The following is a 144,179-nucleotide window of genomic DNA, read 5'->3' on the forward strand; positions in this document are numbered from 1 at the left end:
CTCAGCAGAAACAATCAAAGCAAGAAGAGCCTGGAATGATGTATGCCATGCCCTAAAAACAAACAACTATCAACCAAGAATACTGTACCCAGCTAAACTCTCCTTCATAACTGAAGGCCAAATAAAAAAGAAAAATTGAAACAATACATCTCCACCAAACCAGCCCTACAAAAGATTCTTAAAGATGTCCTACACATAGAAAACCAACAAGACCGCAATAAAGGCCAAGAAACTGAACCCAAACTGAGAATACAAGACCATAGGAAGAACCCAGTTTTCGCAGCCCCCAAGAAGGTGGATAACATGGCAGGAACTCCCAAATACCTCTCAGTCCAATCTCTTAACGTTAACGGACTGAACTCTCCAATTAAGCGACAAAGACTGTCTAGTTGGATTAAAAAACAAGACCCTTCTATCTGCTGCCTGCAGGAGTCACATCTTGCCCATAAAAACAAACACATTTTCAATGTTAAAGGCTGGAACAAAATCTACCAAGCAAACGGCCCCCATAAACAGGCGGGAGTTGCAATCCTAATATCAGATAAAATAGACTTAAAATTAAAATTCGTGAGAAGAGATAAAGAAGGTCACTACATACTAATTAAAGGATCTCTCCTTCAGGAGGATATTACAATTCTAAATATCTATTCGCCAAACAATGGAGCACCCAAATTTATCAAAGAAACACTACTTTCCCTCAAATCCCATATAGATCCAAAGACATTAATTGTTGGAGATTTTAACACACCACTCTCCCCACTAGAAAGATCAACTCGGCAAATACTCAACAGAGAAACCGCAGATCTAAACAGCTGCATAGATCAACTAGACTTAACAGACATCTACCGAACATTTCACCCAGCAGCATCAGAATACACGTTTTTCTCAGCAGCACATGGAACGTTTTCTAAAATAGACCACATTTTAGGCCACAAAGCAAACTTTTGTAAATTCAGAAACATTGAAGTTTACCTTGCATCCTCTCTGACCACAAGGGAATAAAATTAGAACTCAACACCAAAAGCCACCAAAGAAAGTCCAGTATCACATGGAGGCTGAACAACACACTGCTGAATCAAGAGTGGGTCATGTAAGAGATTAGAAAGAAAATTCAAATGTTCATGCTATTCAACAAAAATGAACACACAAATTACCAGCTCCTCTGGGACACAGCAAAGGCAGTTCTCAGAGGCAAGTTTATAGCTCTGACCTTCTACATCAACAAATTGGAGAGATCTGAAACTAGCAATTTAATGACACATCTAAACCTCCTTGAAAAACAGCAGCAAGATAAACCCCAATCCAGTAGACGGAAAGAAATAATCAAAATTAAATCAGAATTAAATGAATTAGAATCCAAAAACACTATAGAAAGAATCAACAAAACAAAGAGTTGGTTCTTCGAAAAACTTAACAAAATTGACAGACCCTTAGCAAATCTTATCAGAAAAAGAAGAGAACACACCCAAATTATTAAACTCAGAGATGAGAATGGAAACATCACCACGGAAGCAACCAAGATTCAGAACATTATAAGGGAATACTTCTCAAAACTTTATGCTAATAAGTTTGAGAACTTGACAGAAATGGACCTCTTCCTAGCAAATATTGACATGCCAAAACTAAACCAAGATGACTTAAACTATCTTAACAGGCCCATATCAAGCATTGAAATAGAAACAGCAATAAGAGACCTCCTAGCTAAGAAAAGTGAAGGACCAGATGGTTTTACAGCGGAGTTTTACAAGGCCTTCAAAGCAGAGCTCACACCAATACTCCTCCAACTCTTCAATGAAATTGAAAGAGAAAGCTCACTACCGAACACATTCTATGAAGCCATCATAACCCTCATCCCAAAACCAGGTAGGGACTCATCAAAGAAAGAGAACTATCGACCCATTTCTTTGAAGAACATTGATGCAAAACTTCTCAACAAAATTTTGGCCAATCGACTTCAACAACTCATCCAAAAAATCATACATCACGATCAAACAGGATTCATTTCAGGGATGCAAAGCTGGTTCAATATACGCAAATCAATTAATATTATTCATCACATAAACAGGAGCAAGAATAAGAACCACATGGTTATCTCAATAGATGCAGAAAAAACATTCGACAAGATCCAACACCCCTCTATGATAAAGGTTTTGGAAAAATTAGGAATCCATGGAACATTCCTCAATACAATAAAGGCTGTATATGACAAACCTACAGCCAGCATTATACTCAATGGTGAAAAACTAAAGCCATTTCCTCTTAACTCAGGAACAAGACAAGGATGCCCACTCTCTCCACTTCTCTTCAATCTAGTATTAGAATGCCTAGCTACAGCAATAAGACAAGATGCAGACATAAAGGGGATCCAAATAGGGAAAGAGGAAATAAAACTCTCCCTCTTTGCAGATGACATGATCTTGTATTTAAAGAATCCCATAGACTCCACTCCCAAATTACTCAAGCTGATTCAAAACTTTGGCAAAGTAGCAGGGTATAAAATTAACCCCCCAAAATCAATGGCTTTTCTGTACGCAAACATTGAGAAAAGTGTGGCTGAAATTAGGAAAGCAACTCCATTTGTAATAGCCCCACAAAAAATAAAATACCTAGGAATTAACTTAACTAAAGAAGTGAAGGACCTCTATGATGAAAACTTTAAAATCTTAAAAAAGGAAATCAACACAGAACTTAAAAAATGGCAAAACCTCCCATGCTCCAGGATTGGAAAGATTAACATCGTGAAAATGGCAATACTTCCCAAGGCTATCTACAAATTCAACGCAATACCTATCAAAATTCCACCCTCATTCTTCAAGGAAATAGAAGAAGCAATCCAAAAATTCATATGGAACAATAAAAGACCCCGAATAGCAAAAACGCTCCTCAATGGAAAGAACACTGCTGGAGGAATATCAATACCAAATTTCAAATTCTACTATAAAGCCATAGTAATCAAAACAGCTTGGTATTGGCATAAGAACAGACCTCAGGACCAATGGAATAGAATTGAAAACCCAGAAATGAACCTACAGACCTATAGCCATCTAATCTTTGATAAGGGACCTAAAACAATAGAATGGAAGAAAGACAACCTCTTCAGTAAATGGTGCTGGCAAAAGAAAACTTAAGCTAGATCCTTATATATCACCCTGCACCAGAATCAACTCCAAATGGATCAAAGACCTTGAAGTCAAAGCAGACATTCTGGAAACATTACAGGATGGAATAGGAGAAACCCTAGGTCTCCTTGGCTCAGGCCGAAATTTTCTGAATAGAGACCCGGAAACACAACAAATCAAAGAAAGGTTGGACAAATGGGATTGCATAAAGTTGCAGAGCTTCTGCAGGGCAAATGACATAGCTAACAAGATCAATAGAAAGCCCACGGATTGGGAGAAGATCTTCACTAGCCATACAATGGACAAGGGTCTCATATCTAAAATATACTTGGAACTCAAAAAATTAAACCCCCCAACAACAAATCCTCAAAGAAACAACTGCCCAATAAATAAGTGGGCGAAAGACTTAAAGAGAAACTTCTCTGAAGAAGAAAGAAGGATGGCCAATAGACACATGAAGAAATGCTCAACCTCCCTAGCCATAAAAGAAATGCAAATCAAAACAACATTGAGATATCACCTCACTCCAGTTAGAACGGCAAAAATCAAGAACTCTAACAACAACAGATGCTGGAGGGGATGTGGACAGAAAGGAACCTTACTTCATTGTTGGTGGGAATGTAAACTTGTTTAACCACTTTGGAAAGCAGTATGGAGGTTCCTCAAAAGACTTCACATAGAACTCCCCTATGACCCAGCAATCCCACTTTTGGGCATTTACCCAAATGTTTACAAACAAGACCACACTAAATCTACCAGCACAACTATGTTTATTGCAGCATTATTTACTATAGCTAAGATATGGAACCAACCCAGATGCCCCTCAGTAGATGAATGGATCAAGAAGATGTGGTATATATACACAATGGAATTCTATGCCTCCATCAGAAAGAATGACATTGCCCCATTTGTTAGGAAATGGAAAAACTTGGAAAAAGTTATATTAAGTGAAGTAAGCCAGGCCCAAAGAAACATAGGTCCCATGGTTTCCCTTATTTGTAATATCTAGTAGATGTATGAGTCAAGCGGAAAAGGTCAGATAATGTGATGTCAGGAAAATGAACCCTTAATCCAGGTGGACCTGTTGCAACAATGAGAAGTACAAAATGTCATGTCAAAACCAGCATTACAATGTCGGTGGGGGGGGGGGGGCGGGGTATGATTGGGTGGGAGGGAAGGGGGAGGCTGGGAAGGGAGGTGAAGGGTAAACAAAGGAGGAGGCTGCAATGCTTGGTAAGAAATGTATGCATTATCCTGCCCATGTAATTGTAACCCCTCTGTACAGTATGTTCTCAAATAAAATAAAATAAAATTAAAAAAAAAAAGAAAAAAAAAAAAAGAAAATGAACCCTTAGATGTGTATTTTAATGTTTTTTTCTTTCATGCATGTGTTTCTAACGCATTTATAAGATTATCTCTTTGTTGCTTTGTATGTCCCTCCCCCACAATATAACCCCTGCTTTCACTATATTTGATTTCAGTATAACTTGTGGAGGAGATGGGGAAAAACCAGTTGTTTAAGGATACAGGTGGACCTGTTGCAACAATGAGAAGTACAAGTTGTCATGTCCAAAACGAGCTTTACAACGTCGGTGCGGGGGGAGGGAAGGGGGGGAAGGAGAAGGATTGGGATTGGGGGGGAGGAGGGAGGCTGGGAAGGGATGTGAAGGGTAAACAAAGGAGGAGGCTGCAATGGTTGGTAAAAATGTATGCATTATCCTGCCCATGTAATTGTAACTCCTCTGTACAGTATGTTCACAAATAAAATTGAATTAAATTAAAAAAATATAAATTGTAACAACTAAGGAATAAAAATATATTTATTAGTATAATTTTCATCCAGCAGTAAGAAGTGAAAAATCAAAGACTTGCTGGTATTCTATAGTTTCTTAGCATTAGCTTTTTTCTAATTGCCACCCTCTACTTAGATGCTAAGACCTTACCCCTGATCCCTCCCTCATGTACCATGTGCTCCAAAATCCATCAAGTACAAGGGCAACACAGATTACTAATTAGCAAAGGCCACTGAAGATCAAGTCAGAGCTATGCATGGAATTCTTCCTGACTGGTGTGGATACTTTCCTTTAGCTATTTGGTCAAAGCTGGTGCTCTTCCAGTTAAGCCACACCTCTATTACCCGACTTTTGGCTGGTTAGTTGGAGATACGAGTATCAAGGATTTTTCTGCCTGTCTTTCTTCGAAGTGTGATCCTCAGGTCTCAACATCTGAGTAATTAAGCTTACAGAACGTGAGCCTTTAGCCCCTGGCTTGCAAAAATTTGTTAACACATCTAAATGGAAGTCAAGGAGGTAAACTAAATAATGGAGACTTAAAATGCAATGGAAGACCTATTAACATTTGCAGAAAGACTATAATGTATGAAAAAAACTTGAGTACCTTTACGCACTGATATCCTTTCCTTTGTGTGGCATTTTATTTACAGTTTTCAAATAATCACAGAAGAAAGTTTAAAATCTATGTGATATGCACTTTTTCTGAAGACAGACATGTATTTGATATTCTTTGGAAATTCTTTTGGTTTTTCTCTCTTCTGAAAGAGGAGCCCCGAGATCTCCTGTGTGTTCTCTGTTTACAAGCAATTGTTGTACAGAATGCTAGGTTGAATGTTGGCTATTTATGGCTCAACAGGCCTAGGAGACAAGCAAGGGAACCTTCGTTATCATTGCATAACACACATCCAAAATACAGTCTGTACAAATTATTGAATAATATTTGGGAAAGAAAGTATATCTGTAGTTATATGACAATTTTCAATTGTGTGTAAATCTCTTGCTGATAACACATATAAACAACTTTTAACTTTTCAAAGGAATGCATAACAAATTGTAGATAAACAGATATCTTCAATTGTTTTTCCAGAGAAAAGAATTATCTGCCTGCAAGTACAAACAGTTACAAAGTTTAAAACCATCTCTAATGTTGTTGGATATGTCAAGGGCCTAATATCCCCAGGTCAGTAAAATTAAATATTTTTCATCTATATTCTATGTGAAGCTTCAGCTGTATCATACTAAATAAATAAATAACTAAATAATCTGTAGTAATTGTAAAACATAGTAAAATATTTCATTCTAGGTGTACAAGCCACTCAAATGGTGGCTTGACATGAAACCAAACAGTGTTTATTTTATGACACATTTTTTCTCTCTTTCTTTCTTTCCTTTTCTTTCTTCTTTTCTCTCTCTCTCAACTATAGCTCTTCAGAAATAAACCTTAGGAGACAGAACATTTGAAGAGATACAAGGGAATGAAACAAGAAACATTATTTAGAACTGCTAATCTCTCATGTGTTTCAAAAGCCAATAGTAACTACTTTTCTTTCACTCACCATAACATCATTGACTTTTATTAAATTGAGACATTTGTGTTCCATTGTTTTTGCTTTTTAATTTTTTCTCTTTTGATAAGTTTTTTTGGGGGGGAGTCCAGTTGTGGGGCCTGAACTCTGGGCCTGGGCGCTATCCCTCAGCTCTTCAGCTCAAGGCTAGTGCTCTACCACTTGAGCCACAGCGCCTCTTCTGGCTTTTTTCTTTTTGCTTATGTGGTGCTGAAGAATCAAACTCAGGATTTCAGGCATGCAAGGCAAGCGCTCTACCACTGAGCCACCTTCCCAGCCTTCTTTTGATAACTTTTGACTTCATTTTGTTATATTGCTTTGTCATATGATTATATATTAGTACAGAGAATATTGTTAGTTAGATCAATAAAATAGTTCAATGTGAATTAGTGTTCTATTCTCAGCCTGTGCTCTATGAAGAACTACGTCCATTTTTTGTCTGCATTCAAGTTAAAAAAAAACTTATGGATCCTTTGGATGATATTATGATATTATGTTGACCAAATAGAGTAATAAGAAGCTGGCACACAAGTTACTTAGGAGACTAACACTTCAAATTCTTCATCAGGTGGAATGACTATTGAGTGTTTGGTCCATTTACACTATGTAGGGTCTAGCAGTGTTTTGTTACACAGCACTCAGTTATCAAACATCTTATAATATATGATAGGGAAATACACAGGTTCATAGATGGAGCTGTTTGATCAAATAAATTTAGCTGTGTTATTATCATCTATCATATTTACACATCACAAAATGAGAGGGAGTTCCAAAGACATATTTTAATTTCCTTTATATTGGAAGAAAATTTGTAATGTTCATTTAAACCATATATACTCCTATGTAATTATAAACTTTAATTGTGGTTCTAATATGTAAAATATATGAACTGGTGAGTTTTGTAGTGGTTGACATTTTGATATTCGTGTGCTTTACATTTTCTTCAGGGCTAAAACTGTAAGTTGGAAATTATAATTAATTCCCAGTAACTGTTTATTACAGAATCCACACATGACTAACAGATTTGTAATGTTAATTGCTATTAAATAACTCGCTCAGATGTATTAGCTCATTGTTGTTTTGAGCTGGACACATTGTTCATAAGGCCCTTCTCACTAATGTTGGTAAAAATGTCAAAGAAAGGATTCACTGTGGTATAGTTGGATACTATGTTAATTAATATTCACATTGTGAAAGACAGTGATAGGAATTAAAGGTTTGCATTGATAATTTGGTTAGGCAGCTGCCTCTGTTTTGATATACCCAGATGTGTAACCTAAAAGAGTGGGTGAAAACTGACATATTCTAAATAATTAGAACAATTTTGCTTAATTGCTACTTCATTGTGCAAGAGGCTTATGTAAATGTCATTATATTTATTGTTAAGATTTATATTTTGTGTTAATGGCTCTTGTCTTCCTCTTTGTCTAGATTGATATATTATAGTTGGGAGCCATCATGATGGTGGATTCACTCATGTTGGACAAGAATGGACCAGTAGCACTGCTGTGATCACAGCTCTGATTTGATCAGCGATGCTGAGAGTGAGGAGAGGATGGAGACCAGACCGCACCATTGTTTTCTGCTCATGGGGAGGAACAACGCTGGGAAACATTGGTTCCTATGAATGGGGAGAGGTAACATGAAATAGAATTATTTAGTGAGACACAGGACGCTTGTGTCAAATGAGCTCAATATGTCTGCCTACCAGAAATGTTTAAATATTTAAAAGAATATAACAACTAATCATTAAATTAATACCATATTAACAACAATATAAACTTTGAAAAACTCTTAGGTAGTTTGTTTACTATTTTTAATAAAAGAGGAAACAATTTAGTGGAAGCACTTTGATATTCTAGTTTTTCACTAACTCAGTTTCAGAGAAAATTTTATATCTAATATGAATTCTCTTGAAACATTTTTATTACATTACTCAAAAAGTTACTTGAATTTCAGAGAAAATATCAAAAAATCATAGAAAAGAAACTAGCAATCACTTTTTTTAATTTGAAGGAATTTGTCTTAAAGATGAGAACATTTTTATGGCATAAATTCCATCAAGATTCATAACTGCAACTTCAAATGCTTTATGTTTATGTAAATGAGTGGTGTGAGCATTATACTCCAAAGAATGACTTCAAGTAAAGAATTCTATTGCTTTAAGACCCTTTTTAAGTTGACAGATTCCTAAGTGGCATAGAAAATGTAACAGCTGAAACAACCTCTCAGATTTCTATTTTAAATTATTTGCTTTCAAGATCAGTAAGCAATTATAAAATGCATTTAAGCAAAATATTTATGTTAGACTACTTTAAATAATTTATACACAAAGAGATCACACTTAAATCTTCTTAAGTATTAAGAATGTCTTAAATGTTTCTTTCAAACTCTGAATATGTCATTATATCCATAGTTTTCTAAATAACTATCTATTACCAATTTATGTCAAATTTGAATTAATATGTATATGTACAAACTATTTTCTTAGAGTAAGCCTGTCTAATATCATTATTTATAAGTAAAATACTCTGAATCCAGCTGTAAAATATAAATTACTTAGCAATAATTGCTTCAATATCTGTGAGCATCAACTATCTTACCCTGTGAATTGAAGCAATGTGCATTGGTGCACATACAAGCAGTTATTCTTTATAATGAAGTAAATGTTTCTGAACTTAATAATATACAATTATATTTTTAAGTTTTAATGAATCCATTATGCTTTTGGTAGTTTTATATTTTCTTAATCATCAGATTGTAAATACTACACAATTACAACATCATAGGAGTCAATAGTGAAAAGTTAGAAAAAGTTCATCTTGCTCAAATGATTAGGAGAGCTGTCTTTGATTATTGACATATATATGTATATATATATTTATATTTATATACACATATAGAGTGAATTCTTCAAATAAGCACACCAAATGCCTGTCTTGTGAAATACTCATGGAGCTTATTGCTTCATAAGGAAGAACACACATTATGAACTACTGAAATAGTTCATTCACCATGCTTGTTCTCTTTAACAATGCCTGTCACAATTTATGTATTGTCAATGAAGAAGAAAACATGTTCTTAATTTCTGTGGTCAAATGCAATGCTATGCTATCATTTACAGAATTTTTTTCTTGAAATTTGACTTTTGTGGCAGAGATATTATAGGTTATATCCAACCCCTCACCTCCAATATGTAAAATTCTTTCTTATTCTTCATTTAATGTATTAGATAGTATAAAAATGCATTTGTACTTATACAATGAAAAGATTTGATAAACATTTCACTAATGAAGTCAAGTCAGATATCTTCATTTATGCTAAAGGGAGAACCTATTCTCTTTTGGTTCCAGGATTTCCAGAAAGTTCTTCAAAAAAATATTGTGGCTTATATTAGTCTCCATGGTCCAGTCAGGGGCAGCTCCAGTCTCTACTCTGTAGCAACACCTTCACTTCGGCAACTGGTAGTAGAGGTAAGTTGAACCATGGTTATTGAAAGGGTTAAGTAATTCAGTACTTTGTGATCGATTGTATTTAAATATGCCTAAAATAACTATATGAATTTCAAGGAATGACTTCTATTGCTCTCATGTTCTTGAACTCTTTACCTGCATCAAAAGTATAATTATGCTTTACACAGTGGTATAAAAAATAATTTTTTTAAAAAAATTAAGTTTACCTCTTAAGTTTCCAATTCTGTGATTATGATGTTTTTATAGTGGGATTCATTGCCCTTGGATTTTTCCCCCTGGATTACATTTTGTGTGAATTTAGGAAGTGACCTATATTCCTAACAATGCTGTAAGCCTTTTGAGGAGAACAATACAGTGGCAAATAAATCTATCAGATTTGGAAAGTACCTTTTGCATAAATATCTGTGATAAAAGAAAAGAAAACATTTTTAACAAAGCAATTTGAAAAATATCATGTAGTTGGTGATAGATCACTAGAGTTATTAATTTCTTAATCACTTCTAACATATTTCAAGGAATTTAGCAGGCATTTTCTTGCTTATTGATAAAATTTAACAAGTCTATTTCTGCATCATTTTAGTGACTGTACTGATTAACACTCTCAGTGTGAACAGAGTCCTCACACCACAAAAAGGGCTTCTTACTCCCAGTATCTTAGAAGTGACCTTTCAGAGGCCCACAAAGCTTTCAGGGGGTGTACATAAACTGAACGGAAAGGACAGAAATCATGAAAAGTATTTTGAAATAGCCATGATTCTTGACTCAAATGTAATAGAAACTTATACTCTATGCTTTCTATAAAGTATTTTCTACATTAATAGTTTCATTGACATTTCCATATTTAGTTCAACAAAGCAGACATCATGAAAGATGAAATAGCTAAAGCTGTACATTTAAGACAAGCTGAGGCCCACTGTGTGTGACCTAAATTTTAATCTAGATCTGTAATTAGTTTCTCCTCCTCTTAGCACTTCTTGGGATTACCCATTCTCCTTTGCCCAGCATCAGCTTTCATGTTCCTTTTGAGGATGTTCATTTCTAGAAAAATGGTCAGTCTGGAAAAGAAGCTTAAATATGCAGAAATTGAGAAGGGCTGGTTTTAATATGTGCTTTTTTTTCTATTGTTGGGATCATGTATGTCAGATAACCACTGTAATTCATGGGTAGAGAACTAAATAAAACATTTACTGTATAGCTTATAATTTCTGAAAATGTTTTAAAATCTATTTGCCTGGGGCTGGGAAGGTGGCTCAGTGGTAGAGCATTTGCCTTGCATGCATGAGGCCCTGGGTTCGATTCCTCAGCACCACATAAAGCAAAAAGAAAACAAGCTGGAAGTGGCGCTGTGGCTCAAGCAGTAGAGCGCTAGCCTTGAGCTGAAGAACTGAGGGACAGCGCCCAGGCCCAGAGTTCAGGCCCCACGACCGGACCCCCTCCCCCCCAAAAATAAAAAATAAAATAAAGTCTATTTGCCTATTTTAAATAGTTCTATAAGAAAGATATTCTAACATGATTTTTCAGTAATGAACAGTGGCATGATGATCCAGACACTTTTGTTTGGGAGAGGACTATTCGGATCTACAACTGAGAATGCTTACATGATAATTTTAAATGAACTGTAATCTGTACCCTAAGAAAATGTATTTTACTTGAGATTGTGTGTGTGTTCCACAAAACGATTTAGAAGAGTAGGAATTTCATTACTTTAGAAAAAGTATATCATCATCAAAATCACATACCCCTTTGTGATGAAAGTTCTGGAGACACTAGGAATCCATGGAACATTCCTCAATATAATTAAGGCTGTGTATAACAAACCTACAGCCAGCATTATACTTAATAGTGAAAAGTTAAAGTCATTTCCTCTGAAATCAGGAAGGAGACAAGGATGTCTGATTTCTCCACTCCCCTTCAATATAGTACTAGAATTCCTAGCTAGAATAAGGCAAGATGAAAACATAAAGGGGATCCAAATAGGGAAGGAAGAAATAAAACTCTCCCTCTTTGCTGATGACATGATCCTGTATTTATCGACCCTCTCCAAAGTTATTTGAGCTGATCCAAAACATTGGCAAAGTCTCAGGCCATAAAATTAACCCACAAAAATCAGTAGCTTTGGTGTATGCCAACAATGAAAAGAGTAGGGCTAAAATCAGGAAATCAACTCCTTTTGTAATAGTCTCAAAAATACTTAGGAATTAATTTAACCAAAGGGATGGAGGACCTCTATGATGAAAACTTTAAAAACCTGAAAAAAAGAGATTAAAGCAAATATAAGGAAGTTAAACTTTCCATGCTCACAGATTGGGAGAATTAACATCGTGAAACTGACAATACTTCCCAAAGCCATCTACAAATTCAATGAAATACTTATATCTCAACATTCTTTAAAGAATTACAAGAAGCAACCCTTAAATTAATATGGAGTAAAAGAAGATCCCAATTTCAAAAACAATCCTTAGCAGGAAGAACAGTGCTGGAGAAATGCCAAACTTCAAACACTATGATATAGCCATAGTAATAGTAAAAACAACACAGGAACTGGCCAATGGAAAAGAATTGACCACCCAAGAATGATTCCAAAGACCTATGGCTACCTAAATTTTGAAAAGGGAGCCAAAATCACTCGATGGAAGAAAGACTCTTCAACAAATAGTGCTGGCAGAACTGGCTACATATGTGCAGAAAATTAAAGTTGGAACTTTATATATCACCCTGCACCAGAATCATCTCCAAATGGATCAAAGGCTTATATGTAAGATCAGATACTACAAAAATATTAAAGGAAGGGAAGGATTAGGGAAAACACTAGGGCTTCTTGGCACTGGTCAAAAGTTTCTTAATAAAGACCCAGAAACACAAAAAACTTAGGGTTGGATAAATGGGATTGCATTAAGCAGCAGAGCTTCTGCATGGCAAAGGACATAGCTAGCAAGATCAATAGAAAGACTACAGATTGGGAGAAGAGCTTCAATTGCTATACAGTAGACAAGGGGCCTCATATCTAAAATATGCTTAAAGTTCAAAATTTAATTAACCAAAACCAAGTCCTGAAAGAAACAATCACTCTATTAATAAGTGGGCAAAAGAGTGAAAGAAAGCCTGCTCTGAAGAGGGAAGAATGGCATATAGACACATAAAGATATGTTCAATATCTCTGGTCATAAAAGAAATGCAAATCAGAACAATATTAAGATTCTACCTTTTCCTTACAAATGGGGCAGTGTCATTCTTTCTGATGGAATTATAGAATTCCATTATGTATATATGTGTGTGTGTGTGTGTGTATATATATATATATATATATATATATATATATATATATATATATATATATATATATCACATTTTCTTGATCCATTCATCTGCTGAGGGGTATCTGGTTTGGTTCCATATCTTAGCTATGGTGAATATTGCTGTGAAAAACATAGTTGTGCTGGTATCGTCTTGTTTGTGATCATTTCAGTAAAGAAGTGGGATTTTTGGGTCATAGGGGAGCTCTTTGTGTAGTCTTTTGAGGAACCTCCATACTGCTTTCCAGAGTGACTGAACAAGTTTACATTCCCAACAACAGAGTAATAGTATTCACTTTTGGAACATCTGTTGTTATTAGATATCTTGTTTATAGCCATACTAACTGGGGTGACATGGAATCTCAAGGTTGTTTATTTGTTTTGTTTTTGTTTTTGTTTGGGAGTTGTGGCGCTTGAACTGGGCCTAGGTGCTTTCCCTCAGCTCTTCAGCCCAAGGTTAGCACTCTACCACATGAGCCAAAGAGCCACTTCCAGTTTTCTGGTAGTTTATTGGAGATGAGTCTCATGGACTTTCCTGCCCCATCTGGCTTTGATCTGTGATCCTCAGATCTCAGTCTCAATGTTGTTTTGATTTGCATTTTTTTACAGCCAGAGAAATTGAACATTTCTTCATGTGTCTATCAATCAGCCATTCTTTTTCCTCTTCAGAGAAGTCTCTCTTTAAGTCCTTATTTTCAATAATTAGTATACGTCTAGGATAATCTTAGTAGATGAGCAGAATAGCTCAATAGCTATGTACATATGTCCGTATAAGATGATGCTAAGCAAAATGAACTCCAAGACAAGGACACAAGAGGTTTTCCTTGTTGTCATTTTTAATAAACTATGTGATTTTTTTGTTTCTTTTATATGGTCTTCTCCCTATGGTATCCTCTGTTGCCACTGTATTTGATTTTTGTACCCTGGTATTGTATGTACGTTCATTTGAGTTAGGCTAGGGAATGGGAGCAACATTATGGGGAGACAAAAGGCAAGGTGGCAACAAATGCAACAACAATACTCATAAGACAACATGTTGGACATGATCTCTACAACTTGGGGGTGGGACGGTGAGGAGGAAAGGGAAGTAGGAAAAAAAAGAAGGAAGGAGTAACAAATTTGACAAGAAATGTACCTATTACCTTGCTTAGGTAACTGCAACTCCTCTGTTTATCATCTTGACAATAAAAAGAAAAAAAGATTCCACCTCACCCCAGTTAGAATACCATGTTCCAGAAAACTATTAATAACAGATGTTGGCCAGGGATGTGACCAAAGGGAATACTATTACACTGCTAGTGGGAATGTAAATTTGTTTAACCACTCTGGAATGCAGTTAGGAGGTTTCTCAAAAGGTTAAACATAGCGCTCCTCTAAGATCCAGCAATCTCATTCCTGGGCATTTACCCAAATGACCACAAAGAAGGCCATACTGAGCTATCAGTACAACTTCGTTCATTGTGGCATTATTTATTATAGCCAAGATATGGAATCAACCCAGATACACCTTAGGATGAATATATCAAGAAATTGTGATATATATATATATATATATACATATACATATATATATATATATATATATATATACACATATATAGATGTAGATATAGATATATATCAGAATTCTGGGCTTCCATCAGGAAGAATGACATTGTTCCATTTGTAAGGAAGTGGAAAGACTTGGGGAAAAAATCGTATTAAGTGAAGTCAGCCAGACCCAAAGAATAATAGGCTCCATGTTTTGCCTCATTTATAGTAATTAGTATATGTCTATGATAGTTCTTAGAGAAGATCACAATAGCTCAACAGCTATGTACTTACGACCTTATAAAATAATGCTAATTAAAATGAACTAGGAGATGTGGAGACAAGAGAAGTTTAAAAAATACTGTACTGTATACAAAATGACTAGAGGCATGGCAGAAGTGGTATAATACCTTCCAGCATGTCTAAATATAAACCCCAGTACTGAAGAAAAATTTGTGTATATAGCATTATCACTGAAAAAAGTTTTATCATAACCAGTTAAGTAGAAAACACTGATTTTGTTTCATTTGTTGCATTTGAGACTGTCACAAGCACAGAATTTCATTTGTGGCATTTGAGAATATCATATACATGACATTTATATAATGCATAGCTCATTTTACTTAAGATTTATTCATGTTGTTATATAATGTCAGTAGTTCTACAACATCTAGACAACTGAGAACATCATCCAGTGAGAGAGGAGGGAAAGACCTTACATTCAGTTTGATATTCTCATTTTGATTTTGAAATAAAGAAAATTTACATAGAAATTGAGAAAAGGAGCCACTTTCACGAGGTTAGATAAATCATAACCTTGAAATTCTGGCAATCCCTGATAAGGGCCAAACACCACGAATGCTCTAGTATTTTTAGATAAAAGTAAAGATGACTTTTCATGATATAGAGAGATCTCAATTAATAAGAATGTTAATGGAAAGATTACAATAATGAATTACACAAAGTATATAATTTCACAAGGCAGGAAATGACTAAGCTCATGAAGGAGGGGGCCAATGATGGATTGAAATGAGATGGGTAAAAAGTCTAGTTGGTGCTGTATTATGGAAGAGAAGTTGGAGAATAATGAATAGGATTAAACAGATACACACAAGGCAAAACAAAACAAAAAAGAGGAAGAGTAAAGCAGAAGTGAAAGGAAAACAAGAGAGAAAAAATAAATGAGAGAAAAAATAAATCAGATTTACAAGTGGAATCAATATGTTTTGCTTAACTATAATGACAAAGCTAATATGAGTGCATTATATACACCAAACACACACATCAATTATATTTTAAAAAATGGGAAATAAACATTGAAATATTAAAGGTTAACATTTTAGTTAAATGAGATAAATCTTCCTCAGGGTTTAATTTTCTAAATTTTACTTTAGGGCTAGAATTTGAATTGGGATGGTTGTTTTTAGTTTGGGATTGCATAGCTACTACATAAAATATCTAGCAAAAATTAACTATTATGATGAATCTCATGTGTTGATAGAATAAGTACACTTATTTTTCATGGAAATCAATGAAATCATGGAATTGTTGTGCTGTGTAGGTACATAATAAGTTTTAGTAGATACTGCCAGTGCTTTGTAAGCTAGTTGTCACCAGGATATGAATTTTCCAGTTCTTATATGGCACCACTAATATTTGGAATAGTAGTATTGTTGAGGGTCTTAATTTGAATTTTTTCAATGGGTAATACTGCTGAACTCTCCTCATGCTTCTATGGAAATTGTTTCTTTTTTTTCCTTTGTGTCAGTAGTAGGGCTTGAACTCAGGGCCTCATACTCTTCATTTGATTATCTTCCCCCAAGGTTGGTTCCCTACCACATTGTTTAATGGAAGCATTGTTGAACTCTTGAACTATTTTACAATATTGATGCAGTTGCATAGCTTTGAGAAGATTCACACATCCACTTTCTGTTTTTTACTGTTTAACTGGAGATAAGTATCTCAGATTTGTCTTAAGCTTAATGAGTAGCTAGAATTATAGGCATGAACTACCAGTACCTCTATTATGGAAATTGTTTGAAACTGCCTTTATTGTCCCAGCTCCTTCATTATACAGAACAGAAATACCTTAACTTATTACAAATATTTAAGGACCATTATCCACTCCCACATTCTCAACCTTTTAAGTATCCTCATAGAACATATGCCTTCATATATGAGTTGCTCATATTACACATGTATAACAAACATACATATTTTTCCTACTCTTTTTGAGAACAGTAGCATTCCTTCCAGAGATCAAGTGGAGATCTCAAATTCCTCTGAATGAGTAGAAACTTATATCCTAATATGTAAGTTCCTAGGAAAATAAAAGTGCCCTTTGTTGTAAACAATTTTCACCATCTCCTGAAACGTACAATAAAAGCTACACAAGTCGGAGACTTTGCTTAATGAAACACAAGTACCTTCATGCAAAATAGGTACCAACTTTGAAGACAAGATTTCTCCACTAATGGTAGTAACCATTGCGAGCAGCAGGAAGACCTCTGCCTCTGTCTGTACGTGGCTCTTCATCTTCGCTTTTGGGATTATCTTCCATAGATCACGAGAAATATTGATTTGCTTTTGGGAAAAGAAAATTTGATCATCCATATATTAGTCAGTGTTCTGTAAATCTCAAGTAAATAGTGAAGAAATTTTTAAGAGGCTATTTGGAGAAAGCCTGAAACATTGGTACATATGAAAGTAGTCAATCTAGTTATATTCTACTTAAATGCTACTTCAGAATCACCTGCCAGAATCCTGTGAATCTTCTCAAAGCTAAGCAACTGCATCAATATTGTAAAATAGTTCAGGTGTTCAACAATGCTGTTGTTTTTGTTAAAAACTGGCAGTTGTTTTTCTTTTATAAGGAATGATTTTAATTCCCTGTTTTACTCTTATATATGCAGAGGATGTTCATCAGAAAACACAGTGTATATATTTCCAATCAAAACATTCATTATAGCAGTGAGCCCAGAACTGACCTATGTATACTTTTTCTGCCTATCCCTTATTGGTTTCAAAGTTCATTATGTCATAAATATTCATAGACAACTCAGACTGTTCATGCCATGGCATTAAATCAAAATGGTAATAGCAAAATGGAATAAAAGATAAAAAAATCAAAATGGTAGCATTTAACCTTAACAGAACCTTGTCGAACCTATTAAACTTTTTGAACTTTTTTTTTCCTAGTTGAAACCCTACAACTTTACTTTATACTTGCATGTGTGTTAGTAAATTATACCAGCTTTAACCAATTACTCTTATCTTCTGCTGTATGCTCATAACATTCCTTTACAGGTTCAGGTAGTTCCCAATGTCTACTGTCTAAGAAATGTACAATGGATAATCAGTGAGTAGCCTAGGAACCCACAAATGCCTATTTATAATTTCTCCCAGTACAGCCATTGCAGTGCTATTTTCATTACATTTTATAATGTTTCATTTGTCACACAATTCAGACATTTTCCCATATTCTATCATTTTTACTTATAACTCATTTTTTTCACTAGCATTGCAGAGCAGCAGGCTGTAGAGGTGATAGAATTATAATAACTGTATAATACACAGATGATATAGAGATATAGAGACGGAGATAGAGACAAATACAGCTTTTTTTTCTCTCTCTCTGGATAATTTTAATGCAGACTACTGAAACAAAGTTGCATTTTTTATTCTGCTGCCTATAAAGTACACATGAGAAAATTTGCTTTGAAAAATTCTTTGTGAGAAAAATGCACATTTTTGCATTTGATTTTATATTTTGTTTGAACAATTAATGAAAGAAATTCCCTCCCCTTCTGGTTCACCAGGATTTTGTATCCTCTTTATCAGTGGATTCTAACTAATTTATCTCTCTTTAAATTCTGCTCCTACAAGCAGCAAACTAAAGTGACCATAAAGGCTAATAAACTGATTTAAAACTCTTCTTAACACTAATTTACAACTTCAATAAAGCCTTATATTTAAAATTGTAATTCTATTGGCAGGTTTATGTATCTCCTAGCTTTACAAGGCTTTGCTTTGTATTAAAACCAAACAATCTCTCAAGTTTATTACTGCTTTACAAGGTTTTCTGCTCAGGATACACTGACAATATGTAAATCTCTTTTTGTTTAAATCTTGATATCAAAGGAAGTCTTAGATGCTGATTCAAATCCCGAATATCAGAGATAAAAAGCTGATTTAAATGCAAAGGGATATGCAAACTACTTTAGGTCTTAACAAATATAGCTTGAATTCATTCAAATCATCATAATTAATAGCACATTGTTAAAATATCTTTACTCCTTGCCTAGGAATTTGAATGCTATGCTGGACACAGACATTAATAGAACTTAAATAACTACTTACACAGAAGTATTAGTAAATCACCACTGCTTACTTGTTAGGTAAAGTGATAGAGCATCATTAATGCAGGATAATAAATTGCTTTAAACAGAAACTTTTTTTTGAGGAATTATGCTTTACCCCCCATTGTAATGTTAAATCATAAAGGTTTTGATTTCAAACCTACCAATAATGGTATCAGTTCACCATTTACATAGCAATCACAATCATAATGCTTGATCTTAGAATACAGACTTTTTTTTTACAATGTGTTTTATAAGTAACGAAATGAATTACAACACATGCAATTTTATGTGAAAAAATGAGCAACCTTTTCAAAAGTAAGTTATACTATGATTAGCATGTACTTGTCTTGGTAAGTTACATAAATCATGTCCCCGTGTGTGTGTGTGTGTGTGTGTGTGTGTGTGTGTGTGTGTGTGTGTGTGTGTACTGGAGCTTGAATTCAAGACTGGGCACTATCCTTTAGCTTTTTCACTTAAGGCTGGGCACCACAATTCTAGCCATAGAATTCTACTTTTGTTTTTTTACTGGTTAATTGGAGATAAGAATCTCTTGGGATTTTCTGCCTAGGCTGGTTTTGAATGCAATCCTCAGATCTCAGCCTCCTGAGAAGCTAGGATTATAGGCATGAGCTACTGGTGCTTGACATTTGTTTGTCATATTAATTTAAAGTGGCTTGTAGATAAAGCAAGTCTGTATTTGAAGCATTTGCTTAGTTTGGTTCTTAAAATAATTTTGTTTACTGAAACCAAAGGATATCAGTAATAATGCTAAATGAGTAACTAAACAAACAAATTAGCATGCAAATGAAGTTTCTGTCAGCCAGGCTTTTCCCAGTGTGTGTGATACATTGTACACACTGTGGAAACTTCAGTGTGTTCATCTGCTTCATAAACACCACAGATAAACATACACACAGCCTTCTCCAACTTGTTTAATTCAGGAAGATTTTTCTCCAAGGCATCTTGTAATAATGGCCACTAAAACAAAGACTGTTGGATATAAACATGGACTCTTTGCAGAAACATAAACAATTGTTTAATGCTTTTACTTTACAAATAAATTTCTTTCCTTTTTTAAAAATTTATTGTCAAGGTGATGAACAGAGAGGTTAAAGTTACATACATAAGGTAGTGAGTATATTTCTTATTGAACTTATTACACTCCCTCATTTTTTCTACCATGTTCTCTCCCCCCAACACTCCCCACCAAGTTGTAAAGTTAATTTCCAACATATTGTCTTATGAGTATCACTGTTTTGTTGGTTCACACTTTGTGTTTTGTCTCACCATTTTGTTGTTCCCCTTCCCTTCCCTAATTCAGATTAAAGCATACTATACCCAGGGTACCAATGTCATTATCAAGAAATCTAATAACAACAGATGATAGAAGGGATGGGAGTATAAACTAGTTCAACCACTTGGAAAGCAAAACATATAGCTCCCCTATGACCCAACAATGCCACTTCTGTGCGTTTACCCAAATGACCACAAACAAGGGAATACAAAAGGTACCAGCACAAGCATGTTTATTGAAGCATTATTGATCATAGCTAAGATATGGCACCAACACAGATGCCCCTCTGTAGATGAATGGATCAAGAAACTGTGGTATATGTACACAAAGGAATTCTGTGCTTCCATTAGAAAGAATGATATCTCCCTATTTATAAGAAATGGAAAGATTTGGGGGGAAAATCCTATTAAGTAAAGTAATCCAGACCCAGAGAAACATAGATCCCATTGTTTCCCTCATTTGTAATAATTAGTATATGTCTAAGATAGTTGTAGACGAGAAGACTAGCTCAATATCTATGTACATATGACCATATCAGATGAGGCAAATAATTTCTTTAAGTGGCAAGATTTAGAATTTACATTTCGCAGTGCAAAATCACTTTTCCAGAAACAACTCAATACATACTGCTCATTACTGCTCATAAGACTAGAAGGCACTGATTATTCCTTTCCTTTGATCTGAAATTTCACCTGAAAATTTATAGCCTCGAGTGTTTCACAACCTGACAATAATCCCTCCGTGATTATTACTGCTAACTAAACTATATTGGCAAAAATTATAATTTTAATGTGAAGATGATAAAAGAAATTGAAGGACAGAACTTTTTAAGTAATTTTAACCCTTAAAAAAAGAAAAAAAATAACAATCCTGCTTTAGGCAAATATAGTAATTTTCTGTATGTCTCTAGGGTGGAACAAAACAATTTCAATGCAGCTTAAGGAAGAACTCCCAAGTGGGAAGAATTTCACTCAGGTTCCCAAACACGGCTGCAATGCTGTGGAAGGAGATTAAGCATTTTTATAGAAGAGAACTTTTCTTGTATATACTTGTATGTTAATCCAGTCAGGAATTTAGTCTTTGTTTCTATTATTTTACTTAGACTTATAATATATAGAAGAGCTTGCAATTGTTTCTCAAGTTCAAGTGGTTACAAAGATAATACCTAGATAATTTTAACATTTATATGCTTACATATTTTTACTATAATTTTTGCAAATCCTGGTTCTAAATCTAAGTCATATAACACTTGATAAAATATGAGGCCATGGAATTTATGTTACTCTTTCATTGTTCAATTTTTAATTGAACAAAATAATGAAGCAATTAAATAAAGATGTTTCAATTCATTATTGTCCATTTATGAGTACATTGGCATTGTAAAGTTTGTTTTCAACATAGTGTCTTGTTCATCTCATTGTTACAATGGGTTAATATATATCCTTGTTTCAGCCTTTTGTTATTTCCCTTCCCCTCGCCAAATTAGAAAAAATTATATATATGTATATTTATACACACTCTCTCTCTCTCTCTCTCTCTCACACACACACACACACACATACATACAACATATACAAAGGGGCTGGTAGGATGGTTCAGTGGTAGAGCACTTGCCTTGCATGCTTGAGGCCATGGGTTCAATTCCTCAGCACCACATATGCAGAAAAAAAAGCCGGAAGTGGCATTGTGGCTCAAGTGGTAGAGTGCTAGCCTTGAGCTGAAGAGCTGAGGGACAGCGCCCAGGCCCAGAGTTCAGGCCCCACGACCAGATCCCCCCTCCCCCGCAAAAAAGAAGGTATACAAAGGCAGCGGAATCAAATACAGTAACAACAGGGTTTATACCATAGCAGACAGAACATACAAGAAACAACAAAAAAAAAATCACATAGTACATTAAAAACAACAGCAACAAGGACAAAAACCTCTTGTGTCCATATCTTGGGCCTTATTTCCCTTAGCATGATCTTATATGGTCATATGTACATAGTTTTTGACCTTTTCTGCTTGTCTGGTAAGATTATCCTAGATGTATACTAGTTATTGAAAATAAGGGAAACTATGCGACCTATGTTTCTTTGAGTCTGGCTTACTTAATGTGGAGAGCTGCGGGAGCCGCGACCAAAGACGGCCGCAAAAGCAACATTGTAGCTCCTTGGTTCAAGGCGCGGACGCAAAAATGGCGGGGCCGCGTGGTGCGGCTGCGACCTAAGATGGCGCAGGCTCCCGCCTTCCGTCTTCCCGGGTGACGAGTGCTCTCTGTAAAAACAACTCCTTATATGGCTATGACTTGGCTCCTAGTTTGCTTCCGTGTTTGCAGCCCTATCGGTATATGCCACGTGGCGCTTCGGGATTGGCCATCCAGGAGGCTTATAACCGGAGCGCGGGGGCGGAGGGGAAGGAGAAGCGCGTCTTCCTTGCTGGTCGAGGTGGTCGCGACAACTTAACTTAAATTTTTTTCTTAATCTTCCCATTTCCTAACAAATAGGGCCAGTGCCTGCCTACAGTGAATACTATGAACATATTCACCTACTCTTTCTCTCTTCATTTGTCTAGAGTCCCTACCCTTAATATCAGACCACTAAACAACAACATACATTTTCCTCTTCCTGATATATTTTTATTATATTCTAAGTTATGTGCAAAGGAGTTATGCTATGGAAATTCTCCTCTGAGTATACCATATTTTAACTCTTTCCTGAAGCTGTGTAACCACATAAACATGATTCGTAACTGTTACAACTATGAAGAAGCTGTCACTCTTTTATCTGTAATCATTAATGGTGTCTAAAAACAAAACCCAGGAAATAAAATAACAATAATAAAGATGAAAACAGACAATAATTTAGAGCAGTTTACAGAGAAACAATGTATTTTAGGATTACAGCTTCCAAAGTATTATGTTACCCAACTCCACAGCATCTGTTTTCTTTTTAAGTAAGGTACTCTAGAATTATTTGCTTTGAAATGTGAGAACTAAATGAAAGGTATTAATTACTCAATTATATTTTACATGAAGTTTAATCAGTCATGAAATTAAGCAGTATTTTTTCTAGCTATATATAGACCATCTTCTGAAAACTTAAGCAGGTTTCAGTAGTAACAGTAGCTAATCATAGGTTCAGAAAATAACAAGGTAGCACACAATCCCTGAATGATGTGGGATGTTGGGTTAGTTTGCTAAAGATCTACAAGCTGATTGAAATTTTCACTTTAAAGTAGGAATAGGAATTTAGATAAAAGAAGTAGGCCCATGAAAAAAAGAGAAATTATCTGAGAACTCACAAAGTTCCTTGTATTGTTTTATTGTGCAATTTGTAGGAAAATTGTGATCTCTGAGCAAAAAGGAATATATCGTTATTTATAATTTTACAACTCAGAATCAGCGAGATCATTTTTTAATACTGAGAAATATATTATAACAATAAAAGAAAATGTGCAGGGCACTAGTGGCTAATGCCTATAATCATAGCTACTTAGGAGACTGAGATCTGTGAATAGATATACAAAGCCTTTATGGTAGAAAACTCAATGAGATTCTTATCTGCAATGAACCGGTAAAGAGCTGGAAGTGGTACTATGGCTCAAAGGCTCAAGTCCTCTAGTGGTAGCCTTGAATGAAAAAGCCAAATGAGAATACAAAGCCCCAAGTTCAAGTCCTAATACTGGAACAAAAATATATACATATTCTGAGATTTCACGTGTCTACTAAGATGTTACCCCTCCTCACAAGAGAGCAAATACATGCTAAATCATCAGTTTGCATAAATGTGTGGAATTGTTCATTTTACAGTCTCTAATAAGCAGTGATTTATCTGAATGTTTCACACTCTGTGTGTGTTTGGGGGTGTGGGTGCACAGGTGTGCGTATGTTCGTGCACATGCTCACATCCTGGGGATTGAATTCAGTACCTGAACACTGTCCCTGAGCTCTATTGCTAACTCCAGTGCACTGCAACTTGATCTTCTGCTCCACTGCTGGCTTTTTTGGTAGTTAATTGTAGATAAGACTGTCATAGACTTTTCTGCCTGGGCTGGCTTCAAGCCACAATACTTAGATCCCAGCCTTTTGAGTAGCTATGAGCCAATGTCACTCAGCTTATTTCATGCTATTTTGAACAAATTGCAGAATAGAAAATCTCAGTCAAGATACTGAAGTTTATAATAATAAAATACCATCCATATTTTTTATTTCCTTATTGCTTGCCTATATGAGAACCAGATGTGAAAATATCAGCATGTTAATGCATCATCGTGTCTGCACCTGACTATATGATTTTGTTGAACAGTTGAAGGTCCAATAGTGTGCAACACAGAGCAATTTATAAGACAGAGACAAAGGCTGGACATTGATGGCTCACACATGTAATCCTAGCTACTCAGGAGGCTGAGATCTGAAAATCACAATTCAAAACCAGCTGGGCTAGAAAATCTTATCTCCAATAAACCACCTGAAAACTGGAAGTGTTGCTGTGGCTCAAGTGGTAGAGCACTCACCTTGAGCTGAAGAGCTCAGGGATAGTGCTCAGGTCCAGAGTTCAAGCCCCATGACCAGAAAAGAAAAAAAGACAAAAACAGATACAGCTATCTATTGTCTAGTTTTCAGATTATAAATTATTACCCCTTTGCTCTTATATCTCCCAAGACTGCTTTCTGAGAAATTGTTCATGGCAATATTAACTATTTGAAATCCCATCCTGACAACTGATATCTCCTAGTAGAGCTTTAATCATTTCTCTCTTCCACTATTCATTACATATCCACGTAAGATGTGACAACCTATTAAATATTTCTTTCCCTTAGTGAAATGTAACCTCCATGAGAGAAGGGAATTTGGACTATTTGGTTCATTGTCATCTTCTACCAGCTAGTACTTTAAGTCCCCTGTCAGAGAAAAGAGGTACAACATTTGTGGACAAGTTGCAAGATAAGGACACTAGCCAAAGCATGACCACTGTCCATAAAGAACAAGCCACAAGTGTCTGAGGGCAAGAAATGGTCAAAGAGAAAAATTCCTCTAAGACACTCAGCATTTTACTTCTCAACGCATGGAGGCAGCTAGAGAAGCTGAAAGAAATCAGATACTTTGGAAGCAAGACAGGAATTTTTGAGGTCAGACCAAAATAGAAAGAAAGATACAAATCTTTTCCAGCTCAGGAAACTAGGTACAGACCTGGGGTGCATACACTATTCCATGAGACCAAAAATAAAACCAAAGAAAATGCAATCATATTTTGAACATAAGATTACTCTGGAGTCACTTAAGAAATCTGATTTCATTCTGAACTCAATACTTAGTATCTACAAGGTAGAAGGGGTAGCCCAAAACTTCAGGCATATAAAAAACTTCTTGGTAGATAAAATTATTGCAAAGGCTCAGAATTCTCATCTCTTGCCATCAGCCATGGTCAAATCTTGAAGACATGCCTTGCTTGGGCATATGTCAGGACTGAGCAATGCAAGTGTTCTGAGAAACCCTTTCCTAAACAGAAAAACTAAAATATTTTGTTCACATTGAAAACATGAAAGGCATGCTTGGAGCTCTAGAAAATTTCACAAAATGTCAATGTAATGAATCCAAAAGACAATATACTGGGTGATTCAGGTATAAAATTCATAAAATTCCTTTTTTTTCACTTTAAGATGTCCCTTTATGCATACAATGCATCTTACTCAATGTTATCCCTAAGCACTCTTTTACTTCCGCTCCATTGTCCCTTCCCCAATCAGTCTATCTATCATTCTAAGAGAAATGAGAAAAAAATATGTGACAACTTTATTCACAGCGCCTCCAAAGGGACAAGTGGTTTGGTAGACAACAAGATCCATCACTAATGCTAAGAAAAAAAATCTACTGACACATACAATGACACGAATGGATCTCAAGACATTTGATTTGCAAAGGAATCTAAACACAAAGGCATATATTATGCAATTCCATTCATGTATGACTTGAGTTAATCTCTGATCAGTGAAATCAGTACTGGAGTGCCATTTGACATAAATCTAAATAGCTATCTACTCAATTTGAATCCTACAAATACAATATTATCTTCAAAAGTTTCCATTTCTTGTTTAGAGATGCCAAATCTAATAGGATAGCATTGAGGTTAAGTATAAAATACTGTTGGTGAAAAAAATCTCGAAAGTTATTCACTTTTCAATAATAAAAAATTAGGGGAACTCAAATACACTTATCTAAAGGACAGCTATTAGCCAACATCAAGAAAATCACAGCATGAACATTAAAGTAATCATTAGACTCTAAGTCTGCTGAAATTACTGTAATTTCAAATTCAATGGGTTCTTCAGTTCACACTGGAGGCTCTTTAAATCTGAATTCTTCAAGAGGCTGCTGTTCTGCATTAAATTTCCAGTCACTAAATATATCCCCCAAAATAAAAAAAATCACAAAATTGTTAGCTTCAAATGTGGAACTGTAGATTGCAGACATAGAGTGTATTCAGTCAGAAACTTTCTAAGTATCCAAGGAAAGCTGTGTGGTTGGCAAAGAAGCCCACGCTTTAATGGTGTCGTTTTTTAATCTGTCAGTGTCTTTAGAAGCACTTATGGCCATATCATTTACAGCTCTCTTTGAGAAGAATCTTAGAGTGCTTTGAAAGTGGTCATGTGGGTATGTTCAGAAATATCTTTACAACAGATCATTCCAATCTGTTTAAAACGCATGCATGGTTTATTTCCTTGGCTTTTTAACTTTGACACTTGAGCCACACCTCCACATCTTTCTTTTGGCTGCTTAATTCAAGATTAGAGTCTCGTAGTCTTTCCTTCCCAGGCTGGCTTCCAACTGTGATCCGCAGATCTTAGCCTTCTGAGTAGCTAGACTTATAGGCATGAACCACCAGCATCCAACTACATTTTAAAAAAGTTATTCTCACTGACCCATTGCTTTATTAAATCAATTCTTTCACATATATGTTTTTTAGTCGGTCGTGGGGCCTGAACTCTGGGCCTCGGTGCTGCCCCTCAGCTGTTCAGCTCAAGGCTAGTGCTCTACCACTTGAGCCACAGTGCCACTTCCAGCTTTATTTTCTGCTTATGTGGTGCTGAGGAATGAAACCCAGGGCCCCTCATGCATGCAAGGGAAGCGCTCTACCACTGAGCCACCTTGCAGCCCCCATATATATGTTTTAAGCTCACCAGTTTAACGAGATTATCAGTTCTCTTCAATTTGAAAAATAGAATGTAAATTTGGATCAGGTATACAATTTATCTGCATCTTATCCTAATGTTGCACAGGAAACATTTTGAGGAAAGAATAGGAAGGGATTTAACCTAGTCTTTCGCAACTACCATTTTGATAGCTTATTTACAGTTTCCTTGAGCATCTTACTAAATGTGGTGAATTAAATTTTATTTGTAAGCTTCTTATCTGCTCATTCAAATAAGATTCTCTGCACTGGGGCACAAAAGTCGGATGAGTCTACCAATTTCAGGCTTTACCCCTTGTAAATAAATAAACCTAACCAGCAAGCTGGATTTCACAAATGTACAAGATCATTTGTTGATAAATAAATTTCGGTAGGGATTGATACCAGTTGAACAAACTGTTTACAAGCAAATTGTTATGCCATTTATAACATGTATTTTCAACCTTTAGTGTCCTAATAATTGTATCTTATGCCATTGAAGAGATACATGTGCAGGAAATTTAGAGACAAATATTGTACAATTATGGAAATTCAATCTTTGAAAGTATTCTTGTAGCAAGTTGCATGAAACACAGAAAATTGGCTGACTATTAATCCAGTGTATGTTTATGGCTCTTTCTTTTTTCTTTTGAATCTTTAAATCTCTTACTTTTTTCCCTTGTGCCAGTCTTAACTGGTGTTCTATCACTTGAGCCATGCCTCTAAACCAACTTTTTGCTGGTTATTTGTAGATGCAGTCTCTTTAACTTTTTTGCCTTCTATTTTCTTCCTTGAAAGGCATTTAACCACCAAAATGATTGTGCCTTATGTTTTTTCTCTCATTTGGAAATTTCTATAACTTTGAGCAACTTTATTTCATAGTTGCTTTGGACTTCATAGTTGCTTTGGACTCGGCCATCCATGACTGCTGTTTATTTGTTTTCCTTCCTTCCTTCCTTCCTTCCTTCCTTCCTTCCTTCCTTCCTTCCTTCCTTCCTTCCTTCCTTCCTTCCTTCCTTCCTTCCTTCCTTCCATCCTTCCTCTCTCCCTTCCTTCCTTCTTAACTTTCTACCTTCCTGCCTTCCTGACTTCCTTTGACTTCTTTCTTTCTACCTTTTCTTTGTGTCAGTACTGAGACTTAAACTCAGGGCCTATTATTTTCATATGAATTTTTCATTCAAGACTGGTGTTTTACCACTTGAACCACACCTTTATTTCTGGCCTTTTGGTAGTTATTGAAGATAAGAGACTCACTTTCCTTCACAGACTAGCTTTGAACTTTGATCCCTCAGGTCTCAGTTCCCTGGGTAGGTAAGAAATCAGATAAGAGTACTAGCACTGTTTATTGCTTGCTTTGGGCAGGCAATCACACAGTGCATTTGGTGTGGAGAGCTGGTTGCCTTGGAAAATTAATTCAAGCACAGATGTTGTTGCGATGGGTTACTGGCTTGGGGAAAAAATAGCATTGTAAGCCAGGCGCCAGTGGCTCACACTTGTAATCCGCTACTCAGGAGGCTGAGATCTGAGGAGTGAGGTTCAAAGTCAGCCCAGGCAGGAAAGTCCATGAAATTTTTTTTTAAAAAAATTATTTATTTTTTATTGTGAATATACTATACAGTTACATGGGCAAGATAATGAGTACATTTCTTATCAAGCATTGTAGGCTCCTCCTTTGTTTCCCCTTTATATCCCTTTCCATCCTCCCCCCGCCTCCCACCCAATCCTCCCCGCCCCCCCAAAGTTGTAAAGTTCATTTTCGACATAACAACTTGTACTTCTCCTTGTTGCAGCAAATCCACCTGTATCCTTACTTAAACGACTTGTTTTTACCCTTCCCCTCCACAATTTATACTGACATCAAATACAGTGTAAGCGGGGTTATACCGTGGTGGAGGGACATACAAAGCAACAAAGAAATAATCTTATAAATGTGTTAGAAACAATCGCATGAAAGAAAAAAAAATTTGAATACATATCTTAGGGTTCGTTTTCCTAACATCACCTTATCTGACCTTTTTTGCTTGACTCAGACATATACTAGATATTGCAAATAAGGGAAACCATGGGACCTATGTTTCTTTGGGCTTGGCTTACTTCACTTCATATAATTTTTTCCAAGTCTTTCCATTTCCTAACAAATGGGGCAATGTCATTCTTTCTGATGGAGGCATAGAATTCCATTGTGTATATATACCACATTTTCTTGATCCATTCATCTAATGAGGGGCATCTGGGTTGGTTCCATATCTTAGCTATGGTAAATAAGGCTGCAATAAACATAGTTGTGCTGGTAGCTTTAGTGTGGTCTTGTTTGTAAACATTTGGGTAAATGCCCAAAAGTGGGATTGCTGGGTCATAGGGGAGCTCTATGTGGAGTCTTTTGAGGAACCTCCATACTACTTTTCAAAGTGGTTGAACTAGTTTACACTCCCACCAACAATGAAGTAAGGTTCCCTTCTGTCCACATCCCCTCCAGCATCTGTTGTTATTAGAGTTCTTGATTTTTGCCATTCTAACTGCGGTGAGGTGATATCTCAATGTTGTTTTGATTTGCCTTTCTTTTATGGCTAGGGAGGTTGAGCATTTCTTCATGTGTCTATTGGCCATCCTTCATTCTTCTTCAGAGAAGTTTCTCTTTAAGTCTTTAGCCCATTTATTTATTGGGCAGTTGTTTCTTTGAGGATTTGTTGTTGGGGAATTTAATTTTTTGAGTTCCAAGTATATTTTAGATATGAGACCCTTGTCCGTTGTATGGCTAGTGAAGATCTTCTCCCAATCCGTAGGCTTTCTATTGATCTTGCTAGCTATGTCCTTTGCCATGCAGAAGCTCTGCAACTTCATGCAATCCCATTTGTCCAACCTTTCTTTGATTTGTTGTGTTTCTGGGTCTCTATTAAGAAAATTTCGGCCTGCTCCAAGGAGACTTAGGGTTTCTCCTGTTCCATCCTGTAATGTTTTCAGAGTGTCTGCTTTGACTCCGAGGTCTTTGATCCATTTGGAGTTGATTCTGGTGCAGGGTAATATGTAAGGATCTAGCTTTAGTTTTCTACAAGTAGTTAACCAATTTTGCCAGCACCATTTACTGAAGAGGCTGTTCTTTCTTCCATTCTATTTTTTTAGCTCCCTTATAGAAGATTAGATGGCTAAAGGTCTGTAGCTTCATTTCTGGGTTTTCAGTTCTATTCCATTGGTCCTGAGGTCTGTTCTTGTGCCAGTACCAAGCTGTTTTGATTACTATGGCTTTATAGCAGAGTTTGAAATTTGGTATTGATATTCCTCCAGCAGTGTTCTTTCTGTTGAGGAGCGTTTTTGCTATTCGGGGTCTTTTATTGTTCCATATAAATTTTTGGATTGCCTCTTCTATTTCCTTGAAGAATGAGGTTGGAATTTTGATAGGGATCACATTGAATTTGTAGATAGCCTTGGGAAGTACTGCCATTTTCACGATGTTAATCTTTCCAATCCAGGAGCATGGGAGTTTTTATTTCCCATTTTCTAAGTTCTGTTTTGATTTCCTTTTTCAAGTTTTCAAAGTTTTCATCATAGATGTCCTTCACTTCTTTGGTTAAGTTAATTCCTAGGTATTTTATTTTTTGGGGGGCTATTACAAATGGAGTTGATTTCCTAATTTCAGCCACACTTTTCTCATTGTTGGCAAACAGAAAAGCCATTGATTTTGGGGAGTTAATTTTATACCCTGCTACTTTGCCAAAGTTTTGAATCAGCTTGAGTAATTTGGGAGTGGAGTCTATGGGATTCTTTAAATACAAGATCATGTCATCTGCAAAGAGGGAGAGTTTTATTTCCTCTTTCCCTATTTGGATTCCCTTTATGTTTGCATCTTGTCTTATTGCTGTAGCTAGGCATTGTAATACTAGATTGAACAGAAGTGGAGAGAGTGGACATCCTTTTCTTGTTCCTGAGTTAAGAGGGAATGGCTTTAGTTTTTCACCATTAAGTATAATGCTGGCTGTAGGTTTGTCATATACAGCCTTTATTGTATTGAGGAATGTTCCATGGATTCCTAATTTTTCCAAAACCTTCATCATAAAAGGTTGTTGGATCTTATCGAATGCTTTTTCTGCATCTATTGAGATAACCATGTAGTTCTTATCCTTGCTCCTGTTGATGTGATGAATTATGAAATTTTATCTCGAATAAACTACCAGAAAACTGGAAGTGGCACTGTAGCTCCAGTGGTAGAGCGCTGGCCTTGAGCTGAAGAGCTGAGGTACAACACTCAGGTCCAGAGTTCAAGCCCCATGACTGACAAAAGAAAACCTCTCAATATTCAATTCTGAGAACAATAAATACTTCATTTGCTTACAAAATGAATGGGGAATTAAATAATTATTGAACAAATACAAAGTAATTCTTATATTCATAGTGTTTTATATATTTTATTTTTTTGTGTCATTGAGGATTGAACTTGGGCCCTGCTGTCCCCTAATATTTGAACCACACTTAGTTTTAGCTTGTTTTTCAAATAGAGTCTGGTGCAAATTTTGTTTGAGGAAGCCCTGAACTACAAACAACTTCTGCCTTCTGAGTAGCAATGATGACAGTTGTGTACCACCTAACTTTACTTTACCAAATCCTCTAAAATACAAACTTGGCATTTCAGCGAGAGTTTACTGAGATTTTTCAACAAATTTACTTATAATGAGAAAGAGGACTGGCAGATAAGTAAATGAGAGTCAGGCTCACCTTGAGTACCGTTGCTGAGGCTGGTGGATCTTTTATGCTAACATATATACTGAGGAATGAGACATCCCACAGCAGAACCACTCCAAGTCAAATACTTTGTGTGAGCCACGGCTGAATCTCAAAGGAAATTATACACACTAATGTCCTTCCTATGAATATAATGCTCATGTACACAAAGCTAACATGTCTCTTGTTATCTTGAAAAGTCATCTCTCAGGAAAATATATTTAGGATAAGATATTTAGAAAATATGTTTACTTGTGTGATCAGTTTATATGAACATTATTCTAGTCAATACTTTCAACTAACAGAAAATATGTGTTTTTGAAGGTGTCTCTTAAAAGATATAATTGTTTGCAAATACTACACAAGTAATATAAATCACGTTTACAAGATATATTTTAATTATGTTATCAAACTACTGTCGTTGAAGCTCAACGGCCTATAAATTGATTTCAGATGTTTCAAATTAAGCTATGCAGTAGTCAAATGTTATTGGCATTTATTCTAATGAATGTAAGTCAACACACTTTACTAAAGAAAATAATCTTGTGATAATGTCTGTACTACATGGCAACAGTGTGTTTATAATGGGTTCGATGCATTCAATACAGTGACTAATATCATCTTCACAAATCTTACCTGTATGTGTAAAATGTATGCATTGACTTGGTGTTGATTAGAAAAGACTCTAATGAGACCAAGTATTGATAATAGGCATATTTAGGCACTGATTAACAACAGTAAACACATCTTTTCTGTTATCAACATTTCCCCAGTTGAACTTTTTACTTATCTGATTTTTGTATGGAGAGATGAGGTACAAGGTTTGGCTATGTGACTTTCTCAGAAAACAACATTCTTCACTATTATTTATTGGTAAACTTTGTCTAAGTAGACTCATTACGAGTTAAAGTGAATGCTTTAATAATTTTTTTTCTATCTGTATTGGTTAGAAATGGTAATGCAGAGCTGGAGAGACTCATGTAGACTTGTTGACTCACAAAACCACCCAGGCTTGACAATTCTTGTGATTTTTAAGCAATTGGTTAATTTCCTTTGCTTTTCATTTTTCTGTGATATTGATATCATCGACCTTGTCCCTTCAAAGTCATATTAGAAATCTCTGTGTTCAATGGGACATAGTTCAGTGATGAAGCCTTTCGTGGATAACTTATGCTTCAAGGTGGAACTCTTATCATGGGATTATAGAAGAGATGGAAGAGCCAGGAGCCAATGATTCATACCTGCAATCCTAGTAACTCAGGAGGCTGAGAACAGAGGATCACTGTTCAAAGTCAGCCCGAGTAGCAAAACTCATGAGATGCTTATCTCCAATTAATCACCAATAAGCCAGAAGTGAAGCTGTGGCTCAAGTGGTAGAACACTAGCCTTGAGTGGAAAAGTTGAGAGATAGCACGTAGGTCCTGAATTCAAGAATGAAGACCAGTCTCTCACATCCTGTGACAGTAACTCGAACTGATTAGACAACTCTCTTATCTACTTCAAAGAGTCATTAAGAGGACTATATAAAAGCAAGCTTAAAAATTTCAAAATACACTAAACTTATTGTCCTATAGCCAGCCAAGGTCATATCAAACTGAAGTATAATCTTTTTTTCAGTTCTCACTTTTTGTTGTAGTTGTTTTGTTTTGCTTGTTTAATTTTTGATTATCTGTAGTTAGTTGTACAAACAGTTTTAATTCAACATGTCAGTTTATAAGTACAACACATCACGATCACTTTAACCCTTCCCATCATTCCCCCTACCTCTCCAACCCCACCCAAACCCTCAAGTTACCTGGTTCTATTTTAAAAATCCTTCTTACCCTTCTCTTCAGAATAGAAGGCAAGAATCCCAGCCATCACAAGTCCTTTTCTTCTTGGAAGGGACAGGCTTAGGCAAATGTGTTCTGTGAGACTTCTGAGTTGCAAATCTCTGCAAGGGACTCACCGGTTCCACTCTGCTTCACACTTCTGACCTCTGTTTTTGGCTGTCCTTCAGACTGTGTGTGGAATTATCTCCTCTAGTGTTTGGGGTTATAATTCATAAGTAGCTGCTCAATAATGGAGGCCTCATTTTTTCTCTATAATTCCTTAGAATAAAAGCTCTTAAAATGTGGCAAAAATTCCCTTGGAGATTTTTTTTTATGTCACAGGATCACCGGTCTTGGCTGAACTCAGACATCTTCTCTGTCAATTCAATTATTTAGGTCAAAAGTTCTAGAATTGTAGTAGGTTACTGTCTGCAACCCATACAGCATTATGAAGTCCTCTTGGCTGTGTCATCATCATATAGCCCGAATCCAGCAGTATCACACCATCTTCTCAGCCTTCACTCTTGTTCTGAATGATTATTTCAAATAAGCTCACTCTCTTTCTGTCCCTGCCACCATAAAACCAGTCTATTGTATAACACTAAAGTCAGAGTTGCTGTGTTCTACTTCTCATTTCACTTGAGAGGAAAGGTAGTCTCTTACAATACCCCAGAGGCTCTGAAAAATCTTCCCTTACTTGATTACCTCCTTCTTCTTCTCTCCCCTTTGAACACTGAGTTAAAGTATTCCACAGTGAGACCTGCCTTCTCTCCTCCAGGATGTTAGCACATGAGGACACAAAGGGGTAGTGTTTGCCTTGCTCACTGGTTTATTCCAGGAACCTAACTCCATGTCATATGAGATTCTGAAACAGTCATTGAAGCTTTTCTTCTCCTATTCAGGTAATGCACTATACAGAATGAAAGGCAGCTTGTCTCTTTGTTTCCAGGTGTATCAGTTCCATGGCTAATCGTATCAGCCCTCACTATAGTCACAGAACTCTGATATATGGAGATATACATTGTAGCTTTTAAGTTAGTAAATTAATGATTAAGTGATTGGAATCCAATTAAACTAACAGTAATTTTCAAACGTTTTGAACAACATTTTCTTCAATAAATGTTCAGTGTAAAACACTTTTAAAGTTTTTATTTTATGCTATATTTATTTATTTTTTATTGATGCCAGTACTGGAGCTTGAACCCAGGGCCTCAACCTTCTCCTTGGTTTTTTTGTTCAAGGCTGTATCTCTACCACTTAAGCCAAACTCCCATTTGCAGCTTTTTGCTCTTTTCTTTTTCTTTCTTTTTTTTTTTTTTTTGGTCAGTCATGGGGCCTGAACTCTGAGCCTGGGCACTGTCCCTCAGGTCTTCAGCTCAAGACTAGTGCTCTGCCACTTGAGCCACAGCACCATTTCTGGCTTTTTGTCTGCTGCTTGTGTGGTGCTGAGGAATCGAACCCAAGGCCTCATTCATTCAAGGCAAGTACTCTACCACTGGGCCACTTTCCCAGCCCCAGCTTTTTGCTCTTTAATTGGAGATACAAGTCTTACAAATTTTCCTGCCCAGAATAGCTACAGACCACAATCCCCAGTTCTCAGCCTCCAGAGGATTATATGTTTAAGCAATCAGTCCTGGGATTTTAAAGAACTTTTTAAATAGAAAAGTTTACTGGAGAGAGTGTATATATGCTATAGAAAAAAGTGTTTAATACACATATGATAACAATTTCTTGATAAGTTATAAAATGTCTGGCATTTCTATCAAGGATTGTTAGAATTATCTCTTAAAATATTTCCTTTAACATTTATCAAGCTTCTCTCAAATAATTCTGCACTCTGGGAAAGATTGGCACTGATTTAAGTAGAGGTGTTAATAGGCCAAAACAAAGTAAACAAAAAGTAATGGAATGCCAAGAGGAAAAGTGACACAATAAAACTGACAGGACTGAGTGGAAAACACTGTAATGTTTAATAGCATGAATGGCATAAATAGCAGATACACACTTGTCTGAAAAGTATTGCTCTTCCCCCAAACACTTCAACATTTGTTTAACTCTACATCAAAGATATTTCTTTGAATATATGACAGTTAATGGTTTCTGTTGTTATTCTTCTTAAATGAACTTGAACAGAGATTATGGACAGGGAAATGTGAATTCATTTGGGATTTTACACCTTTGTTTTTACTAGGCTTTATTCTGTCTGTGATGAAGAATATGCAGACATTTTGTTACTGTTTTTTGGGACTGTGGAATATGGTCAGTATTACATAAAAACTGTTTCCACTTCAAGTTTATCAGTTGGATTGTGATTGTCTACGTCCACACACAAATGTGTGTATTCCTACACATGCACTCACTTATGCATAAGTAGAACATTCATTAAGTAGAATGGTTTTTCTTTTCTTTGAATTTACCTTTTTTCTCTCCAAAATCAAGACGTTATTAAGGAATACAGTGTTAGTTTCCCTTACACATAATCTTAGCTATTTGGGATGCTGAGATCTAGGGCTTGAACTCAGAGCTTGGGTGCTATCTCAGCATTTTTGCTCAAGCTTAGCACTCTACCACTTGAAACGTACTCTTAGTTCTGGCTTGTTGGTGACTAAATGGAGATAAAAGTCTCATTGACTCCTGAGTAGCTAGGATTACAGCTGAAAACCACCAGCACTGTGCCTTGTCACGTTCCATGAGCTATTTTTGGTCAAGGCTATCACTGTGCTATTCAAGCCACATAGTAAATGAATGTTGTCTGCTTGGGAAAAGATTCAATGAAATATAAACTTGAAGATAAAGAGTTTCATGATCAGGCTGTCTTTGAACTCCAATCTTCAGTTCTCAGTCTCCTAAGTAGCTAGGATTATAGGTGTGAGACACCAGTGCCTTGTTAAAGTTTACATTTGAGATTGTTATTAAGACTCTGCTCTGTACATCTGCTTCACAGAGTTCTATTTTTTTACTGACAAATTATTGGAAAAGGGCACAATGAATATCAATTTTTATAAAAATATTTTTGCACTATGACAGAATTCCCTACTATGACATCTTTTGCTTCACTAGAAAGAACTAGAGAATGTGGTTATGTGGCATAGCATAGCAATTGGGTATAAGCAGAACATCAAAGAAGGTCCACTCTGAAGTGCAGGTGACAATGATTATTGGTAAGAGAATAAAATAACAAGTGGTTTCCCCTGTGAATTTCTCCATGGCAGCAATTGTTGGAAATTAAAACTCTGGATTTTATTCTAACATCAATAGGTAAAATAAAAATTCAAAATCAGCGGTGATCCGGGCACTGGTGGCTCATGTGTAATCCTAGCTACTCAGGAGGCTGAGATCTGAGGATCTTGGTTCAAAGCCATCCAGGGCAGGAAAGTCCACGAGACTCTGATCTCCAATTAAAACCACTAGCAAACCGGAAGTGGCACTGTGGCTCAAGTGGTAGAGTGCTCCCCTTGAGCTGAAGAGCGCAGGGGCAGAGCCCAAGCCCAGAGTTCAAGCCCCACGACCGACCAAAAAAAATCAGTTGGTGGCTTATATCTGTAATCCTAGCTACTCTGGAGGCTGAAATCTAAGGATTACAGTTCAAAGCCAGCTAAGGCTAGAAAGTCGGTGAGACTTTTATCTCCAATTAAAAACCATAAAATCAGAAGTAGCACAGTGCCTCAAGTGGTAGAGCATTCACCTAGAGCTGAAGAGCTCAGGAACAGTGCCCAGGACCAGAGTTCAAGCCCCATGACTGACAAAAAACTCTAAATCACTGAAGTAATGAAAAATACGTCAGGTGGAAGAATTCAATTTTCTAGATACATCTTTAACTCTAAAATTTCTAATAAAACTTATGTAACAGAAAAAGGTATTCTACGGGCCAGATGCTTATAACTCATAGCTACTCAAGAGTCTGAGATGTGGAAGATAGTAGTTTGAAACCAGCTTAAGCAGAAAAGTCCATGTGACTCCATTTCCAAAATCACCAGTAAAAACCTGGGCTGCAGGCATAGCACTAGCTAAGAGTAAACTAGAGTACAAAGCTTCTGAATTGAAGCCTCAGTACTGGAAAAAAGACACTACATACGAAAGTTTAGAAAAATAAATTAAGACAGGCATTGATTGCTCATGTCTATAATCCTAATTGCTCAGGAGTAGGAGGTCTCAGAATCAAGGTTCAAAGACAGCCTGGGAAAATTAACCCACAAGATTCTTATGTACAAGAAACCAACCAACCAACCAAACAAACAAACAAAAAAGGCAGTAGTGGAGGTGTGGATCAAGTGATACAGTGCCAGTTGTGAACAATAAAGCCAAGTAGGAGTACAAGAGCCTGAGTTCAAACTCCAGTACTGGCACAAACACAGACACACAGACACAGAGACACAGAGACACAGACACACACAAACACACACACACACATACATACATACACACACACATACTAAGAAAACATGTTGACATATCAGTGAAGATAGTTATATTAGTCATGTTAAACATATGCTCTCAAGGAAGAATGAGTTATAGTTAGAGCAGCCAAAGGGAAACCAAACTACTTAATTTGCATGCATTTACATGAATCAATTAAATGAAAAAAACATTGAATTGGCCTCCATGTTCAAAGGCAGGTTCAGCTAGAAGAACCTTTTTATTATTACCCATCTTCTAAAGATTACACATTGGGAGGGAAAGTAAAAATGAACAATTAAAGTAGGAGTTATCTCAAGTAAATCATATTTAAAAGAGAATGCATTGAAACCATTATCAGTACATGGAATTTAAAAACCTGTACAACATGAGTTAGAACATTTTATTTCTGGATCACTGATCAGAATCCAGTAGGCATCACTTCGTATGGATTAAAATTCATTACCATATTTCTTGTGTGAAAGATAATTCATAATTCTTTTCTAAGGATGTTGTATTAGAAGTAAGTTTAAGTTTGTTGCTTGTGGAGGAAAAGTAAACAAGTTAGAATAAAAGAAATTCCTGCTCATTTACAAAAACAAACATAGCTCTCATTTTATAACAAAACATTATTCTCTATGAGACTTTGATAAAAGAAGTTATAGACTCTAAGCTAAAATGTACATAGCATTTCTATTTTTTTACTTCTTTTTTATTATTAATGATTTTATTGTGAAAATACCATACAGAGGGGTTACAATTACATGAGCAAGATAATGAGTACATTTCTTATCAAGCATTGTTGCCTCCTCCTTTGTTTCCCCTTACCATCCCTGCCCTCCCATTTCCCCCACCCCCAAGTTATAAAGTTGGTTTTTTGACATAACATCTTGTATATCTCATTGGTGCAATGGGTCCACCTGTATCCCTATTTAAACAATTTTTTCCCTTCCTATCCCCAAATTATACCATCAAATACACCTGTTTTCACTGTATTTGATGTTGGCAATTTCTATTTTTATCTTTTATTTCTCCCCTGTTTAGAAAAATAACACTTCAAAATTTGCCCAGGCTGAACACCAGTGGCTCACACCTGTAATCCTAGCTATTCAGGAGGCTGAGATTTGAGAATGGTGGTTTGAAGCCAGCCTGGGCAAGAAACACCTTGAGATTCATATCCCCACTAAACTACTCAAATAAAGCTGAAAGTGGTACTGTGGCTCATGTGGTAGAGCACTACCCTTGAGCAACAAGAAGCTCAGGGACACTAGGGCCAGAGTTCAAGCCCCTCTGCTGCTTGAGCAACAGCTTCATTTCCAGGTTTTGCTGGTTTTCTGAATGTAAGTCTCACAGATTTTTCCGCCTGGTCTGGTTTTGATCCTTGTTTCTCATATCTCAGCCTCCTGAGTAGCTAGAATTGCAGGCATGGGCCACTAGTGACCAGTTATTTTCTTAACAAAGAAAATTTTTAAACAAACGAATTTGCACCTCACTTCAGTAGGGTATGATTTGCTGTGTTCAAAGCGCACAGCTGTTAATGCTAGTACATTCATGGAGAAACATTAAATTTATCTTTGAAAATGTTCCTTTGAAGCAATAAGCATCTGCAACAGTTGCAAGAACATTTTTTTCAAACATTATTGAAAAACTGGATTGCTTTTATTAATGAAATTAAGACTCCAGCACTGGTAAAAACTGGTTTTTGATTGAATTTATACATTTTTTCTGAATGGAATAAGACAGACACATTGAGACCAGATACTAAAACTATCTCTCTTCAAATATCAAAATAATTCTCTTCATCAAAAGAAAGAAAAGATTAGCATTTGCTAAGTGTTTGCCATTCAGGGGAAGCTGAAGACTGAAAGGGAGAATCATTTGTTTTTGCTCACTATTTTTGCTCCCCACTGTTAGTATCACTTCTGTTACTTTTCATTTATAATATGTTTTTATTGTAAAGATTCTGCACAGAGGGGTTACAGTTACATGAATATGGTGATGAGTACATTTCTTATAGAGCATTGTTACCCCTCTTTTAATTCCCACCACCTAGTTTTTGACCTTTTCTGCTTGTTCTAAACATATACTAGTTATTGCAAATAAGGGAAATCATGGAACCTATGTTTTTTGGGCCTGGCTTACTTCACTTAATATAATTTTTCCAAGTCTTTCCATTTCCTAACACATGGGGCAGTAGCATTCCAAGAATAATCACTTCTGTCATTATCACTGAATTGTTGTTGTTATTGTTATTATTATTTTACAGAAGGTACTACTCCATGCTCTTTGGTGTCTGGAGTAATTCTGGTCACAAGGGTGACTCATTCATGAAATGGATTTTTATCCATTTCCTTCTCCACTAATGATTTGTGTGTGGGAGAAAGATAAAAGATATGCTCTCTCTATATAAATATATATGTATGTATATATACATATACATGTGTGTATGTATGTATATATATATTTGTGTGTATATATATATATATATATATATATATTTGTGTATATATATATATACATGCTCTTAATTCCTGATTGTTTTTTGTGATTCTCATTAGGCAATAACTGGACAAAGTAACTTTTGACAATATTGTTAATCATAATTCAATTAACAATATAATTTTAACCTAGGTAGTTACTGAGTTATTTTTATATTGTGCCATACATGAACACATAAATATATATAAACCTTTATTACTATTATGTTTATATGAATTTCATAGGTCTTGAGGAAGAAAAAGGTCAAAGCGTTTGTACATGGAATTTAAAAGTCACCTCGCATTTGCAAACCAGAAAGCAGAAAACTCTTCGTGAGAGCCAGATGATAGATGATAATATTTTAGGATCAGTGGAACACAGAGTCTCTATGTCTACAAACCTATGCTGCCAGGAAAACAGCCACAGCGAACAGTAATGGCTGCATGATGAAAGGAAAGGAAAGGAGAGAAAGGAAGAAAGAAGAAGAGAGAAAGAAAAAGGAAGGAAAGAAAGAGATGGAGGAAGGATACAAAGAAGGGAGGAGACAATGGTGAGGAAGGGAGGAGTGGGAAAGAAAAAAGGAAGGAAAGAGAGGAAGGAAAAAAGAGAAAGAAGGAAGGAAAGAAAGGAAGAAGGAAGGAAGGATTGAAAGTAGGAAGGATGGAAGGAAGAAGCAGAACTCTAAACCTGGAACTCATATTTTGAGGAAATTGTTCCATTAGATATTGATATTTAAAACCTTCATTTCCAGACAATGAACATTTTACACTAAAATTACCAGCCTTATTGAAAAGAGGTTGGCAAACTTTTTGGCAGAATAATATACATTCTGCGTTGCTCTGCTCTTATTTCTCACCATATTATAAATTTTGAATTTTGTGTGTGTGTGTGTGTGTGTGTGTGTGTGTGTGTGTGTGTGTGTGTATGACTTCCTTGTTCATGGCTGATGTTCTACCACCTCCGCCACACCTCCAGCCCAGCATTTTGCTAGTTCATTGGAGATAAGAATCCCATGTTTCTGGCTGAGCTGTCTTTGAACCTAAAAGGAAAGTAATTTTCAGGACATCACTGACAACTCCTTTAAATAATACTGACAAGTTTAACAAATAAAACAGGAAAATTGATAAAAATCAAAGTATTTTGGAACATATTTTAATTGGCTTAGATGTATTGAAATCATTACAAATGACATCATTAGCTCATCTTTACCTTGAAAATGAGACAAAATTACAAATAATCAAATTAAGCCTAATGATGGGGAGCATATTTTTCTATACTTTCATAAATAAAACTTATGTTAGCCAGGAAAAGGGTTTGCTGGTAATTTGAATTTTTGAATAATAGAAGGTAAACAGAAAAAAATGAATATATGTGTATTTTGTTGCAGAACTCTTAATATCTTGAACTCTATCTCTCCTAGGATATATAATTCCTTGAAAATAAGTTGATTTTATGGTTACTGTACATGATTCCCACAAATAATCTGTTTTCTAAATTCATTTTATTGAAGACTATTACCTGGCATTTATCCCAGAATGTTTTGGTGCATGTAACATTTCTTCCACCAATCTATAAATGTTCCAGGGCTAAGGATAATCTTTTATTCTTCATTTACCTAAACAGTAGAAAATACAATGACTTACGTGTAATAATTGCTCAATAAATATTGAACTGGATAGTTACACATTTCAATTATGGCTGTGATGCTGTAGATTTAGACATCACCTCTTCCATATGAGAAATAATCATGCTTTATTATGAGCAAGGCAAGAATTCTACCACTGAGCCATCTTCCAAGCCCATCATCTAACTTTGTATTTATATCTTTCAATAAATATATTGTCTTCAAAATAGGACACGGTTAATTTAAACTTTTTTTCAAATACTTACAATAATTTTTTTTGCAATTTAGCTCAATTTTAAAGCTTCCCAAGTATTATTTTGACCAAGTATCAAAGTTATGAACATTGACAGTGTCAATTTATGTAATGACACTTGATATTAATAAATAGTTAACAATTTTCTAATACAAGCCTATTTTCTCCACTGCTTATTCACATATGTCCAATAACAAAAGGAATGTTGTCTTGATATATTTATTGGTTTGAGTGCTTTCTGAAAAACTTCAGTATCTTTAAAGACCAATATCCATGCTGGCAGTACAAGCATCCAAATATTAGTAATGCACAGAATTAGAGCAAAAAAAGAGCATATTCAAACAGTAGCATACCATATTTCCACTTTGATTGCTTATTTTTCTTAGTACTTTAAAAACCACATAAAAATCTTGAATTTAATGTTCAACTGCCAAAGAAAGAATAACAGCAAGGCACATATGAAGGGTTTGAGTGAAATTTTAAGCAGTAGCTGGAGCAAACAGCAGACATTAGTTTATGTAATATACAATCTTCTTATTGAAAACTCTTTTCAAGCAGGGCCTTCCAAACAAATTGCTGACTCATATCAATATGATTAGGCTGAAATACACACAAGCAGTGACAGTGTGCTCTTTAGGAATTTAATTAAGAACTCTACCACTATCCAAATTTCAATCCAGGAAGTGAGAAGCTTGTATGAAGTAACTGTGCTATGTATCTGCGGCATTGTTATTTTGGACAATTACATCTCTATCCTTGGATTCACTCAGCAAAAATGTGTAGGATACCAATGTGTAGCGTGCAAACAGAGAAACTTTCCAGCCAGTTAGGATGTGACCATAAAGTATCTTTTTATTCTCTTGCTCTGAAACTGAATGGAGAACTTAAACCAAAGAAAGTAATAAAGAATATAGATATATAGTAATAAAAATATAGATAGTAATATATATAATATAGAGATATTGTAATAAAGGGCTGGGAAGGTGGCTCAGTAGTAGAGCACTTGCCTTGCATGCTCGAGGCCCTGGGTTCGATTCCTCAGCACCACATAAGAAAAAAGCCGGAAGTGGCGCTGTGGCTCAAGTGGTAGAGTGCTAGCCTTGAGATGAAGAGCCGAGGGACAGCGCCCAGGCCCAGAGTTCAGGCCCCACGACCGGACCCAAAATAAATAAATAAATAAAAAGATATAGTAATAAAGAATATAGATAGGGATCTCCATTGAAAAACAGAATATAATTAGAGACCCATTCATATGCTTAGAACTTGCAGACTTACTGCTTCTGTCTCAACAATTAAGAATGGTTTCCAAAAGGATGGAGAAAACATCACTAACCTTTACAAATGCAGATAGAGGGCAGCTTTGCACTCCAAAACGATAGCAGCAGTGAACTTCAATATGACCAAGGACAATGTAGAGTGGAGATCTTCTAAATACAGCTAGGACTCAGCAAATCTTAAACAACTAAAGTCATGATTACATTTTAAAGGAAAATGCACAAAAACCAAATAGGCATTTTGAGGATTTTTTTTAAATTTGAAGGTCATTTTAATGCCATTAACTTCACAAATATGCTAATTTAACTATGGATCTAAAACACACAATACATGCATACAAGAATCAATTCTTTCCACATGCATACCATGCTTTAGAAATGAAGAGAATAGATTTCCCCCTAAATTGGACATCAGTAGATGTTTCTTACAGTTAACTTTAACAAAATTCATACAAATTAGTAATTAACAATCATCTTTACTTGTTAACTCACAAGGAAATACCTTCAAAACTGCATTTTGTTAACGGTTCTGTATTAAAATGTTGAAAAATTGAACTACATAAATATTGAAAAGATAAAAATTATTTAATTTTTTATTCCTAATACTACTATCATGATTTACAAGGCAATATACTTGATGTAATGAAAAGAAAAAAATAAAAGATATTTAGTTGAAAGCATATGTTATTTACTTAATTCTTATTTTCGTATATTCAACTGTCCAAATTTCCATTTTCTTAGTCATCTCTATGTGAATTACTGTCTCCATCCCACACATCCACCCACTAAAAGTTCTGTATTTGAATGGCTTAGATCATTTAGGACTGGTACATTTTGTCTCCCAGAAAAACACAGTAATTTATAGTTTCACCAATAAACTATAAAAAATTCATACATATTTAATCAACTTGAGACAATTTATTAGACTGATAACAGGAAGTATTTTAACTTCCTATGTGCCTTTTGATTAAGTTCTTTTTCATTGTATTGCACTTTATAGATATTCTCTAGATGGTTAGCTGTATTGATATTTGAACTCAGAGACTTGAGCCCACTCAGCTTGCTTAGCTGGCACTCTCCCACTTGAGCCATGCCTCTAGACTGGCTTTTTGCTGGCCATTTTGGAGATAGAGTCTCACTGACTTTTCTGTCCAGGCTGCCTTGAAACCATGCTCCTCCAAATCACAGTCCCTTTAATAGCCACCATCTTGTTAAGAGTGAGCCACTGTCCCCTTCCATATGTTTTGGGTGTTCTTTTTTCCTATTGAAAGTCTATGTTTTAAATGTTTATATCGTTGAGGTTTGTTTTAATTTTTATCATTTTAACAGTCTATTTCATGAAGACACTTTCTATAGCCCTATGTTTAAAATTATTCCCAGCACATACTGTATTTGATCATTTCATTTATATGGTATTTGTTTTTTGAATAGTAGATTCTTTTCCATTTTTGCCATTACACACGATTAACTGTGAATAAATACTCTAAACTCACTGCAATGGAAGATGCTTGCTTACAGAGCCAAATCCCCTTCCTGTGGGTCATGCCACCTTTTCAGAATGCCCACAAAGGGCCTGTTGTTGGCAGTACCTACAATCTAGTCCTGATCTGTAGCCATCTCCCATTTTGCAAAGGGAGAGTAGATGCTCCCACAGTGAGCGAGACTGTGTGAGCCTTGAAGTTGTGTCAACACACCAGTGCCTTTGGCAGGGAAGGGACCATGTGGTGATTCTGTTTAAAAATGATAACTAAAGGAGAAGCTCCATGGTATAGTGTGTGTTTAGCATATGGAAGGCCCTGTATTCATTTCCTAGCACACACAAACATAAACACACAGACACGTGCTTACATGCACACACACATGTGCACACACATGCAAGAACTGTTCATAAATGGGTCTTTTATCAAAAGCTTTAGAAATAAGGTATTTGATGGGTTCTGATACCTGCAAAGTATTTGTTTCCCAGGAAAAATTCTCTCTGTAAGATCACATTTGAACCTCTGAATAATGTTATATACAAAAGTACATCAGATTTCAGACCTGCATAACTGTTTCATGGAGGCATCTAATAAGCATTTTTCAAAAGAATATCCAGAGTAATATTTTCTTTGGAGTTTTGAGACGAGAAAACACCACGTGGATGTGGAATATTGCTGTTTATCCCTTACAGTGAAACTCTGCATCAAAACCTTTCCTTCCACAACTCCCATCAGTTCAGCATGAGTGACGCTCATTGTGGCTCCTTCTTTAGTCACGTGGGCTGCCCTGAGATGTTTGCCAGCAAAGCCCTTGAACTTCAATGTGAGGCTGTGACAGACAGGACACTTCTCTTCCACATCCCCACCTTTGAGCATTGTCCTTAAAGCATCTTAGAGAGACAAGACATGAAGATATATAGAGTGCAAAATGCTAATCCGGTAAAAAAAATAATGGTGTCTCTTATTGGAAAACTGATGTTCCCACAGTGAGAATGATGTGGAATCTCAGTCCCTGCCTTGGCTTTTTCACTCAAGGCTGGTAGCTCTACCACTGGAGCCACACTCCCTCTCACTGTTAGCTGTTTAGTTGAAGTTAAGAGTCTCATGGACTTTTGTGCCAGGGCTGGCTCTGAAACACTACCTTCAGATCTCAGTCTCTTGAATAGCTAGGATTACTGAATTGAAAATGTGATAACTTTTCTTACCATTAAATATATTGTAGACATATTTTTGTTTAAATGGAATAATAAGTTCATGATACATCATGTTTCATAATAGGTATAATAATCTTTATTATAATTGAATATTATATTATCTGTCAATTATATGTAAATACACATATCTTAGGAATGTATTCTGTACATTTAATTCATATAATGATTATCTATATGTATACACATAAATAGCAAGAAGATGATCTTTGCACTTAGAGGATAACTGATCTTGTCATAGTAATTGATGTTTAATTTCATTTTCACATTCCTTTGTTTTCCAAGTTTTGAAAGTAAACATTAAGTCTGTAGTCAGAAAACAGTCTTTCTACATTTTAGAAAGTTACTCCATCTTGCAACCTCTTATTTGTACTCATTTTATATCTGTGTTTTTTTTGTTTCTTTTGTTTCCACTGTAGATTCTGGTGTCCTGCATTTTGTATATACATTTTTCTAATTTGGGAAGGGGAAGAGAAATAACACAATGCTGAAATAAGGATACAGGTTGACCCATTGTGACAATGAGATATACAAGACACTATGCAGAAAACAAACTTTACAACTTCAGGGGGGAGAGGGAGGAGTTGAAGAGGTGGGAGGGAAGGGATGGTAAGGGGAAAGCAAAGGAGATAGCAATGCTTCATAGGAATATACTTATTACCTTACTCATGTAACTTTTTTTTTTGTCGGTCATGGGGCTTGAACTCTGGGCCTGCGAGCTGTCCCTCAGCTCTTCAGCTCAAGGCGAGCATTCTACCATTTGAGCCACAGCACCACTTCCGGTTTTCTAGTGGTTTATTGGAGATAAGAGTCTCTCTGACTTTCCTGCCCTGGCTGGCTTTGAATCGCAATCCTCAGATCTCAGCCTCCTGAGTAGCTAGGATTACAGGCATGAGCCACCGGCACCCAGATTCACTGCAGTTTTTATGTAGAACATGCTTTAGTCAAATTTACCCCATCAATATTAAGCCCTCTCCTCCTTTTCTCCCTGTTTTTACCAAATTTTGGGTGCATACATCTATATACATATGCAGATATATGCATATATAATATACCATTGCATAATGAACCCGTATGTGCATATATGTGCATGTATACACATGTATATATACACAATGTACATATGTGTGTGTATACACACATGTGTGCACATACACTTCTGTAATATTCACTCCATTATATTCTCTTTTCCCCTATCTTCACTGGTGGTACACCATCCCCAAAATGGTCCCTCCTATTAGAATCAATACACTTTTATTAGAGTTTTCTCTTAGGTCAAGTTTCTACATATGAATGAACAATGCAATGTTTATGTTAGACCTTGGCTTATGCCACTTAGCATAATAATCATGACTTCCACTCACTTTTCTCCTAATAAATTTCATTCTTCATTATGCCTGAATAATGCAGAATTGTCTTTCTGTCTGTCTATTCAATTATCTGCTAGCCCCTCCACCCTCTTTTTTTGTTTCTTTTTGTTAGGCTTCAACTAGAGACTGAAGATCATAGGTCATGTTAATTTTATTTGTTTCTGGTTAATTAGAGATGGAAGTTGTTTTTGAACTCCAGAACCTACATATCTCTGCTTCCTGAGTAGCTATAATAGAGGTTTGAGCCACTAAGACCTAGCTTTGAGCCCTATTTTTGCTAATCGTGTAGGATGTTAATGCTTGGCTATTGTAAATACTGCTGTGAATGTACTATGTGGGCAACTTTCTGATTTTTGGTAGCTCTATTTTTGCTTTCCTGAAGCTTCTCCATACTGATTTACATAATGGCTGTATTTACATTTCTATCAATAATGTACTGAAATTCTCCCCTAACGCACACAGGTTTCCTTCATGTCTCTGTGTTAAACATTATTTTATGTATTTATTAGCCATTTGTACTACTTCTGAGAACTGCCCAGTTGCTAATTTTATTATTTGGGGTTTTGATATTTATTTTTTCAGCTCTTTATAGAATCTAGATTAAAATCCTTAGTCCAAAGATTATCACCTATTCTGTGGGTTGCTTTTGAATTCCGGAAATGGTTAGTTTTAATGTGTAGAAGTTATGTTTTGGCACAGTCCAGTGGTCAATTCTCAATCTTATTTGTGACTCTACTGGACTCCTATTTAAGAAGCTATTCCCTGTGCCTATTTCCTCCAAGGCTTTCCCTATGCTTTCATGTAGCCAATGTGATGATTCAGCTCTTCCCTTAAGATCTTTGATCCACTTTGACTTTATTTCCTACAGGGTGAGACACAAGGATCGATTTGCAGTCTTCTATATGAGTGTGTTCAGTTTTCATAGCACAATTTTTTTTTCAGAATACCATCTTTCCTCCACTATATGTTCTGCTGAATTTCTTTACATTCTTTCTGACATTTGCTTTTTTTCTTTTTGTCTGAAGTTGTTCTTGGTTGCCTCTGAGAAATTCAGGTGTCTCTCACATTAATTTTCATATTTATTACTTTTTTATTGAAACTTGATTCCCAGTATATAACTTCCTTTTCTCTTTAATAACTTATTTTCCATTTCTTCATGTGGATTTCCTTTTTTTATTTTAATTTTTTGGGAGGTGAGACATCCATGCTTCTACCATTGAGATGGGAGATCTGGCACAAAGGAAAGGCAAGGAATAGTAAGGACACAGACTTTCCAAACATAGACATAATCCTAAACTTAAGATATATGTAAGTAATCCCTATTCCCAAGTCATGCCTTACTCTCTTGCTAACTGCCTGAGGACCCTTGAGCACCTACTGTGCTTGGTGAATTGTCAGTCTGACTGTGTTCTCTGCACATACATTATTGTAGCTTCTTTCCCCCAGCTAAATAGCTTATTGCTTATTTCCCCCCTTTCTGTCTTTTCAGTTGATATCTCCTCTCATGTTCAGTGCCTGTGAGAGTCATTAGTTGAGTTTTACCTATTCATTTTATTTTAACTTTAATTTTATTTTGTCATCTCAGAAGAAAGAATAGGAATACAAGGATTTACCATATTGTATTTCAGAAAAGGAGTTTTGTTACTTTCAGTTATTCAAATTCATCCTGCAGTGTGTTAATCTAGAGCTAACCCTAGTTGTCACATCTTCCAGTTATATATGACTCTATTTATTTAAATGATTTAATCCCTTCATAAACTCTTGTGAGATGTATAAGGGGACAAAATATGTTTGACACTAATTCCTACTCCTGTGAACCCTGCAGTACTACATATGAGATAATACAAATATGTAATAAAAAATAAAAGTGAGATTAATGTAATTAGATACCAAATAGATATATGCCAATAATCATATAATGTAGATTTTTTTTCAGCCTCTTGAGTAAAGCTCATGTGTATCTTTTCACCCTGTGGATTAAATGATTTTGTATTCATAATAGGTGGAAATCTTGAGAAGCTTGTGGTCTGTATTTTACATTACTATGCTTCATGATTCATCATGTTTTTAAATTTATAAAATTTTATCACATCAAAAGTGTTAAGATATTTGTTATAGTTAGGTTTTTCTATTTTGATATATTCTCTACCATCCATAAATTGTGTGTGTGTGAGTGTGTGTGTGTGTGTGTGTGTGTGTGTGTGTGTGTGTGTGCTAGTCCTAAGGATTGAGCATAGGACCTACACACTGTCCTGAGGTACTTTTGCACAAGGCAAATCTTGAGAAGCTTGTGGTCTGTATTTTACATTACTATGCTTCATGATTCATCATGTTTTTAAATTTATAAAATTTTATCACATCAAAAGTGTTAAGATATTTGTTATAGTTAGGTTTTTCTATTTTGATATTTTCTCTACCATCCATAAATTGTGTGTGTGTGTGTGTGTGTGTGTGTGTGTGTGTGTGCTAGTCCTAGGGATTGAGCATAGGACGTACACACTGTCTTGAGGTACTTTTGTCCAAGGCTTGTGCATATTTCCACTTTTAAAAAAAATTCTGGTTAATAGAAGATAAGGATCTCACAGGGTTTTCTGCCTATTCTGCCTTTGAACCAGGAGCCTCAGATCTTATCAACATAGGAGCCTTTCACTCCATTCAACACTTCTCAGGAAGAATTCCAGAATCTTGCTGCCAGAAGGCCTCCCGGTGTTCCTGGTGAACATCTCCTTGTAAATCCTCTTTAGTTACTTCTACACCCGAGAAGTTTGGCAAGGGTACGCAGTTTGCATTGCTGCACAATTGCGCCTGCAGAGCTCTTCCGCGGTTGCAGATATGGCAGCCAGATATGCTTGTCCACGTAGGACACTGCCAGCTGACTGGGAATATATGCTTTCCGTTCATCTATTGATTACTATTGATTACTGCTTTGACGTCTACCCTCTACTAAACGTGAGGAGTAGGTTGAACTTCTACTTATGTCACTCTGTGAAAGTTTTGAGAACCAGACCGCAGTTGTTTGGGACACGACCCTTGTTCATCCATGACTATAGATGGCACTGGATATATCAGGCTCTAGTTATTCCACAGTTGTGTTCAGCCGAATGACCTCTGCGGGGAACACTCAGAATGAGGTTTTGAGTTATTGCAACATAGGTGCATTTCACTACTTTCAAAGCTTCTTAGGAAGATTCCAGTATCTTGCTGCCGGAAGGCCTCTGGTTGTTACTGGTGAACATCTCCTTGTAAATCCTCTGTAGTTTCTTCTACACCTGTGAAGTTTGGCAAGTGTACGCAGTTTGCATTGCTGCACAATTGCGCCTGCAGAGCTCGGCTGCTGTTGCAAACATTCAGACATGGCAGTCAGATATGCTTGTCCTCATAGGACACTGCCAGCTGACTGGAATATCTGCTTCCTGTTCTTCTCACCTGAGTGCTACTGATTACAGCTTTAACCACTACATGCTTCTCAACCTGAGGAGTAAGTTGAACTTCTACTTATGGCACTCTGTGAAAGGTTTGAGAACCAGACCTCAGTTGTTTGGGACCCAAACACTGTCCATCCAGGACTATGGACGGCACTGGCTATCTCAGGCTCTAATTAGTCCACAGTTGTTTTCAGCCGAATTACCTCTGCCGGGAACACTCAGAATGCGGTTCTGATTTATAGCAACATAGGTGCGTTTCACTGCTTTCAAGGCTTCTTAGGAAGAATTCCAGCAACTTGCTGCCTGCAGGCCTCAGGGTGTTCCGGGTGAACATCTCCTTGTAAATCCTCCGTGGTTTCTTCTACACCCGTGATGTTTGCAAGGGTACACAGTCTGTATTACTGCACAATTGCGTGTGCACAGCTCTGCCCCGGTTGCAAAAAATCAGACGTGGCAGCCAGATATGCTTGTCCCAGTAGGACATTGCCAGCTGATGAGGAATATCTGCTTTCTGTTCTCCTCACCAGAGTGCTACTGATTACAGCATTGACGGCTATACTCTACTCAACCTGAGGAGTAAATTGAACCTCTACTTATGGCACTCTGTGAAAGTTTTGAGAACCAGACTTCAGTTGTTTGGGACGGGACCACTATCCTTCAAGGCCAATGGATGGCACTGGATACATCAGGCTTTAATTAGTCCACGGTTGTGTTCAGCCGAATGACCTCTGCCGGGAACACTCAGAATGAGGTTCTGAGTTATTGCAACATAGGAGTGTTCCACTCCTTTCAAGGCTTCTTAGGAAGAATTCCAGAATCTTGCTGCAGGCAGGCCTCTGGATGTTCCTGGTGAACATCTCCTTGCAAATCCTCCGTGGTTTCTTCTACACCCATGAAGTTTGGCAAGGGTACGCAGTTTGCATTGCTGCACAATTGGGCCTGCAGAGCTCTGCCTTGGTTGCAAACATTCAGACGTGGCAGACAGATATGCTTGTCCCCGTAGGACACTGCCAACTGACTGGGAATATCTGCTTCCCGTTCTTCTCTCCTGAGTGGTACTGATTACAGCTTTGACGGCTACACTCTACCTGAGGAGTAAGTTGAATCTCTACTTATGGCACTCAGTGAAAGTTTGGAGAACTAGACCTCAGTTGTTTGGGATGCGACCACTGTCCATGCAGGACTATGGACGTCACTGGCTATATCATGCTCTAATTAGTCCATGGTTTTGTTCATCAGAAAGACCTCGGCCGTGAACACGCAGAATGAGGTTCACTCAGAATGAGGTTCTGATTTATTGCAACATACGAGCGTTTCACTCCTTTGCAAGGCTTCATAGGAACAATTTAAGAATCTTTTAACCAGCAGGCCTCCAGGAGTTCCCCGTGAACATCTGCTTGTAAACCCTAACCCTAACCCTAACCCTCACCCTCAACCTAACCCTCACCCTCACCCTAACCCTAACCCTAACCATATCCCTCAGCCTAACACTAACCCTCACCCTAATCCTAACCCTAACCCTGAGCCTAACCCTAACCCTCACCCTCAGCCTCACCCTAACCCTCACCCTCACCCTCACCATCACCCTAGTCCTCACCCCAACCCTAAACCTAACCGTAACCCTCACCCTCATCCTCACCCTCAGCCTAACCCTAACCCTAAACTTATCCCTACCCATAACCTCAACCTCACCCTCAACCTAACCCTAACCTTAACCCTCACCCTAAACCTAACCCTCAACCTAACCCTAACCCTAACCCTCACCCTCACCCTAAACCTCACCCTAACCCAACCCCTAACCCTCACCCTAAACCTAACCCTCACACTAAACCTAACCCTAACCCTAACCCTCACCTTCACCCTCACCCTAACCCTAACACTAACCCTAACCCTCAACTTCACCCTAACCCTCACCCTAACCCTAACACTAACCCTAACCCTCAACTTCACCCTAACCCTCACCCTAACCCTTACCCTCACTCTAACCCTCACCCAAACCCAAACACTAACCCTAACCCTCAACTTTACCCTCACTCTAACACTAACCCTAACCCTAACCCTAACCCTCATCCTAACCCTAACCCTAACCCTAACCCTAAGCCTAACCCTCACCCTCAACCTAATCCTGACCCAAACTTTTACACTCACCATAACCCTAATGCTAACCCTAACTCTCACACTAACCCTAACCCTCATCCTAAACCTAACCCTAACCTTAACTCTCACCCTTACCCTCCCTCACCCTTAGCCTAACCCTAATCCAAACCCTAATCCTAAACCTAACCCTCACCCTAAGTCTCACCCTCACTCTCACATTCACTCTCATGCTCACCCTCACACTCACCCTAACCCTCACCATAACCCTAACCATAACACTTACCCTAAACCTCAACCTAACCCTCACCCTAACCCTAACTCTAACACTAACCGTAACCCTCACCCTAACCCTCACCCTAACAATAACACTAACCCTAAACCTCACCGTCACCCTAACCAACAACCTAACCCTTCACCTCACCCTAACCCTAACCCTAACACTTAACCTCACCCTAACCCTCACCCTAAACCTCACCCTCACCTAACCCTAACCCTAAAGCTGACACTAAACCTCACACTAATCATAAACCTCACCCTAACCCTAACCCTAACCCAAACCCTCATCCTCACTCTCACACACACTCAGCCTAACCCTAAACCTAACCCTAATCCTAAACCTAACCCTCATCCTGACCGTCAGCCTAACACTAACCCTAACCCTAATCCTAACCCTTACCCTTACCCTCAACCTCACCCTAAACCTAAACCTAACCCTAAACCTAACCCTAAACCTCACCCTCACCCTAACCCTAACCCTCACCCTAAACCTAACCCTCACTCTAAACCTAACCTTAACCCTCACCCTCACCCTAACCCTAACCCTAACCCTAACCATCACCCTAACCGTCACCCTAACCCTAATGCTAACCCTAAACCTCATTCTCACCCCAACCCTCACCCTAACCCTTATCCTCACTCTCACCCTAACCCTAACCCTCAAACTAAACGTAACCCTCACCCTAACCTAATACTACCCCTCACCCTAACCCTCAACCTAATCCTAACCCTAACCCTCACCCTCACTCTCACCCTAACCCTAACCATAACCCTCTCACTAAACCTAACCCTCACCCTAACCTAATACTACCCCTCACCCTAACCCTCACCCTAATCCAAACACTAACCCTCACCCTAAGTCTAACCTTAACTCTAACCCTAACCCTCACCCTCACCCTAACCCTCACCCGAACCCTTACCCTCACCCTAACACTAACCCTAAACCTAACCCTAACTCTAACCCTCACCCTCACCCTCACTCTAACCCTCACACTCAACCTAGCCCTCACTCTAACCCTTATCCTCACCCTAATACTAACCCTAACCCTTACCCTCACCCTAAACCTCACCCTCAACCTAGCCCTCTCCCTAACCCTTACCCTCACCCTAAGACTAACCATAACCCTAACATTAACCCTCACCCTCACCCTAACCCTCGCCCTAACCCTTGACCTCACCCTAACACTAACCCTAACCCTTACCCTAACCCTAAATCTCCCCCTCCCCCTCCCCCTGCCCCTCACCCTCACCCTAACCCTCACCCTTACCCTAACCCTAACCCTCACACAAACCCTAACTCTCACCCTAATCCTAACCCTACCCCTCACCCAAAACCAAACCCTAACCCTAACCCTAACCCTCACCCTTGCCCTCACTCTAACCCTAACCCTAACCCTCACCCTAAACCTCACACTAACACTAACCCTAAGCCTAACCCTCACCCTCAATCTAACCATCATGCTAACCCTTACCCTCACCATAACCCTAATGCTAACCCTAACCCTCACACTAACCCAAACCCTCAACCTAAACCTAACCCTAACCTTAACTCTCACCCTTACCCTCACCCTCAGCCTAACCCTAACCCAAACCCTAATCCTAACCCTAACCCTCACCCTCACTCTCACCTTCACCCTAACTCTCACCCTCACTCTCACACTAACCCTCATGCTCACCCTCACCCTCACCCTAACCCTCACCCTAAACCTAACCGTAACCCTTACCCTAATCCTCACCATAACCCTCACCCTCACCCTAACCCTAACCCTAACACTAACCGTAACCCTCAACCTAACCCTCATCCTAACCCTAACCCTAACCCTAACCCTAAACCTCACCCTAACTCTCACCCTCAACCTAGCCCTCACCCTAACCCTCACCCTCACCCTAACCCTAACCCTCACACTAACTCTAACCCTCACTCTAACCCTAAAACTACACCTCACCCTAAACCTCACCCTAAACATAGCCGTACCCCTACCCCTCACCCTAACCCTACCACTAAAACTCACCCTCACCCTAACATTCACCATCACACTAACCCTCACCCTAACCCTAACCATCACCCACACCCTAACTCTCACCCTCAGCCGAAACCTCACCCTCACCCTAAACCTCACCCTCATCCTAACCCAAACCCTAACGCTAACACTAACCCACACACTAACCATAAACCTCACCCTAACTGTAACCCTAACCCAAACCCTCACCCTCACTCTAACACTCACCCTCAGCCTAAACCTAACCCTAACCCTAATCCTAACCATAACCCTCACCCTCAACTTAACCCTAACCCTAACCCTAACCCTAATCCTAACACTAACCCTCACCCTCAACCTCACCCTAACCCTAACCATAACCCTAACCCTCACCCTCAACCTCACCCTAACCTTAACACTCACCTAACCCTAACCCTCAATCTAACCCTAACCTTAAACCTAACCCTCGACCTAACCCTAACCCTAAATCTAACCCTCACCCTAACCCTCACCCTCACTCTAACACTCACCCTCAGCCTAAACCTAACCCTAACCCTAATCCTAACCATAACCCTCACCCTCAACTTAACCCTAACCCTAACCCTAACCCTAATCCTAACACTAACCCTCACCCTCAACCTCACCCTAACCCTAACCATAACCCTAACCCTCACCCTCAACCTCACCCTAACCTTAACACTCACCCTAACCCTAACCCTCAATCTAACCCTAACCTTAAACCTAACCCTCGACCTAACCCTAACTCTAACTCTAACCCTCACCCTAACCCTCACCCTAACCCTAACACTAACCCTAACCCTCACCTACACCCTAACCCTCAACGTCACCGGAATACTAACCCTCAACCTAAACCTCACCCTCACCCTAATCTACACCCTAAACCTAACCCTCACCCTAAAACTAACCCGAAGCCTCACCCTAACCCTAACCCTCACCCTAACCCTCACCCTCACCCTAATCCTCACCCTAACCCTAACCTTAACCCTTATCTAACCCAAACCCTCCCCCTCCCCCTCCCCCTCACACTCACTTTCAGCCTAAGCCTAACCCTAACCCTGCTCCTAACCCTCACCCTCACCCTAACCCTAACCCTAATCCTAACCCTCACCCTCACCCTCACCCTAACCCTAACCCTAACCCTGTCCCTCACCCTAACACTAACCCTCACCCTAACCCTAACCCTCATGCTCACGCTAACCCTCACCCTAACCCAAACCCTAACGCTAACCCTAACCATAACTCTAACGATAACCCTAACCGTCAACCTCACACTAACCCTAACCCTAACCCTCATCCTAACACTCACCCTAACCCTAAACCTAACCCTAACCCTAACCCTCACCCTAAGCCTTACCCTCACTGCAACCCTAACGCTAACCCTAACCCTCACAATAACCCAAACCCTCACAATAACCCTAATCCTAACTCTAACCCTCACCCTCATCCTCACCCTCAGCCTAACCCTAATCCGAGCCCTAACCATAACCCTCACCCTAACCCTCACCCTAACCCTAAAACTAACCCTAACCCTATACCTCATCCTAACCCTCACCCTAAACCTAACCCTAACCCTCAACCTCAACCTAACCCTCACCCTAACCCTTAATCTCAACCTAAACCTAAAGCTAACCCTAACCCTCACACTAACCCTAACCCTCACCCTAACCCTAACCCTCACACTAACCCTAACCCTCACCCTAACCCTAACCCTCACCCTAACCCTAACCCTCAGCCTAACCCTAACCCTAACCCTCACCCTAACCCTAACCCTAACACTTACCCTCACACTCATGCTAACCCTAAACCTAACACTCACCCTAACCCTAACCCTCACCCTAACCCTAACTCTCACTCTAACACTCACCCTCACCCTAATCCTCACCATAACAATAACCCTAACCCTTACCCTAACCCTAACAGTCACCCTCACTCTCACCCTAACCCTCACCCTCACCCTAGCCCTCACACTAACCCTAACCTTAACCCTCACCCTAACCCTCACCCTAACCCTAACCCTCACCCAAACCCTAAACCTCAACCTCACCCGAACCCTCAAACTCACCCTAACACTCACCCTCACCCAAAACATCACACTAACCCTAACCCTGAACCTAACCCTAACCCTCACGCTAACCCTAACCTCACCCTAACCCTCACCCTCACCCTAATCCTCACCCTAACACTAACACTAACCCTCCCCCTAACCCTCACCTGCACCTTAATCCTCAACCTCAACCTAGCCCTGACCCTAACCCTCACCCTTACCCTAACCCTAACACTTACACTAACACTCACCCTCACCCTCACCCTAACCCTACCCCTCACACTAACCCTCACCCTTACCCTAAACCTAACACTCACCCTCACCCTAACCCTAACCCTAAACCTCACACTCAACCTAACCCTCACGGTCACCCTAACCCTTGCCCTAACCCTCACCCTCACCCACAATCTAACCCTCACCCTCACCCTAAACTTCACCCTAACCCTAATCCTCACCCTAAACCAAACACTAACTCTGACCCTAACCCTAAACCAAACTCTAACCCTAACCCTAATACTCACCCTAAAACTAAACCTCACCCTAACCATAACCCTCACCCTAATCCAAAAACTCACCATTCCCCTACCCCTCACCCTAACCATCACCCTCAACCTAGCCCTCACCCTAACCCTCACCCTAACCCTAACCCTACGCCTCACCCTAACCCTCATTCTAACCCTAACCCTAACCCTCACCCTAACCCTAACCCTAACCCTCACCCTCATCCTAACCCTCACCCTCATCCTAACCCTTACGTTCACCCTCTCTCACCCTAACACTAACCCTCACCCACACCCTAACCCTCACCCTCACCCTAAACTTCACCCTAACCCTAATCCTCACCCTAACCCTAACCCTAACCCTCACCCTAACTCCAACTCTCACCCTCACCCTAATCCTCACCCTAAGCTAAAGCTAAACCTTCCCCTAACCCTAACCCTTACCCTCACCCTCACCCTCACCGTAATCCTTACCCTAACCCAAGCCCTCACCATAACCCTAACCCTAACCTTAAACCTAACCCTAACCCTCACTGTCACCCTCACCCTCACCCTCACCCAAACATGAATCTTGCTGCCGGCAGGCCTCCAGGTGTTCCGGGTTAACATCTCTGCTAAATCCTAACCCTCACCATAAACCTAACCCTAACCCTAAACCTCACCCGAACCCGAACCCTCACACTCACCCTCACCCTCACCCTAACCCTAACCTGAGTCTTACTGGGGGCAGGCCTCCGGGTGTTCCCGGAGAAAATCTCCTTGTAAATCCTCCGTGGTTTCTTCTACACCCGTGAAGTTTGGCAAGAGTACGCAGTTTGCATTGCTGCACAATTGCGCCTGCCGAGCTCTGCCGAGATTGCAAACATTCAGACGTTGCAGCCAGATATGCTTTTCCCCGTTGGACACTGCCAGCTGACTGGGAATATCTGTTTCCGGTTCTTCTCACCTGAGTGCTACTGATTACAGCTTTGACGGCTACACTCTACTCAACCTGAGGAATAAGTTGAACCTCTACTTATGGCACTCTGTGAAAGTGTGGAGAACTAGACCTCAGCTGTTTGGGAAGCGACCACTGTCCATTCAGGACTATGGACGGCACTGGCCATATCAGGATCTAATTAGTCCACCGTTGAGTTCAGCCGAATGACCTGTGCCAGGAACACTCTGAAGGAAATTCTGAGTTATTGAAACATTGGAGCGTTTCAATCCTTTCAAGGATTCTTAGGAAGAATTCTAGAATCTTGCTGCTGGCCGGCCTACGGGTGTTCGGGGTGGACATCTCCTTGTAAATCCTAACCCAGACGCTAACCCTAAACCTTACCCTTAACCTAACCCTAACCCTCACCCTAACCTTCATCCTAACTCTAACCCTAACCCTCAACCTAACCTTCACCCTAACCCTAACCCTAACCCTCACCTTCACCCTAACCCTCATCCTAACCGTTACCCTCACCCTAAGCCTAACCCTAACCCAAACGGTCACACTAACCCTAACCTCACCGTAACCCTAAACCTAACCCTAAAACTAACCCTAACCCTCACCCTAACCCTCACCCTAATTCTAACTCTAACCCTAACACTCATCCTAACCCTCACCCTCACCTTAATCCTCAACCTAACCCTAACCCTAACCCTTACACTAAGTCTAACCCTCACACTCACCCTCACCCTCACCCTAACCCTTACCCTAATTCTAAACCTAACCCTCACCCTAACCCTAACCCTAATCCTCACCATAAACCTAACCCTAACCCTCACCCTCACCTTAATCCTCACCATAACACTAACCCCAACCCTTACCCTCACCCTCATCCTCACCCTAAACCTCACCATCACACTAGCCATCACCATAACCCTAACCCTCACTCTAAGCCTAACACTCAACCTCACCCTAACCCTCACCCTAACCCTAACCCTAACCCTCACACTAACCCTAAACCTCACCCTAACCCTAACCCTTACCCTAAACCTAACCCTAACCCTCATCCTAACCCTCACCCTACCTCTAACACTAACTCTAACCCTAACCCTCAACCTTACCATCACCCTAACCCTAACCTAACCCTAAACCTCAGTGTAACCCTCACCCTAACTCTAACCCTAACCCTAACCCTCATCCTAACCCTCACCCTCACCCTAATCCTCACCTAAACCCTAACCCTAACCCTCACCATAACCCTTAACCTAATCCTAAACCTAACCCTCACCTTGACCCTAATCCTCACCATAACCCTAACTCCAACCCTTACCCTAACCCTAACCCTCACCCTCACCCTCACCCTAACCCTCACCCTCACCCTAGCCCTCACCTTAACCCTAACCCTCACTCTAAGCCTAACCCTCAACCTCACCCTAACTTTCACCCTAACCCTAAACCTAACCTTAAACCTAAACCTCACCCTAACACTCACCCTCACCCTAACCCTAACCCTAACCCTAAACCTCACCCTAACTCTCACCCTATCCGTATCCCTAACCCTCACCCTCACTCTAACCCTCACCCTAACCCTTATCCTCACCCTAACCCTAACCCTAACCCTAACCGTGACCCTAACCCTCACCCTCACACTCACCCTAAACCTAACCCTAACCCTAACCCTAACACTCACCATCACCCTCACCCTGACCCTCACCCTCACTCTAACCCTAACCGTAACCGTAACCTTAAGGCTAACCCTAACCCCTAAACCTAACCCTAAGCCGAATCTTGCTGCCAGCAGGCTTCCTGGAGTTCCGGGTGTACATCTCCTTGTAAATCCTCCGTGGTTTCTTCTACACCCGTGAAGTTTGGCAAGGGTACGCAGTTTGCATTGCTGCACAATTGCGCCTGCCGAGCTCTGCCGCGGTTGCAAACATTCAGACGTGGCAGCCAGATGTGCTTGTCCCCGTAAGACACTGCCAGCTGAATGGGAATATCTGCTTCCCGTTCTCAACTGAGTGCTACTCATTACAGCTTTGACGGCTACACTCTACTCAACCTGAGGAGTAAGTTGAACCTCTATTTATGGCACTCTGTGAAAGTTTGGAGAGCTGGACCTCAGTTGTTTGGGACGGTACCACTGTCCATCCAAGACTATGGACGGCACTGGCTATATCAGGCTCTAATTAGTCCACGGTTGTGTTCAGCTGAATGACTTCTGCCATAAACACTCAGAATGAGGTTCTGAGTTATTGCAACATTGAGCGTTTCACTCCTTTTCAAGGCTTCTTAGGAAGAATTTCAGAATCTTGCTGATGGCAGGCCTCCAGGTGTTCCTGGTGAACATCTCCTTGTAAATCCTAACACTAACTCTAACCCTAACCCTATCCCTGACCCTAACCCTAACCCTAACCCTAATCCTAACCCTAAACCCTAACCCTATCCCTAACCCTAACCCTAAACCCTAACCCTGAACCTAACGCTCACCCTAACACTAACCTTAACCCTAACCCTCTTCTGATTACAGCTTTGACGCCTACACTCTACACAACCTGAGGAGTAAGTTGAACCACTACTTATGGCACGCTGTGAAAGTTTGGAGAACTAGACCTCAGTTGTTTGGGTCGTGACCACTGTCTATCCAGGATTACAGACTGCACTTTCTATATCAGGCTCTAATTAGTCCATGGTTGTGTTCATCAGAATGACCTCGGCCACGAACACTCAGAATGAAGTCCTGAGTTATTGCAACATAGGAGCGTTTCACTCCTTTTCAAGGATTCTTAGAAAGAATTTCAGAATCTTGCTGCTGGCAGGTCTCCGGGTGTTCCCCATGAACATCTCCTTGAAAATCCTAACCCTAACGCTAACCCTAAACCTTACCCTAAACCTAACCCTAACCCTCACCCTAAACCTCACCCTAACCCTCACCCTAACTCTAACCCTAACCTTCACCCTAACCCTCACCCTAACCCTAACCCTAACCCTCACCTTCACCCTAACCCTCACCCTAACCCTTACCCTCCCCCTAACCCTAACCCAAACCCTCACACTAAACCTAACCTCACTCTAACCCTAAACCTTACCCTAAAACTAACCCTAACCCTCAACCTAACCCTCACCCTAATTATAACCCTAACCCTAACACTCATCCTAACCCTAACCCTCACCTTAATCCTCACCCTAACCCTAACCCTAACCGTTACACTAAGTCTAACCCTCAAACTCACCCTCACCCTCACCCTAACCCTCACCCTAACTCTAAACCTAACCCTCACCCTAACCCTAACACTAACCCTCACCATAACCCTAACTCTCACCCTCACCCTAATCCTCACCATAACACTAACCCCAACCCTTACCCTAAACCTAAACCTCACCCTCACCCTCACCCTAAACCTCACGGTCACACTAGCCATCACCATAACCCTAACCCTCACTCTAAGCCTAATCCTCAACCTGACACTAACCCTCACATTCACCCTAAACCTAACCATAACCCTAACCCTCACCCTAACCCTCACCTTAACCCTAACGCTAAACCTAACCCTAAACCTCACCCTAACTCTCACCCTATCCCTAACCCTCACCCTCACCCTCACCCTAACCCTCACCCTAACCCTTATCCTCAACCTAAACCTAACACTAACCCTAACCCTCACACTAACCCTAAACTTCACATTAACCCTAAACCTTACCCTCACCCTAACCCTAAGCCTCACCCTAATCCTAACTCTAACCCTCACCCTCATCCTCACCCTAAACCTAACCTTAAACCTAACCCTCACCTTAACCCTCACCCTAACCCTAACCATAAACCTCACCCTAACCCTCACAATAAGCCTAACCCTAACCCTAGCACTAACCCTCACCCTAAGCCTAACCCTAACCCTCACAGTAACCCTCACTCTCACCCTAATCCGCACCGTAAACCTAAACCTAACCCTTATGCTAAACCTAAGCCTCACCCTCAACCTCACCCTAACTCTCACCCTCACCCTAGCCCCCACCCTAACCCTAATCCTGACTCTAAGCCTAAACCTCAAACTCACATTAACGCTCAACGTAACCCTAACCCTAAACCTAACCCTCACCATAATCTTCACCCTAAACCTAACCCTAACCCTAACCCTCACCCTAACCCTCACCCTAACCCTCACCCTAACCCTAACCCTAACCCTAACCCTCACACTAATTCTAAACCAGACCCTAACGCTACCCCTTCCCCTAAACCTAACCCTAACCCTCACCCTAACCCTCAACCTAACTGTAATGCTAACGCTAACCCTAAACCTCACCCTAACCCTCACCCTAACCCTCAACCTAACTGTAATGCTAACGCTAACCCTAAACCTCACCCTAACCATCACCCTAACCCTAACCCTAAACCTAACCCTCACTGGAACCCGCACCCTAACTCTAACCCTAAACTTAACCCTCATCCTAACCCTCACCCTCACCCTATTCCTCACCCTAACCATAACCCTAACCCTTACATTAAGTCTAACCCTCACCCTCACCATAAACATAACCCTAACCCTAACCCTCACCCTAACCCTACCCCTAACACTAACCCTCACCCTAACACTAACCCTAACCCTCATCATAACCCTAACCCTAACCCTGACCCAAAACTTCACCCTCACCCTAATCCTCACCCTAACCCTAACCCCAAACCTTACCCTAACCATAACCCTCACCCTCACCCTCACCCTAACCCTCACCCTCACCCTAGCCCTCACCATAACCCTAATCCTCATTTTAACCCTAACCCTCAGCCTCACCCTAACCGTCACCCCAACCCTAAACCTAACCTCAAACCTAGCACTCACCCTCACCCTAACCCTCAACCTAAACCTTACCCTCACCATAACCCTAACCCTCACACTAACCCTAAAACTCACCCTAACCCTAACCCTTACCTTAAACCTAACCCTAACCCTCACCTAACCCTCACCCTAACTCTAACAGTAACGCTAACCCTAACCCTCAACCTAACCATCACCCTAACCCTAACCTAACCCTAACCCTCAGTGTAACCCTCACCCTAACTCTAACCCTAAACTTAACCCTCATCCTAACCCTCACCCTCACCCTAATCCTCACCCTAACCCTAACCCTTACCCTAAGTCTAACCTTCACCCTCACCATAAACCTAACCCTAACCCTAACCCTCACCCTAACCCTAACCCTAATCCTCACCTTAACCCTAACACTAACCCTAACCATAACCCTTAACCTAACCCTTACCCTAAGTCTAACCCTCACACTCACCCTCACCCTCACCCTAACCCTCACCCTAACCCTAACCCTAACCCTGACCCTCACCCAAATCCTCACCATAACCCTAACCCCGACCCTTACCCTAACCCTAACCCGCAACCTCACCCTCACCCTAACCCTCACCCTCACCCTAGCCCTCACCATAACCCTAACCCCGACCCTTACACTAACTCTAACCGGCACCCTCACCCTCACCCTAACCCTCACCGTCACACTAGCCCTCACCATAACCCTAACCCTCACTCTAAGCTTAACCCTCAACCTCACCCTAACCCTCACCCTCACCCTAACCCTAAACCTAACCCTAAACCTAACTCTCACACTAACCCTCACACTAACCCTCACCTTAACCCTAACCCTAAACCTCACCCTAACTCTCACCCTATCCCTAACCCTAACCCTCACCTTCACTCTCACACTAACCCTCACCCTAAACCTTATCCTCAACCTAACCCTAACCCTAACCCTAACCCTCACACTAACCCTAAACCTCACCCTAACCCTAAACCTAACCCTCACCCTAACCCTAAACCTCACCCTAATCCTAATTCTAACCCTCACCCTCATCCTCACCCTAACCCTAACCCTAAACCTAACCCTCACCTTAACCCTCACTCTGACCCTAACGGTAACCCTCACCCTAACCCACACACTAATGCTAACCCTAATCCTAATCGTCACCCTAACACTAACCCTAACCCTCATGATAACCCTCACCCTCACCCTAATCCGCACCTTAACCCTAAACCTAACCCTTACCATAACCTTAACCCTCACCCTCAACCTCATCCTAACCCTCAACCTCACCCTAGACCCCACCCTAACCCTTACCCTGACTCTAAGCCTAACCCTCAAACTCACCCTAACGCTCACCATAACCCTAACCCTAAACCTAACCCTCACCCTAAACTTCACCCTAACCCTAACCCTAGCCCTCACCCTAACCCTCACCCTAACCCTAACACTCAGCCTCACCCTAACGCTCGCCCTAACCCTTACCCTCACCCTAACCCTAACCCTAACCCTAACCCTCACACTAAACCTAAACCTCACCCTAACCCTAACCCTTACCCTCTCCCTAACCCTAACCCTAACCCTCAACCTAATTCTAACGCTAACGCTAACCCTAACCCTCACCCTAACTCTAACGCTAATCCTAACCCTCAATGTAACCATCACCCTAACCCTAACCCTAACCCAAACCCTAACCCTAACTGTAACCCTCACCCTAACTCTAACCCTAACCCTAACCTTCATTCTTACCCTCACCCTCACCCTAATCCTCACCCTAACCCAAACCCTAACCCTTACCTAACCCAAACCCTCTGCCTCACCCTCACACTCACCCTAAACCTCACCCTCATCCTAGCCTTCATCCTAACCCTAAGCCTAACCCTAACACTCACCCTCACCCTGATCCTAACCCTAACCCTAATCCTAACCCTCACCTTAACCCTGCCCTAACCCTAACCCTCAACCTAACCCTAACCCTCCCCCTAACTCTAATCCTCACCCTCACCCTAATCCTCACCCTAACTCTAACCATCACCCTCACCCTAGCCCTCAGCCTAACCCTAATCCTAACCCTAAACCTCACCCTAATCCTAAACTTCACCCTAACCCTTACCCTCACACTCACCCTAACCCTCAACCTAACCATAAACCTAACCCTCACCCTCACCTTCATCCTCACTCTCAGCCTAACCCTAACACTAACCCCAATCTTAACACTAACCCTCACCCTCATACTCACACTAACCCTAATACTAACCCTTACCCTCACCCTCAACCTCAGCCTCACCCTAACAGTCACCCTAACCCTGACCCTAACCCTCACCCTCACCCTAACTCTAACGCTCACCCTAACCCTCACCCTAACCCTCACCGTCACCCTAACCCTTACCCTCACCCTAACCCCAACCCTAACCCTAACACTCACCCTAACCCTCACCCTAACCCTAAAACTAACCCTAACCATAACCCTCATCCTAAACCTCACCCTAACCCTAACCCTAACACTCACTCTCAACCTAACCCTGACCCTAACCATTAATCTCACCCTAACTCTGAAGCCAACCCTTACCCTCATACTAACCCTAAACCTCACCCTAACCCTCACACTAACCCAAACCCTAACCGTAACCCTCACCCTAATCCTCATGGTAACCCTCACCCTCACCGTAATCCGCACCCTAACCCTAACCCTAACCCTTACCTGACCCTAACCCTAATCCTCAACCTCACCCTAACCCTCACCCTCACCCTAGCCCCACCCCAACCCTAACCCTGACTCTAAGCCTAAACCTCAAACTCACCCTAACGCTCACCATAACCCTAACCCTAAACCTAACCCTCACCCAAATATTCACCCTAACCCTAAACCTAAGCCTAACCCTGACCCTCACACTAACCCTAACCCTGACCCTCACCCTCACCCTAAGCCATACCCTAACCATTACACTCACCCTAAACCTAACTCTAAACTTAACCATCAAACTAACACTAACCCTCACCCAAACTCTAACCCTACCAATCACCCTAACCCTCACCCTCACCCTAACCCTCACCCTAACCCTTACCCTCACTCTAACCCTAAACCTAACCCTAACCCTAACCCTAACCCTCACACTAACCCTAAACCTCACCATTACCCTAACCCTTACGCTAAACCTAACCCTAACCCTCACCCTAACCCTCACCCTAACTCTAACGCTAACGCTAACACTAACCCTCACCCTAACCATCATCCCAACCCTAAACCTAAACCTCACTGTAACCCTCACCCTAACTCTAACCCTAACCCTCACCCTAACCCTCACCCTGACCCTAATCCTCACCCTAACCCTAACCCCAACCCTTATGCTAAGCCTAACCCTCACCCTCACCCTAACTCCAACCCTCACCCTCACCCTAGCCCTCACCATAACCCTAACCCTCACTCTAAGCCTAACCTCAACCTCACCCTAACCATCACCTTAACCCTAAACCTAACCTTAAACCTAACCTTCACCCTAACAGTCACCCTAACCCTAACCCTAACGCTAACCCTCACCCTAACCCTTACCCTCATCCTAACCCTAACACTAACCCTAACCCTCACACTAACCCTAAACCTCACCCTAACCCTAAACCTTACCCTAAACCTAAACTTAACCCTCACCCTAACCCTCACCCTAACTTTAACCCTAGCTCTAACCCTCAGCCTAACCCTCACCCTCACCCTAATCCTCAGCTTAACCCTAACCCTAACCCTTACCCTAAGTCTAACGCTCACACTCACCCTCACCCTCACCTAACCCTAACCCTAACCCTAACCCTCACCCTAACCTTAACCCTAACCCTCACCCTAACCCAAACCCTAACCCTCAACCTCACCCTCACCCTAAACCTCACCCTCGCCCTAGCCCTCACCATCACCCTAAACCTCACTCTAAGCCTAACACTCAGCCTCACCCTAACCCTCACCCTAATCCTAAACCTAACCTTAAACCTAACCCTCACCCTAATTCTCACCCTATCCCTAACCCTAACCCTAACGCTAACCCTCACACTAACCCTAAACCTCACCCTAACCCTAAACCTAACCCTCACCGTAACCCTAAGCCTCACCCTAATCCTGACTCTAACCCTCACCCTAATCCTCACCCTAAAACTAACCCTAAACCTAACCTTCAACTTAACCCTCACCCTAACCCTAACCCTAACCCTCACCCTAATCCTCACACTAACCCTCACCCTCACACTAGCCCCCACCCTAACCCTAACCCTGACTGTAAGCCTAACCCTGAAACTCACCCTAACGCTCACTGTAACCCTAACCCTAAACCTAACCCTCACCCTAACCTTCACCCTAACCCTAACCCTAACCCTAACCCTCACCCTAACCCACAGCCTAACCCTAACCCTAACCCTCACCCTAACCCTAACCCTCACACTAACCCTAAACCTCACCCTAACCCTAACCCTTACCCTAAACCTAACCCTAACCTTCACCCTAACTCTAACACTAACGCTAACCCTAACCCTCACCCTAACCATCACCCTAACCCTAACCCTAACCCTCACTGTAACCCTCACCCTAACTCTAACCCTAACCCTAACCCTCATCCTAACCCTCAACCTCACCCTAATCCTCACCCTAACCCTAACCCTAACCCTTACCCTAAGTCTAACCCTCACCCTCACTCTAAACCTAAATCTACCCCTAACCCTCACCCTAAACCTAACCCTAACCATCACCCTAACCCTATCCCTCACCCTAACCCTATCCCTAACCCTCAACATAACCCTAACCCTAACCCTCACCCTAACCCTCACCGTAATCCTCACCCTAACCCTAACCCCAAAACTTACCCTAACCCTAACCCTCACCCTCACCCTAGCCCTCACCATAACCCTAGCCCTCATTCTAAGCCTAACCCTCAACCTCACCCTAAACGTCACCCTAACCCTAAACCTAACCTTAAACCTAACCCTCACCCTAACCCTCACCCTTACCCTAAACCTAACCCTAACCCTAACCCTCACCCTAACTCTCACCCTATAACTAACCCTAACACTTACCCTCACCCTAACCCTTATCCTCACCCTAAACCTCACCTTCATCCTAGCCTTCATCCTAACCCTAAGCCTAACCCTAACACTCACCCTCACCCTGATCCTAACCCTAACCCTAATCCTAACCCTAACCCTAACCCTAACCCTTATCCTCACCCTAACCCTAACCCTAACCCTCACCCACACCCTAAACCTAACCTGAACCCTAACCCTAGCACTCACCATCACCCTCACCCTGACCATCACCCTCACTCTAACCCTAACCCTAACCCTAACCCTAAGGCTAACCCTAAACCCTACCCTAACCCTAAGCTGAGACTTGCTGCCAGCAGGCCTCCAGGTGTTCCGGGTGAACATCTCCTTGTAAATCCTCCGTGGTTTCTTCTACACCTGTGAAGTTTCTCAAGGGTACGCAGTTTGCATTGCTGCACAATTGCCACTGCAGAGCTCTGCCGCGGTTGCAAACAATCAGACATGGCAGCCAGACATGCATGTCACCGTAGGACAGGGCCCGCTGACTGGGAATATCTGCTTCCGGTTCTTCTCACCTGAGCGCTACTCATTACAGCTTTGACGGCTATACTCTACTCAACCTGAAGAGTAAGTTGAACCTCTACTTATGGCACTCTGTGAAAGTTTTGAGAACCAGACCTCAGTTGTTTGGGACACGACCACTGTCCATCCAGGACTACCGACGGCACTTTCTATATTAGGCACTAATTAGTCCATGGTTGTGTTCATCAGAATGACCTCGGCCATGAACACTCAGAATGAAGTGCTGAGTTATTGCAACATAGGAGCATTTCATTCCTTTTCAAGGATTCTTAGGAAGAATTTCAGAAACTTGCTGCTGGCAGGTCTCCCGGTGTTCCCCATGAACATCTCCGTGAAAATCCTAACCCTAACCCTAACCTTATCTCTAACCCTAATCTAACCCTAAACCTAACCCTCACCCTAACCTTCACCCTAACCCTAACCCTAACCCTAACCCTCACCCTAACACTCACCCTCACCCTAACCCTAACCCTAACCCTCAAACTCACCCTAACCCTCACCCTAACCATTACTCTCACCCTCACCCTAACCCTAACCCTAACACTAACACTAACCCTAACCCTAACCCTAACCCTTACCCTAACCCTCACCGTCACCCTAACCCTAACCCTCACACACACCCTAACCCTCACCCTCACACGAACCCTCACCCTCACCCAAACCTTCACCCTCACCCTGAACATCATGCTAAACCTAACCCTCAGATTAATCCTAAACCAAACCCTGATCCTAAACCTAACCCTCACCCTAACCCTCACCCTCAACCTAATCCTCAACCTAACCCTAACCCTAACATTAACCAAACCCTAACCCTCACCCTCACCCTCACCCTCACCCTCACACTAACCCTCACCCTCACCCTAGCCCTCACCCTAACCCTAACCCTGACCCTAACCCTAACCCTCACCCTCACCCTCACCCTCAGCCTAACCCTAACCCTAACCCTAACCCTAACCCTCACCCTCACCCTAACCCTAACCCTAACCCTAACCCTAACCCTCACCCTCACCCTCACCCTCACCTAAACTCTACCCTTAACCCTCACCCTAACCCTAAACCTCACCCTAATCCTTACCCTCATCCTCACACTAACCCTCACCCTCACCCTAACCCTAACCCTTACCCTAAACCTCACCCTTACACTCACCCTAACCCTAACTCTAACACTAACCCGAACCCTCATCCTAACACTCACCCTAACCTTAACCCTAACCCTCACACTAGCCCTAACCCTCTCCCTAACGCTCACCCTCACCCTCACCCTCAGCCTAACCCTAACCCTAATCGTAACCCTAACCCTCACCCTCAATTTCACCCTAACCCTTACCCTACCCCTACCCCTAACCCTCACACTCACCGGCAACCTAACCCTAACCCTCACCCTAAACCTAACCCTCACCATAACCATAACTCTATCCCTCAACCTCACCTTAACCCTAACACTAACCCTAACCCTAACCCTCACCTTAACCCTCAACACAACCCTAACGCTATCCCTAACCCTCACCCTAAACCATAACCTAACCCTTACCCTAACCATAAGCCTAACCCTCATCCTCAATTTAATCCTCACCCTAACCCTTAACCTCACCATAACACTAATGCTAACCCTAAACCTCACACTGACCCTAACCCTCACCCTAAACCTAACCCTAACCCTCACCCTCACCCTCATCCTAACCGTAACCCTAACCAAAATCCTAACCCTAACCCTCACACTCACACTCACCCTCACCCTAACTCTCACTCTCACCCTCACAGTCACCCTCATGCTCACCCTCACTCTCACCCTAACCCTCACCCTAAACCTAACCCTAACACTTACCCTAACCCTCACCTTAACCTTAACCCTAACACTAACCATAAACCTCACCCTAACCCACATCCTAACCCTAACCCTAACCCTAAACTTCACCCTCACCCTAAACCTCACCCTCACCCTCAAAATAGCCCTCACACTAACCCTAAACCTCACACTAACCCAAAACCTCACCCTCACCCTAACCCTTACCATAACCCTAACCATAAGCCTCACCCTGATCCTCTCCCTAACCCTAACCCTAAACCTTACCCTAAACCTAACCCTCACCCTCACCCTAACCCTCCTCCTAACCCTAACCCTCACCCTAACTCTAACCCTAAAACTATACCTCACCCTTACTGTCACCCTCACCCTCAACCTCATCCTAACCCTAACCCTTAACCTCAACCTAACCCTAACCCTCACCCTCACCGTCACCCTAAAACTCACACTCACCTTAACCCTAACCCTCACTCGAAGCCTAACCCTCAACCTCACCCTAACCCTCAACCTAACCCTAACCCTTACCCTCACACTAACCCTAAACCTCACCCTTACCTTAACCCTCACCCTAACCCTCATCCTAACCCTCACCCTCACCCTAACATTCACCGAAACCCTAACCCTCAACCTAATCCTAACCCTCACCCACACCATAACCCTCACCCTCACCCTCACCCTCAGCCTCAGCCTAACCCTAACCTTAAACCTAATCGTAATCCGAACCCTCACCCTCAACTTCACACTAACCCTTACCCTAACCCTAACCCTAATCCTCACCGTCACCCTCAATCTAACCCTAACCCTCACCCTAACCATAACTCTATCCCTCAACCTCACCTTAACCCTAACACTAACCCTAACCCTAACCCTCACGCTAACCCTCAACCCAACCCTAACGCTAACCCTAACCCTCACCCTCACCCTAACCCACACCCTAACACTTACCTTCACCCTAAACCTCACCCTAACCTTAACACTAAGCCTAACCCTCACCCTCAAAATAACCCTCACCATAACCCTTACCCTAACCATAACATTAATGCTAACCCTAAACCTCACACTAACCTCAACCCTCACCCTAAACTTAACCCTAAACCTAACCCTAAACCTCACCCTCACCCTAACTCTCACCCTAACCCTTAACCTCACCGTAACCTAACCCTAACCCTAACCCTCACACTAACCCTAACCCTCACTCTAACCCTCACATTACCCCTCACCCTAAACCTCACCCTAACCCTAACCTTAACCCTCACCCTAACCCTAACACTAAACCACACCCTCACCCTAACATTCACCATCACCCTAACATTAGCCATCACCCACACCCTAAACCTCACCCTCAGCCGAAACCTCACCCTCAAACTAAACTTCACCCTCAACCTAACCCTAAACCTAACGCTAAGTCTAACCCTCACACTAAACATAAAACTCACCCTAAAACTGACCCTAAACCAAACCCTCACCCTCACTCTCACACTCACCCTCAGCCTAACCCTAACCCTAACCCTAATCCTAACCCTAATCCTCACCCTCACCCTCAGACTAACCCTAACCCTAAAATAAATCCTAACCCTAACACTCACCCTCAACCTCACCCTAACCCTAACCCTAACCCTCACCCTCACCCTCACCCTAACCCGAACTCTCACCCTAACCCTAACCCTCTCTAACCCTAACCTTAACCCTCACCCTAACCCTAACCCTAACCCTAACCCTCACCCTAACCCTCACCCTAACCCTAACACTAACCTTAACCCTCATCCTCACCCTAACCCACACCCTAAACCTTACACTCACCCTAACCCTAACCCTAACCCCAACCCTCACACTAACCCTAACCCTCACCCTCACTATAACCCTCACCGTCAACCTAACCCTAAACCTCACCCACACCCTAACCCTCAACCTCACCGGAACCCTCACCCTCACCCTCACCCTAACCCTCACCCTAAACTACACCCTAACCCTAATCCTCACCCTAAACCTAAACTTAAGCCTCACCCTAACCCTAACCCTCACCCTAACCCTCACCCTCACCTTAATCCTCACCCTAATCATTACCATAACCCTTATATAACCCAAACCCTCATCCCAACCTCACCCTCACCCTAACCTTCACCTCACCCTAGCCCTCATCCTAAACCTAAGCCTAACCCTAACCCTCACTCTCACCCTCAACCTCACCCTCATCCTAGCCCTAACCCTAACCCTCACCCTAACCCTAACCGTCCCACTAACTCTAACCCTCACCCTCATCCTAACCCTCACCCTAACCCTTACACTCCCCCTCCCCCTCCCCCTCATCCTAACACTCCCCCTGACCCTAACCCTAACCCTAACCGTCACCCTCAACCTAACCCTCCCCCTAACCCTTACCCTCACCCTCACCCTCACCCTCAGCCTAACCCTAACCCTAGCCCTAATCCTAACCCTAACCCACACCTTCACCCTCACCTTCACCCTAACTCTAACCCTCACCCTCAACCTCACGCTCATCCTCACCCTAACCCTAACCCTAACCCGCACCCTAAACCTAACCCTCACAATAACCTTAACCCTAACCCTCACCCTAACCCAAACTCTTACCCTAACCCTAAACTTTACCCTCACGCTAGCCCTCAGCCTAACCCTAACCCTCTCCCTAACCCTCAACCTAACCCTAAACATAACCCTAACCCTAACCCTCACCCTCACCCTCAGCCTAACCCTAACACTAACCGTAATCCTAAATCTAATCCTCACCCTCACCCTCACACTAACCCTAATCCTAACCCTTACCCTCACCCTCAACCTCACCCTCACCCTAACCCTCAGCCTAACCCTAAATGTCACCCTAACCCTAACCCTAACCCTCACCCTCACCCTAAACCTAACCCTACCCCTCACAATCACCCTAAACCTAACACTAACCCTAATGCTAAACCTAAACCTCACTCTTACCATAAACCTCACCCGAAGCCTTACCCTCACCCTAACCCTAAACGTAACCCTAACCCTCACACTAAACCTAACCCTCACCTCAAACCTAACCCTAACCCTCACCCTAACCCTCACACTAACCCTAACCCTAACTCTCACCCTAAACCTAACTGTAACCCTAACCCTCACCCTCACCCTAGCCCTCACCCTAACACTAATCCTAACCCTAACCCTCACCCTAATGCTAACCCTCACCCTAACCCTCACAATCACCCTAAACCTAACACTAACCCTAATGCTAAACCTAAACCTCACTCTCACCGTAACCCTCACCCTAAGCCTTACCCTCACCCTAACCCTAACCGTAACCCTAACCCTCACACTAACCCTAACCCTCACCCTAACCCTAAACCTAACCCTCACCCTAAACCTAACTGCATTCCTAACCCTCACCCTCACCCCAGCCCTCACCCTAATCCTAATCCTAACCCTAACCCTCACCCTAATGCTAACCCTCACCCTAACCCTAACCCTAACCCTAATTCTCACCCCAACCCTCACCCTAACCCTAAGGCTAACACTAACCCTCATTCTCAACCTAACCCTCACCCTAATCCTTACCCTCACCCTAACCCTAATCCTAAACCTAACCCTAACCCTCACCCTAACCCTAACCCTCACCCTAACCCTAACCCTACCACTCACCCTAACCCTCACACTAACCCTAACCCTCACCTAACCCTAACCCTAATCCTAACCCTCACCCTCACCCTAACACTCACCCTCACCATAACACTCACCCAAACCCTAACCCTCACCCACACCCTAACCCTGACCCGAACCTGAACCCTCTTCCTCCCCCTAACCCTCCCCCTCCCCCTAAAGGTCACCCTAACGATAACCCTCACCCTAAACCTAAACCTCACCCTAACTCTAAATCTCACCCTAACCCTAACCCTTACCCTAAACCTAACAGTCACCCTTACTCTCACCCTAACCCTCACCCTCAACCTAGCCCTCACCCTAACCCTAATCCTAACCTTAACCCTCACCCTAACCCTAACCCTAACCCTCACCCTAACCCAAACTCTCACCCTAACACTCACCCTCACCCTAATACTCACCCTAACCCTAACCCTTCCCCTAACCCTAACAGTCACCTTCACTCTCACCCTAACCTTCACCCTTACCCTAATACTCACCCTAACACTAACCCTAACCCTCCCCCTCTCCCTCCCCCTCCCCCTAACCCTCACGCTCACCCTAGTCCTCTCCCTCAACCTAGCCCTCACCATAACCCTCACCCTAACCCTAACCCTAACCCTCACACTAACCCTAACCCTCACATTAACCCTAACCCTAAACCTCACCGTAACCCTCACCCTAACCCTAACCCAAACCCCCACTGTCACCCTAACCCTAACCCTAACCCTCACCCTCACCCTAACCCTCACGGTCACCCTAACCCTCACACTAACTCTAATCCTCAACCACACCCTAACCCGCAACCTCACCCTAAACTTCACCCTAACCATAACCCTCACCCTAACCCAAAACGTAACCCTAACCCTAACCCTAACCCAAAGCCTAACCCTAACCCTAACCCTAATACTCACCCTAACCTTAACCCTCACCTTAACCCTAACCCTCACCCTAACGCTAAACCTCCCCCTCCAGCTCCCCCTCACTCTAACCCTCACCCTTAACCTAGCCCTCACCCTAACCCTCACCCTCACCCTTACCCTAACCCTCACACTAACCCTAACCCTTACACTAAACCTAACCCTACCCCTCACCCTAACCCTCACCCTTACCCTAACCCTAACGTTCACCCACACCCTAACCCTCACCCTCACCCTAAACATCAACCTAACCCTAATCCTCACCCTATCTCTAACCTTAACCCTCACCCTAACCCTAACCCTCACCCTCACCCTAATCCTCGCACTAAGCTAACGCTAAACCTTCCCCTAACCCAAACCCTTACCCTCACCCTCACCCTCACCTAACCCTTACCCTAACCCAAGCTTTCACCGTAACCCTAACCCTAACCTTAAACCTAACCTTAACCCTCACTGTCACCCTCCCCCTAACCCTCACCCTAACACGAATCTTGTTGCCGGCAGGCCTCCAGGTGTTCTGGGTGAACATCTCCTCGTAAATCCTCTGTGAAGTTTGGCAAGGGTACGCAGTTTGCATTTCTGCACAATTGTGCCTGCTGACCTCTGCCACGCTTGCAAACATTCAGACGTGGCAGACAGATATGCTTGTTCCCGTAGGAAACTTCCAGCTGACTGTGAATATCTGCTTCCCATTTTCTCACCTGAGTGCGACTTATCACAGCTTTGATGGCTACACTCTACTCAACCTGAGGAGTAAGTTGAACCTCTACTTATGGCACTCTGTAAAAGTTTGGAGAACTAGACCTCAGTTGTTTGGGACACGACCACTGTCCATCCAGGACTATAGACGGCACTGGCTATATCAGCCTCTAATTAGTCCACGGTTGTGTTCAGCTGAATGACTTCTGCCAGAAAGACTCAGAATGAGGTTCTGAGTTATTGCAACATAGGAGCGTTTCACTCCTTTTCAAGGTTTCTTAGGAAGAATTTCAGAATCTTGAGGCAGACGGGGTTCTGGGTGTTCCTGGTGAACATCACCTTGTAATCCTAACCCTAACCCTAACCCTAACCCCGACCCTAACCCTAACCCTAACCCTAATCCTAACCCTAAATCCTAAACCTAACCCTAACCCTAAACCCTAACCCTCACCCTAACCCTAACCCTAAACCCTAACCCTGAACATAACCCTCACCATAACCCTAACCCTAACCCTCTTCTGATTACAGCTTTGACGGCTACACTCTACTCAACCTAAGGAGTAAGTTGAACCTGTATGGCACTCTGTAAAAGTTTGGAGAACTAGACCTCAGTTGTTTGGGACACAACCACTGTCCATCCAGGACTATGGACGGCAGTGGTTAAATCAGGCTCTAGTCCACGGTTGTGTTCATCAGCATGACCTCGGTGGCGAACACTCAGAATGAGGTTCTGAGTTATTACTAAATAGAAACGTTTCACTCCTTTCAAGGCTTCTTAGGAAGAATTCCAGAATGTTGCTGCTGGCAGGCTTATGGGTGTTCTGGGTGAACATCTTGTAAATCCTCCGTGGTTTCTTCTACACCCTTGAAGTTTGGCAATTGTACGCAGTTTGCATTGCTGCACAATCGCGCCTATAGAGCTCTGCCGTGGTTGCAAACATTCAGACGTGGCAGCCAGACATGCTTGTCCCTGTAAGATACTGCCAGCTACTGGGAATATCTGCTTCCAGTTCTTCTCACCTGAGTGCTACTTATTACAGCTTTGACGGCTACACTCTACTCAAACTGAGGAATAAGTTGAACCTCTACTTATGGCACTCTGTGAACGTTTGGAGAACTAGACCGCAGTTGCTTGGGACATGACCACAATCCATCCAGGACTATGGATGGCACTAGAAATATCAGGATCTAATTAGTCCACTGTTGTGTTCAGCCGAATGACCTCCGCTGGGAACACTCAGAATGAGGATCTGAGTTATTGCAACATAGGAGCGTTTCACTCCTTTTCAAGGCTTCTTAGGAAGAATTCCAGAATCTTGCTGCCGGCAGGCCTCCGGGTGTTCCAGGTTAACATCTCCTTCTAAATCCTAACCTTCACTCTAACCCTAATCCTAACCTTAAACCTAACCCTCACCTTCACCCTCACCCTCACCCTCAGCCTCATCCTCACCCTAAACCTCACCCTAAGCCTCACCCTCACACTCACCCTCACCCTAACCCTAACCCTAACACTCACCCGCACTCTTACCCTCACCCTAACCCTAACCCGAACCCTAAACCTATACTTCACCCTCACCCTCACCCTCACCCTAACCCTAACCCGAATCTTACTGCGGGCAGGCCTCCGGGTGTTCCGGGTGAACATCTCCTTGTAAATCCTCTGTGGTTTCTTCTACACTCATTAAGTTTGGCAAGGGTACGCAATTTGCATTGCTGCACAATCACACCTGCAGAGCTCTGCCTTGGTTGCAAACATTCAGACGTGGCAGCCAGATATGCTTGTCCCCGGAGGACACTGCCAGCTGATGGGGAATATCTGTTTCCGGTTCTTCTCACCTGAGTGCTACTGATTACAGCTTTGACGGCTACACTCTACTCAACCTGAGGAGTAAGTTGAACCTCTACTTATGGCACTCTGTGAAAGTGTGGAGAACTAGACCTCAGTTGTTTGGGAAGCGACCACTGTCCATTCAGGACTATGGACCACACTGGCCATATCAGGATCTAATTAGTCCACCGTTGAGTTCAGCCGAATGAACTGTGCCAGGAACACTCCGAATAAAATTCTGAGTTATTGCAACATCGGAGCATTTCACTCCTTTTCAAGACTTCTTAGGAAGAATTCCAGAATCTTGCTGCCCGCAGGCCTCCGGGTATTCCCCGTGAACATCTCCATGTAAATCCTCCGTGGTTTCTTCTACACCCGTGAAGTTTGGCAAGGGTACGCAGATTGCATTGCTGCACAATTGCACCTGCAGAGCTCTGACGTGGTTGCAAACATTCAGACTTGTCAGCCGGATATGCTTATCCCTGTAGAACACTGGCAGCTGACTGGGAATATATGCTTCCCATACTTCTCACATGAGTGCTACTGCTTACAACTTTGACGGCTACACTCTACTCAACCTGAGGAGTAAGTTGAAACTCTACTTATGGCACTCTGTGAAAGTTTGGAGAACTGGACCTCAGTTGTTTGGGTCTCCACCACTGTCCATCCAGGACAATGGACGGCACTGGCTATATCAGGCTCTAATTAGTCCATAGTTGTGTTCATCAGAATGACCTCGGCCGCTAACACTCAGAATGAGGTTCTGAGTTATTGCAACATAGGAGCGTTTCAATCCTTTCAAGGCTTCTTAGGAAGAATTCTAGAATATTGCTGCCGGCAGGCCTCCTGGTGTTCGGGGTGGACATCTCCTTGTAAATCCTAACACTAACCTTAACCCTAAACCTTACCTTAAACCTAACACTAACCCTCACCCTAACCTTCACCCTAACCGTCACCCTAACTCTAACCCTAACCCTAACCCACACCCTAACCCTAAACCTAACTCTAACCCTCACCCTAACTCTAACCCTCACCTTCACCCTAACCCTCACCTTAAACTTTACCCACACCCTAACCCTAACCCTAACCCAAACCCTCACACTAACCCTAACCTCACCCTAACCTTAAACCTTACCCTAAAACTAACCCTAACCCTCACCCTAACCCTCACCCTAACTCTAACCCTAACCCTAACCCTCACCCTAACCCTAACACTAACCCTAACCCTCACCTTCACCCTAACCCTCACCCTAACCCTTACCCTCTCCCTAACCCTAACCCTAACCCAAACCCTCACACTAACCCTAACCTCACCCTAACCCTAAACCTTACCCTAAAACTAACCCTAACCCTCACCCTAACCCTCACCCTAACTCTAACCCTAAGCCTAACACTCATCCTAACACTCACCGACACCCTAATCCTCACCCTAACACTACCCCTAACCTTTACACTAAGTCTAACCCTCACACTCACCTTCACCCTCACCCTAAACCTCACCCTAACTCTAACCCTAACCCTCACACTCACCCTAACCCTAACCCTAACCCTCACCATAACCCTAACCCTAACCCTCACCCTCACCCTAATCCTCACCACAACACTAACCCCAACCCTTGCCCTAACCCCAACCCTCACCCTCACCCTAAACCTCACCCTCACACTAGCCATCACCATAACCCTAACCCTCACTCTAAGCCTAACCCTCAACCTCACCCTGACCCTCACCCTAACCCTAAACCTAACCCAAACCCTAACCCTCACCTTAACCCTAAACCTAACCCTAACCCTAACCCTCACCCTAACTCTCAATCTATCCCTAACCCTAACACTAACCCTCACACTCACCCTAACTCTCACCCTAACCCTTAACCTCAACCTAACCCTAACCCTAACCCTAACCCTCACACTAACGCTAAACCTCACCATAACCCTAAACCTAACCCTCACCCTAACTCTAAGCCTCACCCTAATCCTAAATCTAACCCTCACCCTCATCCTCACCCTAACCCTAACGCTAAACCAAACCCTCACCTGAACCCTCACCCTAACCCTAACCATAACCCTCACCCTAACCCTCACACTAACCCTAACCATAACCCTAACCATAACCCTCACGCTAAGCCTAACCCTAAACCTCACGGTAACCCTCAACCTCACCCTAATCTGCACCGTAAACCTAACCCTAACCCTTACCCTAACCCTAACCCTCACCTCAACCTTACCCTCAACCTAGCCCCCACCCTAACCCTAACCCTAACCCTCACCTTAACCCTCACCCTAACTCGAACCCTAACCCTAACCCTCACACTAACCCTAAACCTCACCCTAACCCTACACCTTCCCCTAAACCTAACCCTAGCCCTCACCCTAACCCTCAACCTAACTCTAATGCTAATGCTAACGCTAACCCTCACCCTAACCATCACCCTAACGCTAACCCTAACTCTCACCCTAACCCTCACCCTAACTCTAACCCTAACCCTAACCCTCACCCTCACCCTAATCCTCACCCTAACCCTAATGCTAACCCTTACCCTAAGTCAAACCCTCACCCTCACCCTAACCCTCACCCTAACCCTAACCCTCACCCTAACCCTAACCTTCACCCTAACCCTAACCCTAACCCTTATCATAACCCTAACCCTAACCCTCACCCGAACCTTCACCCTCACCCTAATCCTCACCCTAACCCTAACCCCAAATGTTACCCTAACCCTAACCCTCACCCTCACCCTCACCCTAACCCTCACCCTCACCCTAGTCCTCACCATAACCCTAAACCTCACTCTAAGCCTAACCCTCAAACTCACCTTAACCGTCACCCTAACACTAAACGTAATCTTAAACCTAAACCTCACCCTAAACCTCACCCTCATCCTAACCCTAACTCTAACCCTAACCCTCACCCTCACCCTAACCCTAAACCTAACCCTAAGCCTAACCCTAACACTAACCCTAAACCTCACCCTAAACCTAAACCTTACCCTAAGCCTAACTCTAACATTCACCCTAACCCTCACCCTAACTCTAACCCTAACCCTCACCCTAACCCTCACCCTAACCCTAACCCTAACCCTACCCCTCACCTTCACCCTAACCCTCAACCTAACCATTACCCTCAACCTAACCGTAACCCTAACCCTAACCCAAACCCTCACACGAACCCTAAACCTAACCATAACCCTCACCCAAACCCTCACCCTAACCCTCACCCTAAATCTAACCCTAACCCTAACCCTCATCCTAACCCTCACCCTCACCCTAACCGTCAACCTAAACCTAACCCTAACCCTCACCATAGCCCTAACCCTAACCCTCACCATAACCGTAACCCTAACCCTCAACCTCACCCTAATCCTCACCATAACCCTACCCCCAACCCTTACCCTCAACCTAACTCTCACCCTCACCCTCACCCTAAACCTCACCCTCACCCTAGCCCTCAACATAAACCTAACCCTCACAATAAGCCTAACCCTCAACCTCACCCTAACCCTCACCTTAACCCTAAACTTAACCCTAAACCTAACACTCACCCTAACCTTCAAAACCTAACCCTAACCCTCACCCTAACTCTCAACCTGTCACTAACCCTAACCCTAACTCTCACCCTCACCCTAACGCTCACCCTAACCCTTATCCTCAACCCAACCCTAACCCTAACCCTAACCCTCACACTAACCCTAAACCTCACCCTAACCCTAACCCTTACCCTAAACCTAACCCTCACCCTCACCCTAAACCTCACCCTAACCCTCACCCTAACTCTAACGCTAAGGCTAACCCTAACCCTCACCCTAACAATCACTCTAACCCTAACCATAACCCTAACCCTCACTGTAACCCTCACCCTAACTCTAAACCTAACCCTCATCCTAACCCTCACACTCACCCTAATCCTCACCCTAACCCTATCCCTAATCCTTACCCTAAGTCTAAGCCTCACCCTCACCCTAAACCTAACCCTACCCATAACCCTCACCCTAACCCTAACCCTAACCCTAACCCTCACCCTCACCCTAACCCTCACCCTCACCCAAACACTAACCCTCACCCTAACCCTCACCCTCACGCTAATCCTCACCCTAACCCTAACCCCAACCCTTACCCTACCCTAACCCTCACCCTCACCCTAACCCTCACCCTCACCCTAGCCCTCACCATAACCCTAAACCTCACTCTAAGCCTAACCCTCAACCTCACCCTAACCGTCACCCTAACCCTAAACTTAACCTTAAACCTAATCCTCACCATAGCCCTCACCCTAACCCTAAACCTATCCCTAACCCTAACCCTCAACCTAACTGTCACCCTATCCCTAACCCTAACCCTAACCCTCACACTAACCCTAAACCTCACCCTAACCCTAACCCTTTCCCTAAACCTAGCCGTAACCCTCACCCTAAACTTCACCCTAACCCTCACCCTAACTCTAACGCTAAGGCTAACCCTAACCTTCACCCTAACAATCATCCTAACCCTAACCATAACCCTAACCCTCACTGTAACCCTCACCCTAACTCTAACCCTAACCTTCATCCTAACCCTCACCCTCACCCTAATCCTCACCCTAACCCTAACCCTAACCCTTACCCTAAGTCTAAGCCTCACCCTCACCCTCACCCTAAACCTAACCCTACCCATAACCCTCACCCTCACCCTAACCCTAACCCTAACCCTCACCCTAACCCTAACCCTAACCCTCACCCTCACCCAAACCCTAACCCTTAACCTAACCCTCACCCTCACCCTAATCCTCACCATAATCCTAACCCCAACCCTTACCCTACCCTGAGCCTCACCCTCACCTTCACCCTAACCCTCACCCACCCTAGCCCTCACCATAACCCTAACCCTCACTCTAAGCCTAATCCTCAATCTCACCCTAACTGTCACCCTAACCCTAAACCTAACCTTCAACCTAACCCTCACCCTAACCCTCACCCTAACCCTAAACCTATCCCTAACCCTAACCCTCACCCTAACTGTCACCCTATCCCTAACCCTAACCCTAACCCTCACCCTCACCCTAACCCTCACCCTAACCCTTATCCTCACCCTAACCCTAACCCTAACCCTCACCCTAACCCTAACCCTAACCCTCACCCTCACACTCACCCTAAACCTAACCCTAACCCTCACCCTCACACTCACCCTAAACCTAACCCTAACCCTAACCCTAACACTCACCATCACCCTCACCATCACCACCACCCTCACTCTAACCCTAACCCTAACCCTAACCCTAACCCTAAGGCTAACCCTAAACCCTAACCCAAAACCTAAGCCGAATCTTGCTGCCGGCAGGCCTCTGGGTGTTCCGGGTAAACATCTCCTTGTAAATCTTCCGTGGTTTCTTCTACACCCGTGAAGTTTCTCAAGGGTACGCAGTTTGCATTGCTGCACAATTGTGCCTGCAGAGCTCTGCCGCGGTTGCAAACAATCAGACATGGCAGCCAGACATGCATGTCACCGTAGGACAGGGCCCGCTGACTGGGAATATCTGTTTCTGGTTCTTCTCACCTGAGTGCTACTCATTACAGCTTTGACGGCTATACTCTACTCAACCTGAAGAGTAAGTTGAACCTCTACTTATGGCACTCTGTGAAAGTTTTGAGAACCAGACCTCAGTTGTCTGGGACGAGACCACTGTCCTTCAAGGCCTATGGACAGCAGTGAATATATCAGGCTCTTCTTAGGAAGAATTCCAGAATCTTGCTGCGGGCAGGCCTCTGGGTGTTCCGGGTGAACATCTCCTTGAAAATACTCAGTGGATTCTTCTACACTCGTGAAGTTTGGCAAGGGTACGCAGTTTGCATTGCTGCATAATTGCGCCTGCAGAGCTCTGCCGCGGTTGCAAACATTCAGACGTGGCAGGCAGATTTGCTTGTCCCCGTAAGACACTGCCTGCTGACTGGGAATATCTGCTTCCCATTCTCACCTGAGTGCTACTGATTGCAGCTTTGACGGCTACACTCTACTCAACCTGAGGAGTAAGTTGAACCTCTATTTATGGCACTCTGTGAAAGTTTGGAGATCTGGACCTCAGTTGTTTGGGATGCGAACACTGTCCATCCAGGACTACGGATGTCACTGGCTATATCAGGCTCTAATTAGTCCACGGTTGTGTTAATCAGAATGACCTTGGCCTTTGAACACTCAGAATGAAGTTCTGAGTTATTGCAACATAGGATTCTTAGGAAGAATTTCAGAATCTTGCTGCTGGCAGGTCTCCGGGTGTTCTCCGAGAACATCTCCTTGAAAATCCTAACCCTAACCCTAACCCTATCCTAACCCTAACCTAACCCTAAACCTAACCCTCACCTTAAACTTCACATTAACCCTAACCCTAACCCTAACACTCACCCTAACCCTCAGCCTAACCCTAACCCTAAACCTCACCCTAACCCTAAGCCTCACACTAACCCTAAACCTCACCCTAACCCTAACCCTTACCCTAAACCTAACCCTAACCCTCAACCTAACCCTTGCCCTAACTCTAACACTAACACTAAACCTAACCCTCACCCTAACCATCACCCTAACCCTAATCCTAACCCTAACCCTCACTGTAACCGTCACCCTAACTCTAACCCTAACCCTAACCCTCATCCTAACCCTCAACCTCACCCTCATCCTCACCCTAACCCTAACCCTAACCCTTACCCTAAGTCTAACCCTCACCCTCACCCTAAACCTAAACCTACCCCTAACCCTCACCCTAAGCCTAACCCTAACCCTAACCCTCACCCTAACCCTATCCCTAATCCTCACCTTAACCCTAACCCCAAAACTTACCTTAACCCTATCCCTCACCCTCTCCCTAACCCTCACCCTCACCCTAGCCCTCACCATAACCTTAACCCTCACTCTAAGCCTAACCCTCAACCTCACCCTAACCGTCAACCTAACCCTAAACCTAACCTTAAACCTAACCCTCACCCTTACCCTAAACCTAGCCCTAACACTCACCCTAACTCTCACCCTATCCCTAACCCTAACCCTAACCCTCACCCTCAGTCTAACCCTCACCCTAACCCTTATCCTCACCCTAACCCTAACCTTAATACTCATCCTAACCCTAAACCTAACCCTCACCCTAAACCTAACCCTAACCCTAATCCTAACACTCACCATCACCCTCACACTGACCATCACCCTCACTCTAACCCTAACCCTAACCCTAACCCTAAGGCTAACCCTAACCCCTAATCCTAACCCTAAGCTGAATCTTGCTGCCAGCAGGCCTCCAGGTGTTCCGGGTGAACATCTCCTGGTAAATCCTCCGTGGTTTCTTCTACACCCATGAAGTTTGGCAAGGGTACGCAGTTTGCATTGCTGCGCAATTGTGCCTGCAGAGCTCTGCCGCGGTTGCAAACATTCAGACATGGCAGCCAGACATGCATGTCCCTGTAGGACAGGGCCCGCTGACTGGGAATATCTGCTTCTGGTTCTTCTCACCTGAGTGCTACTCATTACAGCTTTGACGGCTATACTCTACTCAACCTGAAGAGTAAGTTGAACCTCTACTTATGGCACTCTGTGAAAGTTTTGAGAACCAGACCTCAGTTGTTTGGGACGGGACCACTGTCCATCCAGGACTATTGACGACACTGGCTATATCAGGCTCTAATTAGTCCACGGTTGTTTTCATCAGAATGACCATGGCCGCGAACACTCAGAATGAGGTTCTGAGTTATTGCAACATAGGAACGTTTCAATCCTTACAAAGCTTCTTAGGTAGAATTCCAGATACTTGCTGCTGGCAGGTCTCCCGGTGTTCCCCATGAACATCTCCTTGGAAATCCTAACCCTAACCCTAACCCTATCCCTAACCATAACCTAACCCTAAAACTAACCCTCACCCTAATCCTCACCCTAACCCTAACCCTAACCCTAACCCTCACCCTCACCCTAACCCTCACCCTAACCATTACTCTGAGCCTAACCCTAACCCTATCCCTAACCCTAACCCTCACACTAACCCTAAACCTCACCTTAACCCTAAACCTTACCCTAAACCTAACCCTAACCCTCACCCTAACCCTCACCCTAATCCTCACCCTAACCATAACCCTAACCCTAAGCCTCACCTTCATCTTAACCCTCACCCTAACGCTTACCCTCACCCTAACCCTAACCCTAACCCTAACCCAAACCCTCACACTAACCCTAAACCTCACCCTAACCCTAAACCTTACCCTAAACCTAACCCTAACCCTCACACTAACCCTCACCCTAACACTCACCCTAACCCGAACCCTCATCCTAACCCTCACTCTCAACCTAATCCTCACCCTAACCCTAACCCTAAGCCTTACCCTAAGTCTAACCCTCAACCTCAACCTAACCCTCTCCCTAAACCTAACCCTAACCCTAACCCTAACCCTTACCATAACCCTAACCCTAACCGGCACCCTCACCCTAAACCTCAACCTAAACCTAAACCTAACCCTAAACCCAAGCCTCACCCTAACCCTCACCCTAACCCTAACCCTAATCCTAACTCTCACCCTAAATCTCACCCTATCCCTAACCCTAACCCTAACCCTCACCCTCACCCTAACCCTCATACTAACCCTTATCCTGAACCTAAACTTAACCCTAACCCTAACCTTCACACTAACCCTCAACCTCACCCTAACCCTTACCCTAATCCTAACACTAACCCTGCCACTCACCCTCACCCTAACTCTAAACCTAACCCTCACCCTAACCCTCACCCTAACCCTAACGATAACCCTAACCCTCACCCTCAACCTAACCCACACTCTAACCATTACTCTCATCCTAACCCTAACTCTAAACTTAACCCTCACACTAACACTAACCCTCACCCTAACTCTAACCCTACCCCTCACCCTAACTCTCACCCTAACCTAACTCTAACCCTAACCCTCACCCTAACGCTAATCCTAACCCTCACCGTTACCCTAAGCCTCACCATCATCCTAACCCTAACCCTCACACACACCCTAACCCTCACCCTCACACGAACCCTCACCCTCACCCAAACCTTCACCCTCACCCTGAACATCATGCTAAACCTAACCCTCAGCTTAATCCTAAACCAAACCCTGATCCTAAACCTAACCCTCACCCTAACCCTCACCCTCAACCTAATCCTCACCCTAACCCTAACCCTAACATTATGCAAAACCTAACCCTCACCCTCACCCTCACACCAACCCTCACCCTCACCCGCACCCTCAGCCTAACCTAACACTAACCCTAATCCTAACCCTAACCCTTACCCTCACCCTAACCCTAACCCTCAACCTCACCCTCACCCTCACCCAAACTCTATCCCTAACCCTCACCCTAACCCTAAACCTCACCCTAATCCTTACTCTCATCCTCACACTAATCCTCACCCTCACCCTAACCCTAACCCTTACCCTAAACCTCACCCTTACACTCAACCTAACCCTAACCCTAACACTAACCCGAACCCTCACCCTAACAATCACCCTAACCTTAACCCTAACCCTCACACTAGCCCTAACCCTCTCCCTAACCCTCACAATCACCCTCAGCCTAACCCTAACCCTAACCCTAGTCGTAACCCTAACCCTCACCCTCAATTTCACCCTAACCCTTACCCTAAACCTAACCCTAACTCTCACCCTCACCCTCACCCTAACCCTAACCCTCACCCTAAACCTAACCCTCACCCTAACCATAACTCTATCCCTCAATGTCACCTTAACCCTAACCCTAACCCTAACCCTCACTCTAACCCTCAAAACAACCCTAACACTAACACTCTCCCTCACCCTCACCCTAACCCATAACCTAACCCTTACCCTCACCCTAAACCTCACACTAACCCTAACCCTAAGCCTAACCCTCATCCTCAATCTAACCCTCACCCTAACCCTTACCCTCACCATAACACTAATGCTAACCCTAAACCTCACACTAACCCTAACCCTCACCCTAAACCTAACCCTAATCCTAACCCTCACCCTCACCCTCACCCTCAGCCTAACCGTAACCCTAACCCTAATCCTAACCCTAATCCTCACCCTCACACTCACCCTCACCCTAACTCTAACCCTCACCCTCACACTCACCCTCATGCTCACCCTCACTCTCACCTTAACCCTCACCCTAAACCTAACCCTAAGCCTTATCCTAACCCTCACCCTAACCCTCACCTTAACCTTAACCCTAACACTAACCATAACCCTCACCCTAACCCACATCCTAACCCTAACCCTAACCCTAAACCTCACCCTCACCCTAACCCTCACCTTAAACCTTAACCTCACCCTAATCCTAACCCTAACCCTAACCCTCAAACTAACCCTAACCTTCACTCTAACCCTAACAATACCCCTCACACTAAACCTCACCCTAACACTAACCCTAACCTTAACCCTCACACTAACCCTAACACTAAACCTCACCCTCACCCTAACATTCACCATCACCCTAACATTAACCATCACCCACACCCTAACCCTCACCCTCAGCCGAAACCTCACCCTCAACCTAAACCTCACCCTCACCCTAACCCTAACCCTAACACTAACCTTAACCCTCACACTAAACATAAAACTCACCCTAAAACTATCCCTAAACCAAACTCTCACCCTCACTCTCACACTCACCCTCAGCCTAACCCTAACCCTAACCCTAATCCTAACCCTAACCCTCATCCTCACACTCAGACTAACCCAACGCTAAACCTAATCTTATCCCTAACACTCACCCTCAACCTCACCCTAACCCTAATCCTAACCCTAACCCTCACCCTCACCCTCACCCTAACCCTAACTCTCAACTTAAACCTAAACCTCACTCTAACCCTAACCTTAAACCTCACCCTCACCCTAACCCTAACCCTAAACCTAAACCTCACTGCAACCCTCATCCTAGCCCTAACACTTACCCTAAACCTCATCCTCACCCACACCGACACCCTAAACGTTACACTCACCCTAACCCTAACCCTAACCCCAACCCTCACACTAACCCTAACCCTCACCCTAACACTAACCCTACCCCACACTCTAATCTAACCCTAACTAACCCTCACCCTAACCCAAACCCTAACCCTCATCCTCACTCTAACCCTCACCATCAACATAATCCTAAACCTCACCCACACCCTAACCCTCAACCTCACTGGAACCCTCACCCTCTCCCTAACCCTCACCCTCACCCTAAACTACACCCTAACCCTAACCCTCACCCTAAACCTAACCTTAAGCCTCACTCTAACCCTAACCCTCACCCTAAACATCACCCTCACCCTAATCCTCACACTAACCCTAACCCTAACCCTTACCTAACCCAAACCCTCCACCTCACCCTCACACTCACCCTAAACCTCACCCTCACCCTAGCCCTCATCCTAACCCTAAGCCTAACTCTAACCCTCACCCTCACCCTCACCCTAACCCTAACCCTAACCTAATCCTAACCCTCACCCTCACCCTAACCCTAGCCCAAACTCTAACCCACAACCTCACCCTAACCCTCCCCCTAACACTAACCCTCATTATCACCCTAACCCTCACCCTAACACTTACCCTCACCCTCACCCTCAGCCTAAACCTAACCCTAGCCCGAATCCTAACCCTAACCCTCACCCTCACACTCACCCTAACTCTAACCCTCACCCTCAACCTCACGCTCACCCTCACCCTCACCCTAAACCTAACCCTAACACTCACCCTAAACCTAACCCTCACCGTAACCCTATACCTAACCATCACCCTAACCCTAACCCTTACCCTAACTCTAACCATCACCCTCACCCTAGCCCTCAGCCTAACCCTAATCCTAACCCTAATCTTCACCCTCAACCTAACCCTAAACTTCACCCTAAACCTTACCCTCACCCTCACTCTAACCCTCAACCTAACCCTAAACCTAACCATAACCCTAAACCTCACCCTCACCCTCAACCTCACTCTCAGCCTAACCCTAACACTAACCCTAATCCTAACCCTAACCCTAACCCTCACACTCGCAATAACCCTAATGCTAACCCTCACCCTCACCCTCAACTTCAGCCTCACCCTAACATCACCCTAACCCTAAACCTAACCCTCACCCTCTCCCTAAACATAACACTACCCCTAATGCTAAACCTAAACCTCACTCTCAACCTAACCCTAACCCTAAGCCTTACCCTCACCTAACTCTAACCCTAACCCTAACCCTCACACTAAACCTAACCCTCACCCTAAACCTAACCCTAACCCTCACCCTAACCGTCACCGTAACCCTAAACCTAACCCTCAACCTCAACCTAACCGTAACACTAACCCTCACCCTCACCCTAGGCCTAACCCTAACCCTAATGCTAACCCTAAACCTCACCCTAACTCTAATGCTCACCCTAACCCTCACACTAACCCTCACCGTCACCCTAACCCTTACCCTCACCCTAACCCTAACCCTAACCCTAACACTCACGCTAACCCTCACCCTAACCCTAAAACTAACCCTAACCATAACCCTCATCCTAAACCTCACCCTAAGCCTAACCCTAACACTCACCCTCAACCTAACCCTCACCCTAACCCCTAATCTCACCCTAAACCTAAAGCTAACCCTAACCCTCACACTAACCCTAACCCTCACCCTAACCCTAACCCTAATCCTAACCCTCACCCTCACCCTCAGCCTAATCCTAAACCTAGACCTAAGCCTAACCCTAAACCTCACCCACACCCTCACCCTAACATTAACACTCAACTTCACCCTCACTCTCATGCTCACCCTCAAGCTCACTGTAACCCTAACCCTAACCCTCATCCTAAACCTAACCCGCACCCTAACTCTCACGTTCACCCTAAACCTAATCCTACCCCTAACCCTAACCCTCACCCTAACCCTAACCCTAACCCTAAACCTCACCCTCACCCTCACTCTCAGCCTAACCCTAACCCCAACCCTACCCCTAACCCTAACTCTCATCCTAACCCTAACCCTCACCCTCACCCTAACCCGAAACCTCACCCTCACCCTCAAAATAGCCCTAACCCTAACCCTAAACCTCACACTAACCCAAAACCTCACACTAACCCTAACCCTTACCATAACCCTAAGCCTAAGCGTCACCCTCACCCTCACCCTCAGCCTAACCCTAACATTAAACCCAACCCTCACCCTCACCCTCACCCTCACCGTAACCCTAACCCTCACCGTAAACCTAACCCTCAACCTAACCCTCACCTTAACCCTAATCCTAACCGTCTCCCTCACCCTAACCCAACCCTAACCCTAACCCTAACCCTCACCCTAACCCTCACCCTAACCCTAACCCTCAACCTAACTCTAAACCTAACCCTAACCCACTCCCTCACTGTAACCCTCACCCTCACCCTCACCCTAACCCTAACCCTAAGCCTCAACCTCACCCTAATCCTCAGCCTAACCGTAACCCTAACCCTTACACTAACTCTAACCCTCACCCTAACCCTGACCCTAAAACTAACCCTAACCCGAACCCTCACCATAATCTTAACCCTAACCCTAACCCTAATCCTAACCGTCACCCTAATCCTAACCCTCACCATCACCCTCACCCTAACCCTAATCCAAACCTTAACCCTCACTCTCACCCTCAACCTCACCCTAATCCTAACCCTAACACTAACCCTAACTCTCACCCTCACCCTCACCCTAAGCCTAACCCCAACCCTCACCCTAACCCTAAACCTCACCCTAAACCTAACCATAACCCTCACCCTCACCCTAACCCTCAACCTAACTCTAACCCTAACCCTAATCCTAATGCTAAACCTCACTCTCACCCTCACCATAACCCTAACCCTAATCCTAACCTCCCCATCCCCCTCAACCTTACCCTCAACCTCACCCTCACCCTAACCCTAAACCTAACCCTAACCCTCACCCTAACACTAACCCTCACCCTAACCCTAATCCTAACCCTCACCCTAACCCTCACCCTAACCCTCACCCTCACCGCACCCTAAACCTCACTCACACCCTAGCCCTCACCCTAACCCTGACCCAAAACCACACTCTAAGCCTAACCATCAACCCCACCCTAACCCTCACCCTAACTCAAACCCTAACCCTTAACCTCAACCTAACCCTAACCCTAACCCTCACCGTCACCCTAAACCTCACCCTCACCGTCACCCTAAACCTCACCCTCACCCGATCCCTCACCCTAACCCTAACCCTAACCCTCACCCTCACCCTAACATTCACCATCACCCTAACCCTCACCCTAACCCTCACCCACACGATAACCCTCAACCTCACCCTTACTCTCACCCTCAGTCTAACCCTAACCCTAACTCTAATTTTAACCCTAACACTCACCCTAACCCTAACCCTTAACCTAACCCTAACCCTAACCCTCAACCTAACATTAACCCTCACCCTCAGCCTAACCCTAACCCTAACCCTAATCGTAACCCTAACCCTCATCCTCAACTTCACCCTAACCCTTACCCTAACACTAACCCTAACCCTCACCGTCACTATCATCCTAACCCTAACCCTCACCCTAACCATAATTCTATCCCTCAACCTCACCTTAACCCTAACACTAACCCTAACCCTCACGCTAACCCTCAACCCAACCCTAAGGCTAACCCTAACCCTCACCCTCACACTAACCCACACCCTAACACTTACCCTCACCCTAAACCTCACCCTAACCCTAACCCTAAGCCTAACCCTCACCCTCAACCTAACCCTCACCCTAACCCTTGCCCTCACCATAACACTAATGCTAACCCTAAACCTCACACTAACCCCAACCCTCACCCTCACCCTAACCCTCACACTCACCCTCACCCTAACCGTAACCCTAACCCTAATCCTAACCCTAACCCTCATCCTCACACTCACCCTCACCCTAACTCTCACCCTCACCCTCACACTCACCCTCATGCTCCCCCTCCCCCTCCCCCTAACCCTCACCCAAACCCTAACCCTTACCCTTACCCTAAGCCTCACCCTAACCCTAACCGTAACCCTTACCCTAACACTAACTGTAACACTCACCCTAACCCACACCTTCACCCTAATCCTCACCCTAAACCTCACCCTCACCCTAACTCTCACCCTAACCCTTAACCTCACCTTAACCCTCACCCTAACCCTAACCCTCACACTAACCCTAACCCTCTAACCCTCACGTTACCCCTCACCCTAACCCTAACACTAAACCTCACCCTCACCCTAACATTCACCATCACCCTAACATTAACAATCACCCACACCCTAAACCTCACCCTTAGCCGAAACCTCACCCTCAGACTAAACCTCACCCTCAACCTAACCCTAACCCTAACGCTAAGCCTAACCCTCACACGAAACCTAAAACTCACCCTAAAACTGACCCTAAACCAAACCCTCACCCTCACTCTCACAATCACCCTCAGCCTAACCCTAACCCTAACCCTAATCCTAACCCTATCCCTCACCCTCACCCTCAGAATAACCCTAACTCTAAACCTAATCCTAAACTTAACACTCACCCTCAACCTCACCCTAACCCAAACCCTAACCCTAACCCTCACCCTCACCCTCACCCTAACCCGAACTCTCACCATAACCCTAACACTGAACTTAACCCTCATCCTCACCCTAACCCACACCCTAAACCTAACACTCACCCTAACCCTAATCCTAACCCCAACCCTCACACTAAACCTAACCCTCACCCTCACTCTAACCCTCACGGTCAACCTAACCCTAAACCTCTCCCACACCCTAACCCACAACGTCACCGGAACCCTCACCCTCACCCTAACCCACACCCTCAACCCTAAACTACACCCTAAACCTAAACCTCACCCTAAACCTAAACTTAAGCCTGACCCTAACCCTAACCCTCTCCCTAACCCTCACCCTTACCCTAGTCCTCACCCTAAACCTAACCATAACCCTAACATAACCCAAACCCTCAACCTCACCCTCACATTCACCCTAACCCTCACCCTCACTCTAGCCCTCATCCTAAACCTAAGCTTAACCCTAAGCCTCACCCTCACCTTCACCCTCACATTCAGCCTATCCGTAACCCGAACCCAAATCTAACCCTAACCTGCACCCTCACCCTCTCCCTAACCCTAACCCTAATCCTAACCCTCACCCTCACCCTCACCTGAACCCTAACCTAAACCTAACCCTCACCCTAACCCTAACCGTCCCACTAACTCTAATCCTCACCCTCATCCTAACCCTCACCCTAACCCTTACCCTCACCCTCATCCTAACACTACCCCTAACCCTAACCCTAGCCCTAACCCTCATCCTCAACCTAACCCTCACCCTAACCCTTACCCTCACGTTCACCCTCACCCTCAGCCTAACCCTAACCCTAGCCCTAATCCTAACCCTAACCCTCACCTTCACCTTCACCTTCACCCTAACTCTAACCCTCACCCTCAAACTCACGCTCACCCTCACCCTCACCCTCACCCTAACCCTAACCCTAACCCGCACCCTAAACCTAACCCTCACAGTAACCCTAACCCTAACCCTCACCCTAGCCCTCAGCCTAACCCTAACCCTAACCCTCAACCTCACCCTCAGACTAACCCTAACTCTAAACCTAATCCTAACCTTAACACTCACCCTCAACCTCACCCTAACCCTAACCCTAACCCTCACCCTCACCCTCACCCTAACCCAAACTCTCACCCTAAACCTAACACTGAACTTAACCCTCATCCTCACCCTAACCCATACCCTAAACCTTACACTCACCCTAACCCTAACCCTAACCCCAACCCTCACACTAACCCTAACCCTCACCCTCACTCTAACCCTCACCGTCAACCTAACCCTAAACCTTTCCCACACCCTAACCCACAACCTCACCAGAACCCTCACCCTCACCCTAACCCACACCCTCACCCTAAACTACACCCTAACCCTAAACCTCACTCTAAACCTAAACTTAAGCCTCACCCTAATCCTAACCCTCACCCTAACCCTCACCCTTACCCTAGTCCTCACCCTAAACCTAACCATAACCCTTACATAACCCAAACCCTCACCCTCACCCTCACACTCACCCTAACCCTCACCCTCACCCTAGCCCTCATCCTAAACCTACGCTTAACCCTAAGCCTCATCCTCACCTTCACCCTCACATTCAGCCTAACCCTAACCCTAACCCTAATCCTAACCCTAACCTGCACCCTCACCCTCTCCCTAACCCTAACCCTAATCCTAACCCTCACCCTCACCCTCACCTGAACCCTAACCTAACCCTAGCCCTCACCCTAACCCTAACCGTCCCACTAACTCTAACCCTCACCCTCATCCTAACCCTCACCCTAACCCTTACCCTCACCCTCATCCTCACCCTCATCCTAACACTCCACCTAACCCTAACCCTAACCCTCATCCTCAACCTAACCCTCACCCTAACCCTTACCCTCACCCTCACCCTCAGCCTAAACCTAACCCTAGCCCTAATCCTAACCCTAACCCTCACCTTCACCCTCACCTTCACCCTAACTCTAACCCTCACCCTCAACCTCACGCTCACCCTCACCCTCACCCTAACCCTAACCCTAACCTGCACCCTAAACCTAACCCTCACAGTAACCCTAACCCTAACCCTCACCCTAACCCAAACTCTTACCCTAACCCTAACCATCACCCTCACCCTAGCCCTCAGCCTAACCCTCAGCCTAACCCTAACCCTCAACCTAACCCTAAACGTAACCCTAACCCTAACCCTCACCCTCACCCTCAGCCTAACCCTAACACTAACCGTAATTTTAAACCTACCCCTCACCCTCACCCTGACTCTAACCCTAATGCTAACCCTCACCCTCACCCTCAACCTCACCCTCACCCTAACCCTCAGCCTAACCCTCAACGTCACCCTAACCCTAACCCTAACCCTCGCCCTCACCCTAAACCTAACCCTCACCCTCACCCTAAACCTAACACTAACCCTAATGCTAAACCTAAACCTCACTCTCACCCTAACCCTCACACTAAACCAAACCCTCACCCTAAACCTAAACCTAACCCTCACCCTAACCCTAAACCTCACCCTAACCCTCACCGTCCCACTAACTCTAACCCTCACCCTCATCCTAACCCTCACCCTAACCCTTACCTCACCCTCACCCTCACCTTCATCCTAAAACTCCCCCTAACCCTAACCCTAACCCTAATCGTCACCCTCAACCTAACCCTCCCCCCAACCCTTACCCTCACCCTCACCCTCACCGTCAGCCTAAACCTAACCCTAGCCCTAATCCTAACCGTAACCCTCACCTTCACCCTCACCTTCACCCTAACTCTAACCCTCACCCTCAACCTCACGCTCACCCTCACCTTCACCCTCACCCTAACCCTAACCCGCACCCTAAACCTAAACCTCACAGTAACCCTAACCCTAACTCTTACCCTAACCCTAACCATCACCCTCACCCTAGCCCTCAGCCTAACCCTAACCCTAACCCTCAACCTAACTCTAAATGGAACCCTAACACTAACCCTCACCCTCAGCCTCAGCCTAACCCTAACACTAACCATAATCCTAAACCTAACCCTCACCCTCAAACTAACCCTAATCCTAACCCTCACCCTCACCCTCAACCTCACCCTCCCCGTAACCCTCACCCTAGCCCTAAACATCACACTAACCCTAACCTTAACCCTCACCCTCACCCTAAACCTAACCCTAACCCTCACCTTTACCCTAAACCTAACACTAACACTAATGCTAAACCAAAAACTCACTCTCACCCTAACCCTCACCCTAAGCCTTACCATCACCCTAACCCTAACCATAACCCTAACCCTCACACTAAAGCTAACCCTCACCCTAAACCTAACCCTAACCCTTACCCTAACCCTCATCCTTACCCTAACCCTAACCCTCACCCTAACCCTAATCCTAACCCTAACACTCATCCTAATGCTAACCCTCACCCTAGCCCTCACCCTCACCATCACCCTAAACCTTACCCTCACCCTAACCCTAACCCTAACCCTAATCCTCACCCTAACCCTCACCCTAACCCTAACGCTAACACTAACCATCATTCTCAACCTAACCCTCATCCTAATATTTACCCTCACCCTAACCCTAATCCTAAACCTAACCCTAACCCTCACACTAACCCTAACCCTCACCCTACCACTCACCCTAACCCTCACACTAACCCTAACCCTAACCCTCACCTAACCCTAACCCTAACCCTCACCCTCACCCTCACTGTAACACTCACCATCACCATAACCCTCACCCAAACCCTAACCCTCACCCACACCCTAACCCTGACCCGAACCTGAACCCTCCCCCTCTCCCTAACCCTCCCCCTTCCCCTAAAGATCACCCTAACCCTAACCCTCACCCTAACCCTAAACCTCACCCTAACTCTAACTCTCACCCTAACCCTAATCCTAACCCTTACCCTAAACCTAAAAGTCACGCTTACTCTCACCCTAACCCTCACCCTCAACCTAGCCGTCACCCTAACCCTAACCCTAACCTTAAACCTCACCCTAACCCTAACCCTCACCCTAACCCAAACTCTCACCCTAACACTCACCCTCACCCTAATTCTCACCCTCACCCTAACCCTTCCCATAACCCTAACAGTCACCTTCACTCTCACCCTAACCCTCACCCTCACCCTAATGCTCACCCTAACACTAACCCTAACCCTCCCTCTCTCCCTCCCCCTCACCCTAACCCTCACGCTCACCCTAGCCCTCTCCCTCAAGCTAGCCTCACCATAACCCTCACCCTAACCCTAACCCTAACCCTCACACTAACCCTAACCCTCACCTTAATCCTAACCCTAGACCTCACTGTAACCCTCACCCTAACCCTAACCCAAACCCTCACCATCACCCTCACCCTAACACTAACCCTCACCCTCATCCTAACCCTCATGGTCACCCTAACCCTCACCCTTACCCTAACCCTCAACCACACCCTAACCCTCAACCTCACCCTAAACTTCACCCTAACCATAATCCTTCCCCTAACCCAAACCGTAACCCTCACCCTAACCCTAACCCAAACCCTAACCCTAACCCTAACCCTAACCTTAATACTCACCCTAACCCTAACCCTCACTCTTACCCTAACCCTCCCCTTAACGCTAAACCTCCCCCTCCCCCTCCCCCTCACTCTAACCCTCACACTCAACCTACCCCTCACCCTAATCCTTACCCTCACCCGAACCCTAACCCTCACACTAACCCTAACCCTCACACTAACCCTAACCCTACCCCTCACTCTAACCCTCACCCTTACCCTAACCCTAACTCTCACCCACACCCTAACCCTCACCCTCACCCTAAATATCAACCTAACCCTAATCCTCACCCTATCTCTAACCCTATAACCCTCACCCTAACCCTAACACTCACTTTCACCCCAATCCTCACACGAAGCCAACGCTAACCCTTCCCCTAACCCAAACCCTTACCCTCACCCTCACCCTCACCTAACCCTTACCCTAACCCAAGCCCTCACCGTAACCCTAACCCTAACCTTAAACCTAACCTTAACCCTCACTGTCACCCTCACCCTAACCCTCACCCTAACACGAATCTTGTTGCCGGCAGGCCTCCAGGTGTTCCAGGTGAACATCTCCTTGTAACTCCTCGGTGAAGTTTGGCAAGGGTACGCAGTTTACATTTCTGCACAATTGCACCTGCAGACCTCTGCCACGCTTACAAACATTCAGACATGGCAGACAGATACGCTTGTCCCCATAGGAAACTTCCAGCTGACTGTGAATATCTGCTTCCCGTTTTCTCACCTGAGTGCGACTTATCACAGCTTTGATGGCATCACCCTCACACTCACCCTCTCCCTAACTCTAACCCTAACACTCACCCTCATCCTGACCCTCACCCTCACACTAACCCTAACCCTCACCCTCACCCTCATCCTCACCCTCACCCTCACCCTAACACTCACCAGCACCCTCATCCTCACCCTCACTTTAAGCCTAACGCTAACCTTAATCCTAACACTAAACCTAACCCCTAACCCTAACCCTAACCCTAACCCTAACCCAAATCTTACTGCGGGCAGGCCTCCGGGTGTTCCAGGAGAACACCTCCTTGTAAATCCTCCGTGGTTTCTTCTACACCCGTGAAGTTTGGCAAGGGTACGCAGTTTGCATTGTTGCACAATTGCACCTGAAGAGCCCTGCCGCGGTTGCAAACATTCAGACATGGTAGCCAGACATGCATGTCCCCTTAGGACACGGCCAGCTGACTGGGAATATCTGCTTCCAGTTCTTCTCACCTGAGCGCTTCTGATTACAGCTTTGACGGCTACACTCTACTCAACCTGAGGAGTAAGTTGAACCTCTACTTATAGCACTCTGTGAAAGTTTGGAGAACAATACCTCAGTTGTTTGGGAAGCGTCTTCTGTCCATCCAGAACTTCGGACGGCACTGGCCATATCAGGATCTAATTAGTCCACGGTTGTGTTCAGCTGAATGACCTCTGCCAGGACCACTCACAAAGAAGTTCTGAGTTGTTGCTACATACGAGCGTTTCAATCCTTTCAAGACTTCTTAAGAAGATTTCCAGCATCTTGCTGCCGGTAGGCCTCTGGGCATTCCCCGTGAACATCTGCTTGTAAATCCTCCGTGGTTTCTTCTACACCCTTGAAGTTTTGCAAGGGTATGCAGTTTTCAGTGCTGCAAATTGCTTCTGAAGAGCTCTGACGCGGTTGCAAACATTCAGACGTGGCAGCCAGATATGTTTGTCCCAGTAGGACACTGCCCGCTGACTGGGAATATCTGCTTCCCATTCTTCTCACCTGAGTGCTACTGATTACAGCTTTGACGGCTACACTCTACTCAACCTGAGGAGTAAGTTGAACCTCTACTTATGGCACTCTGTGAAAGTTTGGAGAATTAGACCTCAGTTGTTTGGGACACGACCACTGTCCATCTAGGACTATGGACAGGACTGGCTATATCAGGCTCTAATTAGTCCACGGTTTAGTTCATCAGAATGACTTCGGCCGCTAACACTCAGAATGAGGTTCTGAGTTATTGCAACATGGGAGCCTTTCAATGCTTTCAAGGCTTTTTGGGAAGAATTCCAGAATCTTGCTGCGGGCAGGCCTCTGGGTATTCCGGGTGGACATCTCCTTGTAAATCCTAACCCTCACCCTAACTCTAAACCTAACCCTAACCCTAACCCTCACCCTCATCCTCACCCTAACCCTCACTCTAACCCTAGACCTAACCCTAACCCTAACCCCTAACCTTAACCCTAAGCCGAATCTTGTTGCCTGCTGCTTCAGGGTGTTCTGGGTGAACAACTCCTTGTAAATACTCCTTGGTTTCTTCTACACCCATGAAGTTTGGCAAGGGTACGCAGTTTGTATTGCTGCACAATTGCGCCTGCAGAGCTCTGCCACGGTAGCATATATTCAGATGAGGCAGCCAGATATGCTTGTCCCCATAGGACACTGCCAGCTGACTGTGAATATCTGCTTCTCTTGTCTTCTCACCTGAGTGCTACTGATTACAGCTTTGATGGCTACACTCTACTCAACCTGAGAAGCCAGTTGAACCTCTACTTATGGCACTCTGTGAAAGTTTGGAGAACTAGACCTCAGTTGTGTGGGATGCGACCACTGTCCATCCAGGACTATGGACTGCACTGGCTATATCTTGTTATAATTCGTCCACTGTTTTGTTCATCAGAAAGACCTCGGCCGGGACCACTCAGAATGAGGTACTGAGTTATTACAACTTAGGAGCGTTTCACTCCTTTTCAAGGATTCTTAGGAAGAATTTCAGAATCTTGCTGCTGGCAGGTCTCTGGGTGTTCCCCATTAACATCTTGAAAATCCTAACCCTAACCCTAACCCTATCCGAAACCCAAACCCTAATCCTCACCCTCACCCTCACCCTCACCTCAACCTAATCCTAACCCAAACCCTCACCCTAACCCTAACCCTCACCCTAACACTAACCCTAACCCTCACGCTCACCCTAACCCTAAACTTAACCCTAAACCTTACCCTCACCCTACCCCTAACGCTAACCCTAAACCTCACCCTCACCCTAAACCTCACCCTAACCCTAACCCTAGCCCTAACCCTCACACTACCCCTAACCCCAACCCTTACCCTAACCCTAACCCTAACCCTAACACTCATCCTCACCCTCACCCTCAACCTCAGCCTAATGCTAAACGAAACCCTAATCCGAACGCTAACCGTAACCCTCACCCTTGCCCTAACCCTCACCCTCACCCTCAACATAACCCTAACCCTAACCCTGACTCTACCCATAACCCTAAACCTCATCCTAAAAATAAACCCAAAACCTAAACTTCACCCTAAACCTAACCCTCACCCTAACCCTCACCCTAACCCTAACGCTAACCCTAAACCTCACTCTCACCCTAACCCTCACCCTAACCCTTAACTTCACCTAAACCTAAACCTAACACTAACCCTAACCCTCATACTAAACCTAACCCTCACCCTAATCCTAACCATACCCCTCACCCTACCCCTCACCCTAACCCTAACCCTAACCGTAACCCTAACCCTAACCCTAACTCTCATCCTGACACTAACCCTCACCGTCTACCTAACCCTAACCCTAACCCTCACCCACACCCTAAACCTCACCCTCACCGAACCCTCACCCTCATCCTGACCCTCACCCTCACCCTAAACATCACACTAACCCTAACCCTAACCCTAACCCTCACCCTAACCCTCAACCTAATCCTCAGCTTAATCATAACCCTAACCCTTACCTAACCCAAAATCTCACCATCACCCTAAACCTCACTCTAACCCTCAACCTAGCCCTCACCCTAACCCTCACCCTAAACCTCACCCTAACCCTCACCATAACCTTAAACCTAACCCTAACCCTCAACCTCACCATCAGCCTAAACCTAAACCTAACCCTAATCCTAACCCTAAACCTCATCTTCACCCTCACCCTAAACCTAACCCTAACCCTAAACCTCACCCTCACCCTCACCATCACCCTAACCATAACCCTAAACATAACCCTCATCCTAACCCTAACCCTAACCCTCGCTCTAACCCTAACCCTCACCCTAACTCTAACCCTAACCCTAACCCTCACCCTAAACATCACCCTAACCCTAACCCTAACCCTCAACCTCACCCTCACCCTCACCCTAAACCTAACCCTAACCCTAACCTTAAGCCTCACCCTCACCCTCACCCTCAGCCTAACCCTAAACCTAACCCTCATCCTAACCATAACCCTCACTCTAACCCTAACCCTCACCCTAACTCTAACCCTAACCCTAACCCTCACTCTAAACATCACCCTAACCCTAACCCTAACCCTAACCCTCACCCTAAACCTCACCCTCACCCTAACCCTAACCCTAAACCTCACCCTCAACCTAACCCTCACCCTATACCTTACCCTCACCCTAACTCTAACCCTAACACTAACCCTCATCCTAACCCTCTCCCTCATCCTAATCCTCACCCTAACACTAAAACTAACCCTTATCCTAAGTCTAACCTTCACCCTCAAACTCAACCTAAACCTAACCCGAACCCTCATCTTAACTTCACCTTCACCCTAACCTGAACCCTAACCCGAACCCTAACCCTAACCCTCACCATTACCCTAACCATAACCGTCACCCTAACCTTCACCCTCACCCTAATCCTCACCCTAAACCTAACCCTAACCCTTACCTAACCCTAACCCTGACCCACACCCTCACCCTAACCTTCACCCTCACACAAGCCCTCACCAAAACCCTAACCCTCACTCTAAGCTTAACCCTCAACCTCAGCCTAACCCTCACCCTAAACCTACCCCTAACCCTAACCCTAAATCTAACCCTAAACCTCACCCTAACCCTCACCGTAACCCTAACCCTAACCCTCACCTAACCCTCACCCTAACCCTAACCCTAACTCTAACCTTCACCCTCAACCTAAAACTCACCCTAAAACTTTCGATCACCCTAAACCTAACCCTAATCCTAACCCTCACACTAACCCTAAACCTTACCCTAACCCTAACGCTTACCCTAAACCTAAACCTAACCCTCACCCTCAGCCTAACCCTAACCCTAACCCTAATCCTAACCCTAAACCTCACTCTCACCCTCACCCTAACCCTCACCCACACCCTAACCCTCACCCTCAACCTCACCCTCACCCTCACCCTCAACCTCATCCTCACCCTAACGGTAACCCTAACCCTATCCCTCACCCTAATCCTAAGCCTCACACTAACCCTAACGCTAACCCTCAACCTCATCCTAACCCTAATCCTAACCCTAACCATCACCCTAACCCTCACCCTAACCCTAACCCTAACCCTAAGTCTAATCCTCACCCTAACCCTAACTCTCACCCTAACACTAACCCAAACCTAAACCTCACCCTCACCTTCACCCTAACCCTCACTCTCACCCAAACCCTAACCCTAACCCTCTCACTAACCCTAAAACTAACCCTCACCGTCACCCCAACCCTTACCCTCACCCTCACCCTAACCCTAACCCTCAAACTAACCATAACTCTCACCCTAACACTAAACCTAACGTCATCCTCCCCCTCACCCTAACTTGAACTCTAACCCTAATCCTCACCCTAAACCTAACCCTAACCTTAACCCTCACACTCACCCTAAACCTCACTGTCACCCTAACCCTCACCCTAACGCTAACCCTCACCCACCCCCTAACCCTCACCCTCACCCTCACCCTAAACATCACACTAAACCTAATCCTCACCCTAATCCTAACCCTAACCCTCCCCTAACCCTAACCCTCACCCTCACCCAAATCCTCACCCTAACCCTAACCCTAACCCTATCCCTCCCACTCACCCTCCACTTAAACCTAACGCTAACCCTAATCCTAACCGTAAACCTCACCCTCAACCTCACCCTCACTCTAACACTAAAACTATCACTAACCCTTACCCTAATCCTAAACCAAACCCTCACCCTAACCCTCACCCTCACCCTCACCCTAACACTCACCCTAACCCTCACCCTAACCCTAACCCTCACCCACACCCTAACCCTTAACCTAACACTAACCTTCACCCTAACCCTAACCCTCACAGTAACCTTTACCCTCACCCTAATCCTCACCCTAACCCTTACCTAACCCAAACCCTCACCCTCAACCTCTCCCTAACCCTCACCCTTACACTAGCCCTCACCCTAACCCAACCCTAAACCTAACCCTCACCCTCACCCTCAACCTCACCGTTACCCTAAACCTAACCTTAACCCTAACCCTCAACCTAACCCTAAGCCTCACCCTAACCCTAACCCTCACCCCCATCCTCACCCTAACCCTAACCCTCACCCTAAACCTAACCCTAACCCTAACCCTAAATCTAACTCTCAAACTCACCCTCACACTAACCCTAATACTAACCATAGTCCTAACCCTAACCCTCACCCTCACCCTCACACTAACCCTAACCTTAAACCTCCCCCACACTCTCACCCTAACCCTAACCCTCACCGAAACCCTAACACTCAGCCTCACCATAAGACTAATCCTCACCCTAACCCTAACCCTCACTCTAAACCTAACCCTAACCTTCACCCTCACCCTCACACTGACCCTAACCCTCACTCTCACCCAAATCTTAACCCTAACCCTAACCCTCACCCTAACCCTAACCCTAACCTTCACCCTCACACTAACCCAACCCTAACCCTAACCCTAACCCTCACCCTAACCCTCACCCTAACCCAAACGCTTACCCTAACCCTCAAACTAACTCTAAACCTCACCCTAACCCTAAAACTACCCGTCATCCTATCCCTCACCCTAACCCGAACGCTAACCCGAACTCTCACCCTAAACCTAACCCTAACCTTAACCCTCACCCTCATCCTAAACCTCACCATCACCCTAACCCTCACCTTAACGCTAACCCTCACCCACCCCTAAACCCTCACCCTAAACCCTCACCCTCACCCTCACCCTAAACATCACACTAACCCTAATCCTCACCCTCACCCTAGCCCTTACCCTCACCCTCACCCTAAACCTCACCCTCACCGTGACCCTAAAACTCACCTTCACCCTAGCCCTCACCCTAACACTAACCCTCACTCAAAGCCTAACCCAAAACCTCATCATAACCCTCACCCTAACCCTAAACCTAACCCTAACCCTAACCCTCACACTTACCCTCAGCCTGACTCAAACCCTAACCCTAATACTAACCCTAAACCTCACTCTAACCTGCACCATAAACCTAACTTTAACCCTAACCCTAACCCTCACCCTCAACCTCACCCTCACCCTAACCCTAACCCTAAACCTCACCCTAACACTAAGCTTCACCCTAACCCTAACCCTCACCCTCATCCTAACTGTAAACCTAAGCCTAACACTAACCCTCACCCTAAGCCTCACCCTAACCCTAACCCAAACCATAACCCTCACTGTAACCACAACCCTAAACGTAACACTCACCCTAATCCTCACCCTAACCCTAACCCTAACCCTAACCCTCACCCTCACACTTACCCTCACCCTAACCGTTACACTCACAATAACCCTAACCCTAACCATCACACTAACCCTAACCCTCACCATAACCCTAACCCTAAACCTAATCCTAACCCTAACTCTAACCCTAAACCTCACCCTAAACCTCACACTCACCCAAACCCTAAATCTAACCGTAACCCTCAACCTCACCCTAACCCTCACCCTAACCCCAAACATCACCCTAACCCAAACCCTCACCCTCACCATAACGGTAACCCTCACACTAAACCTAACCCTCAACCTAACCTTAACCCTCACCCTAACCCTCACCCCAACCGTAAACCTAACCCTAAATCTAACCCTCACCCTCACCCTCACCTCACCTTAACCCTCACCCTAAATCTAAATCTCACTATAACCCTAACCCTCACCCTAACCGTAACACTAACCATCACCCTCACCCTAACCCTCACCCTCACCGCAACCCTAACCCTAAATCAAACGCTCAATTAAACCTCACCCTCACCCTAACCCTCTCCCTCAACCTCACCCTCACCCTAACCCTAACCCTACATCTAACCCTCACCCTCACCCTCACCCTAAACCTAACCCTAACCCTAACCCTGACCCTAACCCCCACCCTAACCCTAACGCTAAACCTAACCCTCACCCTCACCCTAACACTCACCGTAACACCAACCCTCACCCACACCCTAACCCTCACCCTCACCCAAACCCTAACCCTCACCCTAAACATCACCCTAACCCTAACCCTCACCCTAACCCAACCCTAAACCTTACACTAACCCTAACTCTCAGCCTAACCCTAACCCTACCCCTCACCCTAACCCTCACCCTAACCCTAACCCTCACCCACACCCTAACCGTCACCCAAACCCGAACCGGAGCCTTCAACCTAATCCTCACCCTCACCCTAAACATCACCCTAACCCTAACCCTCACCCTAACCCTCACCCTAACCCTTACCATCACCCTAACCTTAACCCTAACCCTAACCCTAGCCCTCAAACTAAGGCTAACCCTCACCCTATCCCTAACCCTACCCCTCACCCTAACCCTCATCCTAACCCTAATCCAAACCCTAACCCTAACCCTAACCTGAACCCTCACGCCCACCCTAACCCTCACCATCACCCTAACCCTAACACTAACCCTAACCCTAACCCAAAACCTCACACTCACCCTCAGTCTAATCCTAACCCTAACCCTAATCCTAACCCTAATGTCCACCCTCTCCCTCATCCTAACCCTAACCCTTACCCTCACCCTAGCCTTAACACTCACCCTCACCCTCACCCTAACACTAACCCTAACCCTAAAACTCACCATAACACTAACCGTAACCCTCACTCTCACCCTAACCCTCACGCTAACCCTTACCCTCACCCTAACCCTAACCCTCACCCTAACCTTCACAATAAACCTGACCCTCACCCTAAACCTAACCCTACCCCTCACCCTAACCCTAACCTTAACCATAACCCTCACCCTCACCCTAACTCTCACCATCACCTTACATTCACCCTAACCCTAACCCTAACACTCACCCTCATCCAAACCCTAATCCTAACCCTAACCCTATCCCTCATCCTAACCCTCATCTTAACCCTAACCCTAACCCTCACACTAACCCTCACACTAAACCTAACTGTAAGGCTAATTCTCACCCTAACCCTAACCCTCACTGTAACCCTTACCCTAAGCCTACTCCTCACCCTAACCCTCACCCTCACCCTAAACCTAACCCTAACCCTAACTCTAACGCTCACCCTAACCCTAACCCTCACTCTCACCCTAACCCTAAACCTAACCCTCACCGTCACCCTAACCCAACCCTAACCCTAACCATAACTCTCACCATAAACCTCCCCCTAAACCTAACCATCACCCTAACCCTCACCATCACCCTAACCCTCATCCTCACCCTAATCCTCACCCTAACCCTAACCCTTACCCTAAACCTAACACAAACCCTCAAACTAACCCTAACCCTCACCCTCACCCTTACCCTCACCCTAACCCTAACTCTAAACCTCTCCCTCCCACTCGCCCTCAACCGAAACCTAACGCTAACCCCAATCCTAACCCTAAACCTCACCCTCACCCTCACCCTCACACTAACACTAAACATAACACTGACCCTTACCTCAACCTCACCCTCACCCTCACCCTAACCCTAACCCTAACCCTAATCCTAACGCTAACCCTAATCCTAACCCAAAACCTAACCCTAATCCTCACCCTAACCCTTACCCTAACATATATCTCACATTAACCCTAACCCTAAACCTCACCCTAACCCTAAACTTCACTGTCACCCTAACCCTCACCCTAAAACTAACCCTCACCCACACCCTAACCCAAACCCTCAACCGAACCCTCACCTCAGTGAAACACTCACCCTCTCCCTAAACATCACCCTAAACATAACCCTCACCCTAACCCTCACCCTCACCCTCAACCTACCCTCACCCTAACAATAACCCTCACCCTAACCCTCACTCTCACCCTAATCCTCACCCTAACAGTAACCCTAACCAGTACCCTAACTCTAACCCTCACTCTCAACCTCACACTAAACCTAACCCTCACTCTAACACTCACCCTAACCCACACTCTAAGACTAACCCTCAACCGCACACTAACCCACACCCTAAACCTAACCCTAACCCTAACACTCACCCTAAACCTCACCCTCACCCTAAACCTTACCCTCACCCTAACCCTAACCCTAACCCTAAACCTAACCCTCACGATAACTCTAAACCTCAAATTAAACCTCAACTTTACCCTAACCCTAACCCTCACCCTCACGCTCACACTCAGCCTAACCCTAACCCTAACCCTAATCTTAACTCTAAACCTCACGATCACCCACACCCTCACCCTCACCCTAACCCTAACCCTCCCCCTCCACCTAACCCTTACCCTCAACCTCACCCTCACCCTAACCCTAAACCTAATCCTAACCCTCACCCTAACCCTAACCTTAACCCTCCCCCTCATCCTTAACCTAACCCTAACCCTAACCCTCACCATAACCCTCAACCTAAAACTAAACCTAACCCTCACCCTAACCCTCACCCTAACCTTAACCCTAAACCTAACCCTAACTCTCACCCTTACACTAACCCTAACCCTCACCCTCACCCTCACCCTAACCCTCACCCTCACCCTAGACCTCACCCTAACCCTAACCCTCACTCTAAGCCTAACCCTCAACCTAACCCTAACCCTCACCCTAACCCTAAAACTAACCCTAACCCTCACCCTAACTTTCACCCTAACCTTAACCCTAAAACTAACCCTCAACCTAACCCTAACCCTAACCCTCACCCTCACCGTAAACCTCACCCTAACCCTTACCCTCACCCTAACCCTAACCCGCACACTCGCCGTCACCCTAAACCTCACCCTCACCCTTGCCCTCACCCTAACCCTAAACCTCACTCTAAGCCTAACCCTCAACCTCACCCTAACCCACACCCTAATCCTAACCCTAACCCTCACACTAACCCTAAAACGCACCCTAACCCTTAATCTAACACTAACCCTCACCCTCACCCTCACAATTATCCTCAGCCTGACCCAAAGCCTAATCCTAATACTAACCCTAAAACTCACTCTAACACTAACCCTAACCTTAAACTTAACCCTAACCCTAACCCTCACCCTCACACTCAACCTCACATTCACCCTAACCCTAACTATAACCCTAACCCTCACCCTAACACTAAGGCTCACCCTAACGCTAACCCTAACCCTAAACCTTACTCTAAGCCTCACCCTAAACATAACCCTAACCCTAACCCTCACCCTAACTCTAACCCTCACCCTCACCCTAAACCTCACCCTCACCCTAATCCTCACCCTAACCCTAACCCTAACCCTTACCCTAACCCTAATCCTCATCCTCATTATCACCATAAACCTCACCCACACCCTAAACCTCACCCTAACCCTAAACCTAACCCTCGCCTTCATCCTCACCCTAACCCTAACCCTAACCCTAACCATCACCCTCACCCTCACCCTAACCATAACCCTAACCCTAATCATAACCCTAACCCTCACCCTCACCCTAAACCTAAACCTAACCCTCACCCTCACCCTCACCGTCACCCTAACCCTAACCCTAACCCTACACCTCACCCTAACCCTGATTCTCACTCTAATCCTAACCCTCACCCTAACCCTAACCCTAACCCTACACCTCACCCTAACCCTGATTCCAACTCTAACCCTAACCCTCAACCTAACCCTAACCCTAACCCTAACCCTCACCCTCAACGTAACCCTAAGCTTCACCGTCATCCTAACCCTAACCCTAACCCTCACTCTCACCCTAAACCTAACCATAACCATTACCCTCACCCTAAACCAACACGTACCCTAACCCTTACCCTAACCCTAACCCTAACCCTCAAACTAACTCTAACCCTCACTCTCACCCTAACCCTACACCTCACCCTAACCCTCCCCCTAACCAAACCCTAACCCTCACCCTAAACCTAACCCTAACCCTCACCCTAACCATAAACCTCAAACACACCATAACCCTCACCCTCAGGCGAACCCTCACCCTCACGCTAACCCTCACCCTCACCCTAAACATCACCCTAACCCTAACTCTAACCTTCACCCTCACCCTCACCCTCACCCTAATCCTCACAGTAACCCTAACCCTAACCCATACCTAACCCAAACCTTCACCCTCACTCTCACTCTAAACTTCACCCTCACCATAGCCCTCACCCTAAACCTAACCCACTACCTCACCCTCACCCTCAGCCGTAACCTAACCCGAACCCTAATCCTAACCCTAAAGCTCACCCTCACCCTCACACTCACAGTAAACCTAACCCTAACACTAACCCTCACCCTCAATCTCACCGTCACCCTCACCCTAACCCTAACCCGAACCCTCACCCTAATCCTCACCTTCACCCTAAACATCACCCTAACCCTAACCCTCACCCTAACGCTAACCTTAACCCTAACCCTCACCCTAACCATAACCCTAACCCTTACCCTCACCCTAAACTTAACCCTAACCCTAACCCTAACCCTCACACTAATGCTAATCTTCACCCTATCCCTAACCCTACCCCTCACCCTAACCCTCATCCTAACCCTAATCCAAACGCTAACACTCACCCTAAACCTTAACCCTAACCTTAACCCTCACCCCCACCCTAACCCTCACCATCAGCCTAACCCTAACGCAAACTCTAACCCTAAACCACAACCTCACACTCACACTCAGCCTAATCCTAAACCTAACCCTAATCCTAACCCTAATGTCCACCTTCTCCCTCACCCTAACCCTAACCCTTACCCTTACCCTAGCCTTAACACTCACCCTCACCCTAACCCTAACACTACCCCTCACGCTCCCCCTAACCCTAAACCTCACCTTAACACTAACCCTAACCTTCACCCTCACCCTCACCCTAAAACTAACACTAAACCTAACCCTCACCCTAACCCTCACCTTAACCCTAATGCTTACCCTAACCCTCACCCTCACCCTAACCCTCACCCTAAGCCTTAACACTCACCCTCACACTAACCCTTAACACTTACCCTCACCCTAACCCTAACACTACCCCTCACGCTCCCCCTAACCCTAAACCTCACCTTAACACTAACCCTAACCTTCACCCTCCCCCTCACCCTAAAACTAACACTAAACCTAACCCTCACCCTAACCCTCACCTTAACCCTAATGCTTACCCTAACCCTCACCCTCACCCTAACCCTCACCCTAAGCCTTATCTTCACCCTAACCCTAACCCTAACCCTAACCTTCACATTAAGCCTGACCTTCACCCTAACCCTAACCCTACCCCTCACACCAACCCTAACCTTAACCATAACCCTCACCCTCACCCTAACTCTCACCGTCACCTTACATTCAACCTAACCCTAACCCTAACACTCACCCTCATCCTCACCCTAACCCTAACCTTAACCCTCACCTTAAACCTAACCCTAAATCTCACCCTAACCCTAACCCTCACCATAACCCTCACCCTAAGTCTAATCCTCACCCTAACCCTCACTCTCACCCTAAACCTAACCCTAACCCTAAACCTAAACCTAACGCTCACCCTCACCCTCACCCTAACACTAAGCCTCACTCTCACCCAAACCCTAACCCTAACCCTAACCCTCATCGTCACCCTAACCCAACCCTAACCCTAACCCTAACCCTCACACTAACCCTCACCCTAACCAAAACGCTAACCCTAACCATCACCCTCACCCTAACCCTCACCCTAACACTTACCCTCACCCTAAACCTAACACTAACCCTCAAACTAACCTAACCCTCACCCTAACCCTAACCCTACCCATCATCCTACCCCTCACCCTAACCCGAACTCTAACCCTAACCCTCACCGAAACCTAACCCTAAACTTAACACTCACCCTCACCCTCAACCTCACCGTCACCCTAACCCTCACCCTAACGCTAACCCTCACCCACACCCTAACCCTCATCCTCAGCCTCACCCTCACCCTAAACATCACACTAAACCTAATCCTCACCCTAACCCTAAACCTAACCCTAACCCTCCCCCTAACTCTAACCCTCACCCTAACCCTCAACCTCACCCTAATCTTCACCCTCACCCTAACCCTTACCTAAACCAAACCCTCACACTCACCCTCAACCTAACCCTCACCCTCACTCTAGCCCTCACCCTAACCCTAACACTAACCCTTTCCCTCCCACTCACCCTCAACTGAAACCTAACGCTAACTGCAATCCTAACCCTAAACCTCACCCTCACCCTCACCCTCACCCTAACACTAAACCTAACACTAACCCTTACCTCAACCTCACCCTCAACCTCACCCTAACCCTAACCCAAACTCTAATCCTAACCCAAAACCTCACCCTAATCCTCACCCTAACCCTTACCCTATCACTAACCCTCACCCTAACCCTAACCCTAACCCTCATGCGAACCCTCACCCTCACTCTAACCCTCACCCTCCCCTAAACATCACCCTAAGCCTAACCCTCACCCTAACCCTCATGCTCACCCTAATCCTCACCCTAACCCTAACCCGTACCCTAACTCTAACCCTCACTCAAAACCTCACACTAAACCTAACCCTTACTCTAACCCTCACCCTAACCCACACTCTAAGCCTAACCCTCAACCTCACCCTAACCCACACCCTAAACCTAACCCTAACCCTAACCCTCACCTAAACCTCACCCTCACCCTAAACCTTCCCCTCACCCTAACCCTAACCCTAACCCTAAACCTAACCCTCACACTAACTCTAAACCTCAAATTAATCCTCAACTTTACCCTAACCCTAACCCTAACCCTCACCCTTACCCTCACCCTCAACCTAACCCTAACCCTAACCCCAATCCTAACTCTAAACGTCATTATCACCCTCACCCTCACCCTAACCCTAACCCTAACCCTCCCCCTTCCCCCTAACCCTTACCCTCAACCTCACCCTCACCCTAACCCTAAACCTAACCCTAACCCTCACCCTAACCATAACCTTAACCCTCACGCTCATCCTAACACTAACCCTAACCCTAAACCTCACCTTAACCCTCACCCTAACCCTAACCCTAACCCTCACCCTAACCCTAACCCTAACTCTCACCCTTACACTAACCCTAACCCTCACCCTCACCCTGACCCTAACCCTCACAGTCACCCCAGCCCTCACCCTAACCCTAACCCTCACTCTAAGCCTAACCCTCAACCTCACCCTAACCCTCACCTAACCCTAACCCTAACCCTCACACTAAACCTAAACCTCACCCTAACCCTAAACCTTAACCTAACCCTCACCATCACCCTCACCCTCACACTTACCCTCAGACTGACCCCAAACCTAACCCTAATACTAACCCTAAACCTCACTCTAACCCTCACCCTAACCCTAACCTTAACCCTAACCCTCACCCTCATGCTCAACCTCACACTCACCCTAACCCTCAATCTAACCGTAACCCTCACCCTAATCCTAAGCCTCACCCTAACCCTAACCCTAACCCTAACCCTAACCCTCACACTAAGCCTCACCCTTAACCTAACCCTAACCCTCACCCTAACTCTAACCCTCACCCTCACCCTAAACCTCACCTTCACCCTAAACCTCACGTTAACCCTAACCCTTACCCTAATCCTAACCCTCATCCTCACCATCACCATAAAGCTCACCCACACCCTAAACCTCACCCTAACCCTAACCCTAACCCTCACCTTCATCCTCACCCTAACCCTAACCATAACCATCACTCTCACCCTCACCCTAACCCTAACCCTAACCCTAATCGTAACCCTAACCCTCACCCTCACCCTAAACCTAACCCTAACCCTAACCATAACCCTAAGCCTAACCCTCACCCTAACAGTAACCCTAAACCTAAACCTCACCCCCACACTAAACATAACCCTAACCAAAACCCTCAACCTAACCCTAACCCTAACCCACACCCTAACCCTCACCCTCATGAGAACCCTCAACCACACCCTAACCCTCACCCTAACCCTAAACATCACCCTAAGCGAAACCCTCACCCTAACCCTAACCATAACCCTCACACTAAACCTTACCCTACTCTAACCCTAACCCTCACCCACACCCTAACCCTCACCCCAACCATAACCCTAACCCTAAATCTAACCCTCACCCTAACCCTAATCCTCACCCAAATCCTCACACTAAATCTAACCCTCACTCTAACCCTAACTCTGACCCTCACCCTCACCCTAACCCTAACCCTAACCCTCACCCTCAACCTAACCTTCACCCTAACCCTTACCCTCACCCTAATCCTCACCCTAACCCTAACCCTAATCCTCCCCATAACCCTCACCCTAAACCTAACCTTAACCCCAACGGTAACACTCACCCTAATCCTCAAACTAACCCTAACCCTAACCCTAACCCTTACCCTCACCCTAACCCTCATCCTAAACTTTACACTCACCACATACCTAACCCTAACCCTAACGCTCACACAAACCCTAAACCTCACCATAACCCTAACCATAAACCTAACCCTAACCCTAACCCTAACCCTCACCCTCACCCTAAACCTCACCCTCACCCTAAACCTCACCCTAAACTTTACTCTCACCCTAACCCTCACCCTAACCCTCACCCTAACCGTAACCCTAACCCTCAGCCTAACCCTCACCCTAACCGTAACCCTAACCCTACCCCTCACCCTCACCCTAAACATAACCCTCGCCCTAACCCTCACCCTAACCCTAAAGATCACCCTCACTCACACCCTAACCCTCACCCTCACCCTTACCCTCACCCTAACAATCACCCTAAACATCACCCTAACGCTAACCCTAACCCTAACCCTAACGCCCACACTAATCCTAAACCTCACCCTAACCCTCACCCTCACCCTAATCCTCACCCTAACCCTAAGGTTTACCTTACCCTAAACCTAACCCTCTCCCTCACCCTAAACCTCACCCTCACCCTAACCCTGAGCCTCACACTAATCCTAACCCTAACCCTCACACTAACCCTAAACCTCACCCTAACCCTAACCCTACACCTCACCCTAACCCTAACCCGAACCCTAAACCTAACCCTAAACCTCACCCTACCCCAAACACTAACCTTAACCCTTACCACCACACTAACACTCACCGTTAGCCTAACCCTCACCCTAACCCTTACCCTCACCCACACGCTAACCCTCACCCTCACCCGAAACCTCACACTCACCCTAACCCTCATCCTCACCCTAAACATAACCCTAGCCCTAACCTTCAACCTAACCCTAACCCTAACAGTAACCCTAACCCTAACCCTCACCCTAACCCTAACCCTCATCCTCACCCTAACCCTCACCCTAAGGCTTACCCTCACCCTAAACTTAAACCTAACCCTAACCTTCACACTAACCCTAACCCTCACCCTAACCCTAACCCTCCTCCTCACCCTAAACCTCATCCTAACCCTAATCCTAACCCTAACCCTCACCCAAACCCTAACCCTATCCTTAACACTCACCCCCACCCTAACCCTCACGGTCACCCTAACCCTCTCCCTAACCCTAACACTAAGCAACACCCTCACACTCACCCTCAGCCTAATCCTAACCCTAACCCTAATCCTAACCCTAATTCTCAACCTCTCCCTCACCCTAACCCTAACGCTTACCCTTACCCTAAACCTAACACTCACCCTCACCCTCACCCTATCCCTAACCCTACCACTAACCCTCACCCTCACCCTAACCCTCACCCGAATCTGAACCCTCACACTCACCCTATCCTCACCCTCACCCTCACCCTAAACATCACCCTAACCCTAACAATCACCCTAACCCTAACCCTAACCCTCCCCCTAACCCTAACCCTCACCCTCATCCTTACCCAAATCCTAACCCTAACCCTCACCCTAACCCTTACACTCACCCTCATCCTTACCCTAATCCTAAACCTGACCCTGACCCTAACCCTAACCTTAACCCTCACCCACACCATAAACCTAACCTCACCACTCACCGTAACCCTCACCCTAACCCTAACACTAAACCTAACCCTCACCCTCAACCTCACCATAAGCCTAACCCTAACCCAAACCCTAACCTTAACCCTCACCCTAACCCTAACCCTAAACCTATCCCTCACCCTCACCCTAACCCACACCCTAACCCTTATCCTCACCCTAATCTTAACCCTAACCCTCACACTAACCCTAACCCTCACCCTAACCCTAACCTTACCCCTCACTATAACCCTCATCCTAAAACTAATCCTAACCCTTACCCTCACCTTCACCCTAACCTTAACCCTCAACACCACCCTAACCCTAACAGTCACCCTAACCCTCACCCTAAACCTAACCCTCACCCACACCCTCAACCTCACCCTCAGCCTAATCCTAACCTAACCCTAATCCTAACCCTAATGCCTACCCTCACCCTCACCCTAACCCTAACCCTAACACTAACGCTAACCCTCACCCTAACCATAACCCTCACCTTCACACTAACCCTAACCCTAACGCTCACCCTCAACCTAAACCTAAACATAACCCTAAACCTCACCCTAACCCTAACTCTAAACCTAATCCTCACCCTCACCCTAACACTCACCCTAACCCTTACCCTAACCCTGACCTTCACACTAACCCTGACCCACACCCTAAACCTAACCCTACCCTTCACCCTAAAACTCACCCTAATGCTAAACTTAACCCTAACCTTCACCCTCACCCTAACCCTCACCGTCACCTTACAGTCACAATAACCCTAACCCTCACCCACACCCTAGCCCTCACCCGAACAAGAACTCTCACCCTCACCCTAACCATCACCCTCACCCTAAACATCACCCTAACCCTATCCCTCACCCTAACCCTAACCCTAAACCTTACCCTAACCCTAACCCTCACCCTCACCCTCACACTAACCCTACCCTAAGCCTGACCCTCACCCTAACCCTAACCCTCACACTAACCCTAACTCTCACCCTACCCCTAACCCTACCCCTCACCCTACCCTTCACCCTAACCCTAACCCTCACGCACACTCTAACCCTAACCCTAACCCTCACCCTCACCCTAACCCTCACCGACACCCAAACATTCAACCAAATCCTAACCCTCACCCACACCCTAACCCTCACGTTCACCCGAAACTTCACCTAACACTCACCCTAATCCTCATCCTTACCCTAAACATCACCCTAACCCTAACCCTCAACCTAACCCTAACCCTAACCCTCACTCTAACTCGAAATCTCACCCTAACCCTAACCCTAACCCTCAACCTCACCCTAACCCTCACCCTAACCCTTATCCTCACCCTAATCTTAACCCTAACCCTAACCCTCACACTAACCCTATCCCTCACCCTAAATCTAACCCTACCCCTCACCCTAACCCTCATCCTAACCATAATCCTAACCCTGACCCTCACCCTCACCCTAACCCTAACCTTAACCCTCACCCCCACCCTAACCCTCACCGTCACCCTAACCCTCACCCTAACACTCACCCTAACCAACACCTTCACACTCATCCTCAGCATAATCCTAACCCTAACTCTAATCCTAAACCTAATGCTCACCCTCACACTCACACTAACCCTAACCCTTACACTAACCCTAACCCTATCCCTAAACCTCCCCCTAACCCTAACCCTCACCCTCACACTAACCCTAACCCTAACTGTCACCCTCACCTTAAACCTAACCCTAACCCTCACCCTCACCCTAACCCTCACCCTAACCCTTACCCTCACCATAAAACTAACCCTAACCCTAACCCTAAACCTAAACCTAACCTTCACACTAACCCTCACCCTAACCCTAAACCTAAACCTAAACCAACCCCTCACCCTAACACTCACCCTAAACCTAATCTTAACCGTAACCCTCACCCTCAGGCGAACCAGCACACTCACGATAAATTTTACCCTCACACTAGCACTCACCCTAACCCTAACACTCAACCTAACCCTGAACCTCAGCCTAACCCTAACCCTACGTCTCACCCTAACCCTCACCCTAACCCTAACCCTCACCTACACCCTAACCCTCACCCGAACCCAAACCCTCACCTTCACCCTAAACATTACCCTAACCCTAGCCCTCACCCTAACCCTAACCCTAACCCTCACCCTAACATTAACCATCACCCTAACCCTCATCCTCACCCTAATCCTCACCCTAACCCTAACCCTAAATCTTACCCTAACCCTAACCCGCACCCTCACCCACACCCTAACCCTCACCCTCACCCTCGCCCTCACCCTAACCCTAAACCTAACCCTAACCCTCACCTTCACCCTCACCCAAACCCTAACCCTATCGCTAACCATCACCCTAACACTAACACTCACCCTAACCCTAACCTTAACCCTAACCCTCGCACTCATCCTAACCTTAATCCTAAACCTCACCCTAACCCTCACCCTAACCCTAGCAGTCACCCTAACCCTCACCCTCACCCTAAATCTCACACTAACCCTTAACCTCATCCGAACCCTACCTTTACTCCTAACCCTAATCCTCACACTAACCCTATAGCTCACCCTATCCCTATCCCTCACCCTAACCCTCAACCTAAACCTAAACCGAACCCAAACCCTCACCCTAACACTAACCCTAATCCTTACCCTCACCCTCACCCTAAAACTAATCCTAACGCTTACCCTCACCCTAACACTCACCCTAACCCTAACCCTAACCCTCACCTAACCCTCACCCTAACCGTAACCCTAACCCTAACCCTCACACTAACCCTAACCCTCACCCTAACCCTAACCCTACCCCTCCTCCTAATGCTCATCCAAAACCTAATCCTAACCCTCAACCTAACCCTAACCTTAACCCTTACCCTCACCCTAACACTCATCCTAACCCTAACCCTCACTCACACCCTAACCCTCACACTCACCCTCACCCTCACCCTCACCCTAAACATCACCGTAAACCTATCCCTCACCCTCACCCTAATCCTGACCCAATCCCTAACCTCACCCTAAACCTCACCCTCACACTAATCCTCACCCTAACCCTAACCCTTACCTAACTGAAAACCTCACTCTCACCCTCACCCTAACCCTCATCCTCACCCTAGCCCTCACCCTAACCCTAACCCTAACCATCACCCTCACCCTCAACCTAAACCTAACCCTCAACCTAAACCTAACCCTAATCCTCACACTCACGCTCACCCTAATCCTCACCCTAACCCTAACCCTCACACTCATCCTCACCCTCACCCTAACCCTAACAATAACCCTAATCCTCACCCTAAGGCTAACCCTAACCCTCACCCTCACCCTAACCCTAAGCCTAACCCTAACACTAACCCTTACCCTAACCCTCACCTTTACACTCACGATAACCCTAACATTCACTCTCACCCTAACCGTCAAGTTAACACCAACTCTCACCTTAACCCTAACCCTAAGCCTAAACCTAACCCTCACACTAACAATAACCCTCACCCTAACCCTAACCCTCATTCTCACCCTAACCCTAACCCTAACCCTAACCCTAACCCTAACCATAACTGTAACCCGAAACCGAACATGAACCCTCACCCGAACCTTGAACCTAAACATCACCCTAACACTGATGCTCACCCTACCCCTAACCCTATCCTCACCCTAAAAATAACTCTAACCCTAAAGCTCACCCTAACCCTAATCCTCACCCTAACTGTAACCCTAATCCTTCCACTAACCCTAACCATCACCCTAACACTCACCATCACCATAGACCTCACACTAACCCTAACCATAAACCTAAACCTCACCCTCACCCTCACCCTAACCCTCAGCCTCACCCTAACCCTAACACTAATCCTTACCCTAACCCTTATCCTCACCATAACCCTAACCCTAATCCAAACCCTCACCTTCACCATAATCCTAACCCGAACCCTCACCCTAACCCTAAGGCTCACCCTAACACTTACCCTTACCCTAACCCTAACCCTAAACCTCACCCTCACCCTCGCCCTCACCCTCAGCCTAACCCTAACCCTTACATTAACCTTAACAGTAACCCTCACCCTTACCCTCACCCAAAGCCTAATGCCAACCATAACCCTCACCCTAACCGTTAAACTCAACCTAACCCTAACGCTAACCCTCACCTTTACCCTAACCCTCACCCTAACCATAAACCTCACCCTAAACCTTACCCTCACGCTAACCCTCACCCTAACCTTAAACCTATCCCTAACCCTCACCCTCACCCTAACCCTCACCCTCACCCTAACAATAAACCTAACCCTGACCCTCACCCTAACCCTAACCCTCATGCTAACCCTCACCCTCACCCTAACCCTAACCCTATCCCTAACCCTCACCCTAACCCTAACCCTCAACCTAACCCTCACCCTCACCCTCACCCTCACCCTAACCCTAACCCTAACCCTCACCCTAACCCTCACCTAACCCTAACCCTAACCCTCACTCTAATGGTAACCCTAACCCTAACCCTCACCTGAACCCTCACCCTCACCCTAACCCTCACCCGAAACCTAAACATCACCCTAACACTAACCCTCAACCTAACCCTAACCCTAACCCTCATCCTAAACCTCAACCTCACCCTCACCCTAACCCTAAGCCTAACCCTAACCCTAGCCCTAAATCTAACCCTCTCCCTCACCCTCACCCTAACCCTAACCCTAACCCTAACCCTAAGCCTCACCCTCACCCTAAACCTAACCCTAATCCTAACCCTCAATCCAACCCTAACCCTCACCCTTACCCTAACTCTAACACTCAACCTCACCCTAACACTCACCCTATCCCTAACCCTCGCTCACACCCTAACCCTCAAAATCACCCTCACCCTCACCCACACCCTAACCCTTACCCTCACCCTCAACCTCACCCTCACCCTCACCCTAAGCCTAACCGTAACCCTAACCCTAGGCCTAAACCTAACCCTCTCCCTCACCCTCACCCTAGCCCTATCCCTAACCCTAACCGTAAGCCTCACCCTCACCCTAAACCTAACCCTAACCCTAACCCTCACTCTAACCCTAACCCTCATCCTTACCCTAACTCTAACACTCAACCTCACCCTAACAGTCACCCTAACCCTAACCCTCACTCACACCCTAACCCTCACACTCACCCTCAACCTCACCTTAACCTTTACCCTCACCCTGAACATCACCCTAAACTTATCCCTGACCCTAACCCTAACCCTAACCCTCACAAAATCCCTAACCCTCACCCTAACCCTCACCCTCACCCTAATCCTCACCGTAACCCTAAAGCTTACCTAACCGAATCCCTCACCCTCACACTAGCCCTCACCCTAACCCTAACCCTGAAACTAAACCTCACCCTCACCCTCACCCTCACCCTCAGCCTAACCCTAACCCTAATTCTAATCCTAAACCTAACCTTCACCCTCATCCTAACCTTCACCCTAACCCTCACCCTAACCTTTATGCTCACCCTAACCGTAACCCTCCCCCTCCCCCTCCCCCTCCCTAACCCTTACCCTCACCCTAATCCTAACCCTAACCCTCACCTTCACCCTCAACCTAAACCTAACCCTCACCCTAATCCTAACCCTAACCCTCACACTCACCTTCAACCTAAACATAACCCTAACCCTAACCCTCAACCTCACCCTCACCCTAACCCTAACAATAACCCTAACCCTAACCCTCAACCTAAGCCTAACTCTAACACTCACCCTAACTCTCACCCTAACCCTAACCCTCAACCTAACCCTAAACCTAACCTTCACGCTCACCCTAACCCTAAAACTAACCCTAACACTAACCCTCACCCAAAACCTCACCCTAACACTCACGATAACCCTAACATTCACTCTCACCCTAACCCTCAAGCTAACACCTACTCTCACCTTAACTTTAACCCTAACACTAAACCTAACCCTCACACTAACAATAACCCTCACCCTCACCCTAACCCTAATCCTAACCCTCACCCTCACCCTAAACCTAACCCTAACCCTAACCCTAATCCTCACCGTAACCCTCACACTAACCCTAAGGCTAACCCTAACCGTCACTCTCACCCTAACCCTCACCCTTACCCTTACCCTCACTCTAAACCTAACCCTAACCTTAATTCTCACACTAAACTTAACCCTCACGCTATCCCTAACACTACTCATCACCCTAACCCTCACCCTCACCCTCACCCCAACCCTCACCCTAACCCTAACCCTAAACCTTACCCTCACCCTCACCCTAGCCCTCACCCTACCCCTAATCCTAACACTCACACTCACCCTAACCCTAATCCTTACCTTAACCATAATCCTCACCCTCACCCTAACCCTCACCCTAACTCTAACCCTCACTCTAACCCTCACCCTAACCCTAACCCTAACCCTCACCCTAACCCTCACCCTAACACTAACCCTAATCCTAAATCTCACCCTCACCCTAAACCACACCCTAAACCTTACCCTCTCCCTAACCCTAACCCTAACCCTCACCCAAACCTCACCCTAACCCTAACCCTAATGCTAATCCTCACACTAACCCTAACCCTCACCCTAACCCTAACCCTACCCCTCCTCCTAACCCTCATCCAAAACCTAATCCTAACCCTCACCCTAACCATAAACTTAACCCTCACCCTCACCCTAACACTCACCCTAAACCTAACCTCACTCACACCCTAACCCTCACACTCACCCTCACCCTCACCCTCACCCTAAACATCACCCTAAACCTATCCCTCACCCTCACCCTAACCCTAACCTCACCCAATCTCTAACCCTCACCCTAACCCTGACCCTCACACTAATCCTTACCCTAACCCTAACCCTAACCTAACCGAAAACCTCACCCTCACCCTCACCCTAGCCCTCACCCTAACCCTAACCGTAACACTAAACCTCACACTCACCTGAACCCACAGCCTAACCCTAACCATAACTCTAATCCTAACCCTAACCCTCACCCTCACCCTCACGCTCACCCTCCCTAACTCTTACCCTCACCCTAACCATAACCCTAACCATCAACCTCACCCTCAACCTAAACGTAACCCTCAACCTAATCCTAACCCTAACCCTCACTCTCACGCTCAGCCTAAACCTCACTCTAACCCTAACCGTCACCCTCAACCTCACCCTCACCCTAACCCTAACAATAACCCTAACATTAACCCTAAACCTAAGGCTAACTCTAACCCTCACCCTAACCCTAGCCCTAACCCTAACCCTCACCCTAAGGCTAACCATAACCCTCACCCTCACCCTAACCCTAACCCTCACCCTCACCCTCACCCTAACCCTAACCCTAACCGTCACCCGAAACCGAACATGAACACTCACCCGAACCTGAACCCTGAACCTAAACATCACCCTAACACTAACGCTCACCCTAACACTAACGCTCATCCTCACCCTAACCATAACTCTCAACCTAACCCTCACCCTAACCCTAATCCTCACCCTAAATGTAACCCTAATCCTTCCACTAACCCTAACCCTCACCCTAACCCTCACAATCACCCTAGACCTCACCCTAACCCTAAACCTAATCCTAAACCTCACCCTTATCCTAACCCTCACCCTAACCGTACCCCTCACCCTAACCCTTACCCTCACCCTAACACTCACCCTAATCATAATTCTAACCCTAAACCTCACCCTCACCCTAAACCTAACCCAAACCCTAACAGTCAACCTAAGTCTCACCATAATCCTAACCCTAACCCTCACCTTAATTCTTACCCTCACCCTAATCCTAACCCTAACCCTCACCATACTCACCCTAATCCTAACCCTCACCCTCACCCTGACCGTCACCCTCACCCTAACCCTCACCCTAACCTAACATTAACCCTAAACCTCACCCTCACCCTAATCCTCACCCTAACCATAACCCTAACACTCACCCTCACCCTCAGCCAAACCCTAACACTAAACCTAAACCTAAGCCTAACCCTCACCCTCACACTCACCCTAACCCTAACCCTAACAATAACCCTCACCCTCACCCTCACCCTAACCCTCATCCTAACCCTCAACATAAGGCTAAACCTAACCCTAACCTTAACCTCACCCTCACCCTCAGCCTAACCCTAACCCTAGCAGTAACCCTCACCCTAACCCTCAACTTAAGCCTAAGCTAACCCTAACCCTCACCCTAACACTTAACCTCACCCTAACCCTAATCCTAACCCTCACCCTCACCCTCACCCTACGCCTCACCCTAACCCTAACCCTAACCTTAACCCTAACCCTAACCCAAACCCTCACACTAACCCTAACACTCACCTTAACCCTAACAGTCACCCTCACCCTCACCCTCACCCTCACCCTAACCGTAACACTAACCCTAAACTTCACCCTAACCCTAACCTCCAACCTAACCCTAACCATCACCCTAACCCTAACCCTCTCCCTAACCTTTTCCCTCACCCTCACCCTAACCCTAATGATAACCCTAAACCTCATCCTCACACTCACCCTCACACTCAGCCTAACCCGAACCCTTACTGTAACCCTAACTGTAACCCTCTCCCTAACCATCAGCCTAAACATAAGGCTAACCCTAACCCTCATCCTAAACCTTAACCTCACCCTAACCCTAATCCTAACCCTAACACTCACCCTAACTCTAACCCTCATCTTAACATTAACCCTCACCCTAACCCTTACCCTCACCTTAACCCTCCCCCTAACCCTAACCCAAACCCTAACCCTAAACCTCATCCTCACCCTAACCCTCACCCTCAACCTAACCCTAAACCTTACCCTAACCCTAACAGTAACCCTCACCCTAACCCTAACACTAACCCTCACACTAACCCTAACCCTCAACCTAACCCTAACCCTACACCTCACACTAACCCTCATCCTAACCCTAACCCCAAACCTAAAACAAACCCTAACCCTAACCCTCATCCTCAATCTCCCTCTCCCTCTCACCCTCCCATTAACCCTAACCCTAACCTTAAACCACACCCTAACCCTAAACTCTACCCTAACACTAACCCTCACACTAACTCACACCCTCACCCTAACCCTAACCCTTACCCTCACCCTCACCCTAAATCTAACCCTAACACTCACCGTAACCCTCACCCTCACCCGCACACTCACCCTAACCCTAACCCTCAACCTAACCCTAATCCAAACCCTTAACCTCACCCTAATCCTAACCTTAAACCTCACCCTAACCCTAACCCTCACCCTCACCTTTAACCTCACCCTAAACCTAAACCTCACCCTAAAACTAAACCTAACCCTAAACCTAATCCTCACATTAATTCTAACCCTAACCCTAAATCTAACCCTCACCCCAACCCTCATCCTAACCCTAACCCTAACCCTCACCCTCACCCTAACCCTAAACCTAACCCTCACCCTGACCCTCACCCTAACCCTAAGGTTAACCCTAACCCTCACCCTAACCCTAACCTCCACCCTAACCCTCACCTTCACCGTAACCTTAATCCTCACCCTCAGTCTAAACCTAACCCCTACCTTAAGCCTCACAGTAACCCTCACCCTAACCCTCACCCTAACCCTATCCCTAACATTAAACATTAACCTCACCCTAACCCTAAGCTAACCCTAAACCTCCCCCTAAACCTTAACCTCACCCTAATCCTAACTCTACGCCTAACCCTCAGCCTAAACCTCACCCTAACTCTATCCCTCACCATAACCCTTACCCTCACCGTAACCCTCACCCTAATCCTAACCCTAACCCTAAACCTCACCCTCACCCTCACCCTCAGCCTAACCCTAAAACTTACCCTAACCCTAACAATAGTCCTCACCCTAACCCTAACCCTAACCCTAATACTCACCCTAACCCTAACCCTAACCCGCATCCTAACCCTAACCCTAACCCTAAATCTAACCCTAACCATAACCCTCACCCTCAGTCTAACCCTAATCCTTACCTTAACCCTAATAGTAACCCTCACCCTAAACCTCACCCTAACCCTAAGCTAACCCTAAACCTCCCCCTAAACCTCACCCTCATCCTCACCCTCAGCCTAACTCTAACCCTAACCCTAAGACTCACCCTCACCCTCCCATTCACCCTAACCCTCACTCTCACCCTCACCCTCACCCTAAACCTAAACCTAACCCTAATACTAATCCTAACCCTAACCCTCATCCTCAAACTAAGCCTCATCCTAACCCTCACCCTCACCCTAACCCTAACCCTAACCCACATCCTAACCCTAACCCTAACCCTAAATATAACCCTAACCATAACCCTCACCCTCAGTCTAGCCCTAATCCTTACCTTAACCCTAATAGTAACCCTCACCCTAAACCTCACCCTAACCCTAAGCTAACCCTAAACCTCCCCCTAAACCTCACCCTCATCCTCACCCTCAGCCTAACTCTAACCCTAACCCTAAGACTCACCCTCACCCTCCCACTCACCCTAACCCTCACTCTCACCCTCACCCTCACCCTAAACCTAACCCTAACCCTAATACTAATCCTAACCCTAACCCTCATCCTCAAACTAAGCCTCACCCTAACCCTCACCCTCACCCTAACCCTAACCCTAGCAATAAACCTCACCCTAATATTCACCCTAACACTCAGGATAACCATAACCCTCACTCTCACCCTAACCCTCACCCTAACCCTCACCCTCACCCTAAGGCTAACCCTAACCCTCACCCTCACCCTAACCCTCACCCTCAGCCTAACACTAACCTAAGCCTAATCCTAAACCTAAACCTCACCATCACCCTCAACCTAACCCTAAACCTAAACCTAAACCTAATCCTCACCCTCACCCTCACACTAATACTAACCCTAACCCTAAACCTCACCCTAACACTAACCCTCAGCCTAAACCTAAACCTCACCCTATCCCTCACCCTAACCCTAAACCTAACACTAACCAAAACCTTCACCCTAACCCTCACCCTCACACTAACCCTAACCCTAACCCTAAACTTCACCCTACCCCTCACCCGAACCCAAACCCTAACCCTCACCCTCACCCTAACCCTCACTCTATCCCTTACTACAAACTAAGCCTAACACTAATCCTCACAATAACCCTAATCCTAGCCCTAACCCTCACCCTCAACCTCACCCTAACTCTACCCCTAGAACTATCCCTAACACTCACCCTCACCCTCACCCTAACCCTCACCCTAACCCTAACCCTCACCCTAACCCTAACCCTCACCCTAACCCTAACCCTCACCCTAACCCTAACCCTAACACTAACCCTCACCCTAACACTCACCCTAACCCTAACCCTAACATTAACCCTAACTCTCACGTAACCCTCACCCAAACCCTAACCCTAACCCTAACCCTAACCCTCACCCTAACACTCACCCTAAACTAACCCTCACCTTACCCTAACCCTCAACCTAACCCTTACCCTCCCACTCACTGTAACCCTCACACAATCCCTAAGCCTAAACCTAACCCTCAACCTCACCCTCTTCCTCAGCCTAACTCTAACCCTAACCCTAACCCTAACCCTCACCCTAACCCTCAACCTAACCCTCATTCTCACCCTCACCCTAACCCTAACCCTATCCGTAACCCTCACCCTCACTCTAGCTCTCACCTTAAACCTAACCCTAAACCTAATCCTAACCCTAACCCTCATCCTACACCTAACTCTAACCCTAACCCTAACCTTAACACTTACCCTCAACCTCACCCTCAACCTAACCCTAACCCTCACCCTCACCCTCACCCTAGCCCTCACACTAACCCTCACCATAACCCTAAACCTATCCCTCACCCTCACCTTCACGCTCACCCTCAGCCTAACCCTAACCCTAACCCTAAACCTCACCCTAACCCTAAACTTAACCCTAACCCCCACCCTCACCCTCACCCTCAGCCAAACATAACCTAACCATAATCCTAACCCTAAAACTCACCATCACACTCACCCTAAACCTAACCCTAAACCTAAACCTAACCCTCACCCTCACCCTCACCCTAACACTAATCCTAAAACTAACCCTTACCCTAACCCTAACCCTCACCCTAACCCTAATGCTAACCCTAACCTTCACCCTCACCCTTACCCTAACCCTCAACCTAACCCTTAACCTCACCCTATCCCTAAGGCTAACCCTAACCCTAACCATCACACTAAACCTAACCCTCAAGCTAAACGTAACCCTCACCCTCAGCCTAACCCTCACCGTAACCCTCACCCTAATCCTCACCCTACCCCTCACTGTAACCCTTATCCTCACCATAACCCTAACCCTCACCCTAACCCTAACCCTCACCCTAACCCTTGCCCTCACCCTCACCCTAACCCTCACCCTAACCCTAATCCTAACAATAACCAAAACCCTCAACCTAACCCTCACCATAACCCTAACCCTAACCCTCAACCTCCCCTCACCCAAACCGAAACCCTAACCCTAACCCTCACCCTTACCCTAACCCTCACCCTAACCCTTACCCTCACCCTAACCCTAACCCTCACCCTTACCTTTACCTCAACCTAACCCTAAATCTAACCCTCACCCTAACCCTCACACTAACCCTAACCCACACCCTAACAATAACCCTCAACTCAACCCTCATGCTAAACCTAATCCTAACCCTAACCCTCAGCCTAACCCTAACCCTCATCTTAACCCTAACCCTAACCCTCACCCTTACCCTTACCTCAACCTAACCCTAACCCTAACCCTCACCCTCACCCTCACCTTAACTCTAACCCTAACTCTAACCCTAACCCTCACCCTCACCCAAACCCTAAAACTATCCCTAACCCTCACCCTAACACTAACCCTCACCCTAACCCTAACCCTAACCCTAAACATCACACTCACCCTAAACTTAATCCTAACCCTCGCCTTAACCCTCACACTAAACCTGACACTCATTCTAACCCTCACACTCACCCTAAACCTCAACCTAACCCTTACCCTCACCCTACCCCTACCCCTACCCCTAACCCTAATCCTCACACTAACCCTCTACCTAACCCTATCCCTAACACTCACCCTAACCCTCAACCTAAACCTAACCCTAACACTAACCCTCACCCTAACGCTAAACGTAACCCTAACCCTCACCCTCACCCTAACCCTCACTGTCACCCTAACCCTCACACTAACCCTAAGCCTTACCCTCACCCTAACCCTCATCGGCACCCTAAACCTCACCCTAACCCTAACCCTTGCTCACACCCTAAACCTGACCGTAACATTCACCTGAACTGTCACCCTCACCCTAACATCAACCTCACCCTAAACATCACCTTAATCCTAACCCTCACCCTCACCCTAACCCTAACCCTCATCCTAACCCTAACTCTCATCCTAATCCTCACCCAAACCCTAATCGTTACCTAACCAAAACCCTCACCCTCACCCTTACCCTCACCCTCAGCCTAACCCTAACCCTTAACCCTAATCCTAAAGCTAACCCTCACCCTAACCCTCACCCTAACCCCTACCCTAACCCTACCACTAACCCTCACCCTAACCCTAACCCTAACCCTCACACTAAACCTAACGCTCACCATAACACTTACCCTCACCACAAACCTAACCCTAAACCTAAACCTAACCCAAACCCTCACCCTAGCCCTCACCCTAACACTAACCCTAGCACTAAACCTCACACTCACCCTCAAACTCAGCCTAACCCTAACCCTAACTCTAATCCTAACCCTAACCCTCACCCTCACCCTCAACCTCACCCTCCCTAACCCTTACCCTTACCCTAACCCTAACCCTAACCATCACCCTCACCCTCAACCTAAACCTAACCCTCAACCTAATCCTAACCCTAACCCTCACACTCACCCTCACCCTAAACCTCACCCTAACCCTAACCCTCACCCTCACCCTAACCCTCACCCTAACCCTAACAATAACGCTAACCCTAACCCTAAACCTCAGCCTAACTCTAACCCTCACCCTAAACCTAAACCTAACCCTAACCCTCACCCTAAGGCTAACCCTAACCCTCAACCTCACCCAAACCCTAACCCTAAACCTAACCCTAACACTAACACTCACCCTAACCCTCACCTTAACACTCATGATAACCCTAACATTCACTCTCACCCTAACCCTAAAACTAACCCTAACACTTACCCTCACCCAAAACCTCACCCTAACACTCACGATAACCCTAACATTCACTCTCACCCTAACCCTCAAGCTAACACCTACTCTCACCTTAACTTTAACCCTAACACTAAACCTAACCCTCACACTAACAATAACCCTCACCCTACCCCTAACACTAATACTAACCCTCACCCTCACCCTAAACCTAACCCTAACCCTAACTGTCACCGTCACACTAACCCTAAGGCTAACCCTAACCGTCACTCTCACCCTAACCCTCACCCTTACCCTAACCCTCACCCTAAACCTAACCCTAACCTTAACCCTCACACTAAACTTAACCCTCACCCTATCCCTAACCCTACCCATCACCCTAACCGTCACCCTAATCCTCACCCCAACCCTCACCCTAACCTAACCATAACCCTTACCCTCACCCTCACCCTAGCCCTCACCCTACCCTTAATCCTAATGCTCACCTTCACCCTAACACAAATGCTCACCCTAACCATAACCCTCACCCTCACCCTAACCCTCAGCCTAACTCTAACCCTCACCCTAACCCTCACCTTCACGCTAAACCTAACCCTAACCCTCACCCTAACCCTCACCCTAACCCTAACCCTCACACTAACCCTAACCCTCACCCTAACCCTACCCCTCCTCCTAACCCTCATCCAAAACCTAATCCTAACCCTCACCCTAACCCTAACCTTAACCCTCACACTCACCCTAACACTCACCCTAAACCTAACCCTCACTCACACCCTAACCCTCACACTCACCCGAACACTCACCCTCACCCTCACCCTAAACGTCACCCTAAACCTATCCCTCACCCTCACCCTAACCCTAACCCTAACCCTCACCCAATCCCTCACCCTCACCCTAAACCTCACCTTCACTCTAAACCTCACCCTAACCCTAACCCTTACCTAACCGAAAACCTCACCCTAGCCCTCCCCCTAACCCTAACCGTAACACTAAACCTCACACTCACCCTCACCCTCAGCCTAACCCTAACCCTAACTCTAATCCTAACCCTAACCCTCACCCTCCCTAACTCTTACCCTCAACCTAACCTTATCCCTATACCTAACCATCACCCTCACCCTCAACCTAAACCTAACCCTCAACCTAATCCTAACCCTAACCCTCACACTCACGCTCACCCTAAACCTCACCCTAACCCTAACCCTCACACTCACCCTCACCCTCACCCTAACCCTAACAATAACCCTAACCCTAACCCTAACCATAACCACAACCCTAACCCTCACCCTAAGGTTAACCCTAACCCTCAACCTCACGCTAACCCTAAACCTAACCCTAACACTAACCCTCACCCTAACCCTCACCTTATCACTCACGATAACCCTTACATTCACTCTCACCCTAACCCTCAAGTAACACTTACACACACCTTAACCCTAAATCTAAGCCTAAACTTAACCCTCACACTAACAATAACCTCACCCTAACCCTAACCCTCACACTCACCCTAACCCTAACCCTAACCCTCACCTTAACCCTAACCCTAACCCTCACCCTCACCCTCACCCTCACCCTCACCTTATCACTCACGATAACCCTTACATTCACTCTCACCCTAACCCTCAAGTAACACTTACACACACCTTAATCCTAAATCTAAGCCTAAACTTAACCCTCACACTAACAATAACCTCACCCTAACCCTAACCCTCACACTCACCCTAACCCTAACCCTAACCTCACCTTAACCCTAACCCTAACCCTCACCCTCACCCTCACCCTCACCTTCAACCTAAACCTAACCCTAACCCTCACCCACACCCTAACCCTCACCTAACCCTCACCCTAACCCTAACCCTAACCCTAACCCGCACAATAACCCTAACCCTCACCCAAATCCTAACCCAACCACTCATCCTAACCCTCATTCAAACCCTAATCCTAACACTCACCGCAACCCTAACTCTAAACCTAACCCTCAGCCACACCCTAACCCTCAGTCTCACCCTCACCCTCACCCTCACCCTAACCCTCACCTCACCCTAAACATCACACTAAACCTAACCCTGACCCTATCCCTAACCCAAGCCTCATCCTCACCCTCACCCTCACCCTCAGCCTAAACCTAAATCTAACCCTAATCCAAACCCTAACCCTCACCCTCACCCTCATCCTAACCCCAACCCTAACCCTAACCCTCACCCTCACCCTAAACCTAACCCTCACCCTCACCCTCACCCTCACCCTAACCCTAACCCTAACCCTTACCCTCACCCTCAGCCTATCGCTAACCCTAACCCTCACCCGAAACCGAACTCGAAACCTCACCCGAAACGGTACCCTTAACCTAAACATCACCCTAACACTAATGCTTAACCTAACCCTTACCCTAACACTCACCCTAACCCTAACTCTCACCTTAAACCTCACCCTCACCCGAATCCTCATCCTAACCCTAACCCTAATCCTTACAATAATCCTAACCCTCACCCTAACCCTCACCATCACCCTAGACATCACCCTAACCTTAACCCTAACCCTAAACCTCACACTCACCCTCAACCTAACCCTCAGCCTCATCCTAACCCTAACCCTAATCCTTACCCTAACCCTAACCCTCACCCTCAACCTCACCCTAACCCTAACCCTAAGCCTAACCCTCACCCTCAAAATAATCCTAATCCTCATCCTAACCCTAACCCTCACCCTCACCCTAACCTTCACCCTAACCCTAACCCTAACCCTAACCCTAAACCTCACCCTCACCCTCACCCTAATCCTCATCCTAACCCTAGCCCTCACCCTAACCCTAACCTTAACCCTAACCCTCACCGTCACCCTCACCTTCACCCTCAGCCTAACCCTACCCTACACCTAACCCTAACCCTAACCCTAACCCTAACCACCGTCACCCTCACCTTCACCCTAAACCTACCCCTAACCCTAACCCTAACTGTAACACTCACCCTAACCCTAACCCTCACACTCACCAAAACCCTCACCCTAAACCTTCCCCTCACCCTAACCCTCACCCTAACCCTAACCATAACCCTAACACTCAAACTAACAAAAACCCTCACCCTAACCCTAACCCTATCCCTCATCCTAACCTTCATCCTAACCCTAACCCTAACCCACACCCTAACCCTAACCTTAACCCTAACCCTCACCTGCACGCTAACTCTCACCGACACCCTAACCCTCACCCTAAACCTAAACCTCACCCACACCCTAACCCTTAGTCTCACCCTCACCCTCACCCTAACCCTCACGCTCACCCTAACCGTCACTCTATAACTAAAACTCACCCTATCCCTAAGCCTATCCCTCACCCTAACCCTAACTCTCACACTCACACTCACCCTCACGCCCAGCCTAACCCTAACCCTAATGCTAACCCTAACCCTCACCCTCACCCTAACCCTAACCCTCACCCTAACACTAACCCTCAGTCTCACCCTCACTCTCAGCCTAATCCTAAGACTAACCCTAACCCTAACCCTCACCCTCACATTCACTCTCACACTCACCCTAATCCTCATCCTAACCCGAACCATAACGCTTACCTAACCAAACCCTCACTGTCACCCTCACCCTCACCCTAACCCTCACCTTCACCCTAGCCCTCACCCTAACACTAACCCTAACTCTAACACTCACACTCCACCAAAACCTAATCCTAAACCTAATCCTAGCCCTAAACCTCACCCTCACCCTCACCTTCACCCTAAAACTAACACTAACCCTCACCCTAACCCTAACCCTCACACTAACCCTAATCCTGACCCTCACCCTAACCCTCACCCTAAACCTTACCCTCGCCCTAACTCTCACCCTAATCCTAACATTAACCCTAAGCCTCACCTTAACCCTCATCCTAAACCTACCCTAAACGTAACCCTCAAACTAACCCTAACCCTCACCCTAACCCTAACACTACCCCTCATTCTAACACTCACCCTAACCCTAAACCTCACCCTAACCCTCACCCTCAACCTAACCCTAACCCTAACCATCACCCTAACCCTCACCCTAAACCTAACCCTCACTCTCACCCTAACCCTCACCCTAACCCTTACCCTCAAACTAACCCTAACCCTAACCCTAAACGTAACCCTCACGCTAAACCTAACCCTAACCCTAACCCTCACCAAACCCTCATCCTAACCCTAATCCTAACCCTATCCCTCACACTAACCCTAACCCTTACACTAACCCTAACCCAAACTCATCCTATCCGTCATCCAAACCCTTATCCTAAAACTCACCTTAACCCTAAACCTAACCCTAACCCTCACCCGCACCCTAACCCTCACCGTCACCCTAACCCTCACCCTAAACCTAACCCTCACCCACACCCTAAGCCTCAGTCTCACCCACACCCTCACCCTCACCCTAACCGACACCCTCACCCTAAACATCACACTAACCCTAACCCTCACCCTAACCCTAAGCCTAAACCTCACCCTAACCCTAAACCTCATCCTCACCCTCACCCTCACTATCAGCCTAACCCTAAATCTAACCCTAATCCAAACCCTAACCCTCACACTCACCCTCACCCTCAACCTAAATCTAACCCTAACCCTAACCCTCACCCTAACCCTCACCCTGACCCTTAACCTAATCCTCACCCTCACCCTCACCCTAATGCTAAACCTAACCCTAACCTTAACTCTCACCCTTACCCTAAACCTAACACTAATGCTAACCCTCAGCCTCACCCTCAGGCTAACCCTAACCCTTACCCTCTCCCTCACCCTAACCCTAACGCTAACACTAACCCTCACCCTCACCTTAACCATCACACTAACCCTCACCCTCACACTAACCCTAAACCTAACCCTCACCCTCACCCACACCCTAACACTAAACCTAACCCTAACCCTCACCCTAACCATAAACAGAACCCTAATGCTAACCCTAAACCTCACCCTCACCCTAACCCTCATGCTATCCCTTACCCTTACCATAACCCTAACCCTAACCCTAACCCTCACACTTAACCTCACCTACAACCTAACCCTAAACCTATCCCTCAGCCTAATGCTCACACTAACCTTAACCCGAACCCTTATCCTCACCCTATCCCTAACCCTAACCCAAACCCTCACCCTAACTCTCACCCTAACCCTCACCCTCACCCTCACCATCAACCTAACCCTAACCCTAACCCTAATCCTAAACCTCACCCTCACTCTACGTCTAACCCTAATCCTAACCCTCATCCTCAACCTCAGACTAACCCTAACCCTATCCGTAACAATCACCCTAACATTAACCCTCACCCTAACCATACCCCAAACCCTCAACTTCACCTTAACCCTAACCCTCATTCTAAACCTCACGCTAACCATAACCCTAACCCTAATCCTCACACTAACCCTAAACCTAACCCTAACCCTGAACCTCACCCTCACCCTAACCCTAACCCAAACCCTAACCCTAAACCTCACCCTAACCCTCACCCTCACCCTAACCCTAACCCTATACCTCACCTTATCCTAACCTCCACCCTAACCGTAATCCTCACCCTAACCCTCACCCTCACCCTAACCCTTACCCTCACACTAAACCTAAACCTAACCCTAAACCTCACCCTCACCCTCACCCTCAGCCTAACCCTAACACTTACCCTAACCCTAACAGTAACCCTCACCCTAACAGTCACCCTAACCTTAATGCTAACCCTAACCCTCACCCTTACAATTAACCTCACCGTAACCCTAAACCTAACCCTAGCCCTAAACCTCACCCTCACCCTAAACCTAAACCTAATCCTAACCCTCACCCTAACCCTAACCCTCACCCTCACCCTAACACTCACCCTAACCATTACCCTCACTCACACCCTAACCCTCTCCCTAACCCTTACCTAACCGAAATCCTCCCCCTCCTCCTCCCCTTAACCCTCACATTCACCCTAGCCCTCACCCTAAACCTAACCCTACCATTAAACCTCACACTCACCCTCACCCTCACCCTCAGCCCAACCCTAACTCTAACTCTAATCCTAACCGTAACCCTCACCCTCACCCTAACCCTCACATTCACCCTAGCCCTCATGCTAACCCTAACCCTATCACTAAACCTCACACTTACCCTCACCCTTACCCTCAGCCTAACCCTAAACCTAAATCTAATCCTAATCCTAAACCTCACCCTCACCCTTACAGTCTCCCTAAGCCTCACCATAACCGTTACACTCACCCTAACCATAACCCTAACCATCACCCTCACCCTCGCCCTCCCTATCCCTTACCCTCACCCTAACCCTAAACCTAACCATCACCCTCCCCCTCAACCTAAACTTAACCCTCACCCTAATCCTAACACTAACCCTCACACTCACCCTCACCCTAACCTTAACAATAACACTAACCCTATGCCTAAGCCTAACATTAACCCTCACCCTCACCCTCAGCCCAACCCTAACTCTAACTCTAATCCTAACCGTAACCCTCACCCTCACCCTAACCCTCACATTCACCCTAGCCCTCATGCTAACCCTAACCCTATCACTAAACCTCACACTTACCCTCACCCTTACCCTCAGCCTAACCCTAAACCTAAATCTAATCCTAATCCTAAACCTCACCCTCACCCTTACAGTCTCCCTAAGCCTCACCATAACCGTTACACTCACCCTAACCATAACCCTAACCATCACCCTCACCCTCGCCCTCCCTATCCCTTACCCTCACCCTAACCCTAAACCTAACCATCACCCTCCCCCTCAACCTAAACTTAACCCTCACCCTAATCCTAACACTAACCCTCACACTCACCCTCACCCTAACCTTAACAATAACACTAACCCTATGCCTAAGCCTAACATTAACCCTCACCCTCACCCTCAGCCCAACCCTAACTCTAACTCTAATCCTAACCGTAACCCTCACCCTCACCCTAACCCTCACATTCACCCTAGCCCTCATGCTAACCCTAACCCTATCACTAAACCTCACACTTACCCTCACCCTTACCCTCAGCCTAACCCTAAACCTAAATCTAATCCTAATCCTAAACCTCACCCTCACCCTTACAGTCTCCCTAAGCCTCACCATAACCGTTACACTCACCCTAACCATAACCCTAACCATCACCCTCACCCTCGCCCTCCCTATCCCTTACCCTCACCCTAACCCTAAACCTAACCATCACCCTCCCCCTCAACCTAAACTTAACCCTCACCCTAATCCTAACACTAACCCTCACACTCACCCTCACCCTAACCTTAACAATAACACTAACCCTATGCCTAAGCCTAACATTAACCCTCACCCTAACCCTAGCCCTAACCCTCACCCTAAACCTAACCCTAACCCTCACCCTCACCCTAACCCTAAACCTATCCCTCACACTAACCTTCACCCTAACCCTCACCTTAACACTCACGATAACCCTAACATTCACTCTCACTCTAACCCTCAAGATAACACTTACCCTCTCCTGAACCTCAACCCTAACCCAAAACCTAACCCTCACACTAACAATAACCCTCAACCTAACCCTAACCCTAACTCTAACCCTCATCCTCACCCTAAACCTAACCCTAACCCTAACCCTCACCGGAACCCTCACACTAACCCTAAGGCTACCCCTAACCCTCCCCCTCACCCTAACCCACACCCTAATGCTTACCCTCACCCTAACCCTAACCCTAACCTTAACCCTCACACTAAACTTAACCCTCACCCTAACTCTAACCCTACCCCTCACCCTAACCCTCACCCTAAGCCTAACCCCAACCCTCACAATAACCCTAACCCTAACCCTAACCCTCACCCTCACCCTACACCTCACCCTACCCCTAAACCTTACGCTCACCCTCACCCTAACCCTAATCCTCAACCTAACCCTAACCTTCACCCTAACCCTCACCCTAACACTAACCCTAATCCTAACCCTCACCATCACCCTAACCCTCAACTTAACCCTTACCCGCACCCTAACCGTCACCCTAACCCTAACCCGAAACCTATCCCTCACACTAACCCTAACCCTAACCCTAACCCTCACCTACCCCTCACCCTAACCCTAACCCTAAACTTCACCCGCACCGTAACCCTCACCGTCACCCTAACCCTCACTCTAACCCTAACCCTCACCCTCACCCTAACCCTCACCCTCACCCTAAACATCACACTAACCCTATCCCTCACCCTAAACCTAAGCCTAAATCTCACCCTAACCCTAATCCTCACCCTCACCCTGACCCTCACCCTCAGCCTAACCCTAAACGTAACCCCTAATCCAAACCCTAACCCTCACCCTCAACTTCAACCTAACCCTAACCCTAACCCTAACCCTCACCTTAACTCTCACCCTCACCCTCTCCCTAACCCTAACCCTAACCCTTACTCTCACCCTTACCTTAACCGTAACCCTAACCCTCACCGAAACCGAACCGGAACCCTCACCCGAACCAGAACCCTCAAACTAAAAATCACCCTAACACTAACTCTCACCCTATCCCTAAACCTAACCCTCATCCTAACCCTAACTCTCACCCTAACCCTCACCCTCACCCTAATCCTCACCCTAACATTAACCCTAATCCTTACACTAACCATAACCCTCACCCTAACCCTCACCATCACCCTAGACCTCACCCTAACCTTAACCCTAACCCTAAACCTCACACTCACCCTCATCCTAACCCTAACCCTAAACCTAACCCTCACCCTCACCCTCACCATAACCCTAACCCTAAGCCTAACCCTAAACCTCACCCTAAGCCTAACCTCCATCCTCACCCTAATCCTCAACCTAACCCTAACCCTCACCCTAACTCTTACCCTCACCCTAACCCTAACCCTAAACGTCACCCTCACCCTCAACCTCACCCTCAGCCTAACCCTAACACTTACCTTAACCCTAACAGTAACCCTCCCCCTCACCGTTACCCTCACCCTAAACCTAACACTAACCCTAACCCTAAACCTAAACTCCACCCTAAGCCTAACACTACACCTCACCCTATCCCTCATCCTAACCCTAAGCTTAACCCTAACCCTAACACTCACCCTCACCCTCACCCTCACCTTAACCCTAACCCTATCCCTAATCCTAACCCTAACCCTCACCCTCACCCTCACCTTAACCCTAATCCTAACCCTAACCCTCACCCTCATCCTCAAACTCACCATAACCCTAAAGGTAACCCTAAAAATAACCCTAACCCTAAACGTAACCCTCACCCTCACCAAAACCCTAAATCTAACCCTCACCCTAATCCTCACCCTAACACTCATGCTAACCCTAATCCTCACTCTCAACATATCCCTCACCCTAACTCTTACCCTCACCCTAACCCTAAACCTAACCCTACCCCTGACACTAAACCTAAGCCTCACACTAACTCTAACCCTCACCCTCACCCTAGGCCTCACCTTACCCCAATCCTAACTCTAACCCTCAATCTAACCCTAAACCTCACCCTCACCCTAACCCAAAGCCTTACCCTAACCCTCTCCCTAATCCTCACCCTAACACTCACCCTAACCCTAATATTAACCCTAAACCTCACCCTCACCCTAATCCTCACGCTTAACATAACCCTACCCCTCACCCTCACTCTCACCCTCAGACACATCCTAAACCTAACCCTAAGCCTAACCCTAACCCTAACCCTCACCCTCACCCTAATCCTCACCCTAACACTGATGCTAACCCTAATCCTCACTCTCACCCTATCCCTCACCCTAACCCTTACCCTCACCCAAACCCTAAACCTAACCCTACCCCTGACACTAAACCTAAGCCTCACACTAACTCTAACCCTCACCCTCACCCTAGGCCTCACCTTACCCCAATCCTAACTCTAACCCTCAATCTAACCCTAAACCTCACCCTCACCCTAACCCAAAGCCTTACCCTAACCCTCTCCCTAATCCTCACCCTAACACTCACCCTAACCCTAATATTAACCCTAAACCTCACCCTCACCCTAATCCTCACGCTTAACATAACCCTACACATCACCCTCACCCTCACCCTCTGACACATCCTAAACCTAACCCTAAGCCTAACCCTAACCCTAACCCTCACCCTCAACCTCACCCTCACCCTAACCCTCACACTCACCCTCACCCTAATCCTAATCGTAACCCTAACCCACACCCTAACCCTAACCCTCACCCTAACCCTTAACCTAACCCTCACCCTCACCCTCACCCTAACGCTAACCCTAACCCTAACCCTAACTCTCACCCTAACCCTAAACCTAACCCTCATGCTAACCCTGAACCTCATCCTCACCATAACCCTAAACCTAACCCTTACCCTCACCCTCACCCTAACCCTAACCCTGACCCTAACCCTCACACTAAACCTAACCCTCAACCTAACCCTAAACCCACCCCTCAGCCTAACTCTCACACTAAAACTAACCCTAACACTAATCCTCACCCTATGCCTAAACCTAACCCACACCCTCACTCTAACCATACCCCTCAGCCTAACACATATCCTAACCCTAAACCTAACCCAAACCCTCACCCTAACCCTAACCCTAACCCTCACCCTCACCCTCAGCATCAACCTAACCCTAACCCCAGCCCTAATCCTAATCCTAACCCTCACCCTCACTCTCACCCTAAGTCTAACCCTAATACTAACCCTCATCCTCACCTTCACCCTAACCCTAACCCTATCCCTAACCCTCTCCATAACCCTAAACCTCACCCTAATCCTATCCCAAACCTTCAACTTCACCCTAACACTAAATCTAAACCTCACCCTAAACCTCACGCTAACCCTTACACTCACCCTAACCCTGACCCTCACCCTTAACCACACCCTAACCCTTAACCTCAACCTCACTCTCACCCTAACCCTAACCCTAACCCTCACCCTCAACCTCACGCTAAACCTAACCCTAACCCTAACACTCACCCTCAGTCTCAACCTCACCCTTACCCTAACCCTAACACTAAACCTCACCCTCACCCTAACCTCCACCCTAAACCTAATGCTCACCCTATCCCTAACCTTCACCCTAACCCTTACTCTCACACTAAATCTAACCCTAACCCCATCCCTAACCCTAAACTTCACCCTCACCCTCACCCTCACCCTCAGCCTAACTCTAACACTTACCCTAATCCTAAGAGTAATCCTCACCCTAAAAGAAACCCTAACCCTAACGCTAACCCTAACAATCACCCTAACACTAAAGCTCACCCTAACCCTAACCCTAACGCTCACCCTCACACTAACCCTCACCCTAACCCTAAACCTCACCCTAACAATTACCCTCACCTTAACCCTCACCCTAACCCTAACCCTAACCCTAAACCAAAACCTAAACCACACACTAAACCTAACTCTCACCCTAACACTAACCCTACCCCTCACCATACCCCTCATCTTAACCCTAACCCCTACCCTAACCCTAACCCTAACCTTAACCCTCATTCTCACCCTCACCCTCACCCTAACCTTAACCCTAACCTTAAACCACAGCCTAACTGTAACCTCCAACCTAACCCTAACCCTCACACTAACCCTAACCCTCACCCTCACCCTCACCTTCACCCTAAACCTAACCCTAACCCTCACCCCAACCCTAAACCTCACCCTAACCCTAAACCTCACCCTCACGCTAACCCTCATCCTAACCCAAACCCTCAGCCTCACCCTATCCCTAACCCTAACCCTAACCCTAACCCTCACCCTAACCCTAACCCTAACTCTCACCCTCACCCTTACCGTAACCCTAACACTCACCCTAACGCACACCCTAACACTCAGGCGAACCCTAACCCTAAATCTCACCTAACCCTCACCTTAACCCTTACCTTCAGCCTCACACTAACAGTAACCCTAACCCTCACACTAAACCTAACCCTCACCCTAAACCTAACCCTACCCCTCACCCTAACTCTAAAGCTAACCCTAACCCTAAACCTGACCCTAACCCTAACCCTAAACCTAACCATCACCCTAGCCCTCACCCTAACCCTAATTCTAACCTAACCCTCTCCCTAACCCTAACCCTCACCCTCACCCTCACCCTAACCCTACCCTCACCCTAACCCTCACCCTAAACCTATCCCTCACTGTAACCCTAATCCTAACCCTAATCCTCAAGCTACTCACCCTAAACCTAACCCTCACCCTCACCCTCACACTAACCCTAACCCTATCCCTAACCCTCAACCTAACCCTAACCCTCACCGTAACCCCAACCCAAAACCTCAACCTCACCCTCAGCCTAACCCTAACCCTTACCCTAACCCTAACAGTAACCCTCATCCTAAACCTAACCCTAACCCTAACCCAAATCCTCACATTAACCGTAACCCTAACCCTACCCTAACCCTAACCCTCATCCTAACCCTAACCCCAAACCTAACCCTAACCCTCACCGTCACCGTTACCCTCACCCTCACCATAAGCCTAACCCTAAACCTCACCCGAACCCTACCTCCAACCTAACCCAAACCATCACCCTAACCTTAACGCTCACCCTAACACTTACCCTCACCCTAACCCTAATCCTAACCCTAACACTAACCAGAAACCTCATCCTCGCCCTCACCCTCACCCTCAGCCTAACCCTAACCCTTACCTTAACCCTAAGAGTAACCCTCAACTTAACCCTCAGCCTAACCAAATGCTAACCCTAACCCTCCCCCTAACCCTTAACCTCACCCTAACCCTAACCCTAACCCTCACCCTAACCCTAACCCTCACCCTATCCCTAACCCTCACCCTAACCCTTACCCTCACACTAACCATCCCCCTAACCATAACCCTAACCCTAAACCTCACCCTCACCCTCACCCTCAGCCTAACCCTAACCCTTACCCTAACCCTAACAGTAACCCTCGCCCTAACCCTAACCCTAAACCTAACCCTCACACTAACCCTAACCCTCAACCTAACCCTAACCATACCCCTCATCCTAACCCTCATCCTAACCCTAACCCCAACCCTAACCCTAAACCTAACCCTAACCCTCATCCTACCCTCACCCTCACCCTCACCCTCACCCTCACCCTAACCTTAAACCACACCCTAACCCTAACCTCCACCCTAAAGCTAACCCTCACACTCACCCACACCCTAAATCTAATGCTAACCCTAACACTCACTTTAACCCTTAACCTCACCCTAACCCTAAACATAACTCTAACCCGCACCTCACCCTAAACCTCACCCTAACCCTAACTCTCACACTAACCATTACCCTCCCCTTAACACTCAACCTTACCCTAACCCAAACCCTAAACGTAACCCTCACCCTAACCCTCCCCCTCATCCTAACCCTAACCCAAACCCTGATCATCAACCTAACCATCACCATAACCCTAAACCTAACCCTCACCCTCACACAAACCCTCACCCTAACCGTTATCCTCATCCTAACCTAAGCATAACCCTAACCCTAAACCTAAACTTCACCCTAACCCTAATCCTAAACCTCACCCAAACC

Source organism: Dipodomys spectabilis, unplaced genomic scaffold (genome assembly GCF_019054845.1).
Source record: "Dipodomys spectabilis isolate Male_0828 unplaced genomic scaffold, ASM1905484v1 ptg000551l, whole genome shotgun sequence".
NCBI classification, from domain to species: Eukaryota; Metazoa; Chordata; class Mammalia; order Rodentia; family Heteromyidae; genus Dipodomys; species Dipodomys spectabilis.